General features: G+C 42.9%; 7 protein-coding genes across 11 annotated transcripts; 6 read left to right on the plus strand and 1 right to left on the minus strand.

The window, feature by feature from the left end:
* Positions 1-9,280: 9,280 nt before the first annotated feature.
* Positions 9,281-11,200, plus strand: SPEM2 (SPEM family member 2). Its single transcript, XM_027857199.1, has 3 exons — positions 9,281-9,400; positions 9,637-9,694; positions 9,909-11,200. Exons 1-3 carry the CDS (start codon positions 9,281-9,283, stop codon positions 11,198-11,200), a joined length of 1,470 nt encoding a protein of 489 aa, XP_027713000.1.
* A 7,210-nt stretch (positions 11,201-18,410) lies between these two features.
* On the plus strand, positions 18,411-20,795 carry TMEM102 (transmembrane protein 102). Its single transcript, XM_027857198.1, has 3 exons — positions 18,411-18,751; positions 19,174-19,400; positions 19,507-20,795. Exons 2-3 carry the CDS (start codon positions 19,187-19,189, stop codon positions 20,793-20,795), a joined length of 1,503 nt encoding a protein of 500 aa, XP_027712999.1. The 5' UTR covers positions 18,411-18,751; positions 19,174-19,186.
* Positions 20,796-21,611: 816 nt separating this feature from the next.
* FGF11 (fibroblast growth factor 11) lies at positions 21,612-31,094 on the plus strand. Of its 3 annotated transcripts, XM_027857200.1 has the most exons (5): positions 21,612-23,444; positions 25,428-25,538; positions 25,949-26,052; positions 27,897-28,095; positions 28,771-28,955. In XM_027857200.1, the coding sequence occupies exons 1-5, from the start codon at positions 23,252-23,254 to the stop codon at positions 28,863-28,865; spliced, it is 702 nt and encodes a 233-aa protein (XP_027713001.1). In that variant the 5' UTR covers positions 21,612-23,251; the 3' UTR covers positions 28,866-28,955. The 3 variants fall into 3 exon arrangements, with proteins under 3 accessions (XP_027713001.1, XP_027713002.1, XP_027713003.1); XM_027857201.1 differs by lacking the exon at positions 27,897-28,095 and having other exon boundaries at positions 28,771-31,094; XM_027857202.1 differs by lacking the exon at positions 25,428-25,538.
* Positions 31,095-31,346: 252 nt separating this feature from the next.
* Positions 31,347-37,224, plus strand: CHRNB1 (cholinergic receptor nicotinic beta 1 subunit). Its single transcript, XM_027857050.1, has 11 exons — positions 31,347-31,431; positions 31,543-31,682; positions 32,045-32,089; positions 32,843-32,952; positions 33,106-33,214; positions 33,572-33,719; positions 33,951-34,160; positions 34,678-34,901; positions 35,735-35,910; positions 36,241-36,391; positions 36,847-37,224. The coding sequence occupies exons 1-11, from the start codon at positions 31,377-31,379 to the stop codon at positions 36,985-36,987; spliced, it is 1,509 nt and encodes a 502-aa protein (XP_027712851.1). The 5' UTR covers positions 31,347-31,376; the 3' UTR covers positions 36,988-37,224.
* Positions 37,225-38,229: 1,005 nt separating this feature from the next.
* ZBTB4 (zinc finger and BTB domain containing 4) lies at positions 38,230-57,891 on the minus strand. Of its 3 annotated transcripts, none has more exons than XM_027857048.1 (4): positions 57,861-57,891; positions 45,460-45,518; positions 43,356-44,473; positions 38,230-42,885 (listed from the first exon to the last, which is right to left on the minus strand). In XM_027857048.1, exons 3-4 carry the CDS (start codon positions 44,462-44,464, stop codon positions 40,932-40,934), a joined length of 3,063 nt encoding a protein of 1,020 aa, XP_027712849.1. In that variant the 5' UTR covers positions 44,465-44,473; positions 45,460-45,518; positions 57,861-57,891; the 3' UTR covers positions 38,230-40,931. The 3 variants fall into 3 exon arrangements, with proteins under 3 accessions (XP_027712849.1, XP_027712850.1, XP_027712848.1); XM_027857049.1 differs by lacking the exon at positions 57,861-57,891 and adding an exon at positions 57,772-57,793; XM_027857047.1 differs by lacking the exon at positions 57,861-57,891 and adding an exon at positions 57,493-57,604.
* Positions 57,892-59,790: 1,899 nt separating this feature from the next.
* On the plus strand, positions 59,791-61,010 carry SLC35G6 (solute carrier family 35 member G6). The gene is made up of 2 exons (XM_027857064.1): positions 59,791-59,805; positions 59,973-61,010. The coding sequence occupies exons 1-2, from the start codon at positions 59,791-59,793 to the stop codon at positions 61,008-61,010; spliced, it is 1,053 nt and encodes a 350-aa protein (XP_027712865.1).
* A 1,515-nt stretch (positions 61,011-62,525) lies between these two features.
* POLR2A (RNA polymerase II subunit A) lies at positions 62,526-94,666 on the plus strand. The gene is made up of 29 exons (XM_027857043.1): positions 62,526-63,001; positions 78,170-78,302; positions 78,464-78,600; positions 78,688-78,861; positions 79,118-79,399; positions 79,503-79,664; positions 79,830-80,050; positions 80,385-80,517; positions 80,812-80,936; positions 81,057-81,267; positions 81,524-81,733; positions 81,818-81,986; positions 82,186-82,280; positions 82,455-82,658; positions 82,839-83,061; positions 83,478-83,661; positions 84,769-84,940; positions 85,082-85,187; positions 85,317-85,522; positions 89,473-89,697; positions 89,952-90,198; positions 90,715-90,815; positions 90,968-91,072; positions 91,152-91,334; positions 91,878-92,081; positions 92,304-92,490; positions 92,600-92,713; positions 93,002-93,151; positions 93,252-94,666. The coding sequence occupies exons 1-29, from the start codon at positions 62,909-62,911 to the stop codon at positions 94,217-94,219; spliced, it is 5,724 nt and encodes a 1,907-aa protein (XP_027712844.1). The 5' UTR covers positions 62,526-62,908; the 3' UTR covers positions 94,220-94,666.
* Positions 94,667-132,477: the final 37,811 nt, after the last annotated feature.

Raw genomic sequence — 132,477 nt, forward strand, 5'->3', positions numbered from 1 at the left:
AACTAACCCCTGACCATCATCCTTTCCTGGTTCCTTTCCAACTGATCTTATAGGCCCCTGTACAGCTATGGATTGAAGGCATTGATATCCTGATGTACTTAACATTGACAGTTCTCTTCCAGTTGTTTTCTGAAGATTAATGGAGTCATAAATCTCTACCACCCATGTAAGGCTTTCCTAGTGGGATCCTGGGTACCAGGAGAAAAGTGAAAACCATTGCCTTATAATGTGTAGACCCAGGAAATCCATCTGGAGTTTTGTCTTTTATTTGGAATAACTCTAGGCTATACTAGTAGAGTAGTTTTGGATGTGATCTAGGTCTCAATATTTATTTTACTCTCTAGTTTTAGAATTTCAGGGCAACTTTCCTTAATAATTTCTTGAAATAATATGTCTAGACTTTTTTTGATCATAACTTTCAAGTAGTCCAACAATGCTTATATTGTGTTTCCTTGAAATATTCTCTATATTATTCTCTATATTCACATTCTCTTCTATTTTTTCATTCTGTTGGTTTTGTTTTGGTATTTCTTGGTGTTGAGGTCTAGAGGTTTAGGGGTGCTAGGATCCCAAAATCACAACACACGGGTCCTGCTCGAATGAATTTAACCCAAGCCTTCTTTCAGCCAAAGACAAGGTTTATTAAAGATCTGCCATATTGGCCAGACTCTTAAGGAATCTGAACGTTTGTGAGCTATTGGCTAGATTGTAAAAATCTGAGCCTTTGGCTAGACTCTTAAGAATCTGAACCTAGGTTTCAATATTTAAATAGCCATTGTAGAGGACAGCAAGGAATGGAACATCTATGGAACAATGAACATCAGTAAGGCATGAAATCCTCTATTGCGAGGTTGGATCAGAGAAGTTCCACTTTGGAGACCTTTTGGTATCGAAAGAATACAAGACACTTCTGAGGATGAGAACCAACCAGTTATTCAACAAGCGTTTACTAACTACTATGTGTCTGATATTTGCTAGGCACTGGGGATACAAAGACAAAGGATAAAATAATTCCTGCTTTAAAACAGTGGTGTCAAATTCAGATAGAAACAGTTCCCTGCTGACAGCATATTAACTTAAAAAAATCACAAATTAACATTATCCCCACACACACACTTTTCATTTCTCTTTTATGTGTTGCCTTCCTTGATTAGAATGTGATCTCCTTGAAGACAGAGTCTGTCTTTCTTTTATTTGTATTCCCAGCATTTAGCATAGTACCTGGTATGTGGTAGGCACTTAAAAATGCTTTTCCTATATACTTAGGAAGAGAAAGTAAGTCTAAAATAATTGCAAGCAGAGAATCAAATGGAAAAAAAATGAATTTTCCACAAAAAACTATATGAATACCTAGAAGAAATGAAGCAAGAGATTTTTTAAAAATGAAATAAAAATTCTAGAAGAAAGAATTAGAAGAATAAATAACTTGAACAGAAATGGTAAACCTTGCCGAAGTAACAGATTCCTTAAAAAGTAGAACAGGCCAAACATAAATCAAAGATCCATGATATAGCCAAAAAAAGGTTTTTTTTGGCTAGGCAATGGGGTTAAGTGACTTGCCCAGGGTCACACAGCTAGTAAGTATTATGTGTCTGAGGCCGGCTTTGGACTCAGGTCGTTCTGACTCCAGGGCTGGTGCTCTAACCATTGTGCCATCTAGCAGCCCCCCCCAAAATTTTTGAACAAAAATCAAAGATTCAAAAAATAGAAAATTTAAGATAGCTACTATCAGGAGCAACTAACTTAGAAAATAGATCTAGGAGAGATAATTTAAAACATCAGACTCCCTAAAAAATGTGATTTTTTTGATAAGGCCTGAACAAAATAATCATAAATGAAAACATTAAATGTTTTAGAATCAGAGGGGAAAACTAATATAGGAGAATACACTGATTAACTCCTTTAAAAAGCCCCAAAAGGAAAAGTTGCAGGAATGTCATCCAAAGCTTTTATGTCAAAGAAAAATCATACAAGCAGTCAAAAAAAAGTTGAAGTACCAAGGAGCTATGGTCGAGATCACACAAGGCTTGGAAGCTTTTGCTATATCGGAGAGCTCTTGGAATACAACATTTCAAAAAGCAACTCTGAATGTAATACTAGAGGGAAAAAAACAGAGCAGAAGAAGAACTCTGAAATGCAAACACAAGAGTCAAGAGAAACTTAGAAAGGTAAATTTATTTCAACATTTGGAAGGAACTATATGATGAAGAAAGGCTCATATTCTTTTTTTTTTTCTTATTCTAATAGAGGGAGAAGAAATAAATGTTCCTTCACAACTTTAATGTCTTCAAGGAAATTAAGTAAGAAAAAGAGAGGACCTGAAGGTGGATTGGCTCTGTTGTGAGGATTTTAAGAGATGAAATTAAATGGAGGGTAAAAGAGATGCAGTGGGAAAGGAGGAAAAAAGAGGTGAAATTTACTACTCCTTATAATTAAGGTGTGTGAGAAGAATCTACAAACATTGAGGAAGAGGTGATAGGAAGAAGATCAAATAAAACTCACTGTTGTTGTTGTTATTATTATTATTATTTTGATGACGCAATGGGTGTTAAGTGACTTGCCCCAGCTCACACAGGAAGTGTTATGTCTGAGGTTGGATTTGAACTGAGGTCCTCCTGACTCCAGGGCTCTATCTGCTGCGCCACCTAGCTGCCCTTAAATAAAACTTATTCTTATCTGAACTGGACAGTAGTGTGTCAAACACTTGCAAACACGCACACACACATATACACACAGCCTACACACATGAAAACAGTGTGGCGCATGAATATATCAAACAAATGGGGAAAGGGGAGTTGGGTTTAAGAGAGAAGATAATACTGTGAATGGCACACAAGCAAAACAAACTTTCTGATCCTTAAGAGGAGATTAAAACGGGGAAAAATAAAATAGCTGGAAACTAAGGGGGGTACCCATTAATTGGGGAATAGATATAGGAACAAGTTATATTGTATGAATGTAGTAGAATATTGTTGCACTCTAAGCAATGATGAAAGAACATCCTAGGAAGTATGAACTGATGCAGAGTGAAGTGAGAAGACAAGAAGAGCAATTTATACAATGATATTATAAAGAAAAATAATTTTAAAGGACTTAAGAACTCTGATCAAAGCCATGGCCAACCATGTCTCCAGAACACCTATGATGAAACATGTTCCATGTTCCCTAGGGAATCTGCATTCAGATTCCATCAGCTCTTTTTCTGGAGGTAGATGGCATTTTTCACTGAGTCCTTCAAAAGTGTCTTGGATCATCGTATTGCTAAGAATAGCTAAGCCATTCACAGTTGATCATTGTACAATATTGCTATTACCATATATAATAGTCTCCTGGTTCTGCTCATTTCACTTTGCATCAGTTCATATAAGTCTTTTATGCTTTTCTAAAAGCATAAACAGTTAAAAAGTAATAGGATCAAATCAATTCATTATATATTTTTAAAGGGCAAGTGATATAATATAAAGATTCCAAGTTTCATATACAATCCTTTTTGTGTTCTATTTTGTATATGAAAATGCTTGACTTTTTAAATTATTATTTTAAGAAAAAAATTTAAAGAAAATTACTTTAGTGGCATTGTGGAAGACAGACTAGAGTGAGACGAGATTTCAGGTAGGGAGAACAATTAATAAACTATTGCAGTAATACAGATAAGAGGTGTTGAGGGCCTAAACTAAATTGGTGGCAGTGTGAATTACAAAAGAGATATTTGAGACATGTGAAGGAGAGTAAGGAGTTAAGGATAAGGCCAAGGTCACCAACCTGGGAAACTAAAAGAATAGTGATTCCTTTAACAGAAATAGGGAAGTTTGGAAGAAGGATTAATTAGGGAGGGAGGGAGACAATGAATTCTGTTTTGGAAATACTGAATTTGAAATGTATATGGGATATCCAGTTTGAAATGTCCAGTAGGCAGTTAGTGATGTAAGAGTGAAACTCAAAGGAGGTATTTTGTGTGTATTTATTTATACATTTATTCATTTATCCACTTATTTATTTATTCATTCATTCATTCATTCATTCATTTATTTATTTATTTATTTATAAGTCACCTTCATAGAGATGACAATTAAACTCTTGGGGGCTGATGAAGTCACCAAGAAAGAAAGAGAGCATAGAGAAGTAAGAGTTCTCAGGACAGAGTTTGGGGGAGCACTCACAGTTAGAGGGTGTGACTTGAAACCTGAGCCAGCAAAGAGTGAAAAGGAACAGTTAGAGAAATAGGAGGAGAAACAGGAGAGAGTAGTGTAATGATAACCTAGAGAACAGAATATCTAGGAGGAAAGGTTGGTCAACAGTGCCAAATGCTGAGTCATGAAGTCTAAGGACTGAGTAAATTCCATCAGAAAAGTACATTGTTGTTCTATTCTTAGGCTATAGGATGTACTGGAGGGGCAACAGATATGGTCTCCCTCAATGACTTCTAGACTTTTTGAGAGAAATCACATAAAAATTTCCTTGTACAAGTTGGACAACCTCACATAACCTTTAATGACTTAGTTATCACTTATGATTTCTAGTCTTATCATTATCCTGGATGTAAATATACATCCAAAGATAAATCCAAAATCAAACAACAATTTTTTAAAAAAACCATCAGTAGCTCTCTCTTGCCTCTATGATAAAATAGAAACTCCTCATCTTGGCATTTAAAGTCTTTTATAATCTGGGTCTAGCCTACATTTCCAGGATTATTTCACATTACTCCCCTTAACAAACTCTATATTCTAGACACACTGCTCTGCCTTCTCCTCCTCAAACTTGCCATTCTATCTTCTGCCTCCATAACTTTCTACCCATTGTCCCTAATGCCTGTGTTAACAGGACTACCCAATAAACCCAATTCTTATGAGCCTGTGCAGAGGGCACCAGCTTGTCTGGCTGATGCAATTTCCCATATGAGGAAACCCTGCTTCTGGGACAGTGGCGATGATGTTTACACATGGAGATGCCTTGGCGAGACTTTGTAACATAAGTAGACATTCTGTAACTGATTCATGTTGGCTAACCCCAGGGTGAATGGCAGTCTCTCTAATTGGCTTCAGTTGTGGAACAAGAACTAGAGGCATCTTTAAAAGGCCTTAGCTGGCCTCAGTCACTCTCTTGGTTGGATCTCTGCCTCCTTCATTGATGGCACTTGGTAAAGACAGTGCTGTGAGGGGAGAAGTATACAGTCTTTTCTCCACCTGAGGCCATCATGTAACCTCTAAAACAAGCTTTCATTCTCTACCTTGGGGATTGTGTTTTTACTGTAGGTGAGATTAATTTGGAGTCTCTAATCTTATGAGTTTCTAAAGGTCAAGAGAATAATCTTCCCAGAATCTGAGTTGATTGGTTTTATAGCCAGCCCAGCACATACACCCCCAGCAGGAACTGAAACAATGACCCATCTAGCAGAGATTCTGCATTTTGAGATGAACTTGGTAGAACCAATGCTATGTAGAAACTGTACCAAGAGTGAGCTCCCTCTCCCCAGAGACTGAAGTGGTATAGGAGAGAGTATGTCTTTGTATACCACAGGGAAAATGTTTGGACTTTTGTTATTGCCAATATCTTCAAAATAAATATCCATTTGTAAAAAGCTATTTGATGTTAATGAATTATACAGAACCGGAGTGCTAGCAACTCATCGTTAGCTAACATAATAATAGGAGGACACAATTGGTGGCATTTTGAATTGTGATGGCCTTAGAGAAGTGACATTCCAATCCTTCAGTGGTACTACTGAGACTCTGAGGGCTCTGGCCTGGCCCTAGGAGAGTGAGCCAGAGCGGACACACTACACTTTCATTTAAGTCTTTGATGAAAATGTTAAGCAACATTGAACTGTGGATAAATTCCTGGGGCATTCTATTAGAAATCTCCTTCTAAGTTGATATCTATCCATTAAAAGAGATCTGACCTGTGAAGTGCTCAGAGCTTTGCCCCAAGACATGAACATTTAAGGGGTCCTGACAGAAAGGTGATGGACTCGAGATGCAAAATGAGACATACATTTTTAGAGGTGGCCATTGTGGGTTTTTGTTTTACTTGACTGCACATGTTTGTTACAAGTTTTTGTTTTTGTTTTGTTTTTGTTTTTGTTTTTAAGGAGGAGGAGAGTGGGAGGAAGAAGTTGGGATAAGGATAGGGTTCCTCTCCCCCAAAAGGAGAAAAGAACTCATAAATAATCACAAATAAGCAGAACTCTGAAAATTACATTAAATTTATTGTATATTTAAAAAGAAAAGGTAAAATGTAGGTAATAGAGACCTACTGTTTCACATGTAATCCCCTCTTGTTCTATAATGTGTATATATATATATATATATATATATATGGAAATACTTATGGTATTTGGTGTTTAAGTTCAAAATAAAAATAAAATTAAATGTATATTTTAAAATAACAATTGACTGTGGAGTTGGAAAAACTGATGCCTCAGTGATTTCTGAGCCAAAACTGAGTGAGTATATGAAAGGAAAGACATGCCTTTCGATAGTCTTTTTCCTTTGAGACTGTGAGAGGAGGCAAGACTACACTGAGCTGCTTCCCAGTGTAGGCCCAGGGAAGAGAAGAGTAGTTGCTCTGATTCCTACCCAGACAATGATGGCTATGAATACAGGGCTGCCCCTATCTGTTAGTGTTTCTTCTCTGAGGAAATGACCAAGCAGCAATTTCAAGAAGGATATGTCCAAGCAATGCCTTTTAAATTTAAAAGAGGTGGTAGTGCCCATCAGAGTGGCACTGGCTAACATAACAGAAGGGAAAGCAGCTGCAGCAAGACCTACAAGATCACTGAAGATGAATAGATGTGAACTTCAAAGAAAGTGATCCCTCATGGCAGAAAGTGCTAACTATGAATTCTAGAAAGGTAGAGATCCTATGAGCCAGGTAGGTAGGAAGTAGAGAGCTACTTGGAAGGGAAACTTCATGAAGATTCCATAAAGGTAGAAAAGGACTTCCAGGGCCAGGAGTCGGAAGATACCTCTTTGCCTCATGTACTCTCTATAAATGTGCCTCACTACCATTGTACTCTAAACTTGATTACATTCTCCCCATGGCTACTATGTATATTTGTGGTAGAGTGTGCCCTCAGGTTTTGGGGAGAATGTTTTGCACCAACTGGTCTAACTATCTCTTCTTTATAAATACCTTTTCAAAATAGGCTAATTAACTTCTAAATGGGGATCGCACCAGTGGGGACTCATGAGCAGTAGTACTAGAAACCCAAACTTTCTGAATTATCCCTAGAACCCTGAGAGTAGTAAGTGGACCCCAAACCAAATGTAAGTGTAGATTAGAGAAATGGCTTCAGAGGGGGTGCTACACTAGGGATTCTAAGAAGTGAGGGTAAGGAGAAGACTGGGCTTGTGCAGTCCAATTTGGTAGTTATTGTTGTCAAGAGGGTGGGGGGAGAAGGACTGAACTATGGAAGAAGAAGGATGTAGCCTATGTAGAAAGAGTGCCCCACATATGTGGTGAGGGTTTGCCCCCTGCCTGTAGCTTGGGGGTGTTGCTGTGTGGCTCGAAAGGAGGCTCTTTTTCGCCCACCCCCCCCTTTCTCCAAGGGAGATTTTAACTTCTGCAGGAAGTTGGGAGGCTACCACTCTATTCTCCTCAGAGAGCGGTTACTGGGCTAGAATTACATCTATCTGATCCCCTGAATGTTGTTAGTCTGAAGTATATGATCAGGTTCAGTTTAACTTCTGATTGCTCTGTGTCATTATCAGGGAAGGGGAACCCAAGTTCTATATCCAAAGCTTGACCTCTTTCCTGCCGAATACCAGTTTCACAAAGAACACACTTAGTGAATAGCAAAGAAATCCATTTATCCAAACTGTAGTCATACAGAAATCTGAGAAGGCATACATAGGAGAATATATACTAGAGCCAGAGGTAGGGAACCTAGGGCCTCGAAGCCACATGTGGCCTTCTAGGTCCTCAAGTGCAGCTCTTTGGCTGAATCCAAACTTCAAGGCTGTACCTGAGGACCCAGAGGGCCACATGTGACCTCGAGGCCCCAGGTTCCCCACCCTAAAACCAGACAATACAAAGTGAAGGAGCTCTCCCATTGGATCTCACCCAAAAGGAAGCTCCCTGGTTTCTAATGTAGCAAACTGGGGATAGGGACATGATGGAGACTGCCAGCTCCTTCCATGTCTTCCCAGAGTCTTTTCCTTTAGCAACCTGGAGTAGGGTTGGCATCTTACATCTTCCCTCTTGAAGCTGGAAGCCAGAAATGCCCAAAATGAGTAGGAGCTGGAAGAGTCCCAAAGAAGGCTGAAGAAGGCTAGAGCTCTCCTGCTCTTACCAGTTCCATGTCCACCCTTTGAGAAGGGCAGAATATTTATCACCATCAATGAAGAAAGAGTCCTATACCGGTAGGACTTGGGACAGGGCTTCCATTCCTCCCCTGGACCAAAACTCTACAGTTCCTTGCAAAGATCAACTGGAACAGGTCCAAAACCTGTAAATAAATATACAGTATAAACACAAACATCAGTGTTTAAAACAATAAGGATGATTTTTCTGGCATCCCAGGTAATCATTTTTCAGTACCACTGAAACTAAAATTAAACAAATGTACATTTAACAGTACATGCAATAGACATAGCATTATACAGAGCATCACCTAGGAGGATACTACAGTGACAACATGCCTCACTACATATAGGACATATAACACATCTGTCCATATTATATAGCAATCATTCAAAAGCAATAAGCATTGCTAGTTAGCAAAGCAAAGCTAGCTACAGCAGTAACACATCAGTAGGCCTATATATAAAGTACAACTTATCTCTAAGCATTTGCATATATGTACAACAATTAACAAACACATTTCTATAGCATGAAAATCACACAAAACACAGTCAAATGAACATAACAACAAAATAAGAAAAACAAGCATACAGATATGTTAGATGTGAGAGGTAAAGGAAGGAGAAACTTTTTAAGTGATTCTAATTTTGGTACCTGGGAAGATGGTAGTGCTATTTCTCTGAGGAAAAGGATAATGATACTGAAGACAACATTGATGGGAAGGGGTGGAAAAGATTCATCGAGGCAGCTAAAGGAGATACTATAAGACAATTGAATAGATAGGTGAAGGGATCAGAGCCCTCAGTAAGCTTACTCTTCATTGTGACCCCCACTGCCTATCCCTATTATGACCCAACCCTACCCCTTCAGGAACTACATCTCCCTCCACATGGCAATCCTGGCTTCCTAGCTCTTGGCATGTGTGAGCTGTGGGCAGGGCCCGGGGTGGGGCCAGGTGACCCCGGGACCCCCCACCATGGCTGAGCAGATGCACTCTGGCCATAGGCCTGCAAGAAATCTTGATCCTGTAGACTTGATCCTTCTACTCCTAAGCCTCATTATCCTGCTCAACCTTGGAATCAATGTGATAATTCTGGTCAGGGATGGGCCCTGGTCACAAGCTACCTGGGCTTCTAGACAAGGGTGGATACTGGGAGGGTGGGAGAGAGGCCCCTAGCTAGGGGAGCCTGATGATTGGGAGAGAGGAGAGGAAACAGGGCGGGGATCAGGGGCCAGGGGCCTGGGTCTTTATTAAACAATAATAGCCTTAACACAATATGCTTTCACACCCATTATCTTCTTTGACCCTCGACCCCCACCACTATCCCTCAGATCTGGCACAGTCTCACGAGGTCCCTACAGAGAACATGTGATTTCTTTCAACCTAAAGGTGAGTGTGAGGTCTGGGGAGAGACCCTGATTTCCTTCCTTTTTGTCCTCTGACACTCCCAGCCCCGTTACCTGCCTGCTTCCATTCTAAAAGGGACTCAGGTGTCTGGCCCTATGCCCCCATAGCCTACACAATTACTCCCCACAGATGACCTGTGTATTTCACTATCCAGCCCCCCTTCCCAACTTCGCTGCCCTTACCCTATTCCCAATAGGAAAGAAGCCTCAGCCTTCCATTAAGAAGCCAACAGAGGTCCCAACTCTGTGCATCCACTGTACCTTTGACCCCGTGGCTCTAAATGTGGCCCACCCTGTATCCAACCGACATCGCTGCCTCCGTCAGCACTTAGGAAGTTGCCATGGCTGGGGAAGCCAACGGGGAAGCCGCCATAGCCGTCGACACCGTGGCCGCCAACGCCATCTTCAATACCATCACCACCCTCGAACACCTTTCCCTTCTCCCTCACCTGCAACCTCACCCACTCCCTTCTGTCACCAAGAAACCTGGGACACAGACTTAGAAGACAATAACCAACAGTCCAACTACCAGCAGAGGTGGGACACAACTTCTCATCCTGGAAATATCAGGCATTACAGGGCATACTGGCGCAACTGTTATTATCCAAGGGGACCAAATCCCTCTCCTCAAGACCTGAAGGCTCCCAAAAGGGTGGAAGCAAAATCTGAGTTGAGACTAGAGACTTATTTTCAGGCATCTCCAAACAGCTGGCCTCAGAATCTAAAAGAGAACATGGAATCTGGCCCAATCCCCAGCTCCCCACAATTCACACACAGGTTCCCTCCCAACTCATCTTGGATGCCTGGCACCCACAACCCTGTTCCTTCAGGTGGCCAGATTTTTTATGATGGCTGGGAGCTGAGACAAAGATTCCGAGATGGGAACAAGGGGGCTGATGTCCCCAAGTCTCCCCAGTCTGTACCTCGAAGCTCTGAGCCCCATAGCTATGCTGAAAATGTTGTACCTAGACAGTCTGTGCGGCGCACCACAGTGCCCCTCATCTCAGCGCACATCCCCCTAAATCGTACCCACGTCTCAGCAGGACATTTGCCCTTAAGCAGCCGGGAAAGGCCAGAGATAAAACGATGTGATGGAGAGCACAGAGAGACATTGCCCGCCCGGACTTCAACGGGCTCACCCCCTTTCTTCAATAGACTCCCCAACCATGAGACAAAAAACCACTATGGCTCTGCCCCAAATGAAAACCTGATACCTGATACCCAGCCCTTGTCCTATGTCTCGGTACGTATGCCAGCCAGAGTTCCAGCCCCTGACTCGAGCCGTGCACCTGCCTTCATCCCCCTTAGGAGAAGCCCAGGGGGCCTCACCCACTACCACGTGTATGATAGCCAGGAGCTGAAGCGGCAAATTCAGGAAGGACATGGGCGTCGAGGTGAGGCCTTTTCCTGCTCCCCTGACACACTCCGCATGGGTCCTTCCTCATCCTGGCACTCTCTACACAGAAAAAAGGCTGGGAGGCTGAATTGAAAACCTTGAGGACAGCTGACGCATGTAAGAAGAGACTGTCAGAGATGGAGTGGGAAATAAAGAGGCCAACAGGGATTGCATGCTTCCATCTTTGGTAGGGAAGGTCAAGAGACCCTGGCTAGGAAGTCTGGTAGGTGTTGTTCCCAAGACCTGACTCCTCTACCCCCCTACCCCACAGCCCACAGGTTTCCATCCCTCTAGCCAGGGTTACTAAGTCAAATGATAGGGAGGCAAGGCAATGTTCCCTGCCAATAAGACAATAATTTCTTACCTGATCACCCGAACTGGCCAAGAGTGATACCCTAGGGCCCCATCACCCTTCCCTTCCTCCTTGGAGTCTGTCCTCCAGTGTATCTAGAGGACCCCCATCAACTCTTTGCTCCTTCCCTCTGCCTCCACTAGAGACTGTATACGTCTACTGGGGTTGTAGGAGATGGTGTTCCCAGGGCTCAGTGTTGTCTTATAGGGAGACCTGAGGCCTAGACCCTTCAAGATTAAGTTATAACAGAAACCAGGAGACTTCTCCTACCCATTAGTTTAGATACTGACTCTGGCACCCAAACCTGGATAGGCCAACCAAAACATCTAGTACTAGTTTAAGAACTCCAGGCAGCACAGTTTAAAGAATATGTATGGGAGATCAGGTTTCTGGTCTCAGTTCTGCCCCTAGGAACTCTGTGACCTTCAGCAAGCCACTGAACCTCAGTTCTCCTCACCTGTAAAATGAAGGAGTTGAACTAAATAGGGCCTCAAGTCCCTTCCACCTTTGACATTCTATGTTCTGTGGTTCTATAATTGCTTATTTGAATGAATGAGTCAGCCCAGAAGCCCTGGTAGGAGCTGCTGCTTTTGGAACTAACTGCTAAGGAACTGGAGGCCCTAGGAGCCTAAAACCAAGGGAGGCCTGACGTGGGCTCCCTTTATTCATCTCCCACTCTCATTGTGACCCTTCCCATTGTGACCCGGTGCTTCCCCATCTCCTGCCACAGGAACCTCAACTCCCAGAGTATGCGGGCAGGGCTGGGGGCTGGGGTACCCCAGGAGGCTCTGGGACCCCCAACGTGGGCAAGCAAGTCCTGCAAGTGGGCCCAAGTATACTCAAGACCCAACCCCAGGAAGTGCCAGGACCTGGGGGACTCGATCCTGTTACTTCTGGGGAGCGTGATCCTGCTGAATGTTGGAACGAATGCGGTGATGCTGGTCAGGGAGGGCACAAGCCCAGTCTCTCAACCCTGTAGATAAAGCAGGGGCTGGGGTTAGGGAGGGGGAAGACAAGGAAATTGGCTACTGAGGGAGGCAGGATACCTGGGGTCCCTTGAGGGGAGTAGGGGGTAGAGGTGGGGATAACAAAAATGGGAACTGGAAGGCGTATAGATGTTTGAGCCTGGAGGTTCAGTCACCTGGATTTACTCTTGTTCACTCTATCCTCTATCCTCTTCCTCCCTAAACCCCCAGCTCTGGTGCCATTTGAAAGCCTCCCTCCGAATACTGCTCCATCACTTTTGGAAAAAATGTGAGTGTGGGGCCTAGGGAGGCACCCTGAATTTATTCGCCTTGTCCTCTATCCTTCCCCTCCTCCCCTTTCCTACAATGACCCAAATTCCCCTTAAAAACTAAGGCTTCACCTTCCCCATCTCCAACTTCTCTCTTCTCCCCTCTCTCAGACCATCAACAATGCCACTCAACATGCATCTGCTGTACCATGGACCCCAAGAGCCTAATCTCCCGGGGCTCTCCCCACACCCATCAGCATCAAACCTGCCTGATGGGTCCTTCTCACAGCCTGGAATGGGCCCCAGACACAGATGATGACAAGGTCTCCCAGTGCCGATGGCTGCCGTCCCAATGTGGCCACTCTGGAGACCCAATGATCTCCCATGGACCATGGAGGCAGGGAAAAGGATTGATGCCCAAGGCAGGAAAGTTTTCCCATTCTCAGTCTTCTGGAGTTAGTACCACCTCGCTCCTTCGCTCTGAGACCCTTTTCTACCTTGGCCAAAAGCCTCAAAGCTCAAGGAACAGTGAGGATATAGAGTCCCAATCTGCCAGAGATATTCAGAAGCCATGCCAGGTTTTCCTCTCTCCCTTCCCTGTTCTTCATCCCCGAGCTGGCCATGTGGTATATGATGCCAGGAAGACGAAAGGCCCAAACTGCCAGGTGGGAGGATATGTGGAAGCTTTGTCCCTTTCCACATGGAGAGGCTCCCTACAAGAGCTCAGTGAAAAGGGCCAAAATCTCATCTCCCAGACCCTGGAGAGGGCCCCCAATCTGCCCACTTTGCCTGTTGACCACTCTGTGGAGTATATAGAGTACAGGAAGCAGACAGTCAGCTTTCCTGAAGGAAGGAACCAGGGCACACTCTCCTGCAAATCCAAATCCCAAATTGATAAGGGTTATTCTGAGAGGAAGATGTTACTTCCCTCAAATTCTGCCTGTTTACAGCCCTCTGACTACCCTGCTTTTCCCTACAGTAGTTCTACCTCTTCCCAGTCACCCTGTCCTTCTGAAATCCCCTTACCTGACCAGATTGCATTGCACCAACAGCAGCCTTCAAAGGTTCTTAAAGAACCTCTCAAAGTTTCAAAGGGTGAGATGGCTTGTGATATACAGAAACTACCAGAGGTCTCCACTTTCACTCAGACCCATCACCTCCAAGGATGGAACCAAAATTGGGTGTACAAGTCTCTGGAAATGTCCACACAGAATCGGCCATCCTTCCATCAGATGCCTCCGAGTAAGGGATCTGGTTTGGAGACAGGTCATGTGGTCTTTGATGCCAGGCAGCTCAGACTAAACAAGGAATATGCCAGAGGCTATGTCCTCAGGGCTTCCTGTGGCCCTAAAACCCTCTCTGACTGTTCCAGGGAAAGACAGAGGGAAGACTTGGAATACTAGTCCATGACAAAGACTTGGGGGAAAGCTCGGCAATAAAGGGACAGGTATAAAAAGGAAAAAGAATTGCATGGTGGTATTCAGGGTCCAGTCAAGTCCCAAACCTGATCTCTGAGGTAACTGCCCTTTCTTACCTCCATCTTATTTAGATCCTCTTAGGCAGCCAAAAGGCCTCTAGAACCTCTAGAACTCTATGGGCGGGGAAGGTGGCACAGAGATGGAAGACAGAGGATGACAGGATTTGGAACTGGAAGGGACTTACCGATCAATTTGCTCCAACTTTCTGATTTTAATGAGGAAACTGAGGCTCAATGACTGTCCAAGGTCATCCATGTAAGTAAGTAGCAGAGCCAAGATTTCAAAATGGTTCTTACTGATCTCAAATCCAAATCAATTGGGTTGGACTAGAAAGCCACTGAGGTCCCTTCCAGCTCTCAAATTCTGTGATTGTGTGAAATACAATGCTCTTTCAACTGCATAGATTATCCTCCAATAAGGCCCCACGAATCCGAGGTCTGGGTATTGCTCTACCATAAAAATACAGCCCACAGACCACCATAAATCTGGATACTATCAGTCTTCAGTTCTAGCCCCGCACTTGTCAAGAAGCTCCAGGACTTCCTCTCCCCTTTCCCAATTCTGGACTTGGACCGCTTTGTCTGAGGCAGGATCCTTCAGCTTCCATCCACATTTTCCTTAGGCGCTCCAGCTTAGCTGTGAGGCTGAGAGAGGAGAAAGATGCTTCCCCAGAAATGACACTGAGAGAGCCCTGTGAACCCTTCCTTCGAGGTCAGCTAGGTGGTTCAGTGGTTAGAGAACCGGGCTGGGAGTCAGTAAGACCTAAGTGCAAATCTGGCCTCGGATATTTATTAGCTGTGTGGCCATGGGCAAGTCACTTGACCTCTGTCTCAATTTGTAAAATGGGGATAATAACCTACCTCACAGGGTTGTTGGGAGAATCAAATGAGCTACTATTTGAAAAGCACTTAGCACAGTTCCTGGCACTTAGTAGGTACTTAATAAGTGATTGTTCCCTTCCCCCTTCATCTTCCCCCAGGACAGCAGAGTGTTCACCTGGATACTTAGACCCACAACAGAAGCCTTTTTAACTTTGACTGAAATGCCTATTTAATCTTTAGCAGCAGCCTCTTCCCCCATAAAACATAGTACAAAAATCTCCGGATTCTGGAATCAGAAGGACCTGAGTTAAAATCCAACCTCTTTGTTCAACTTTGGGCAAGTCACTTTCCCTACTTGTAAAAGGAGAGGTAGATTATGGTCTCCTTTGTCTTTTCTAATTATAAATCCTATGATGCACATTATAGAACCAAATCTGGCCTTAGCCAGAGGGTTTGCTCTAAACTGTCGGTGTCTGGCTCGGAATCTGGAGTCCCTGGAGTCTGAAAGCAGAGGGAATCAAGTGATGCTCCTTGTCAATCAGTCGTTTATTAAGTACCACGCACTCTGCTAAGTGCTAGGAATACAAAGAAAGGCAAAACAGTCCTTACCATCAAGAAGCATCCATTCTAGCGGGGAGACAACACACAAATAACTAGGTACATACAAGATATGTTGTACAGAGAAAAGAGAAGGTAAGAGGGGTGTGGAAAGTACCAACAGCTGGGCACCCCCACCCCCACTGCAATAGTAAGGTGAGATTTGAGTGGTCTTGAAAACAATGGTGATTTTCCTTTGTTGGGGTTCCCTTCATCTTGTCCTTGTTCTCCCATTTGCCGAGTCCTGCCATCATCCTCCCATTTTCTCAGTGCCAGGAGCTTACTCCTTACAAGCCTTGCCTCTTAAATTTGTGATGTTAATTTGAACTGTTCATTTAGACTTCTGGTCATCTGTGGTGAACATCGATTTCTGCTTCAACGATACAGTGCCTGGTTCCCCTCCCCTCCGCCCCATTAAGGTCCTAGTCTTGGAGTTCTGAACTCTGACTGACCTCATCCTCTCCTCTGGGCATATTATGGTCCTGACCTTTCCCATCTGGTCTAATGCAGCTCTAACCCAAGCCCTAGTTATTTTAACAGACACTTGCCTTTTTGTCAAAGCATTTGGAGCTCAAAGGGACCCATTTTGGGGGATTTCTAGTGTGGCAATTTTCTCTTATCAATACAGAAAGGCAACTTTCTGTAAATTAAACTCTTGGAAAATTGCTTGGGTCACTCAGAAGTTAAGAGACCATAACCACACAGTTCAAGAAGGACTTGAATCCGACTCTAGGTTTGGCCCTCTAGATCCATTAAACTCAGCTGTTTCTATAAGGTTTAGAGATTCATTCAGATCCTTCATTTTAAAGACAGGGAAACTGAGGCTCAGAGTAGTTAAGAGATTTGCCCAAGTTCACTTAGTCTTCCTAGATCTGACCATGATTATAATGGAGAAACCAGGGGCTCAGCTGTCAGTAACATCTTAAAAATTGTAAAAAATGGGAGAGGTGCAGGAATAGAAAAGGGCACATATCCTGATGGAGAGATATGACCTAGGTAGTTCTATACAACTAGACAGATTCAGTGCTGGTTCAAGGACCAGATTCTGTCATTAATAGTTTCTATATCATTTTAGTAGTAAGTTCTCAGTGGAGTACTCCAGGGAACCATGCTTGGCCATGTTCTGTTTTACATTTTCATCAGTGCCTTTAATACATGGCATGTTAACCAAATTTGTCGATGACATAGATCTGAGAGGGTTACACGCTGAATGATAGTCAAGGTTCTTGATAGGCTTGAGCCGTGGGTTCAGTCTAATAGTGATAAATATAAAGTCTTACATTTAAATTCAATCAACCAACTTCATAAGTACAAGCAGTTTATCAGAAAAAAGTTTGGTGGATATAAGATTTAGTGACCTCTAAGATCCCTCACTACGGGATGTGGGGACTCCAGTGAATTGTAAGATATGAGTGTGATAAATTAGCCCAAAACAATCCTGTAGTCTTGGGGTTCATAAAGACATAGCTTCCAGGAATGAAGAAAGGATAGTCCCTCTGTATTCTGCCCTAGTCAGGCATTCAAATGGCCTATTGTGTTCAGTTCAGGTTGCTCTAGTTCAGGAAAGACATTGATGAGCTAGAGGGAATTAGGTGCAACTAGGTGGCACAGTGGATAGAACACAAGATTTGTGGACAAACGTGATTTGAAATATCGCTGAAGACACTTAACTAGCTGTGTGACCCAGGCCAAATCACCTAACCTCTGTCTTCCTCAGTTTTCTCACCTGCATAATGAGGATACAAATAGCTACCTCTCAAATTGTTAAAATAACCTACCTCCCAGGATTGTTGTGAGAATAAAATGTAAAAGTGTAAAGCACTTTGCAAAACTTAAAACACTATGTGAATGATATTATTGTAATAAGCTTATTATTATAATGGTCCAGAGGAGGGCAACCAAGATGGCAAAGGATACTTTGAGCTCATGATCAGCCAAAGGAATTGGGGCTGTTTTAACTTAGCAAGGACTTGACAGCTGTCTTCAAGTATTTGAAGGTTATCATGTCGAAGACAGATGAGACTTGTTTTGTTTGGCCCTGGGAGGCAGAATCAAGATCAGTGGATGGAAGTTTCAAAGGTACTTTTTAGGCTTGAAGTCAGAAAAAAAAAACTTTCCTAATTGTTAAATCATTTCAGATCTTTGTGACCCCTTGTTGTTTGTTTTTGCTTTTTGGTGAGGTTAAGTGACTCGCCCAGGGTCACACAGCTAGTAAGTGGCATGTGTTTGAGGTTGAATTTGAACTCAGGTCCTCCTGGCTCTAAAGCCGGAGCTTTAGCCATTGCACCACCTACCTGCCCCTTGTGACCCCTTTTAGGCCTGTTTTGTTTTGGCAGAGATACTGGAGTGGTTTGCCATTTCCTTCTCCAGCTCATTTTACAGATGAGGTAACTGAGGCAAACAGGTTTAAGTAACTTGCCCACGGTTGCACAAGTGTCTGAGGTCGAATTTGAACTGCAGTCTTCCTGACACCGGTCTGGCATTCTATCCACTGCAACACCTAGCTGCCCCTCCTAATTAATTAGAGCAGTCTAAAAGTGAAATGGACTACCTGGACTACTTCCTCATAAGCAGAATCTTTAAGATTACCACTTGTCCAGTAGTTTTGTAGTGAGAATTCCTTTGGAGGTTAGAGTTGGTCTTGATGGCTGCTGTGGTCCCTCAAAACTCTATAAAATTCAGTTTATCAGTCTAGCATGCTCCACCCCTACCCTGACTAGACAGTAGGGCGCAGTAGAGTACCAGGTAGCCCGAAAAGACAACTCCCAGACACGGCTTGGGTACGCAGAAACTAAACTATATTTTCTAGCATGCACCCCTTCCTCCCTACCAAGTGAATCCTGATCACCGTATTTACTGGAAAGGGCTGGAAGAATGGGAGGGAGGGACGGTGAAGACTTCAATTTCCCGCCCGATTCAGAAACCTCTCTGGAACCTGGAGCTAGGGAAAAGGAACCAAGGCATGGGGTGGGGCCAGAACTTTCCGAGTTTAGAGTCTAGGCAGAGAGGGGTGTAGCCTCAGGTAAAAGGGGTGTGCCCTGGTGGAGAGAAGGAAGTTACCCGCAGGATTTTCTCGGAAGCTTTCTCCCGTTTTCTTTTCCCTCCCTGCGGTCGCCTGAGGTCCTTTGCCATCATCCCCCCCACCCCACCCCCAAATAGCAGGTAAGGGAAGGGAACACTAGGCGCTGATAAAGGGATGTTTCTGGCTCCCAGAATTAGACAGTAGGGATAGGACTGGCCTGTTGTTGAGTCCGGGGCTGAACTTGGGGTGGGGGTAGGAGAGACAGCTCTTTTCTTTTTTTTTTAACCACCTGTCAGGTCTAACTGGTACTAATTGGTAGGGAGCTTGCATATTTGGGGTGGGGGGGATCTGGGAACACACTTTGAGGGAAGGGGTGGAAACTGGAGAATATTTGTGCATTTTCCATTTAAATAAACAAGACTTCCTTAACCGCCCTGAGCGTAGGCGCCTCTAGAATACAGGGTAGGCTGGGGTGCAGAGGAAGAAAGGAGTGGGTGGTCCTGGACCGAGTTAGAAGAATGAATTGAGCTCCATTTTCCCTTTCTCCCCGCCGTGTCCTTAGCCTCAGCCCCCACATGGCTTCCGCAGTCTGGAGGGGTACCCCCTGGTGGGGTCCGCCACCCCCAGCCCCTGCCCGCCCCCTCACGGACCTCGACTTCTGCTCCGGAGCGCAGCTGCAGGAGCTGACTCAACTGATCCAAGAGCTCGGGGTCCAAGAGAGCTGGCACGGTGGGCCAAAGCCCGGGGCCGACCTCCTCCGGGCTAAGGACTTTGTCTTCTCTCTGCTCAGTAAGTGTGTCACCTTTGGTCCCTCCTGTCCTCTCTCCAGTGCCCCCACGCGAGTTCTCAACTGCCCCATAGAGAGTCTCGACTGATCCCCTCCCCTTATCCTCAGGTCTCATCCACCGACGGGACCCCCGGGTTCCTGGGCAAACCGAGCTTCTGCTCCTCCGCGGTGGAGTCCGCGAGGGCTCTCTAGATCTGGGGCCTGGACCCCTGGGTCCCTACGTCCGGGGGCCCCACTACGACGCCAGCTTCACGGTGCTGGTGCCCTTGCTCTGGCTGGACGGCGAGGAGGTAATGCCCGACCTCGAGCTGGAGTCTGGCAGCGCATGGCTCCGCCTCCAAGAGCGAGTGGGCGGGGCCTCGGCCTTGGAGGCCTGGTGCGACTGCCTAGGGCCCTCCGCCCCAGCAGTAAAAGGGGCGTGCCCATTGGAGAAGCCTCCGCGTGACGTCACTGGGCCCGAGACTGCGGAGGAGTCCCAGCGCGTGCTAGGAGACTCCTACCACAAGTCGCCAGCGCCGGTGGAAGAGCAGCACGGCGACTTGAGGGATTCGGCAGAGCGAGGCTTATTGAAGGAACCGCACAGTGACGTCACAGAGCAACTCCCTGGACAGCCAGTGCCAGAGCCTGAGGGGCGGGGCCCTCAGGAAAACTGGCCCGTTTTGTGCCCCACGCAAGTGGCTGCCTGGTTTTTTTCCTCGCTATCCGCTGTAGCTGTCTCCTTGACCCCGGAACCCGGCGCCGTGCGCCTGGTCCATGCCGCCCGCCATGCCGGAGTCAGTACCATCCTTCTGTCCACCCCAGGCCCTCCCCCGCGGCTCCTGCTCTTTGACTTGGTGCCAGGGATCTCCGTGGCCGGCTGGCCCGAGAGAACCCGGACCCACGCCTGGATGGGTCCCGTGGCCGCTGGGCCTACCGCCTGCTACCTCGTGCCGGGCTACGGAGCCAAAAAGGAGGATGGGCTGTGCTGGCGGATTTGCTTTGCCCGCCAGGAGCTGGCGCTCAAGGCCCGCATCCCCCAACCTCTGCTCCAGGCACACGCCGCCGCCCAGGCCTTACTACGCCCCCTGGTGGCCGGGGCTGGCTGCGCGGCTCCCTACCTCCTGCGGACCCTGCTCTACTGGGCCTGCGAGCGACTCCCGGCCCTCTATTTGGGGCGGCCGGAGAACGCCGGGGCTTGTTGCCTCGGGCTGCTGGACGAGTTAAGCCGCGGTCTCGAGGCTGGGGGTCTGCCTGACTACTTCCTGGAAGGGCGGGAGCTGGCGGCCGGGGAGGGGGCCACAGAGCTGACCGGCGCTCTCGCCCGACTCCGGGGGGACCCTGTAGGGGCTCTCAGAACTGCGGTGGAGGAGGCCAAGACTGCGCGGAAGGGGGGAGGGGTGTTGGGCGGGGGTCATTAAATATTTGTAGCTGGAAGGAGACAGAAGAATTTTAATTCTTTTTTTTTCTCCAATCTCCTTTATTCCCGCCTCTCCCCAACCAGTGACATAACTCATTCTGGGAGACCTAGCCCTCGAACTTTCTGATGCTGCTGGCTGTCTTGGTCCTGACCCTGAAAAGAAAATGTTAATCTTGTCCTCACCACCGCCACCCTCTCCCCAAAATGCACACTTCTCCCATCAAGACCCTGACCCAGAGACTCCTCATCTCTTCCTTGTCTATTCTTGCCCTCTCAATTGGAATTCCTCCTGTGTGTGACCCTTGGTGGAAGCCAAGTAAAGGGGTGAAGGGGAGATGCTGACACAGTATGCGAGGATGATAAGATGGAGCCTGGCCAATTTGGTCAGATTGGAAATATTAGAAAACAGCAACCTCCTCCTGGCAAGGGATCCCTTCCCCATCTCTGCTACACACACACACACACACACACACACACACACACACACACACACACACACACACAGTACCTAAAAACCTCCTCTGTCTTCAGCCACAGTTCAATTTCTTCTCCAGCACTCAGCTAGCCCCTCCCCCCTTTCTCATGCATTTTGTAGATATTTGTCACCCAGGTTCAAGCTCTGCACCTTGTTCCCCTTCCTGGGAGTCATGACTGACTTCCCACCACTGGCTTGTTTGTTCCCTCCCTATATCCTCAGCCACTTCCATTTCCAGGTTCTCTAACAGATGCAGGAGTCACTTTCCACCGTTCTCTTTTTGATGCTGTCTCCGCCCCCTGCCCCGCCCTCGGATAGGGTTCTTGGGCTGAGGTCGGGGAGCAGTACGCGAGTTTGCTGCTGCTGCTACGGCTGCCGTTACTGCTTCTGCTGCCTGGGCTTGCTTTCCAGTCAGTCCTGCTGCTGAGGCCTGGAGCGCCGCCATCGGGGGACTGGGGACGCCCTGTGAACCCCCCCCCCCATTTCCCTGGGCGGGGAGGGATAGAGAGCGCCGAGGTGGACCGTGCGGGGAACCCTCTGCCGACAGGGGGACGGTGAGGGAGGAGAATTTGAGAGCCTGAGCCATCCATCACTGCCGGCAGCAGGATCAACAGGACAGGTTTGGGGGGTCTCAGGAAAGAAAGTGGGGTGCAAGCAATCGCTTAGGAACGTTAGACGGGGACCCTGGGGATCATAGAAACGCGTGAAGGAAGTACAGGAGGCAAGCTAATTTGGGGAGTACCAGGGGGAAAGTGGGGTGCAACACTTTGGAGTAGCTAGCTGGAGGTCAAATAGCTGGAAGACTGCATTAAGACTCCCCGATAACATTTTGTGGGATACCCAGAGTGAAGTTAAAGACTCACTATTTTGGAGTGACAGGATGTAAGAAAGGACCTTCCATACCCACTGCACCTTGATAACCCCTAAGTTGCTGGAGCTAGAAGGGCATATTTGGAAGCACCAGGGAAGAAGTAGAGGTAAGGATAAGTTTAGAGGATACCTGGTCGCCAGAAACTAGGGCCTCTAGGGATTTGGGGAGGTAGAGTGTTGACTTGCTGAAAAGGGGAGGCATAAGCCAAGTTTATGGTTGATTTGTAAAGAATCTCAGGACCCTGGCAAATGGAACCTCCCAGAAGTTCTGGGCTATAGGTTTTGAGAGGGATGGGAAGAGATAGGAGATACATTCCAATCTGGGGACTAAAGGGTGGCAAAGAAGACCCCAATTCCCTTTAACCTCCTCACAGCTGCTGTACCAAGTGTTGCTGCAATGGGTGATTTGGAGTTGTAGCCCTGTTTCCTTCTCACCCCTTCTAGATTTCTTGAGCTGACAGGGAGGAGTTGTGAGATTCATTTCTGTCATCTCCCATAGTGAGTTAGGGTCTACCAAGTCTGGTCAGCCGAAATTATATGGAGAGGTGCAGAAAAAAGGGGAACCTTGGAGTTACATCGATTTAGGGCCAGGACAGTGAAGGAAAGGAGAGAAAATTTGGGGCTATGAGGAAGGGAAACCCAGAGAACTGGAGGCAAGAGCCAGGGATTAACAAAGCTTGAACTAAGTAAGAGTTCAAGGATTCCCATCAAGTTTAGGGGTGACAGGGGGAGAGGACAGTTGAAGGGACCCTTTTGAAGTACTTAGGGGGGAGGATTTATTGGGATGCTACTTAACAGTAAATAATCCAGGAACGCAGAGGAGAGTATCTGGGATAAATTTGGGGGTACCACCCTATTTGAGAGAGATTGGAGGGTGCCTTCCTGTAGGAAGGGAAGGATTTAGCTTTCATCCTAGAACTATCTGCCAGTTTGGAGTATTTTTCAGTTGGGGGTGGGGGGCATTCTGGGAGCCAGATTGAGATTGAGGGTTGTGTCTTACTGAGGTGCCTCCATACAATTTGGGTTGTATACCTCCAATCTGAGAGTGGCGGAGTTAGGGGACGTCGTAGGGAGATTCGACTGTCCCCTAAAGGGAGGGAAGGTGGTTGGAGATGGCGGCGCTGGCCAGCAGCCTGATCAGGCAGAAGAGAGAAGTACGAGACCCTGGGACGAGCCGACCAGTGTCAGCTCAACGGCGAGTGTGCCGGAGGGGTACTAAGTCCTTGTGTCAGAAGCAGATACTGATTCTGCTCTCCAAGGTCCGTCTGTGTGGGGGGCGACGGACGCGCCCGGACAGAGCCCCGGGTGAGTGATAACAGTTGGGGTCCTGGGCTCTTGAGTAGGTTGAAGTGGGAGCTAGACTAAAGGAGAAATCTCAGGGATAGAAAACAGAATACCCGGGTCCCCAAGGAAAGTATCTGGCAAAGAGAGCCAGAGAAGGCTGGACGAAAATACTTTAGAGGGCTGAGTTGAGGGTTGGATAAGATAGACGAAAACTCCTTAATGAGAGTTGGGCAATGGGGAGACTAGAAGTTCAGATACTCTCCCTTTCTGCTGCTCCTCACTTTCCTTTCTCTGTTCCCGCATAACCCTGAGCCTCTTTCTCTTCTAAAGCTAGGGAAAATGTCAGGGGTTTTAACGGAGTTTAACTAACACCCGCCCCTCTCAGGAACCCAAGCATCCTGTTTCCCCACCCACCCCCTCCCAGCATTGCCAGGCTACGTGCGTTTCTTCCTGTCCTTTTGTTGCTCTGCTTCAAGCCCCGAACTGAGACTACCGAGGATTCGGAACGCCTGGGTCACACAACCTAGTTTCTTCAATTCTGCGACGTCTTTTTCTTTTTCCTCCCAGTTTAGCTGGTTACCCCATCCCCATTCCTCTGCTCTTCTGTTAGCGCAGTCTCTAGCTTGGGGCTTTCTTGTTTAACCTCACCTGGCTCTGAGACAACCTTCCTAACTCTTCCTAGGGTGTCCTTGCAGATCAGCCCCTCCCCCACCCCTACCTCCTTGCTTCCTCCCCCGCACCCCACTCTGTTCTCCCTGCCTGATCCCAGAACTCTACTGTGTCCTCCCTCTTTCCCCTCCTTCACACCCAGGGGACGGAACAAGGAATGTCCTTTGGATTCTCCTCCCCAATTTTTTTCACACCCCCAAGTCCTGATTCCTCCAAGAACACAAAGCCCTGGCACCCGCTGGACTGGCTGCCCCTACCCACAGGAACCCAGGCGTTCAGAACAGATTCTGAGGGACTAGGGGAATGAGGAGGCTGGGGAGGGGAGGGTGGTAGGGGGGACGGGGACAGGAAAGACTGGGACTGTTCCACCCGCAGAAGGACAGGGGGTAATACACGAAATTCCCCTTGGGGAATTATACTGTGAAAGAGGTGAGGAAGAGACGACCATGTCGAAAAAAGGGACGCTGTCCCTGTCCTCCCTTCCCCACTTTTTCCAAATTGATAAGGGAGTGAGAGTCTCAATAACGCCGACCCCAAGTTCTCGTTGAATGATTCCTCTCCCCACCCACTCTGCCTTTTTCTGTGGTACAGTCCAGAGCCCACCCTTTGGAAATGTCCCTTTGCCCTTCTGTTCCACACCCCTCTAGCCCTTACACACATACACACAATTACAATCAGCCCCTCACTTACACTCATCTTTTGTATGCGCCACTGCAATCCTCCCTCCCCAGCTTGGAAGTCCGGGGTCCCTAATGCTAATAAGGACTAGAGAAGAGGAAGAGGCTGGAGCCCCCTGATTCCCGGTTCCTCAGGAAGACAGGCTTGTGCACAGATGACCAGGCAGACGGCAGAGGCCCAAGCCAGGCTGGGCAGCATCAGGTGCTGAGTCAGCAAGTTTGATTCCAGCAGCGTCAGCTCCCTCCCCCCATAGCTTGAGTAGCCCCCTTCCCCCAACGTCCAACCTGAGATTACCTACCACAAAAACTATAGTGTTTCTGTCTGCCTTTATCACTGTCTTTTCCCCTTATCATAACTCCTTCCCTTCCCCCTCCAGCTCAGCTATTGAGCAGGAACTAAACTATTTAAATAAATTTCAATAAATTAAACTGAGAGCTAATGGTGGGGGCAGGGACAGGGTACAGACTTCCCCAGGAGACAGAGAGGCCAAAGCTAGAGGGTTACATGCAGTGAGTCAGTTAAAGAGCAGTTGACCTTAGTTCTCCCTAACTACTTTCCCCACTTCCCTCACCTCCCCCCCATTTCTAGGATCAAACTTGGAAAGAGAAATCTTCATCAAAGATTAATGTCAAGTTGTCCCTGTCTCTCTCTCCTTAGAGCCCCAGCTCAAAGGCATCATCACAAAGCTTTTCTGCCGTCAGGGTTTCTATCTCCAGGCCAATCCAGATGGGAGCATCAATGGCACACAAGAGGATACCAGCTCCTTCAGTGAGAAGAGAAGGGAATTTTTGGGGTGTGGGGAGTTAGGAGAGGAGAAGAAGTGGGTATCAGATGCTTAGGGCTTCTCTTCTCTCACTGTACCCTTATGCCTAAGGCAACTGAAGGAATAGCTTATCTATTTCCTATCCACCCTGTTACTTTCCCATCCTACTTCAGTCTCTGTTTCTCTCTGTCATTGACATCCAGGAGTGGGGATAGGCCAGAGTCAAAGTGGCTGTCCCTGGAGTGGAACTGATGGTAGGGTGAGCTGATGGTAGGCTCAGAGTTTTGTTGGTTTTGTTTTTGTTTTTGTTTTTGTTTTTGAAGGGATGGGAACAAGGCATCTGAATTCTATATACTTAAGGATTAAGGCCAGGGGTTGGATCCCTTTCATCTCTAACTCTCATTCTACCCTCCAGCTCAGTTTAACTTGATCCCTGTGGGTCTCCGTGTGGTCACTATCCAGAGCACCAAGCTGGGGCATTATGTAGCCATGAATGCTGAGGGGCTACTCTACAGCTCGGTGAGACTCCTCCCCTCATTTTCCTCTGTCCTGGTGAACCACCTAACTGGGACCCTCCTTTCTCCCACCCACTCCCTGGCACTTTCCCTGGTGATCCCACATTTGACCCTCTTCTCAATCCCGTTACACACACTCTACAACAGAGTCATCAGTCTCAAAATCATTTCCCTCTCTGAATTCCCTAAATTTTTTCTAACATTTTCTTTCCCATATCCTACCAGGACCCAATTCAAGCTCTCTCCTCAGTAATCTTTCAGTACCCTCATCATATCCCCTCACTACTCAAGAGACTGTTGAGGGAGATTCCTTCCAAATCCCTTTATAGCCTCTGCAAGGGACACCCTCACAACCACATGCCTAGAACCCCTTATGGCTTCTCTCTTCTGAGTATCCCCCTATATCCCCAGATTTAATGATGACCATGAGAGCCAAGCAGGGCATGTGGAAAGAAAGACCTGAGTTCTTCCATAGCTCTGCCAGTAATGCATTCTTTGACCAAATAATTTTCACACTCCCAGACCGAAGAGTGAGGAGGGAAGAGATTGAGTACTAGGGAAGTTAGTTGATTTGCCCAAAGATATCTGAGTCTCTGTTTACTTCCTGTCCCCTCCCTCCAGTTTAGAGCCCAAATCCACTGGAAGTAAGGAGTTGCCAAACTTTTTGCTTCCACTTTATACTCTTAAATTTTTTAAATATGTATTAGTTCATTTAAAATGACAGTACTAAACTCAGTAAGTGCTTACCATGTCAGGGCAGCTAGATGGTTCTGTGGATAGAGCACTGGCCTGGAGTCAGGAAGACTCATCTTTTCCTGAATTAAAATCTGGCCTCAGATACTTACTAGCTGTGTGACCCTGGGCAAGTCATTTCATCCTGTTTGCTTCAATTTTCTCATCTGTAAAATGAGCTTGAGAAAGAAATGGCAAACCACTCCAATATCTTTGCCAAGAAAACCCCAAATGGGGTCACAAAGAGTCAGATATGACTGAATAACAACAAAAACATGTTAACCAATGTAAATAACATATTTTATGAAAATAACTATGTTTTCTAAAATATAAAAAATTTAGTGAGAAAAGTGGCATTATTTTGCATATTTTTATGTTTTTTTTCCTTTTTTCTTTTTTTTGCTCAGCAGTGGGGTTAAGTGACTTGCCCAGGGTCACACAGCTAGTAAGTGTTATGTGTCTGAGGCTGGATTTGAACTCAGGTCCTCCTGACTCCAGGACCAGTGCTTTATCCACTATGCCACCTAGCTGCCCCCTATTTTGCATATTTTTGCAAATTTATTTAATGTCTGGCTTAATAAACCAGCTAAACTTTCACATATACTTCTGCATTTAATCTACTGTGATGTATTTTTTGGTTAAAGTATATAAAAACAGTATGATCTCACACAGATATGTATTTGAAAAATCAGGGAGTATTTTAATAGGCAAATAATTTATTAATATTATTATAAAAATAGTTTGGACTTTGAGGTCCCTTTCCCCATTGGGGTACTCTCAAGGATCTATAGACCACACTTTGAGAACTGCTATACTGGAAGAAAAGGAAGGGATTGGTTAGAGGGTGGGAGATGGGAGGGAGGTTAGAGAATCAGATTACAGGAATACAAAGAAATCCAGCCCCAAACCCACAGGCACCTGGGCTCCCAGAGCTCATCTTTATTTCCTCCCCATACCACTCAGAGGATTTTGGTCCCACACAGTAGATTTTTTGTATCATTTGGTAAGAAAGGGTGGGGCCCAAGACTGAGAAACATCAGCCTCCTGGCTATTAATATCAATTTCTTTTTCTTCCTCCCTGCCTTTGTTTTCTCTTTCTGTGACCTCATCATCAAGCCACACTTTACAGCAGAGTGTCGCTTTAAGGAGTGCGTCTTTGAGAATTATTATGTCCTTTACGCCTCTGCCCTCTACCGCCAGCGTCGTTCAGGCCGGGCCTGGTATTTGGGTTTGGACAAGGAGGGCCATGTCATGAAGGGAAATAGAGTCAAGAAGACGAAAGCAGCTGCCCATTTTGTGCCTAAACTCCTCGAAGGTGTGAACGTCTTTAGGGATGGGAGGGTCTGTCATGTCAAGTACATTTCCATCACCACAGAGAGAATTTTGTCTACCTTCAGATCCTATGAGGGTCATATATCAGATATCTCAAACTAGGTCATAACAAGGGAAGTCTTATAACAGGGAGGAATGGGGAGTAGGAGATTTCTGCCCTTAGTCACTGTATATGGCAAGACTTTTGCTTTTGTTTGTTTTTTCCAGTGAAGACATTTTATATTGTGACAGAAAAGTTGTATAGTGATGATAAAAAAAGAGAGAGAGAGAACCTGTTGGAGTTGGAGGTTTTGATCTTGAAATACTGAACATTTGTAAAATAGGGTATGTGAGGTGAGGGGGGGAGGGGTTGAACTAGATTATATCAGAATTCCAAGAAATGCTCTGTCCAGGGCCCACCTGGAGGGAGGAGGGGAGGTAGTATATCAGGTCAACAATAGCAACACAGAAAGAAGCCAACCAAGCATTAATACAGTGACGACTCCTTCATAGAACCATAAAATTATAGGTTTTAAAACTATAAGCGTCCTTAAAGATCATCTAGTCCATCATTTTGGCCAAGAAAGGCTATGGTCCTATCTTCATATTTCTCTGCTGCTTATTTCTGTGTTTCTTGATCCCTGACTGTTTCTCTTTCTCTGTTCCATCCTTCTCACAGTGGCCATGTACCGGGAGCCTTCCCTGCACAACGTACCTGAGACATCTCCTACAAATGACAAGCCTCCTTCAGCCTCTTTGCCTCCTAAAACATAACCCTGCTGTCTGGGAGCGTCCCTCAAGTCTTTCATCAAGACAGCCATACAGATCCCAGACTGAACCAGTCATTGTGGTCTCTCATCTTGTTCCATTCCTTCCTTACCACTCCCCTGCCACAAGCCATAAATTCCTGACTTAGAAGATTTCTTTTGACCTTCCTTGGGCAATTTAGGAGGACTACAAAAGTGGTAGCCATTACAACAACTATCTGAAAGATTAAGGGTGGTCTGTGACTCTTGGGCTATTGCTGCAAAACCAAAATCCTAGTAAGATCTGCTCTTTGGTAATTTTCTATATTAAAGGACCCTTATAGGGGATCTGGAAACATTGCTATATACCATTAAGGGGCCTGGCTAATCACTGTATTTTTTTCCTTTTCTGCACAAGCTCTCAGAAAATTTCCTGAGAGATGAAGCTGTAGGTTCTAAATAAGGATAGACAGCCTCGTTTCTAGGGTTCTTTGCCACTCTTCTACATAACCACAAAGCCACGGTCAACTAGAGCACAGCCTCTTCTCTCTTGCTTATCCCCTCAGCCTTCTGACTTTGTCCTGGATGTGTTCTGAAATCTGGATCCTACACAGAGTCAATTTGGCATCAAAATCTTCTGTATTGTAGTAGAGTCACATTGCTAACTTCTGTTCTGGGTCATTGAAGACTAATGTTGATCAAGATGGATTCTTGATCTAGATATGGAAGAAATCTACATCTAGAGCACAGCACAGACATTGTCTTGGTCCACACTGAGCCCAGTTGTAGACTACCACTGTCCTAACCTCTGCCCTGGAGGGACCCAGTTCTAGAATCTGTTCTAATGGTTTGTGGTTCTACCTTGTAGTTGAAATCATCCCCTCTCCCTGGATGGAGCTAGAGTATGAATAACCACATGCTTGCTCTAGAAGATGTTCTAAACAATGGATCACACTTCTTCCATGAATGCTACTTGTGGTCCAGAGAGAATTACATTATATATGGACCAAAACCCACCTCCTATTTTGTCTGTAGAAAGTTTTCTAAAAAAATCTTATTCTTCCATATAGAAAAAAAGAATCCGTCTTCTTTTTAAATGCACTTTCTAAAGTTTAGGATTCAATCTCTCCCTAAACATGGGTACTTGCAGGGCAATAGGCTGGGGAGTCTAGGGGTAAGGGGAAGGAAAGAAAAATCATGTTTAATGAAATTTCAGGGTGAAGGCACTGAGACCCAGATACTGTGGGTGGAGGAGGGAGGAAAATATCTGGGGTTGGAGTGGGGAGGTGGGGACTATGGGAATAATTCCTGAATTATATGGAAATATGAATACTTAGCTACCTCACCAGGGACTCCTTAGGGGTCCTCCATAAATATCATGAAGTCCTCAATATCTGGGAAGGAAAGAGGATAGTGAGACACTGGTAGAAACTGTCAATAGGAGAGCAAATAGAGAATCCTCTGAATCAGCAATAACATTCTCATGTTGGTCAGGTAATGATGGGGAAATTCAGAGAATTTTGGTTCTCTATCTCACTATCCCCAGATTTTTAACCAAAATAGAATAACCCTGGGTTTACTAAGAATTTTTCCAGGGGATCAAAATCTCTGGAAGGCCTTAACCTAGAAAGGCTTCAAGTATGCCCCAGAGACAGCCTTTATGCCTATTGTCCAAAGATTTCTCTAGTTGAACTCAGAGGCTCATCACCAGGTTGCATCCAAGGTGATGAACTTTTTGGCTAAGGCAAATTTCAAAGTCTTTGCTAAATTGCAGGGAGGTCTGTAATCCATGTTTGTGGAGATACTGATGAGATCACAAATCCTTGAATTACTGAAAAGAGAATGTAAGTCATAAATCAACTAGGGTGAAAGAAAGAAAGGGATACTTGGCAGATGGAATAAATAGGACTAAAACGGGATAGAACCAATCAGTAGTGAGTTGAGGAGGAGTATTGGGGGGGGTTGTACTGTGACTCGCTGGGAACACTAAGGTCATGGGAGAAAAAGATTCAGGGACCACTGGGAGGAATTAGAGAGAACAGGAAACTACTGGGAAAGAATTTAGAAGAACTGGGGTCAGGATGAGGGATTATCTCAGAACCTATTTCAGCTTCCTCAGATTGTAACATGATTGGTAGAACCCCAATCCCACCCCACTCCCTACCATCACAGACACCTGCTGCCTGTAAATCCTCCCTCTCCGGGGAACAAGGGTCCTTCCTCTGCTCATTCCCTAGATTAAAGGCAATTTGTACAATCTCTGTGTCTGTTCTGGAATTGGGAAGATTGAGTGCCTGGAGTTTTGAGTGGGAGAGGGTAGCTGAGCAGGAGGTAAAATTATTTTAAGTTTTAGAGCAGTGAGCAGAAGACGGCAGAAAAGAGGAGGGGACACTTGGATTTTAGAGCTAGGGTCCCAGCAGCTGCAGGGCAGAGGAACAGGTGCACATTCCTAAACGCCTAGTCATTTCCTCTGCCACTCGATCCCAGCTCACTTGGGCTGTGGAGCCAGCCTAGGGAGAGCAGAGAGGCAGTGGCAAGCATGACCCCAGGAGTGTTGCTGCTGGGGACCCTAGGGGTCCTGTTCTTCATGGACGGTAGATAACGGGACTTTTGGGTACTGGGGCGAGTTCCTTGGGTCACTGAGAGGGGAAATTGGCATGAGTGTGTGTGATATGACTACGGGACCTCCATGGTCCCATTTTCAGGGGCAAGCAGCACATTGGCCGAGGGTCAGCTCCTAGAAAAGCTTTTCTCGGGTTATGATAGCTCCGTGAGGCCCGCCCGGGACCCTGGGGACCGCGTGCCCGTCAGCATCGGCCTAACCCTAGCGCAGATTATCAGCCTGGTGAGCTAGAGGTACCGGGCTAGGGTTGAAAGCGGGGGGTAAGGGCAAAAGATATGGGGCCTAAGGAGTGACGGATCAGGAATCAGGCACAAAGCTCCCGAGCTCATGGGGGAGGGGCCCTCAGGAGGAGGGGCTTAAGGATTATTTCTAAGTATATGTAGAAGAGGTGGAGCCTGGAACTGGTGAGACCAGTGGCAAGGGGCGGGGCCAGCTATGAAATGGGCGGGGCCAGCGAGGCCTCTGGGGAATGGAAAAATTGACTGGACCGGTGGAAAGTAAAAGAGGGGATTCTAGGAGGTGGGAAGTTCCCCTTTATTGGTTCTCTCCTTTAGCTCCTTTAACTCCTATTCCTTCTCTTACAGAACGAGAAGGACGAGGAGTTAATCACCAAAGTGTATGTGGACCTGGTACGGAAGAGACTGTATGGGAAGGTTGCTGGGGTGGGGACGGCGGGGTAGGAGGTCTTATCCCTTATTTTAAGTGCCTCCTTACCCTAGAGATGGGGCTCTTCACCTGGGGTCCACAAACCTGGAGGTCAGTGGAGAGATCTCAGGAGATCGATAAGAAAAAAAAAAGTCACATCATTTTCATTAATCTTTGACTGAAATTGAGCATCTCCTCCTATTACTAACGTAGGCAACAAACATTAATCTGCGAATGAGTCTATAGGCTTTACCATACTACCAAAGTAGTACATGAGAAAAAAAAAAGATTAAGAACTTCAGTGCTAGAAGGACCCAAGCATCCGACAGTTCCCTCCACCACCACCCCCGCCCCAGGCCATTCATTCCACAAACATTTAGTAAGCGTCTAGTAGGCACTGGACTTGGGGTCAGGAAACCTGCATCCAAATACTGGCTCTGACACTATCTGTATCACTACATACGTAGTGACATACGTTACTTCATCCCTCTGGATCTGTTTCTTTAAAATGGGAACAATAATTGCACTCCCTAATTCGAAGAATTGTTGTAAGGAACGGGATTCATGAACCTTAAAGCTGGATATAAATACGAGTTGTTAAAAATTGCTGTGTGCAGAGCACTATACCTGAAGTTAGAGGAGACACAAAGTGTAGGTCCCTGTCTCCAAGAACCTTACAGTCTGGGATAAATTGGTTGCCCAGCGCGCGCTTAAACCATCACCTTCCACGTCTCTAGGTATGGACAGATTACAGACTAAGCTGGAACCCTGAGGAACACGAGGGGATAGACTCACTAAGGATTGCATCGGATTCTGTGTGGCTTCCGGATGTAGTGCTCATGAACAAGTAGAAGATGGGAGTGGGGATGGGGGTGGGGGGTACGACAGGGTCACTGGGAGGGAGGGGGGTGGGACAGGGACTCAGGGGGCAGGGTAGGTGGGAGGGTTTCAGGGCGAAGCTTGTAAAAATATACTCGGTTGATCCGGTCCCACCCCTCAGCAATGATGGAAACTTCGATGTAGCTCTAAATATTCATGTGTTGGTGACCTCTGACGGCTCCGTGCACTGGCTGCCCCCTGCCATTTACCGCAGCAGCTGTAGTATCCAGGTCCCTGACTACCGGCCCCTTCTTCACCGAGATAAGCAATGATTCAGCAATAAATCCCCAGTCCCTTCCAGTGACCCTCCGAAGCCAACACTAGTCTCCTCCAACTAACTTCAAGTCCTTCCCAAGGACCACCTCCAGTGATTTTCAGTCCTAAAGTAACTCCTCTTCCAAGCTCCCTGTCCCTCCCAATGACCCTCCCAATGACCTTCCTTAATGCTTTATTTCTCTCCTTCCAAGTGACCCTTCCCAGTGGCTCCCAGTCCCAGTGACCCAACCACCTCTCTTAGTAACTCCTACTCCTTATCCTGACCAATAGCTGGGGAATATCGCTCTGATGCTTTTTCCCTCACCTTTCAGGTCACCTACTTCCCCTTTGACTGGCAGAATTGCACTATGGTCTTCAGTTCTTACAGTTATGACAGCTCTGAGGTCAGCCTGAGCCCAGGGCTTGATCTGGATGGACAACAAAGGAATGAGATCTACATCCATGAGGGAAACTTCATCGGTTTGTTCTTGACACAGATAATTAGTGAGGGATACAGTGGTACATACACTGGGTACATATACAACATATGCATGTGCATAGCTCACATGAAGGAGCAGATATAATTTTTCCTACTTAAACAGCTAGTACACACATGTTAGTGGGAGATCTCTAGCACACATGTTACATAATTGTCACACAGTAAACCCAAACTTCTATCACCTCTACAACTTTGCCTACCACCTCCTCCAGAGAATGGCCAGTGGGAAATAATCCATAAATCCTCAAGACTGAATGACCCCTCAGGAGAAGGACAAGGAGGGAAGGAAGGAGAACGCCAGAATGTCACCTTCTATCTCATCATCCGACGGAAGCCACTGTTCTACCTGGTCAATGTCATAATTCCCTGTGTACTCATCACTCTTCTTGCCATTTTTGTCTTCTACCTACCCCCAGATGCTGGTAAGGGAAATCTTGGAGTTGGGCGAAAGAGAAGAGGTAGAAGAGAGTATTTGTGGTCTTTTCAGCTGCCACACTTCAGATTCTCCCCTTTCCTAAATTCAACCGTTCTTTTTCAAACCTGTTCAAGGATTCTCCTTTTATAATCCAAATAACTAAATCCAGCCCACAGCCAATTACTGAGTTTTCCCTCCCACTGGACCAGCTCTCCCTGCTTTGAATGTCCCAATGTCCCTCCACCACCCCACCATCATCATGGCCTCACAACAGGACTCCACAGTTTTCATGTTCCCTGTGAGACCAATGTCTCTTGCCTTCTTCCTCCACTCTCTCAAAACTAAATTCTTTCTTTAGCAACCCCCTTCATTAGCATCCTCAGCTTAAGAAAAAGAAGGGAGAGTTGAAACTTTGAGTTCTTTTACATGGAAAACTGCCTTCTCCCCCTGGATTACCATATAACTTCCTTGGGATGGGGTGACCTAACCCAATTTGTTCATTTCATCTCCCACTCACAAACAAGGGGAGAAGATGACACTCTCAATCTTTGCCCTGCTGACCCTGACGGTGTTCCTACTGCTGTTGGCCAGTAAGGTTCCTGAGACATCCCTGGCTGTCCCCATCATTGTCAAGTACCTCATGTTCACCATGATTCTGGTCACCTTCTCAGTCATACTCAGTGTCGTTGTCCTCAACTTGCATCACCGATCCCCTCACACCCACCAAATGCCCTTTTGGGTTCATCAGGTAAAAGGGACTGTTCCTCAGAAACATAAATTTGCATCCTTGGGACTTAGTCACTCTCCTTCTCAATTTTTGTGAAACTGTGCAAGACGGTAGGGGTGGGAGGCAATAGATTTTAAGATCTGAGTCCAGCATCCCATTAATTTCAACAAATAATAATTTCTTATGTCTTCGTTAGGCAACAGAGGGGCTAAAAGTTTTAAAATGACACAATCTCTGGTCCCAAGGAGTTTATAATCAAGAATCCATTTATTAAGCAACTCTGTGCCAGGCACTATGCTAGGTGCTGAGAAAGCAGAAACAAAAATAAAACAACTCCTGTTTTTAAGTAGATTACATTCTATACCATGTTAGAAAATATTTAAGTGGATTGGAGGAGGAGCTAAATCACGTGGCATAAGAAATTTAAGGAGGAACAGCTGGGTATAGTGGGAAAAGCATCGACCTGGGTTCAGGTTTCACCTCTGCCACTTAGTACCCATGTAACCATTATACAAACTCCATTTCCTCATCTGCAAAGTGAGGGGTTGGATTAAAAACCTTTGAGGCCCTTCCAGCTCTAAATATAGCATCTGATGTAAGAAAAGATGTAGAACTAGGCCTTAGAGGAATAAATTCCAAAAGACAAGAGATGGGAGGAGGGAGTTCTTTCAGCCATGGTGATGGGGGTAGGATGAGATTGCAGAGCTGTTTGACTAGAACACGGAATGGCCTGTCTGTGTGGTCAGGGTCCTACTCCTATCCGCCCCTCCCCCCTCCATCCTCATCTTCAAAGTACAGAAAACAGCTTGGAATGGGCTGCACTGGGGTTGATCCTCAGCCTCTGCCCCTTCTAGATCTTCATCCACAAACTCCCCCGGTACTTGGGTCTAAAAAGGCCCAAGGTAGAGAGAACGCTCAAGCCTGAACCTCCAGTCTTGGCGATCAGGGACTCCCCATGTAGCGTCTGGGGTCGAGCCACCGATGAGTATTTCATCCGGAAGCCTCCAGGGGATTTCTCTAAAACCAACAGGTGAGTCCTGACCCCACCCCGATTTTGCAAAAGATGCGAAACATACAGAATTAGAGGCTGTCCTAAGAACCAACGCCACTGCCGCTGGGAATCATGGGTGTTGTAGTTTTTCGTGTAGGAGGTGTTGGCAAAGAACCTGGACCCTTCCATTTCCTTCGAGCTTTTGGGAAGGTCCAAAGCTTCTCGCGGGATAGAGTGGAAGGTCTTTATAGGGAGCGTGTGACCTGCCGGAATAGATCCCCAAAAAAGTGGGACAAGGAGGCAGGGGCAGGGAAACTTCAGAGGAAGCTGGGCTTTGGGCAGCTGCCCAAAATTAGCCACGCCTCTTAGGTTTCAACCCGAGCTCTCCCCGCCCGACCTTCGGTGTTTTATCAACGGGGGTCCGAGCGGGAGTCGGAGGCTGCCCCCGGAATTGCGGGAAGTGGTGACCTCCATAAGCTACATCGCTCGTCAGTTGCAGGAGCAAGAGGACTACGAAGAGGTACGTCTGAAAAAGGGGGGGGGTGGGGTGGAAGTTCCTTGGTCTTGGCTCCTTACAGTTTGATGTAGGGGACTTGGAGCAAGATGCTGCGCTTAATTTTATTAGCTGTGTGGTCCTGGTTAAGTCCTCTAACTTCTCTGTTCCTCGATGTCTTTATCCGTAAAAAGAGAGGTTTGGCTTCATTGGCCTCTAACATCCCGGTGAGCTCTCAGTCAAAGATCCCAGCCCCACTCTCCCAGCTTGGTCACGCTCCCGGCTTCTGATTAGTACTGGGCTTGGGCCGAAGTCCCGCCCCTCCTGGGGGCTAGACTATAATTGTAGGGGATGGGGGAGGAGGTTCCTGCCTTTTGGATATCCTGGGTTGGTAATCAAGGTCGGGGAGGTTGGAGTCAAGGCTGACTCTTCTCGTTCCGCGCCTTCTCTTCCCCCCCCCCCGCCCACCCCGGCACCCCCAGCTGAAGGAGGATTGGCAATATGTGGCCATGGTGGTGGACCGACTCTTCTTGTGGACCTTCATCATTTTCACCAGCGTAGGGACACTCATTATCTTTCTGGATGCCTCCTACCACCTGCCGCCTTCCGACCCCTTCCCCTAAAGTGACGCCTGAGCCCAAAGAATAGCTGGTGTGGAATATTCCGCGGGAGCCCAGTGCCTGAATTGTCTTCCTTCTCCCGTTTCCTCTGTCGCGATCCAGACCCCCAATTTAAAATTACTACTGGGAAGTGCCCCAACTTATGTTTTCTCTAAATCCTGTATCCTCTCCAGCCTGCCCCCAGCCTCTCTGCAAACAGCATGTGCTTAATAAACGTTTGTTGTATGTTGTATGAGAAAACTGATCTTTTCTTTCTTTTTAATTTTCTGAGGTAGGCCGCTTTACGAATGGGTGGTTAAATGGGTACCTACTCGTTGGATGAGTTTTTGGGTAGCACACAAAATAATCTTATAACACCCAGGTATGCCTGAAAATCTGTCATCATAGATATGTCTTTTTGTTCTTGAAAGCTTTCCTAGGTTCTAATTCTCTATTCATATGGGCTCAGGTTAGGTGACCACTAGATTGTACAAAGCTAGTCATAAGAAATGGTAGAAGGGAGTCCTAAGACTTCTCAGTTTTATTTCTGAGGCTAAGATGAGAGACATTTATGGGGAAAGGGGAGAAGAGGACAAAATCAATGAGAGAGGAGCAAGGGAGACAATAAGGTGGATCCTCAGGCTAAGGAAGTTGACCTGACTTATCTCTGTGGTCTTCAAAGGTGAGAGGATGTTCCAAACACCAAGGTTAAACAACAGAGGGATAAGGGAAGCCCAGAGAAATGGAAGACAGGTGTTTTTTTTGGGGTGGGGCCTAGGCAATGGTGTTAAGTGACTTCCCCAGGGTCACACAGCTAGTAAGTGTTATGTGTCTGAGGCCAAATTTGAACTCAGGTCTTCTTGAATCCATGGCTGGTGCTCTATCCACTATGCCACCGAGCTGCCCCCAAGAGGGGTGTTTTTATCCCATTCCAGACCACTCTTAAGACTTAGCTAGGATTTTCTAGTTCCCAACAGCTCTAGGGACTAGAATGTTGAGCAGTACTTTGTCAAGGGCCACTGGGAGTTGGCTTCAGTCATCTTAACCAATTCACTCAAGGTCAAGGAGTGCAAGGACCTGCATGGGGGTAGGCCCCATAAACCCCCAGGAAGGGAATGGTGTGGGGAGGCATCCTCACAGAGCAATCAGTTTTCAGTTCCCAAGTGACCCTTTCCCTGTGACTTTCCCTGTGACCCTCTTGAACCACCTTAAGACCCAGTCCCCCTCACCCCTTCATATGGAAATAAGTGCAGAAGGCATCCCTAATGCAGAGCACAGTCCATTTGTCTCAGTTTATTGACCTAGAAGGTAGAGAGTTGGACACACAGATGTGGAAAGATAAATATAATCAGTTTTTCTAAGTCTGTTTCCTTAAAAATATAAAGCTAAAAAGTTTGTATTATCTTAAATCTTTTCTTTCTCTTCACAGCACTGATCCAGAAGCCTTTCCCCTCTTCACTACAATGGCTTCCCTCTCAGTGAGGGAGTGAAAGGGCTTGGCACAACAGAGATCACAATCATTTTCAATCTAAAATTTCCAATATCTATCTGGTATTTGCACAATTGCAAGATGCCCTATTCTAAAGAGAGCCCTTCTAATTTCCTACGATCGTAATTTAGCCAAAGCTTCCAAATCCTGGAATCTGGATTTTCCCAAATATCAACATTGCCAAACCTTCAAATTCCTGGACTGTTAATTCTTCCAGAATCTCTATGTGTTTGGAATGTCAATCTATTTTAAAATAAAAATTATCTGATCATTTCTCAAGAGTTCCTAACTCTCCTCTTCTTTCTCCCCTACTCTCTCTGGAGAAGGGTAAAGGTAAAGGTTAAGAGGGGAGGGAGGCCCTTGGTGCATCTACTCCCTGCCTCCAGGCATTCTTCAGTCTCTTTTGTGGTTCCGCTTTATAGCTATATATACACACATATGTATATCTACATATACATATACATATACGTAATATATGTATCTTTGTGTGTAGATATATATTTCTTTTTTTTATTATGTATTTTCCCACAGTTTTTCTCTAAAGTGCCAGAAACAATATCTTTTTTTGGGGGAAGGGGGGAATGTTTTCCTGTATTTTTAGTTTTTTTCTTTAAACACTGGGACTTGGTACATTCAGTAGGAAACTCTTTACTTGGGTTTTGGCCAAGACCAAAAAAAGTGCAAAGAGAGAGGGAGCACAGAGAGAGAGGAATGATACTCCTTAATGTATAGGGAGTGAGGCAGGCCTTCTCTCCCACCCCAATGCCCCGATTGTTTTGCTTGTGGGGGAATAACAAGCAGTTTGGGATCTGGGGGAATAATCCCTATACTCCAAATCCACCTGCGTCGAGGATTCATTACCTTGACTTCAGCAGCAGAGTTTGCTGAGGGTTGTTATCTTGTCCCCTATCCGGCTGGAAGAAAGTCTGCCATTTTAAGCAGAAAGCAGCTTTTGCTCTTTTCAAATTACTTCCCACCTATCAAATTTACTCCCCTACCTGACTCTCTTTGTTTTGTGTTTTCATTTAGACATGGGTAGGGGAAGTTGTCTTTCATTTAATCATAGACAGGGGAAGGCCCAATTTGAGAGGTGAATAGAAATAGGGTTTTAGCTCCAATTCCCCAGCACGGGGCTGAGATCAGGAGCAGATTGTTTTTCATGGGCTCAAGGGATTGGGGAATAGTACCCATTTTCCCTACTAGGAGGGAATGGGGTACCCCTTAATGGGGTATCACTAGTGCAAATTAGAGGCTTGGGGGCTACTTGGGAGTCCCTTGTTCCCCATCCCTTATGTAGGATTTTTAGGAATGGGGAATTGGGTAAGGTGCTCTTTTGGATGGAAAAGGACCTCCTGAACAGGGGAGTTGGGGGTTGCTCTAATACTCAACCTGGGGAATAAGACAGTTCCACTTGGATCCATACCAGAGTATTTGTGGATATGATATTGGGAGAAATGGAGTTGTTGAAAGGGTGGGAGGGCATGTGCAAATTTTAATACCTCCCATACCCAGACACTACTCCAATGGTTTTCCTGGCTATTTAATCTGGTCTGGGTGAAACTATCACCAAAAAAAGAAAAAAATGGAGGTGATTTTTATTATCCCCCACATCTGGCTGAGCAGAGAAAGAGCCTCCTATATGGCCCAACCAGCAACCATTTCTTTTCACTTGAAAGAGTCTAGGAATGACCAACACTGAATTTGGGGGACAGAAGAACATGACTATTGCTCTGGACAGGGACAGTATATTCCCCAGCAGCACAGGAAGAGTTGTTTCAGAAGGTCCTTGGGTGTGCAGGTGGTAGGTATTACAATGGTTCTGGCACTGGGCCATACTACCCTGTCATCTGTACTGGGGGTGGGGGGAGGGGAGGGGAGAGAAGAGGTGCTATGGAATGTGCTGGGAAAAAGGTTTTTTTGGAGTGGTAGGAAGGAAACAGTAGAGGGAAAGTAGGTTACAAGGTGAGAGGCGGTATCCCCCTAGATCTAGAAACCACAAGTGGCATTTCGGAGGGGGAATACACACACACACACACACACACACACACACACATATGTATATGAACATATATACATATATATGCATGTGCATAAACCCACATGTATCTATGTTGCTCCAGGAGCTGGGGGTCCGGGTAACTACATTGAAACAGCAAGATACCCTTCCCATAGGGACCACCCTGGGCTGATCGTGGTGAAGCAGGAGGAAGGATCTGGGGAAGAGGAAAAGAGATGGTGAGACCCACCGACTATCACTTCCCATGAAATGGGAAAACTGCTATAAACCCCAAATCAGCCTCAACCCAAGAGATCTCGGGAATTTTCTCCCCTGTATGCCTCTCATATCAGCTAGTTATAGCTCAGAAGCTGCTTGAGATCTCCAGGGGAGTTGGGGGACAGGCTAGGGCCAGTGGGGCAGGAAAGGGTGGGTAGAAAGCAAGGGTGGCTTCTGGTGGAAGGGGCTAACCGAGTAATGAGTTCACCCCACATCTCCCTTCTGGGCCCTCTCAATTCCTTCCCCACCCCCATCCCCCTTGGGGGGGACCGGTGAAGGCATCGACTGAGGGAGAGGGGGTGTTGGGGGTGCTGCCCGAGGGTTCACAGCATAGCTAAAGACCCCAGGCAAGAAGGGTAGGGCACCACCACCCTTCTCATCAGGCAGGACCATGTTGAGGGCAACTGGAAGTGCAGCCAGGTTACTGAAGTTGTAAGGGTAGGCAGCAAGTAGCTGAGGACCATACACCAGTGGGTAGGGCTCAGGGTAGAAAGTGACTTTGGCAGGTGCAGTCCCCTCCACAACCCCCCCAATCAATCCCTCAGCTCCAGCCTTCTCCACACCTGAAACCTCCTGCTTGTCTTCAACCAAGGCCAAGGGGAACTCCTGCACTGGAGGATAGTTTCCACCTCCCACTGCTAGGGGTTCCTCCCCTCCTGAGATAACAGGATCCTGGAGAGAGGCAGCCTCAGGGCCTCCCCCACCAACCCCCCCTCCCCCACCAGCCTCACCACTGGATGATGACACCTGCATTTCCTGGGGGGCCTCTTCCTTTACCCCACTGTCACCTAACCCCAGTCCTGACCCAGCCCCACTTCCTCCACGGCTCTTGGAATAGGCAATAACAGGTGTGGGTGTACCCCCTGGCTGCTCCCCAGTGTGCCTCTGCCCATGGCGGCTCAGGGCAGCTGCTGTCTTACACACCTTTGAACAATGGGAACAGGCAAAGCGGGTCAAAGGCTTCCGGCCAGCCCGGGGTCCCTGGATCCCCCCCCCACCATGGGCTTCCTGGTGTTTGTGCAGCTTCCTCAGGGCTGAGAAAGCTTTGCCACAGTCTCCACATTGATGTTTCCACTCACTGCTGGCCTCTCCAGAGGGGCTCTCAGTGGATCTGGACTCCTCCCAGGCTCGTCTTTCAAACTTCCTTCTCCAGCGAGGGCGGCGGCACTTGGGGGTCCCACCACCAGTGCTGGTCCCACTACTCCCCCCACTAGTGCCAACCAATTTTCTTTTAGGTTTATAGGAATAGTATGGCCGCCAGAGTTGGTCCTCACTCCCTGCCTCAGTCTCCTCTTCTTCCTCTTCTTCCTCCTCCTCCTCTTCCTCATCTTCACTGTCCTCTCCTTCTTCAAGGCCACTGGCCTCTCCAGGGTGGAGGTCAGTCTCAGAAATTCTTCGAGTGACAATAGCCTCCTCACCTATTCGAACCGTGATCTGGCATAGCGGTGGGGGGGGCTGGGGTTGGGAAGAGTCTCCGCCCCAGCTGAGCCCCCCAGAAGGACCCATTCCCCCCCCACCAGCTGGTTTGGCTGTGTATGTCAGAGTCTTTCCTGCCCGGAGATTCCTACCCTTGGTCTCTTCTGCAGTGGCCCCCGTTGTGGTTGTGGCTGGGGTGGATGGTGTTGCTGTGACCACTGCTACTGCTGGCTGGGGTGGAGGGGGTGGGTATTCACGTTTCTTGGGTGGCCTTGGTGGAGCTGTGTAGGCAATCACTGAGGCAGCCTGAGCTCCAGTAGTGCCAGTCATGCTACTTCCTGCGCTGCTACCCCCATGTACAATAACTGAAGGGGCTGGGTGGGCAAAGGCAATGACAGAAGGTGGGGGGGCAGGGTTGGGGGGTGGAGGAGGGACAGGTGGTGGGGGTGGTGTTGTGGGGAGGAGTGGGGGGACGGTAGATGCAGATGGAGTGGGTTCTGGTGACAAAGGGGCAGGAGCAGGGGTGGAGGGCGCCCCTTGGCTATAAGTCTTATAGGGTCGTTTGGCAGACCGCATAGGGAGAAGGCGGTACAGCTTGAGGGTATTCAGCTTGGGTTTGTAGCCACCATTAGGGGTCTTCTCACTGGCCAAGAGGCCTGGGCTGATACCATGGAAGGCTCGCTGGTGAGTCTTCAAGTTGTAATAGGTGACAAATGTCTCCCAGCAGAAGATGCACTGGTACCTGGACAGAGGTAACAGGTCAATAGGAAACAGTGTTACATGGGAAACAAGTCCAGGTCATTTAAGGCTGTTTACCCCAGGGTCAGGATTTCGGATTCCTTACTCATTTTTGTTTGAGCATGCTTCCAGCTGTCTGGAACGTTGTTTCACAGGGGTATCAGATTCTAAAGTTAGAAGGGACCCTGGAGACCCTTTATGTCCAATCCTTTCATTTTGTAAAATACACCCCCCCCACACACACAACCCTAAGGCTTTGAAACCAGGTCCTCTAACTCCAAACAAGACTCTCTTTGAAATACAGAATCTTAAAAAGACAGAACCCCCTAAGATCTCAGAATTCCTGATGTATTGGAAGCGAAATCTCAGGATTATGTAGGCCTAGCCTCTGTCCTAGATGCAGAAGTGCAGACCTAGCTTCCGATTCCCTTCCCCCCACCACCCCCAATGAGGTCTGAGGTCCCACGTACTCACCTCCGCTCCCCTGTGTGCCACACCTCATGCTTGGTCCGGTATTCAGCCAGGGCAAACACCTTTTCACAGTAGCGGCAGGGATATTTCCTCCGCCATGAGTGTACATTACTATGCCGCTTTAGACTCGAGAGTGTCACATAGGAGCGTTCACAAGCCCCACACACATATAGCACATGACCCCCCACCACCTTCACCACATGCTCTGGACCCCCTCGAAAACTTGTGCTGGGGGAAGCAGATGAATTCTGGATCCCTTCTGGGCTCTCTTCCTGGGAGCCCCCAGCCCTGGGCCCACCTGCGGTTCCTCGGGGCCCTGTCCCTCGCCTACACTGTGCCTCATGTGTCTGCAGCCGTTTAGCATGGATAAAACTTTTCCCACATCGAGGGCAGGGAAGAGACCGCCGGGGAAGGGAAGTCTGAGACGTAGGGACTTCACTTCCACTTCTCTGCCACTCCTTCGAAGGCCCAGTGGTAAAGCTATCAACCTCAGGTGGAGCTGGGGGTGGTGGAGCAGGAGGAACCCAAGCATCCCCACTTTCGCTGAGACCCTGAAGGCGTGAGATACCTAGACGCCGTCCCAAAGCCCCAATTTCTGCCATAGCTGCCCCGTCCTCGCCACCTCCAGGCAGCGCCAGTCGGGCACTGTAGATGAAATTGAGGACGTCAGAGAAGGCAGCTGCTGGGACTCCTGGCAACTCTAGAACCCGGGGTGGGTGTGAAGTTGTAGGGGAGGAGGATGGTGGAGGTGGAGAGGAGGAAGAGGAAGAAGAAGAGGAAAAGGAAGAGGAGGAGGAAGAGGAGGAAGAGGAGGAGGAAGATGAGGAGGAGGAGGAGGAAGAGGAGGAAGAGGAGGAGGAAGAAGCAGAAGAAGCAGAAGGGTTTGGGGCCGGGTCCCTTGTCACGGGCGACAGTGGTGATGGGGCTTGGGCCAGTAAGGCCTCTCGGAAGAAGGGGCTGGAGGCAGCCAGGACGCTTCGGTGAGCAGGGAATTTGGTGTCTCCAGCAATGAGGGTGACGTCACAGAAGAGGCCACGGAGACGCTGTTCATTGAGTTGGTGCAGCACAGCTGGGGCATGGGACGGGTCTGTCACCTCTGCAGGGGGGGGCATGGCGCCAGCCTGCAGACGGAAGAGGGAAGGGCAAAGAAGATTCAATCGAGGGTTGAAGGAAGCTGTCCAGGAGGTTTGGGGACAACGGGTGAGAAAGATGCGTTAAACCAGAGGGGGACGGGACACCAGGGGATCAGGGATGGAGTCAGGGGTAAAAACAGGAAGAAGATTAGAGGAAGCACCAGGGAGACAGAAATCAATCATCAGAAACCAGGGAGAACAAATGTCAAAAAGGGAGAAAGGTAAAGAGAGCCAAAATTAATGGAGAGAAACTGGGAAGGGGCAACTGTTATGAACCAAAGGACAAATAAGAGGAAAAAAAGTTCCCTGAAGCATCTGGTCAAAGGTGAAAAATCAAGTGTCCAACATTAGGGGTTCCAAGAAACCAAAGTAGAAAGGCTGGTGGTCAGATGAAAGTCAAAGGTCAAAATGCAGGAGAAATATGGATTTTTAGGATTTGGAGCTGGAATGGGGCCTTAGAGATCTAGTCCAACCCCCTTACAGAAAAGGCTCAGAGAGGTTAAATAGCTCGCCCATGATCACACAGATACCAAGCAGCAAAACCAGGATTTGAACTCAGGTCTTCTGACTACAAATTCAGTGTTCTTTAAATTAGACAACAACCTGATCTACTCAGAGGCCAGTTACTAGGAGGCTGGTCAGAAAGAAAGGTGTTAGAGAGGTTGAGCAGTTAAAGGAGTCAGCGTTCACAAGGTCACAAGGGATAAGAGTCTTGGACAATGACAATCAAAAGCCATGGAGGTCAGAGGGCAAGGGAAAATCAGAATACCTGAGAATCATATTTATTTCGGGGCAGGAAGGGGAAGCTTCAATGACCCCCATTTTGTGTAACTCTAATTCCTAGACAAAATGTCCATTTGTCCATTTGGCACACTATTCCTCTCCTACCCCACTTTCCTATCCAAATTCTAGATCTTATATCAGGATTATCTGCCCACCTCCTTCTTTTGAAACTCCCCTATCATAGCCTTTACCTGAGGGAGAGGTCAACATGGAGTGAAGGGGGTAGTTCCTTCAGCTTGGTTTCAATTTTCTGTGGAGAAATAAAAGATCAGAAATCAGTGGAATCTTATGGAAGATGGCAGGAGAGCTGAGAAGGAAAGGGCAGAAGCAAGAAGCTACAGAATGGGTGAGGGTTTGGGGGGGGGGGTCAAAGTAGCCAGGCTGTTTGTCTGCACACTTTCATCTCTATAAGTAGCCCCAGTCAGGTCATTTACATAGCACGGTTTTATTGGCTCCAAGAAATGACAATTTATTTGCAGAGTCCCATTATTGGTCCAAAGAAGACAATTCATTTGCATTCTGCAAAATTACTGTCCTAAAGATGTCTAGTCAGTTAATTTGCATATTACCATCTCATTGCCCCATATTGATTCACCTACACAGCCCAAATTTGTTAATAAGCCTTTCGACAGCCTCACTGGATTGGTTATTTGATTTATATAGTGCTAATCAAATATTAAAGAAAACTTGAGATTTGTATGTTGCCTTTCATATAATAAGTTTCTTTACACACTGCAGATAATTTGCATAATCTTTTCCACAGGTCCCTTCCAGTTCTAGAATTCTGTGGTTCCAGGTTTCAGTTGGCTAGTGTTTATCAATACCTAGTTATGTGGAGATTTAAACCTGTGTCCACAAAGCTAGAGATTTGTTCCGTCACAGAGACTTTAATAATAGGCCAACCAGGAAATTTCAGTTTGGGTCACTAGTCATTCTCTACTCTTCCCAAAGGAACAGTTCCAAGATTAATATAAGCCATCATCAAGAACTCTGACAGATCTCACACACATGCATGCCCATATACTCTCTATTTTCTAGTGATTTAGGGGAAGAACATCAAAGTAGAAGTTAAGAGACTTTGGGTTCTAGACTTGGATCTGTCACTTATTATAATATTAGTATGTTTATATGGTCCTGTAAGTTTTACAAAATGTTTCCTTAAAACAACCCTGAGACGTGGGTAGTGCAAAACATCATTCCTATTTTACAAATGACAATCCTGGGGCCCAAAGTGGTGAAGTGACCTCCTCAAGTTCACACTTAAGGCTGAACCAAGGTCTTCTGACAGTAATTTCAGTTTTCTTTCTGATAACTAGCTATATAACTTTGACTATACAAAATGAAAGAATTTCAGAATGAAAGCCTTTACTACATCAAGATTCCATGAAATAATGTATGTCAAAGGACTCTGTAAAACTTATGGTACCATGTAAACTTGAAGCATAATGATCCCTTCTATATGCTACAGCACTTAGTATGAAAAGTGCTTTCATACAAATTATCTCATTTGATTCTCACAAGGACTTTGTGATGTAGACTGTGAAAGGGTTACTATCTCCATTTTACAGATAATCAAACTGAGGCTCAGGATCAAATACCTACTAAGTGGCAAAACTCAAGGCTAGAAGTCAGTCCAGAGATCTACTGCTCTCACTTATACACATCTTCCTTATAAAAATATCTTTTAGGGGCAGCTAGGTGGCGTAGTGGATAGAGCACTGGCTCTGAAGTTAGGAGGACCTGAGTTCAAATCCAGCCTCAGACCAAACACTTGACACGTATTAGCTGTGTGACACTGGGCAAGTCACTTAACCACAATTGCCTAAAAATTAAAAGAAAAAAAGGTCAAAAAAATCTTTTGGGAGGTCTTTTAGATACCCTCATATACAGCTTCCCACAGTCTTCTCTCATGTACATACCATCTTACATACTTAAACACTCCCTGAATATGGTGGCTTGCAGTTTTTTGCACATTTGTTGAATCAAATATTAAAAATTAGAAACTCCTTATAAACTATATGAACACATCTTTATATATATACAGCCTCTTCTCATGGACAGCCTAGTCTTCCCTGCAAAAAGATACAACTTTCCAGAGATATATCACTCTTCGATGGGAAGGGAGAGAGACAGAGATGCAATGAAAGAACAAAACAGCCATATACTAGTAGAGGAGCAGCTAGAGACAGAGGCACGTAGGTATACCAATATTAGATTATAAGATCCTTGCTGGCAAAGATAATATTTTATATACCTTTATATCTCCCTTGGTGCCTAGTACAGCTTAGGCCTCAAGCCACATGTGGCTCTCTAGGTCCTCAAGTGCAGCCCTTTGACTGAATCCAAACTTCACAGAACAAATCCCCTTAATAAAAGGATTTGTTCTGTAAAACTTAGACTCAGTCAAAAGGCCGCACCCAAGGACCTAGAAGGCCACATGTGGCCTCAAGGCCATAGGTTCCCCACCAGCTGTACATATTACTTGCTTCAAAACTGTTTACTGAATAAATGTTACATTAATGTAGAGATTTTGCAGTTACTAAGTGCTTTTCTATGTTACAAAATGTTCCTTCACTAACAACTCTGTGAACAGGTAGTTCATTATTATCCCTATTTTACAGATTAAAAAACTAATGGCCAGATAAATTAAGTGACTTGGCCAAGGTCACAGATCTGGTTTATGGTAGAACCATGACTAAAACCCAAGTCCAATTCTAGATCTAGTGTCTTTTCCATCCTCTCACACACAAAAAGAATGTGTGTGTGCGCTTATTCAAGTGTATCTTCTCCTGTACTCCTTTGGCAGTGGAAAAATTACCCAAATGTCCACATTATCATGGATAGCCATCATCATCTCCACATATTTATAGAGAGCTTGTTAAATGAAAGGCCTTGTGGTAAATGATAGGCATACGATGTGTTAATGGGACAGGTATATGGCTCCTCCTATTTTTGGGCAAACTGAGTTTTGTGGACAAATGAACCTAATTTTTTCCACCTGTAAAATACTTTCACAACCTATCAGGCAGAGTTGTCATGAAAAAAGCAATTCGTAAGTCTTAAATTCTTCAGTGGATCTGGACCTCATCAAGGTGGATACTCCCTCCAGTGGCATAGAACACAACTCATCCATGTCTTCTCATTCTGTTTGATTGTTGTCCATGTAGTACACATAAATCTACCACAAAAGACTTACCCAACATATTGGAAGTAGCAAAGTCTTTCCTTCCATGGGTATCAGTGTAGCATTAGGCTGCCTATTTATTATTCCTCAGTCATTACATGACTGTCCCACCCCTTTTTTTTCCCATCACACATTTCTTTAATACTTTTGCATCATTTCTTGTGCACAAGTCATTGTTGATAACATGTTATAGCCTACTGATATTCATCATGCATCCCTTCATTGAGCTTAGACTCATTCAAATTTTGATTCTTAAGAGATTTCCCATTATATATAGTCACATATTATCACAGAAAAACATTGGTGTTAAAAAGATGTAATTTTTGTGTTAATGAGCAATTTGGAAGTATTAAAAAATTGCAGCACTTTCCAGCTTATTCTCAGTCCCCCCATTAGAATGTGATCTCTCTAAAAGCAAGGGTTGTTTTTTGCTTTTCTTTGTATCCCAGGTACTCAGCACAGGACCTGTGAAATAGTAGCTGCTTAATAAATACTAGTTTACTAGTGACTATTCAATAGTTGGACATGTTGCACTGTTTCTCCGAGTTACATGAACTGATGAACTAACTCAATGTAATTCTGTTACACATCATAAATAGAAATTCTTCATCCATTTGGCTGTTCCTATGTGGATTGTTAGGCAAAACTCTTTTGAATCTTTGAATCTCAATGGGAAGCTCTCTAGTTTTTTGGGAAATGATGCAATCAGTACAATATCATTTGTAAACAGGAACATCTGGAGAACCTTACCATCTATAAGGAATCCCTCTTCTTCCATTTGAACTCTTCCCAGGACAATCTCCACAACTGATAAACAACTCTGGAAAACTCAGACGTTTTCCTGTTTTTATCCTTTGATTGATGGTATGATCAATATAATCAAAGGAACATTTATCTCTGATTCAATTATCTTGTTGTGATCTTGTATCATCTTAACATATACATGAAAGACAATCTGTTGGGAGTATCAAGGATGCAATTTGCTTTGCCATGTAAAATGTATTCTCATATTAAAAAAACAATAAATGCAATGGGATGTTGTATTCTGTCTTTCACTGTGATTATGAAAATGTGGTCTTAAACCTAAAGCTCTGCATACTTTTTGCTTTTAAAAATGGTTTATTAACTTTAATCTCTCCCTCCTACTATCTCTAACTGAACAATTTTTAAAAAACACTCCCAAAGTAAAGAACCTAATAAAAACTTAAAGAACTTAATAAAAAGCTGCAGGGTTTGGTAAAACAAAGTCTCACATTAGCCATGTCTGAAAACGTATGCTTCTTTCTACATTTAAGTTCATCTCCTCTCTGTCAAGTGAGTGTTCTGTTTTATCTTCATTCTTCTGGCCTCATGGTTTATCACTTCATTGATCAGAATTCTAAATTCTTTCAAAGTTGTTTACTACAATGTTATCATCATATAAATTGTTCTCCTAGTTCTGCTTACTTCATTCTGCATCAGTTCATGGAGTTTTTCTCACTTTTCTCTGAAATTGTCCATTTCATCATTTCTTATGGCACAATAATATTCTATTACATTCATATTCAATTCAATTGTTTAGGCATTCCTCAATAGAAGTACACTCTTAATTTCCAACTTGAAAAGAGCTGCTATAAATGTTTTTGTACATTTATTTTTCCTCTTTTATTTCTTTGTGGTAGTGGTATAGATAGTTCAAAGGATATGTACAGTTTAATAATTTGGAGGGCTTCCAAACTGTTAAATACAAATATATTTGTGCAAATGTATTTGTATATCTATACAAATGTATTTACATTAGTCCTTGCTCTGCTGCTAACTTGCTATGTGACCTCGGGCAATTCACCTCCTGTCTCTGGGGCTCAATTTCTTCATTTGTAAAAAAAAAAAAGAAAAGAAAAGAAGAGAGAGAGATTAGACTAACAATTTCTAAATTCTCTTCCAGCTCTAAATCTATGATATTACAATTCTGAGTTTCTTCAAGCTCATCTATCATATGGATCTGTGATTAATCATATCCTACTTGGGCTTTCCCTGTCTATCTTCTGGTATACAAGCTTACCAGCCTGTTTCTTGATCTTTCACCAGAGGAAATTGCATGAGAAAGAGAAATTTTAACTGGTCTCTGATCAGCTCTAGGTAAAAATCTAGGAGGGAGGGGCATGGAGAGGGATAGAAGTGGTAGTAGAATGAAATATATGGGATGATATTGGCTTAAAAGTGGCTTTGTATTATCTTTAGCTTTCAATATTTCAAGTTCTTCTAGCCCTCTCCCTCTCTTTCCATCCCCACTTTTCCCAAGTAAGGTATATGAGAGAAGTAATTGTCACACAGGAGAGATTAAAATAATTGCTCTTGTCATTTGGGGGAGGGGGGCAGAGGGGAACCCAATAGGAATAGAGATAATTGCGTTCAAATGCTGAGTGCCCATGTGACCTTGAGTTAAGTCACTGTGTCTCTCTGGGCCTTATTGTCCTCATCTATAAAATGAGAGGGATAGACTGGATGATATCTAAGTGCCATGATATAGTACTTTACAAATAACTTTCTCCTTGCAATAGGCAGTGTAAGTATTATGCCCATTTTGTGAAGGAGAAAACAAGTTCTGAAAGGTTTTCACTTCTCGAATTCAATCTGGTAAACATTAACTGCCTAATAGGCACTGTGCTAGGCACTGGAGACAAGAAGGAAACAGCATCTGCCTTGAAAAAGCTTATGTTCTCTTGGGCTCTTGTCCAAGATCATACAGATATTATATTTGAAAACTTAAAGCCAAATCTTTTAGTGTTCTTTTTGCTGTATGATGCCATTTTGCTAGTTTCACTAGAATTTAGCTGTGATCTTACCTGGCATAGAGTAAAGTGCCCTGAAGGGATAACCAAGACTAGTAAATTTCAAAGGAGGCAGAGGTGAAAACCCTGGAAGGCTAGAAGAGTATTCGTCATGGAGCCACCAGGGAAAAATTGGTGTAAAACCTTTGTGGGGCTCCAACTTTCAAGAACAGTCCAACTTGGGTTCTATTTACTCCTTTTCCTTATAATGGCAGTTGTTGTTTGGTTTCTACTTCTCTTCCTTATCATCAACAAATATCGATTGAGCACCAACTGTGCTCAGGGTACCATATAACATTCTGAAAATACAAATATGAGGATTGGGAGTAGTCAGAGTTTTGTGGAAGAAATGGTACTAATACTGGATCTTGAAGTAAGACTCAGACTAAGAAAAGGTGAGGAGAGTGGACCATATAGCAGGTAGAGGCTCCAAAGTTCTTCCAAACTTGGCCGTGTCCTACTTTTCAAGCAAGCCTTATTACTCCCCTCCATGCACTCTACAATCCAGCTAAACCTGCTCTCTTTCTGTTTCTCACTTATGAGTCACCATTTCCCATCTCTATGCCTTTTCACTGGCTGTCCCTCATACCTGAAATGCATTCTTCCTCCACCTCTGTCTTAGAATCCCTAGCTTCCTTCAAAGTTCACCTCAAACACCACCTCCTATGAGTCCTTTCTTGATTTTCCCAGCTAAAATTTTCCCAGCAGTTTGCCTCCCCACCAAATTAGCTTTGTAACTCTGGTTTAAATAGTTATAGACACTTTAGATATTATTACTATAGGGAACAGAATCTTGGTGGGCAGCTACAGTTTAAAGGTCATTTAAGAGTTAACTGTCATGTCTGAAAAAGACTGTGTGAGTTACTAAGACAGAACTATGAGAACATCTTTCCTAGGAGATTGAGTTAACTGATATCTTTGAGGAATATTAAAGAAATATTTTGAGAGAATTTTGTGTAACTCATCCTGTAAAGAAGACATACGGAGAAGAGATTTTAACTGCTCTTCTCGGGGAGCTGCATAGTGGGACTACATTTCCAGTGTCAGTGGAGAAGCCAGCAGCTGCAGTTGACAGCTAAAGTGGACTCTATCATATCTTCTGAGAGCAGATACATTATTGAAAAATCTAAATACATTTTTCCATTGTTTGCTGATCTCTAAATAAATTGCATAGGCAGTAGCACTAGTTTAAGCAAGCCTATGAGAAAGGGAAAGAGAGAGAGAACGGGAAAGGAAAGGAAAGGCTACTCGTATGGGAAAAGAAGTTTATCCAGTTTATAAAGTGCGGTAGCAATTCAGACAGAATTAATGAGATTGTGCATTTCTATTAATTTATGAGCAAATATCAGAAAATACCCTTTGATTGCCTTAGAATATTGGTAGAGAGTAAAGAAATGAGCCCGCAGCAGTTAGTGAGGGGGTGATGACTGGTATAGTAGTTGACAATCCACCAGATTACACAAGAATTGTTACACCTAAACCTTGTTACATATTTTATTTATTTTGTATGTATTTTGTTCATATTTATATGCATACATGTTTTATCTCCTCACAGAATATATGTTCCCTAAAGGAAGGAAATGATTCATTTTGGTCTTTGTATACCCATAGTGTCTAGCACTTAATGTGTTGATTTACTCATCAACAGTATGCTTTGTAGATGACAATTTTTAAAATTGGTCCTTAAAGGACAGATAGTACTTAAACTTGGAGAGAGGGTGATGGTAGTAAAAAAACAAAGATTTTGAGGGAATCCTGACATTTTCTTCCGGGGTAGGGATGCCTGAATGGTCATGAGGACCACTGCTGGGAATGCAGGAATAGAGACAGATTCAAACTAAGGCACATACATTTATGTGCAGGTTAGTAAAACCTTAAATTTATATAACACTTCAAACTTTACAAAACTTTTTCATATATTTTATCTCACTTCATCCTCACAACAACTTTGTTGCATTTGGTAAGCAAGGTTTTACTATCCCTGTTTTACAAATGGAGAAATTGGAACACATAGGGTAAGTGGCTTATCCATAGTTAAATAGCTATCTAGTAAGAGCTAGGTCTTCTGAGTCAGTCCAAGTCCTGTGCTTTTTCCTTCTACACTACGCTGGTTCACAACACAGCTGTTCACACTCAAGATACTACTGTCCTATGTAAATAGGCATACCAAGTACACATTCATACTCACACCACAGATTTGCCCCCTACATATCCTCTCCAACTCTTCCCATGATGTACGCACACCATTACCCACAGAGATAAATCAAGTTTGTCTACACCCAGATATCACCACATACATATGTACACATGCCTCTCTTATGAGCCATCATTCACACTCTCTCTCTCTCTCATGCATATAAACCACTCCCACACTACATGTATACCTATATAAGGAAGACCAATCCAAAGACCTGAAATACAAACTATAATCAGGAAGTGAATTCCCCTTCCTGTCCCCAAAGGCTCAATATTCTGGTTGGTTATTATTCAGAAGAGACTATATAGACACAAGGAGAGACAGTCACAGAACTAAAGGGAAATAGACTGAAAACTTCAATTTTGTGTTTTCCACTTTGATGAAAAACCACGTATGCACATGAACCCAGAGGCCTACAAATGCACCCCACCCATCCCCCTTACCCTAACCCCAAACTTCCTGTCCAACTTTCTTTCTCCAAAGTCCACTGTTAAGGGGCCTGAACAGATATAACATAGTCCTAATAGTATATACACAGGTAAGTTCAGGAGCCCATTGTATACAAAGGTGATACTAGTCACATGAATAATACCTAGCTCTAGCTGTTTCACTATTTCCCTTATTATACATCTATGTTTGGAAAGTATTCTTTAAACACACACACACACACACACACACACACACACACACACAAACACCACAAAAGTAAAGAATAACACAACAGAGAGATATATACAAACTTAACACAGAAGCACACACCCAAACCAACCTAATCACTTTCCTTCTCCAAATGAATATCCATCAACCAACAAGCACTTATTAAGATCCTATCTTGTATCAGGAACTGTGCTCTAGCACCTACATCAGCACTGGAGATATAAAGACAAAAATGAACTAGTCCCTACCCACAAGTTTAATTTTATAGGGGGAGACAACATGCACACATATAACACATACAAAATACAGAAAAAATACAAGTTGGGGGCAGCTAGGTGGCGCAATGGAAAGAGCACCAGCCCTGAAGTCAGAAGAACCTGAGTTCAAATTTGACCTTGGACCAAACATTTGACATTTACTAGCTGTGTGACCCTGGGCAAGTCACTTAACCCCAATTGCCTAAGAAAGAAGAAGAAAAAATACAAGTTAATTTTTCTTTTTTTGTCAGGAAGAAGATATTAGTAGCCAGGGAGATCAGATGGGCTTTAGGTACAAGGTGCCAATTGGGCTGAATTTTGAAACAAACTAAGGATTTGAAAAGTCAGAAGTGAGGAAGGAGTGAATTACAGGCATATAAGGTATTAAGTGGCATCTCCATGCAAAAAACTTCCAGATCTATATTTCTAGCCCTAATCTCTTTCCTGAGCTCTAATTTCACATGAATAACTTCCTCTAGACATTTCAAACTGAATGTTCTGTGGACTTATCAAACTCAACACAGCTTCTCCAGGAGCTGTTTTTTATGAAAGACAGCATAGTATGGTGATAGAGCACTAGACCTGAAGTCAGGAAGATATGGGTTCAAATCTTACCTCAACTACTTATAAGCTATGTGATCCTCAGTAAACTCTTGGCCTCAGTTTCTCACCTACAAAATGAGGGTGGTGGGCCTTGATGGCCTCAGAGTTTATCTTATGACTCTATGTCCGAAATTGAACTCATGATCTTCCAGGCTCCCACTCAAAATCCACCCCTATTCTGAACTTCACTATTTTTTGTAGAAGACCAGTCACCCAGATGTGCAACCTCAATGTCGTCCAACTTCTCACTCTCATTCACATATCCAAAGAGTTGTCAAAGAATGTTTCTATTGCCACAATATCTTTTCTGTTATAACCTTTTCTCTCCACTAGCAAAGCCACCACCCTAGTTCAGGCCCTTATCACCTGTCTCCTGAACTGCTATAATAGCTTTCTAATGGGGCTATCTGCTTTAAGACTCTCCCCTATTCACATCCTACTTTTCCAGTCTTATGCCCCTCCATGCATTCTACAGTACAGCTAAACTGGCGTTTCTGCTGTCCCATAGCTATAAGGTACTGCTTCCCTTCTTTGGGCCTATTTACTGACTATCCCTCATGTCCAAAACAACTCCCTCCTTACTTCCCCTACCTCTTGGAATCTCTGGTTTCCTTTAAGACTAACCTCAAATGCTATCTTCTGCTCAATGAATCCCCTAGTTATCTTGAATATAAGTTTTGTATATGCTTATATAAACATACATGTTATCTCCTCTCTTAGCATGTAAGTCCTTGAGGGCAGGGACTGTTTGTCTTTTTTCTTTGTATCTAGAGGCTAGCAAAGTGCCTAGCACATAGAGGTGCTTACTAAATGCTTGCTGATTGAGTTGGTAAAATGTAATCAGGTCACTGGGGCAAGTCACCTCTCTAAGCTTAAGTCTCATCTGTAAAATGGAAATAACACTTTTACATAGGGCTGTATCTCATTAGACAATTGAGAGGCTCAAATGAGATATTGTATGTTATCTCATTTAGCAAATCATAAAGTTCTGTGTACATGTCAACTATTATTTTCATCGTAGGCATGATATCCACTATATCACAAGGGGACATATAACATGGGAACACGCAAACACTACAAGCAATATAGATAGATACTTTCCAGGGGCACCGAATCACAACAGATCTATCTCATAACACAGGAATAGTACACAGACACAACCCAACATTACAAATTGGTTCACATATTACCTTGCTCAAGTTGTTCAATTTCCTTTCTACAATATGTAGGATTCACATTTGTATAGCATAGGAGGCAATGAGCAAGGAGGGGGATCCTATGGTGCCGGGCAAAGAGGTATGGTAGAATTAAAGGAAGCTGAGTTTGAGTACTGGCTGTTTCATTTATTTCCTGACCTTGGACAAGTTACTTCAATTAATCAATAAACATTTATTAAGCTCCTATTATATACCAGGGACTACACTAAGTACTATACTAGGTATCCTCACTTGTAAAATTAGAGGGTTGGACTAGATGACCTCGAAGGTCCTTTCCAATTCTAGATCCTTGATCTTAAGTACATTTCATGGAGACAAATCACAGAAGGCATCCTTGTATTAAGTCAAACACACTGATATGAGACATACACATATACACATGGTGATACCATAGGCACACCACACAGTCTAGCTTTATGACAAACTATGTTTGGTAATGTCGAATGTCACATACACAGACACACAGTACTATAGCCACGCAGTACTCCATACCATTCCACCCTTCCCACTCGTGGGGGTGGACGAAGGACGGGGAATAGCAAGACCCCCGTCCCTCCCACAGGGGCTATTCCTCTTTTCCACCCAACAAATCTTAGAGCCTAAAAGAAAACAACTCTCAATGCCACAGCACACACACATCAGCCACTTTACATACTGGACACCCCAGGCGCACAGGCCCCCACTTCTTACTCTAGCTAGCCTTCCATCCCCCTACATCACAACTCCATTCGCAGGCTCATAACTCTGCATCCCCTCCCTCCCTCTCGGCTACTACGCCATCACCCTCCCAGCAGAGAAAAGCCCAGACCCGGCCCCGCCCCACCCCCACCCTATCCCCTTTGGAGGAGGGGGACGAAAGGGGGAGGAGAGAGACTAGGTTGCATAATTAACCCTTCCTCAGCCAAATCCCCCCCTTTAATGAGGGGGAGGGTCGGCAGCCCCCCCACGACCTAGGCTCAAAGGCATCCCAGCAGCTCGTTCCCAGTGGAGAGGTTGCCCACCAGATGCCACTAACTCGGGGTCCGTGTTGGCGGTGCCCCGGAAGGGAGGCGGGTGCTCCCGGCGGGCTCGGACCAAGAGTTCTGCGCCGCCCTGGGCGGAGCCTGGAGGGGGTCCCGGGGTCTTCCCCGCCCGGACCCCCCTAATCTGGGGCCCACAATCCTCCAGCGCCCCGCGCCCTGGGGGCTAGGGGTGGGCCAGCCGTGTGCGTCCGCGTCCGGGGAACGAGGCCCAGGCCGGTCGGGGTGAGGTGAGGCGGGACGCGGGAAAGGGGCCCAGGCGTCCCTGGCTCCGGCCCACCTGACTATGATGGCGCCTCGTCCGCCAGGCCCAGTTCATCGCCTTGGCCGCTCCCGGCCACTCCGGCTAAGGCCACTTCTCGCTCCTGCTCCGGCTCCTGCTCTGACTTCGGTTCCGGCCCAACCCCCCCACCCCCCCAACCCCCCCCAGTGCCCGGCCCGGCCCCGGCCCTGCCGCCGCTGCCGCCACCGCCGCCGCTGACATCATCGGTCCCCCCTCCCTCCTCCCCGGTCCCCCCTCCCCCCGGAAACAACCCCCAACACCCCCCTCCAGACACACCGTCCCCCACCGCCGCCGCTGCCGCCTGGCCTTGAGAGAGAGGGTTTGGGGTGGGGGGGGCGCTCAGCATACGCAACCCACACACTCACCCCAGCTCGCTGGGTCAGCAACAACAAGCACAGGGACACAGTGCTACAACTGGGAGGAAAATGTAACATGTTACTCGTGGTGACAGACAGCTGTGCCCCTAACAGCATTACACAGCAATCCCCACAGTAACTGCTCTCTACCGGGCTAGGCCAGTGGGCAAAGGGTACATGTAAGGGGCAACACCTTGTGTGGATGCAAAACAAAGCACTTGAATACAGCTGTATATAGAAAGGGGGCCACATTACGAACTAAGGAAGGGGGTGGCAGTCAGAGGAAAGAACACATGTAACACAAAGTTCACATAATGCACCAACAGCAGGAATAGAAACAACCATGCCAGGGAGAGACAAAATGCACAAAACAGGACAAAGATGCACAGGATAGCTATGCAGTCACAAAAACACAATATAAGGGGACAGAGAAACCAGCTCTACCCTGGAAGTCTACATATCACTACTGAGGAACACTGGTATCAAGTTCCACAGAAAATAAATGGACAGAAAAACACATGACCACATGAAGACCCTAAGAATGCTTTATAGGCCATAGCAGTAGGACATAACAGGAATGAAAAATAACAACTCTCACATGGTTGGGGGGGGGGGCTTGAGAGGGTTGGCCCAATATGCTTTTATATTCTAATGTGAGCCAGACATCTGAAACCAGGACAGGTGAAACCCCCCCAACAATTTGCTATTCAGCCAAAGCACAAAATATACAGATTCGTGTGTGTGTCTACACACAAACATATACCAGGATAAGTATCCATACATATGGCCAATGTACCTGATGGTTGAGAAACTTAAAATACTGTAAAAACAAACACCCAAGCAAAAAAAAAAATTATGTAAATGCAGAAATTATGGCCCAGAGATAAGAGGGTCAGAAGCTGAGAAACACAGAGGCTGAAGTATACCTGTAAAAAAAATTGGAGAATTAGAAAAAGACACATTATAGGGAAAAGAAGACCCAATAGTACTCTTCAAAAGGCAGAGTTATATAATTAGTTACACACATCCTTCTAGAAACATGAGAACAGCAGTAAATGACTTAGAGATAAGAAGTAGCACTCTGTAGACTGAGAAAGACTCAAGGAGAGAGACAGCAAATAGAGATGAGACAGCAAATAGAGATCTATAATATTTTAGACATTTGGAGGTCAGGAATGACAATATACTTAAAGATAAGGCAGGCTCAGAGATTCAGACACAGAAAGAGATAGTCACAATTAGAAAAAGCCTGATAAAACATAGAAAATATTAGGAAATAGAGTTAGAGACAGAGAGACAAAGATACCTTGTCTCTCAGGGATGCCCCTCCCAACCCCCACTCCCAGGAAATTCCAGGGGAGAACTTGATCCCTAGCCTGAGGTCATAATGGCCAATGGCTGGAGTTCTGAGAAACCAGGAAGAGCATCAGAAGGCAGAGAGCAAACTATGGTGTCTAGAGAACCATGGTGAGTCTGAGGGCCCAGTAGGGTGCATGCTAACACCCAATCTCCACCTTTGGTGCTGCTTCCCCTCTTCCCCCAGTCCTAAGCTCCTCTACCACCCAGGACTCTGATATATTACACATCTCCATGAATCAGATTGTACACACAGACACAAAATGTCCCTGGAACACACACACGACATCACATACACATGTGACATCCAGGACCCTCCTATAACCAAGAAAGCATGATATCGAATACCCCACTTATCTAAGGAAGCAAAATGCACTAACACTTTTTGACTGCCCTTTTCACCTTCCTCATCCATGATCATAGTTAATCAGAGTAATAAAGTGTCACAGCATCCTCCAACCTCTAGGTTCTTCCTACTCTTGAGTCTCCCAAGGTATCAAACTCCCCTTTCCCCACCCTTCAAATCCCTAGCCCTTCCATAATACATTAGTAACAGGGTTATTGCCACAGAAGACCTTGGAGAATGGGGAGGGGGGAGGTAAGAACTTGTCCATTAGGACCACCTATTGCCCTCCTTGGCTTCTCCATGTCCAAAAAGGTCTCCACCCTAACATTTCCATGTACCCCAAGGGACCCACCTATCACCTCTCTCCCTCTATCCTTCCTACTCTCTCCTGTCCCCCCTCCATTTCCCCTCTCCCACAGGTTGCCATGTCCCACTCCTCTTTGACCCTGGATGACTTCACCCAGCCATCATCATCCCCCTCTCCATCAGGGGAGGCAAGGGAGGAGAGTCTACCCTGGCACCAACGATGCCGCCCCACAGATGCCACCAAGGGGCTGCTTGTGGCACTGCTGGGTGGAGGCCTTCCTGCAGGCTTTGTGGGGCCCTTCTCTCGAATGGCCTATCAAGCATCTCATCTACCCTCCCTTGAGCTTCTCCTTTGCCGATGCCTTTTCCACCTTCCCATCGCCTTGCTCCTCAAACTACGAGGCTCTCCACTGCTGGGGCCTACAGGTAACCGACAAAGAGCCTGGCTCCATGCCCTCCTCAACGTTCTCAGCATTGCTTGTGCCTACAGTGCTGTCCTGGTTGTGCCGGCTGGCAATGCAGCCACTGTCCGCAAAGGTTCCTCCACTGTCTGTTCTACACTCCTTGCTCTGTGTTTGGAGAGCCAACGACTCAGTAGCTATGACTGGTGTGGCCTGGTTGGTTGCACCCTGGGCTTACTTATCATTGTGAGCCCAGGGTTGGGCACTCTACAGGAGGGATCCGAAGGGGTCTACACAGCTCTTGGCTACATATTGGCTGTCTTGGGTGGCCTGGCCCTTGCCCTGGGGCTGTTGGTTTACAGATCCCTGGACTTCCCTTCCAGCCTACTGACTGTGGCATTCCTCTTTGGAGTTGTAGGGGTGATGGGGGCCTTGCCAGGGCTCTTTCTGTTGCAGACACCTGTGATACCCCACGACCCACTGAGTTGGAGCTGTATCTGGGCTGTTGGGGTTCTGGCCCTGGTTTCATTTGTATGTGCCAGCTATGCTGTCACTATGGTCCATCCAGCACTGGTGTGTGCTGTGCTACATTCTGAGGTGGTGGTGGCACTAATGCTTCAATACTATGTACTCTGTGAGACTGTGACACCATTTGACATCATGGGGGCAGGAGTTGTATTGGGTAGCATTGCCATCATCACTGCTCAAAATATCAGTTGTGATCGGGAAAGAGAGGATCTTAAGGAATGAGGCAGAGTGTGTGTATGTAAATATGTGTGTGTTGGGGGGTAGGAAGTTGGGGCTTGGGAGACTTAGGACTCAGAAGTTAGTGGAGGGAGGAACTCAGGTGTATATAATATAAGAGGTGTTACTGGTGTAATCGGGAGACACAGAACAAGACAATGTTGGGAACTTGATGGACATTACTGAAAAACAAAGAATGGTTCTGGAGGACCTGAGGAAGAGAGGCTTAAAGTAACGTAAGAGGCAAAGTAGACCTGGAACAGTAGGATTGGGGGACAAAGGGGACGAGTCTTACAAGGCAAGTGGGCAAAGCTTAAAGTGCAAGAGAAATGGAAAACAGAAGTTCGGGTTTCCAGGTGGGACAAGGGACCACACTTTCTGTATGGAACAAGGCAGGCGATCTTCAATGAGGCTGGAGAAGGTAGGCACCCAATCAAAGGGAGAATGTTTTAGGACATGGTGGGATAGGGGTTGGTAAAGATTGACTGGCAAACTGGTACATGGGACAGGCACGATATTGACCTCAAACAAGGAAGAAGCCCTTGGTGTCATCTCTGCTTTGGGACTGGGGGGGGGGGAGGGATCAGCAAATCCCTCTCCAAGTGATCCTGAGTGTTTGTAGGTCGCAGGTCCTTCGCTGTCTCCTAAAAAATAAAATTTCTTAGTGACAGAAGGGAGCCCCTCTGGGGAATCTCCATCTCTTTACTTGGGGATATCTCCAGAACCTACTAACAAACCCTCAGGGTTCTTTTACTGATCTTCTGCTATTGGAAAGGCCGTTTGGTAGACTAGGCCTGGACTCCTTGCTGCGGAACAGGCCCCCGAGCCGCGGGCCTTTCCTGGTGTCGTAAGGGGCTGGGAGATCCAGACACTGCGCGCGCGTCTCCGGGCGAAACCGAAGGAGCGACAGCTCGCTCGTCCTCCGAGGCCCCTACGCCAAAGCCGCCAACTTCCGGACTTGCAGAACTAACCCGTCCATCTCGCTGGGGCAAAACATCTACGAAGTTATTAAATATTCATAAGCGCGAGGTGGGCGGGGGGAAGGGAGGAGACACCACCTCCCAGGCCATTTTTTATCTGGGCGGAGTTTGGGCCGGGCCACTCCTACTTTAGCACTCACGGAATAGACCAATTTCGGTCCTGACGGTGAGAGGGAGTAAGTGCCATTCAATGAAGATTAAACTGCTCCAGAGGAGGAAAAAAAGCGGTATCCATTGGCCCTTTCTACTTAAAATCTCTAGAGCTTAAATTTCAGAGGAGGAAGAAGCGAGGACGGGGGTGGAGATAACCACAATGAGACTACAATTGGTTCTCCTCCCCCCCTTCACTTTACTATTATCCAGAAGAAGACGAGTGGCCCGGAAGAGAGGCTTAACGTCCAAAGCACGCGCCCCCTACGTATCCGCGCTTACGGCCTCCTGGCGCAAAGGAGGGCGGGAAGGGAAGGGGCGGGGGAAATGGGGGGGCGAGTCTATAAAGGATGGTGGTCTGGGGCGCTCTCTTCAGAAGCGCCGAGAGCGCGGCTGGGGCGGTTGGCGAGGAAGGGCTTCCCGGAAGGCGAAGAGACAAACTGCTGTCGCTTCGGCCGTTAAGGAGCCCGGTTACTTATTTATTTATTAATATTTCCTTTTTCTGTCCCAAGGATTTCCTTTGGCCCCTTAAAAGCATTTTTTTTGGGGGGGAGGTAAAAGCCCTGGAAACGGGAAGAGAGAAGGTTCTTTTTGCTTCTTTTTAAGTACTTCCCCAGGTCTTTTTCGTCCGCCTTCTCTCGCCTGCTGGCATTTCCTCTCGACCCCGGGAGGTCTTACCCGGTGGCCGCCCCGGCGGGGACTGGGCGCCGAGGCAGAGGCAGCACCGGGTTTTTGTAGGGAGGTTTGCGCCTGCGCGGCGGGCCTGCCTCAGCCATGCACGGTGGGGGACCTCCCTCTGGGGATAGCGCATGCCCACTACGAACTATCAAGCGCGTGCAATTCGGAGTCCTCAGTCCAGATGAACTGGTAAGCAACACCCAATCCTCGGGACCTAGCCTTGGGTTGTGGCGGGGCATCTGTTGAAACATGTTATGTTGTATTGTATTGCCCTTTATCGGAATCCTCATAAGTTGATTGTAAAGTACGAGAGTTGCCGTGAAAGTAGTGCTAGGTCAGCCCTGGAGACATTCATTAAAGATTTAATGAACATTGACCAAGCTGAAGGGCAGCCTAACCCTTGTAAAGTTGGTGGGATGGGATGCACTTGCAAAGTTCAGTGTTGGAATGGGATACATATCTTCGGAACTAAGGATCTGGGTTGCAGTGCATCTCATGTTACATCTGCTAGTATTACTGATTAGATTTTGGGAAAGGGGGGTCGTGTGATGTAGATTGTAAAATTGGGGATTGGGAAAATAATGGAGATTCGAATTCATATGGATATCAAAAAGTGGTAGCTGTTGTTAGGGGCGGACTTTGTACTTGGATCAGAGTCTCAAATAGGGCAAAGAGGCAGCGTAAGAATAGACGAGTGTGTCTTGATATTATAAAGCTTATTTAAAGGATGTAAAAATGATTTATATTAGCCCTATTTAAGAGTCAGGGATGGAGGCCCTCAGGTAGTGGAGAATTTTTCTTGTTTTTGAGATAGTTGAGAGTTTAAAAGGGAGGTATTCTGGGTTTATGTAAGGATTGGATAGGTGGCAGGGAATTATTAAAATACATTGACAGCAGTATGCAGGTTGATACTGAAGAGAAGGATGAATGAAGTTTGGCAAGGCATTGTGGAGGGCTGCCAAAAAAGTGAGCAGGGGGATTGCTGAGAGATTTGGTATTGATTTGAGGTGGGGTGTGGACAGAAGGACTTTTAAGTTTAGTTTATATCCCCTTTGATATAGTTCTATATCCCCTTTGAGTTTAGTTCTATATCTCCTTCAAGTAGTAATAAAGTCATTTTTTCCCAAGAATCCAGAATGCTCAGACTTCCAGGTCTTGGATAATTTCCCCAAAATGGGAATAATAATACCAATAATGTTTATCTCGAGACAAGCAAGCTTAGACGGCTGGCTTTGGAGTCAGGAAACAGTCAATCATTAAACATTCCTTAAACCCCAACTATGTGCTGGGCTCTGGGTATGCAAATACAAGAGATAGTTCAGGGACAATCCTAGAATGTAACTCAGGAAGACCTCACAAGCCTTGCTTCTTACACTAACTGTATGATCATGGACAAGTCATTTATTTAACCTCAGTATCTCAGGCAAATAAGATTTAAGTTGCAATGGAGTTGCTCTTATGGTTAGAGAGATTCTACACGAAGAGTTCTCTACTTATTTACTTAAGGATTGTTGCAAGAATGAGATAATAATGAACCCAAAGCATTTTGTAAACCATAAAACTATGTAATATCTGTTATTTCTAGTTTTTACTTGAAAAAATTGGCTATATAACTTATAAGAACCCACTAGGAGTCAGAAGACAAAGGAGAACTATGTGATCCTTGTTCCCTTCACTCAAGCATTTACTTAACACTAACTCTGTGCTATTAAAGAAGCAGTTACAAAGAATAAATCCCTGCCCTCAAGGAGCTTATGTTCTCAAGAAGACAAGTACATGTATAAGTAGATGCCAAATAAATATAAAGATGATTTTAAAAAAGTAGGGAAGGGAAGGCATTAAGGGATCAGGAAAGGCTTCATGCTGGAACTCTGTGTTGAAGACAGCGGATTTTCTGAAGTGAATTAGAGGACAGATTACATGCCAGGTATGGGGGATAGTGCATAGCATGAAGGGGAGAGATGGTGACCCATGCAAGAAAAACAGAGAGAATACCAGGTTGTTGAATTGAAGAGTGTGAGAAGAGAGAAGTAACCAGGAAGCTGGAAAAATAGGGGCCAAATTTGAAGGTTTTTGAAAAGCTAAACAGAGAAGTTCACATTTGATCCCTGAGGTAAATGGAGAACCACTGGAGCCTATCAAGTGTGAGGGAGTGGCATGGTCAGATCTGCCAATAAGGAAAGGCACTTTGGCAGTCAAACAGAGGATGACCTGGAATGGTGAGAGTCTTGATAGGGAGAACATTACTATTGCAGTGATCTAGGTGATGAGGCTTTGAACTGAGGGGGTGGATGTATACATAGAGAGGTCAGATGAGGGGCATTTTGTGGAGGAAGGAACAAGATTGGCAACTGATCAGGTTTTTGGAATGTGTAAGAGTAAGGAATTAAGGATGACACAGACTGGAGAAATTGTTGGTACTTCTGACAAATAGGAAGATTTGGAGGAGGGGAGGGTTTGGGGAGAGAGATAATAAGCTCCATTATGGATATAGTGGTACATCCAGTTTGAAATGTTCAGTCAGCAATTGGTAACATGTGGTTGAAACTGAGGGAAGATACAGATGGAGAATATGGATTTTAAACCCATAAGAACTGATGAGGTCACCCATAGGCCCTGGGACCAAGCCTTGGAAACGTCTCTCAGGCCTCAAGTTGTTTGTGTTGTTGCTAAGGGCGGTGTACTAAGCTATCGATTTAGAGTCAGCATCTGAGTTCTGCAACTTACTTCCCTATTCAACCTTAGCTAGTCATTTAACTGTTCTCTTCAGTTGTTAAAATGAGAGGACTGGTTTAGGTGCTCTCCGATATTCTTTCTCAGCTCTCAATCCAGGCTGAACATGTGGCCCAGGTGAGAAGGATGTCGGTACTCCACTGGTACCCTCACAACGTCATAAGCTCAAATTTATGGAAAGACTCTTAAGTGTTGTATAGGATGAGCCATCTTCATAATTGGAGACTACATCCATGTTGATGAGATCACAGATCCATTTGAGCTTGAATTCTGACTACTTTTCATACTCCCTTCTCTTTCTCACTTTTTCCCTTTCACTCTCCTCCCTATTCTTGAGGAAATCCTGTCTTGAAACACCAGCTCCTTTCTAATTCTATGTATAGACCCTAATAAGTGTTTTTCATCTCATCCCTATATGTCCTCTTATTTCCCTCCAGTTTCATATGTTTTACCTGCAACTGAAGTTTACTTCAACAACTTAGTAATCTGTGTTTGGGATTTTGGAGGGTGGAGGGAGGCCATGTCGTCATAGGTGGGGGAAAGTCTAGAGCCACTCACTGACCAGAGACCCCCAAAAGCTCCATAGCACCAAACACGTTTCCAGAAGATGTCATTCTTTGCACTTTCCAGCCTTAGAAAAAGGGACACTTGAACTAAAGCTGGGGAGTTGGGGGGTATGACACCTAGGTCGTATTAGCCCACCAGGACCAAGTATTTGTGGGTTGTTACCATTTGTCATCAACCCTTGTCCTTTATGTTATCTAGCCTCTAGGAACAAAGGATTAATAATCATTAATTACTAGTTCCTTCTATGGTTCTGGGGATGCAAAGACAAAAAACAGGAAGTTGGGGAGACACACAATATGTACATATGTATATACTGGGTTTTGTTTATTAATTTAGTAAATTAAGTACCTACTCTATAAGAGCTGTGGGTGGAGCAGATGAAGCATATGGGGTGGAGATTTAAAGTTTAGATAAGGCAAGGTCTGAGAATCACAGTGGCATAGGAAAACCTGGATCCAAGTTCTGCTTCTAACAACAGGCTTTATGACTTTGGGCGGGTCACTTAATCATTTCTCTGGGTCCCATGCAAACTATCTAGTTGTAAAGGAGCTGCTGATCTAAATAGGTAGAGAGAGTTTGCATACTAGGAGTTCCTCACACTAATGAAATCACAGATTTGGAGCTTATATTCTTGTGAGGGAATATGATAGGAATTCCTAGAATACAAAATAATAAAGTGCTTGTGAGAGGTTTGAACAGAGTACCAGTTATGGTGGGAAAGTTTAGTTCAGGGTTGAGGGGATCAGGGAGGACTTCATGGAGGATGTGAATTGAATTTTATATATGGTTTTTAAACTGGTAGTATTTTAGTCAGGGAGGAAGGAAAATAAGGATGACATTTCAGTTCTAGGGAACATGGAGGCAAGGAAATCAAGCATAATATAATCTAATGTTATCAAAAGTAGACAACCTAAGGATTTTACTTACCTGCTTATTTTATCTACGTGAGTATACTCAGTGTCTCAAATTAGAACCTATCTATGCCATCCTATTCTGTTTGACTCTTGTTTATGTTTACCTGGGGTCTGCTCAACATGCCAGTGACCTTCTAGATCTCTTGACATTGGTTGCATAGATGCCAAAAAGTGTACATTCTGCTTTCCGTTGATTATTCCTGGGTCCAAATGGATTGGTCTACTTTTGCTTCTTACATCTCCATAATGATCTTTATTCCACTTCTGTTGCTAAATTCTCAGTGGTACCTTGTAGTCTACTCATCTCCGTTCCCTTTCGAAGGGCTGCCCAACTTCTAATTATTTGAAGCCAGTCCCAGTCATACAGTATCACCATCTTGTTTTTTAAAAGGTGGACATTAGTTTCAGGGAGATGTTTGGGGTTATTAAAGGACTGCATTTTTCCCAAAGGTTAATTTCAGTCCTCTCCCCTGTTAATTTCTAGCCCAACTCATTAAACTGATATCATACTGTGTGTACTGACCATCAACTCTTATCATTTGTTTTTGTTTTTGTTTTGCTTTTTTAATGAGGCTGTTGGGGAAGTTCTGAGCTTTATTTCTTTGTGTTTTTTTGTGAGGCAATGGGGGTTAAGTGACTTGCCCAGAATCACACAGCTAGTAAGTGTTAGGTGTCTGAGGTCATATTTGAACTCAGGTCCTCCTGACTCCAGGGCTGGTACTGTACCCACTGGGCCACCTTGCTGCCCCTCTTATTATTTGTTTTTTCCTGTATGAATAGGTGGACTGAACTTTTTGAGTTGTGTATCTCATTTAGGAAATTCTTCAATGTTCTGCACAATGTCATCTGCAAACAGGAACATCTGTATGACCTCACAATTTATAGAGACTTCCTTTTCCATTTGGACTCTTGAGTATATAGGTCAAAGGTAATTAAACTGTCACTTTTTGGTGACAAGATCTCAGATCATTTTCTAAGCCTTTTGGAATCTGCTTTTTGCTTGAGCATCAGCCTCCAGCCCAGTTCCTGTTCTGGGCGCACTCAGACTTTGTTTTTGTCAGTGCCTTTCTACTTCCTCATGCAAAAGTGCTGTGAAGTTAAAAATCCAAATGTGGTGATTGCAGTAAGTCTTGGACCCAAGTCCTTTGATGAGAAAAAAGTTTATTATAAAAGTCTTTATATATCTTTCCCGTTTTAAAAAATCTGTTCTCTTTCCAGTTTTCATTCTTCATTGCCCGCAGGATGTTTGTGCTGACTTAGTTCTCTCCAAACTTTCTGTAAACTTTTTTCCCTCCACTGATTCTTGTAGTTTGGTGAAGTAATATTGCTTATAACCTTCCTCTATGGAATCTTACAAATGAATTTTTATTCTAAACCAGTGTTACTCTTAAGTCTCTGCCTGGCAAGGAAATCAAATGTTTGACGTCTGAGGCAGTTTCTAGGCTCTTTTGTGCAAATTGATTTACATTGATTAAACTTAGCAACATCTGTTTTCTTATTTCCTTTTTTTCTTAGTCAGCAGCAAAATACGTCAGATTAGAGTTGTCTCAACTTCACCCGTATCTTGTCGTTTTTATTCTTGAACTTTAGAATTGATTTTAATCTTTAATAAATTGGTGGTCTCGTGAAATGAGCAGAACCAGGAGAATGTTGTACACAGTAACAGCCACGTTGTGTGATGACTAACTTTAAGGGAGGTGGGGAGGGAAAGGGAGAAAAATTTAAAACTCAAAAGCTTATGGAAATAATTGTTGATAAATCAAAATAAATTAATTAATAAAAAAATAAATAAATTAGTGGTCCAACTATACAAAGATGGTTAATTTGGAAATGACTCCCATATCAGTAAATAATCATCCGTCAAGATACAGTTGGTTTCATTTTTTGTGATGTTATTTGGTGCTCAGCCATATCTACTACCTTCCAATTATTTTCTCAAAGATATCATTCATGATATATAGGTGTAAAGCTTCCTTCTGTGTAGTCTAGAAACCTTTGACCTCTTTCATTTCTTATTATTTAACTATGTTTTTCCACATATTTTTGGTGGTCCTACCTTTGAATGGAAGTTACTGAGTATTAGAGTATATATTGACTTAATTTAGAGGTTCTAAGTGAGTTATTCAAAGAATTTCGCCACCTCCTTATTTCTAGTGTGTAGTCATCTTCAGTTATTTTCACTATGGTTTTTCTGCAAATGTTCCTCACAAGGGCAATTCAAGATGACCAAAAGAATGTTTGGGGGCTGGGGGGATACCATACAAATGAGTATTTTTATTTACAGCTGCTTCATTTGTAGTGAAGAAAAGCTGTAAACAGCATACAAATTCAGTGATTGTGGAATGGCTAAATGAACTACAGCAGATCAAGATAATGGGATACCATTGTGCTGTTAAAAAAAAGTAACCAGTATGAAGAATATTAAAAAGTATGGAAAAGAGTTATAGAAAGTGATTTTTTTGTAGCAGTGATAGCAGAATTATCAAACAATATTATTGACTATGATTATGTAAAACAAATAATGGCAATAAAACTTTCTAAGTACACAGAGAATACTTATTTTGTCAAAATTATACTTGTTTTCTAATCAAAATGTAAATAATTTGGATAATGTGGTTCTATTTGAGATTCGTTTCTTTATTCAGTTTATTTGCAGTTGAGTGTATTACATTTTATAATTAAAAACTATACATTTAGGTTTAATATGATTGTACATGAATAGCCTATATCAGATTGCTTGCTATCTTGGGAAAAGGGCAGGGGAGGGATTGAGGGAGAAAAAAATTTGGAACTCAAAATCTTGTAAAAGTGAATGCTGAAAACTATCTTTACGTGTAATTGGAAAAAATAAAGGAAATACTACTAAGTCAAAAAAATAATAAAATGTAATTGGGGAAAAAAATCCCTATACATTTAGGAATTGTGGGAGGGTGGCAGGGTGTTAGGATATAGAGGAGCGCCCTGATCTCCTGTAAACAACCCAGTAAAATTAAAAATGTACCAGAAGGAACAATGATAAGCCACAGAGGAGGGGGTATTGTGGGAAGGTATCAAATAAGCCAAGACCACGATACACACACACCTATCCCAGTAAAGCTTTTTAAAATGCATCAATTTAAAAAAGAATTAGGATTACCTGTAGATTCCTCCACCTAGCACACAGATGCATGGAAGGATGGCAGAGATCAACCTGGGGTAACAGTGAGCTGTGAGGCAAGAACCCAGCATAGAAGAGGTTGGGGCAGGCCCAGAAACCAGGGAGAATAGCCCCAGACAGTCTAATGCAGGGGGCCCTTGGAGACCTGGGGCAAGAGGGAAGTCCTAAGCAGTCTAGGAGCAGCCCTTAGTCTCTTGGTAAGAGTCTGGCAATAGCAAGGAGATGGCCCCAGAAGCCTAGCAACAAGGGATGGACTGCACTGAGGATGTGGCCCAGAGCCTCCTGGCAAGAGTCAGTTCTCAGCAAAAGAAAGAGGGAAATGGTCTGTATTTGATCAGGGAGTAGGCAGCCATAAATCTCACAGTAACAGGTGAAGGGTGTCTGTGAAGACAGGTGTGGGGATAGCCTGGGAGTTCTCACCGCAGCAGGGGAAAATTACATTAGTGGCAGTGCTGCCAGGAAACCTCTCCACAGTAGAGAAGTGGCATCCAGGGAGCCTAGGCCTACACAGCAGGAGACAAGGCCAGACAGTTGGCCACCACATTCAGGAACAGCCAGGGCTTGTCCGTGCCATTCAGTGGGGCAGAAGCAGATCCTTTCAACCTCCACACTGAGACTATTTGAGATTAGTGCACCAAGTAAAATATGTTGCTGCTTTTAGGAAATACTTTGAACTGAGAAATGCCCAGGGGGTAAACCTTGAGGAGGAACAACTCCACAATTCCCAGTAGAGCCTCAGAGGGGAAAAAAAAAAACACCTGGCCATGAGGATTATAAGAATACCCAGAAGAAATGAAACAAAAGGGAGACATTGGAATACCTAGGAAAGTTGACATCTTAGAACAGGTGGTGGGAAAACTCACTTAGGACGTGAATGCATTAAAAATTAGAGTGGACCAAAACGACTCAGTAACACCAACAAATAATAAAACAAACTATTGAAGAAAATGTAAGAAATGTATGGTTTTTTTCTTTAAACTGACCTGGAATCCAGACCAAGGAGAGATAATTGACACCTTTAAAGAAATAGAAGATTTCCAAACATTCCTGATGAACAGGTTAGAACTGAATAGATACACATAGCCAAGAGAAACCTAGAAAGGTACACTTTTTTTAATTGGAAGGGACTGTACAGGAATGAATTGTTTACATACCATTGGGGGTTAAGAAACAAATGTACTCAAAATCAGAATATATAAAGTCATGGAAAAAGAATGTAACAGAGGATCTTTGTTCTGTTTTGATGGTCTCAGGAGAGGCTAGAAATGAGAGGGACAAGAGATTATTACCTGGAAGAAAGGGAAAATATTATGATGTAATAGAGGTGCATGAGATGAAGAGTATTGAACACAGTTATATCTTCCCCCTAACTCCCCCGCCACACACATATGTTGGTATGGAAATACATTAAACTTAAAAAGGAAATAGGGAACAGGCGAGGGGTATAGGATGAGAGAGGACAGATTTGTGAGGAAATAGTTGTAAGCAAAACAAACTCTAGTGTCATAGAGAAATGTCAAAGGATGGAAAGTATCAAGGAAAGAAAGGAAAAAAAATAGGTCTAGGGTCAAGCCAAAAGAAAGAGAAGCACTTCACCAGAGTAGAAAACAAGCCAATTGACATATAAGATCACACATATCAGGCAAACTCTGTGTTGCACCCTTATTTGTGAAGAAAAGGTGGGAGCAAAGAAAGAAAAAAGCACAAGAGTACAGAATGGAGGAAACAGACAACTAACAATCATAACCATTTATGTGAATGGATGGAATTTATCTTGATAATGTGTTTACAAGAAACATACTTAAAAAGATTTGCACATAGTTAAAATGAAGGACTGAAGCAAAATCATTTCATGCTTCAGGTGAACTAAAAATATCAGGTAGTAATCATGATTTCTGATAAGGTTTGGTAAAAAGAGCTCTGCAGGGAAATTACTTTTTGCTTAAAAGCACCGTAGATAATGAATCTGTATCAATACTTAATAACATAGCACCTAAGTATGTAAAAGAAAAGTTAATGGAATTGGAAGAACAAATAGGTTCCCTTCTACTATAGTTTTACTATTTCTTCTGTATTTCTAACTGTATCCCTTTTTAGACCTAGACAAATCTAACAACAAGATAAATAAGTTAAATACTTGACTAGAACACTAGAAAGATTAGAAATAATACGTCTCTGGTGATTATGAAGGGGAATTGAAAGGAATTTACTACTTGTTTGTCAGCTGTATATTGTGCCTTTTAAAAATTGATGATGTTTTGGGACATCACCAAAAATATAGAAAAGTAAAAATCTTAAATAAGTAATTTATTTACCATAATTCAATAAAAGGTCCTTCAAGGAAGAATTTAAAAGTAATTGAAAGTTAAACAACATTCTAAGGAATTGGTGGGTCAAAAAACCAATTGATAGAAACAAGAATATTTCATGAAGAAAATGACAGACATCATACCAAGGGATGTAGCTAAAACAATTCTTAGGGCAAATCTTATATTTAAATGTTTCATTCAGAAAAGAGGGAGAATAAATCAGTGATTTGTACACACAACTTAAAAAACCTGAACAACACATCAACCCCCCACCCCCACTAAGCAACAAAGTAGAAATTCTGCATGTTAAAGAAGTAATAAAATTGATAGCCAAAAAAACCCACTGAATTGATTTTTTTAAAGGAGCTTTTAGGAATGGGGAATGGAACCTAATAAAGTAGATTAAGTTAATCTGATTGTTTGAAAGAGGACCGAAAAACAAATTGTAACATGACTGAAAAAGGACAATTCACAACAATTGAAGAGGAAATGAAATTGTCACAAACTATTTTGCTCAATTACATGCTAACAAAACTGATAACTTAGGGAAAATGAATGCCTGCTTACAAAAATAAAAAAAAAATAATCAGATTAACAAAATAAAGACTTGTTTAAAGAAAGAAAAAGGAATTGAACAAGCAACAAGTCAAGTCCCAAAGGAAAAAAAAAACTCCAAGATTACATGGATTTATAAATGTATTCTATCAGACATTCTAAGAAGAATTTTCTAGTCTTTCTCTATTATGAAGATAGTCTTCATACCCAAACCAATGAGAGAGACAAAACAGACTAACAATCCTAATGAGCATTAGTACAAAAATTTTAGATAAATATTAGCAAAATAGGCTAAAACAACTATATTAGGTTATACAATATGATCAGGTTGGATATATACCAGGAATTCAGAGTTGGTTCAACATAAGGAAAACAAATAATTTTAATAACAAATAACAAAGACTGCATGGTTATGTAAGTGTACACTAAAAAAACATTTAGCAAACTCCAATACCTATTTTTGTTTAAAAACACTAGAATCATAGGAATAGATCAAACTTTTTTAATAGTAAATAATATCTAAAACCAAGGGCAAACATTATATATAATGGGGAAAAGTTACAGGCCTTTTAAGACCATGAGTAAAGGAAGTATGTCAATTATCTAATAAACAGTGTTAAATATAACAATAAGGAAAATCTCAAGGGAAGAAACTTAAGCAAAGAGGAAGCAAAATGATCACTTTGCAGATGATATGACATTTGGCTTAGAATACTCTAAAGAGACAACTAAATAAATTCAATAGAGTTGTAGGATACAAAATCCACGTAAATCATTAGTATGCCTGCATATTACCAGCAAAAACTCGGCAATAAAAGATGGAAAAATAACTATAATTGGAAGCGTATCTACCAAGACATACCCAAGATCTAACTATGTGAATCCAACTGTAAAATTATTCAGAAGTAATGATGGATTCAGATAATTGAAAAGAGATTAATTGCTTAAGAGTAGGTCAAGCTAATGTAATAAAAATGACACTACTGCCTAAACTCATTTGCTTATTAACTGCCATATCAAACTACCGAGGATTGTTTTATAGAGCTAAAAGAAATAATGAAACTTATGTGGAGGAGCAAAAAGTAAAGAATCTGAAGTGTAATAATGAAAAAATTAGGAAGGAAGGGGGTACCTATCAGTACTACAAAGCAGTAGTCATCAAAATGATTTGGTGTACTGGTTAAGAAATAAAGAAATAGATCAGTAGAACATATTAATTATCTAACATATGGAAACATGAACACAGTAGTATTATGTTTGATAAGCCCAAAGACCCCAGTTACTGGGGTAAAGACTTAGTGTTTGACAAAAACTGCTAGGAAAACTGGAAAAAATTTGGCAGAAATTAGCTATAGACTATATACCAAGATAAACTTCAGATGAATAAATAATGAACACAAAAGATAACAAATGAGAGGTGCAAAGAAGAAATTACCTTTCAGACCTATAGGTAGAGGAAGAGTTAATGACCAATAAGTGATAGCAAACCTCACAGAAGATAAAGCAGATAATTTTGGTTATATAAAATTTAAGTTTCTGCACAAATTCAATGCAGTTAAAATTAAAAGGGAAGCAGATACCTGGGAAAAAATCTTGGCAGCCTGTGATGATGGTCTCTTATCCAAGATGCCTAAGTTGGCCCTCTAGCCCAAAAAAAAGTGGGTGTTTTCCCCAAAATGTATACATACTTTGTTAACTGCTTCATTTATTATTATTTTTATTTATTTATTTATTTTGAAAAGGGAAGAGGTCACAGTTATGGACTGGTAAAGTGTATATGCATTTTTGTGTATATCCCATTTAAAGAACAGATTCAAATTTAAAAGACTAAGAGCCATTCTTTAATAGCTAAGTAACCAAAAGATATGAACAGACATTTTTCTTTTTTTTTAATTAATTTATTTTGATTTATCAACAATCATTTCCATAAGCTTTTGAGTTTTAAAATTTTCTCCCCCTCCCTCCCCACTTCCCTCCCCAAGATGGCGTACAATCTGATATAGGCTATACATATATATTCTTATTAAACATTTTCACATTAGTCATGTTGTAAGGAAGAATTAGAACCAATAGAAGGAACCACAAGAAAGAGGTAACAAAACAGAAGAAAAAAAAGAGCAAATAGTATGCTTCGATCTGCATTCAAACTCCATAGTTCTTTCTTTGGATGTGGATAGCATTTTCCATCGTGAGACTTTTGGAGATGTCTTAGATCCTTGCATTGCTGAGAAGGGCTAAGTCTATCAAAGTTAGTCATCGTACAACGTGGCTGTTACTGTGTACAGTGTTCTCCTGGTTCTGCTCACTTCACTCAGCATCAGTCCATACAAGTCTTTCCAGGTTTTTCTGAAGTCTGCTTGCTCATCATTTCTTATAGCACAATAGTATTCCATTACATTCATGTACCACAACTTGTTCCCCAATTGATGGGCATCCCCTCAATTTCCAGTTCTTTGCCACCACAGAAAGAGCTGCTATAAATATTTTTGTACATGTGGGTCCTTTTCCCATTTGTATGATCTCTTTAGGGTACAGCCCTAGAAGTACTGTTGCTGTTTTATAGTCCTTGGATCAGTTCACAACTCCACCAACAATGCATTAGTGTTCCAGTTTTCCCACATCTTCTCCAGCATTTATCATTTATCATTTTCCTGTTTTATCATGTTGGCCAATCTGATAAGTGTGATGTGTTACCTCAGAGTTGTTTTGATTTGCATTTTTCTGATCAATAGTGATTTAGAGAATTTTTTCATATGACTGTAGATGGCTTTAATTTCTTCATCTGAGAACTGCCAAACAGGCATTTTTTAAAGGAAGAAATAAATCTAAGCTATCAACAGTGATGAAAAAATACTCTATATCACTAATAATTAAAGAAATTAAAATTAAAGCTACTCTGAGGTTCCACTGTCACCCATCAGATGAGCAAAAATGAGAAATACTGGAAGGGCTATTGGTTAAAAAAAAAAAGCATATTAATGCATTGTTGGTGAGACTGTGAACTAGTACAGACATTGTGGTAAATTCAGTTTGGAATTATGCTTTCAAAGCTACTAAACTTTGAGTCAGTTGTATCACTTATACCCCAAAGAGATCAAAGGCAAAGGAAAAAAACCATATGTATAAAAATATTTTTAGCAGATCTCTCCATAGTAACCAGAAACTGGAAACTAAGGAGGCACCCACCAGTTGGAGAAAGGCTAAACAAATTGTAGTATGTGAAATAATGGAGTATTATTTTGCAATGAGAAATAAGGAAAGGAACAGTTTTAGAGCGAACTGGGAAGACTTCTGTAAACTGATGCAGAGAGAGTGAACAGAACTAGAACAATTGACAACATTATAAAAATAAACAACTTTGAAAGACTTTGCACTCTAATAAATGCAGTGATAAACCAAAAGTTCAGAGGACTGATGATGAAACACATTACTCACTTCCTGTCAGAGAGGTGATAGACTTGTAATGCAGAAAGAAACATATATTCTGTTTTGCTGCACTTTGCATTATTTCTCATGAGGGCTTAACTTTTTTCATTAAAAATTATTTAGTGTCCTAGCTGTGTGACCCTGAGCAAGTCACTTAACTTAATTGCCTCACCAAAAAGCAAAAAAAAAAAAGAAAAGAAATTATTTAGTGGAGGGGTAGTGAGAGGTCCATAAATGCTTTCATAAGTGATAGAATTTTAAAAAGGAAACCTTCATCCTGTCCAAGACAGTATAAAAGGACTGCCAAAACGTGTTTGCAGAAGACAAACTCAGAACAAGAGACAGGGCCAGAATGTCCAGGACTCATTAGATTTGTATTTAGGTCATTGAAGACCTGTGATAGCTGTTTTAGTCGAGTGAGGATCATGCATAGAAAATCTTTTTCATGAAGTTGGGGGGTAAAAATAACACTTTAAGTTTTCCAAAGTGTTTATATAACTCCCTACTTTGTATTTATTTCATATTTATTCTCTACATATATGTATTCTTCCCTGCTGGAATGTACATAAGCTTCTCTAAGAGCTTCAAGATTGTCTTTGTATACTCATCACTTAGAGCAGCTTCTCACATGTGCTTAATAAGATGCTTGTTGATTGATTATCTCATTTGATTCTTGCAACAGTCCTCTAAACTAAGTTTACAACAGGTGTCTTTGTTTTACAGATGAGGAAACTGAGGCTTAGAGTAAGGTAAAGGTCATACAACTAGTAATTGTAAGAGGCAGAATTTTCATCTGAGTCTTTCTCCTATTTAAGTCCTGAGCTTTTCCCACTACATCTTGCTTCTTATTAAATGTTTACTTTGTGTATTTGAATGCCCTCCTCTGTGAATGGGAGGAAAGAGATGGGATAGTAAAAGGGGTTGGGGTAGAAGAGGTCAGGAAAGGTTTTTATTTAGTATTGGAGTGAGTTAAGCATATTTTAGGCAGATGGGAGGGAGCCATTGAAGAGAGAGAGAGACATGATAGCTTCATGAGAGACAAGGGGTGACTATTGGAGTAGGCAAGGCCAAAGGGAATAGGATCACCTTTAGCCAAGCCCTGTGGATCTGAGTTATACAGCATCAGACTTCAAGAGTTTTCTTTTCCTTGAACTGTGGTAATTGTTTGGGCCAAATGAATGGATTGATATGTTCTAGCCTTCTGATGTAAGTAAACAGTTAACTCCAAGAGCCTCTGACAATGGTAGTTCATTGAAGGGCAGCGAGGTGGTGCAGTGGATAGAGCACCAGACCTGGAGTCAGGAGGACCTGAGTTCAAATCCCACCTCAGATACTTGACACTTACTAGCCGTGTGACCCTGGGCAAGTCACTTAACCCTGATTGCCTCATGCCAAGAAAGAAGGAAAGAAAGAAAGAAATATGGTAGTTCATTGAGACCTTCCTAGATACCCCCTTTCTCTCCTAAAGACAAAGGACTATGGCCTCTTTCTTTTTTTAACTGGTTTATATTCTTTTTATGTGTTTTGCATATAGTAAGCGCTTAATAAATGTTTTATTCATTCCTCTCAGGTCCCATTTGTTCTAAAGAACCTAATATAGAATTTTGTGCAGATACATCCACCCACCTCTGCTTCAGGAACTCCAGAAACTCAGACATCCTAATTAGTTACTATTTTTCTCTCTTCCTCCCCCCAGAAACGGATGTCTGTGACAGAAGGTGGCATCAAGTACCCTGAGACAACAGAGGGGGGACGCCCCAAGCTTGGGGGACTGATGGATCCCAGGCAAGGAGTGATTGAGCGGACAGGACGGTGTCAGACATGTGCAGGCAGGTTCTGGGAAATCAGGAACGGGGTATTTAAAGGAAAGGGGGCCTTGGTGGATTGTGTGCATGCATGGGTTGTTGGGGGGGAAATGAAAAGCTGGGGGTCAGAGAGCCTCTGAAAAGAGTGAAGTGAATTGAAAGGCTGAGTTTATGTGGTCCTACAGGGAACATGACAGAATGTCCTGGCCACTTTGGGCACATAGAGCTGGCTAAGCCTGTGTTCCATGTGGGTTTCTTGGTGAAGACAATGAAAGTTCTGCGCTGTGTCTGCTTCTTCTGTTCCAAGTTGCTTGTGGACTCAGTGAGTAGAGGAGTGGGCTCACAGGCAGGGATGGAGAGGGGTGATGGCAGTGCAGTTCCCTTAACCACCCTGCTCTTTCACCCTCAGAACAATCCAAAAATCAAAGATATACTGGGTAAGTCAAAAGGACAACCAAAGAAACGACTCACCCATGTCTATGACCTCTGCAAAGGCAAGAATATCTGCGAGGGAGGTGAGGAAATGGACAACAAGTTCGGAGTAGAGCAGCCTGAAGGTGATGAGGATCTTACCAAAGAGAAGGTAATAGCTGCTTTCTGGGGACCCTGAGGGGAGAAAGGGCTTTGGGAGAAAAGAAAAGAGACAGGATCTAGCTAGCTACATGTGGAGGAAGAGAAAGATGGGGATGAGGAACACGGGAAGGATAAATCCAGGAAGAAAGGGGAAAGGTAGTGAGGCAGGTGAATAACAAAATGGGATAATTATAGGCCCAGAGGAAATGCCGGGATAGGTCGTATTATTTGGTTCTGACCTATTTTACTGTTCCTTCCCCCTGCAGGGCCATGGTGGATGTGGGAGATACCAGCCTCGAATTCGGCGCACGGGATTGGAGCTGTATGCAGAGTGGAAACATGTCAACGAGGACTCACAGGAAAAGAAAATCCTGCTAAGTCCTGAGCGTGTACATGAGATTTTCAAGCGCATCTCAGATGAGGAGTGTTTCGTGTTGGGCATGGAGCCACGCTATGCTCGGCCCGAGTGGATGATTGTTACTGTCCTCCCTGTTCCCCCTCTCTCTGTGCGGCCTGCTGTCGTTATGCAGGGCTCTGCCCGTAACCAGGTCAGAATGTTGCAGGGAAGGAGGGGTGGGGAGAAAAAATGTGGGAGATCCCATTGATGCCTGAAACCCCTTAAGCCTGAAGTTTGTAGCCTCTTCTCTCCAGGATGATCTGACACACAAGTTGGCTGACATTGTGAAGATCAACAATCAGCTACGGCGGAATGAGCAGAACGGAGCAGCTGCTCACGTGATCGCTGAGGATGTGAAGTTGCTGCAGTTCCATGTGGCCACCATGGTGGACAATGAGCTGCCTGGCCTGCCCAGGGTGAGTAAAGCATATTGTCTTGGGAAGCTGTAGAAAAGGAGATTAGAAATGACTGGCTGGTAAGAATTGGTAAGAGCTATTAGAAGAAGAAGTTGGAAGAGTGAGGACTCCTAGATAATGAGGATTGCTGGATTCATTCTCCCAATTTTGATCTCTTCCCCTCAGGCAATGCAGAAGTCAGGTAGGCCCCTCAAGTCCCTGAAGCAGCGGTTGAAGGGCAAAGAAGGGCGAGTCCGTGGTAATCTGATGGGCAAGCGGGTGGACTTTTCAGCCCGCACAGTCATCACACCTGATCCTAACCTTTCCATCGACCAAGTAGGCGTGCCTCGTTCTATTGCTGCCAACATGACCTTTGCAGAAATCGTCACCCCCTTCAACATTGACAGGTGTGACCATAGGAGCCATGGAAGATTAGGATCATGGGTACTTTAAGAGAAACGCTTAAGAACATGTGAGGAAACTTGTCAGAGTGTCCAAAGTGACTAATTAGTCTGTGTGTTTTGTTTTTTTTGTTTTTTTTGTTTTTTTTTTTAGAGGAGAGAACAAGGATGGAGCTGGGACTAGAGACAGAGGGGAAGGCATGTGGAATTAGGGAGGAGTTAGTGGTGGTCTTTCCCCTTTCAGACAGTGGGGATACCTTAGGAAAGTGAAACCTTATTTGGTAGAAAGGGAGAACAGAGAAGGCATTTATATCTAAGCCACATCTTCTTCTGTCCTTAGGCTTCAAGAGCTGGTACGGAGAGGAAACAGCCAGTACCCAGGAGCCAAGTATATCATCCGAGATAATGGTGACCGAATTGATCTGCGCTTCCACCCCAAGCCTAGTGACCTCCACCTCCAAACTGGCTACAAGGTACTTAGATGCCTCTGTCGTTTTCCTCAACTTTTAACTGGGGTACTTCATAGGATATGGCTCTGTTTCCCATAGTTCATAGTGTTAGAAGGTTATTGAGAAATTGCTTTGTGTCCCATCACCCTAGAGCATATAAGGAGATAGTAGCATTAGACAGTAGTTATGGATAGTGAGTGGTAGGGGTGAAGGAGACAGAACTGAAGGAAGTAGGACAGAGGGAAAAATATGAGTCTCTAGGGATTGCAGATGAGAACGGTACTGCTTTATTGACACATTTCCCACCTTCTTCCTCAGGTAGAGCGTCATATGTGTGATGGGGACATTGTCATCTTCAACCGGCAGCCAACACTACACAAGATGTCTATGATGGGTCATAGGGTCCGAATCTTGCCTTGGTCCACATTCCGCCTGAATCTCAGGTTAGTTCAAAGATCAAACACTTGAATAAATTAGAGAAATTAGGACTGGTGAAAAGAGTAAGGATTGGAGTATTTTGCTTAGGTCATAATCCAATTATTGAATCCATGTGTTTTCCTCAGTGTGACAACACCCTACAATGCAGACTTTGATGGGGATGAGATGAACCTGCACTTACCACAGTCTCTAGAGACTAGAGCAGAGATCCAGGAACTGGCCATGGTGCCCCGAATGATTGTTACACCTCAGAGCAACCGACCTGTCATGGGCATTGTGCAAGATACACTTACAGCGGTGCGAAAGTTCACCAAGAGAGATGTCTTCCTAGAGAGGGTGAGCTGACATGGAAATAGAAAGCCTGGAGTTACAAGATTCGAATTGATCTTTGGCTCAAAACTACCTTCTCCTTTTCTTCCTCTTGCTTGGTTTTTTTGTCAGTAGACACTGATTAATTCTGATTCCTGCCATTGATCAGGTTGCTTGTCTTTGGTATAGTTGAAAGACCCAGGACTTTGGGGCAAAGCTTGTGGGGTCTAGACATGGGGATTAAGGCTTTGCCTAGTGCTTGAATTTTCCTTTTCTCCCACAGGGTGAAGTGATGAACTTACTGATGTTCCTTTCAACGTGGGATGGGAAGGTACCCCAGCCAGCCATTCTGAAACCCCGACCTTTGTGGACAGGAAAACAGATCTTCTCCCTTATAGTACCTGGGCACATCAACTGTATCCGGACCCACAGCACTCACCCTGACGATGAAGACAGTGGCCCTTACAAGCACATCTCTCCTGGGGACACCAAGGTGGGTCCAGATGCCAGGATTCACAGAGGGTGTGGGCTTGAAAATATAGGTGACCAAATTGTTAAGTAGCTGCTCTGTTCCTAGGTGGTAGTGGAGAATGGGGAGCTGATCATGGGTATTCTGTGCAAAAAGTCTCTGGGCACATCTGCTGGATCACTGGTACACATCTCATACCTAGAGATGGGCCATGACACTACCCGTCTCTTTTACTCCAACATTCAGACAGTCATCAACAACTGGCTTCTCATAGAAGGTAAGGATGTGGGGCAGGAGGCCTCAAGCGATGCTTTTTTATCTAATGCTGTCTCTCCCACTCCTTGCTGCTAGTTCTCTTTTACGCACCTCTTTCTTCTCACCTTCTTCCTGGGTTCTCCATACTGATTCCTCAAACTATATAGCTTGTCTCTGCCCTATGTGGGGAAACTGTCTCTGATATTACTCGTAAACCTTAGGTCATACCATTGGCATTGGGGACTCCATCGCTGATGCCAAGACCTACCAGGATATTCAGAACACCATCAAGAAAGCCAAGCAAGATGTAATAGAGGTGAGAGAAGAGGGGGAGGTTGAAGGAAGAAGTTTCTCTGTGGAAATGACAGGGATGTTAGACATTATGAGGAAGGATAAGCTATATGGTGAAGTGGGGGCTGGATTTTTATGCCAGGGCACCTCTTTATTCCATGTCCCTCTCATCTCCCGCCTTCTAAAAAAATTTCCTTAGGTGATTGAGAAGGCACATAACAACGAACTAGAACCAACACCAGGAAACACTCTTCGGCAGACATTTGAAAATCAGGTTAACCGAATCCTTAATGATGCAAGAGACAAGACTGGTTCCTCTGCGCAGAAGTCCCTGTCTGAATACAACAATTTCAAGTCCATGGTTGTGTCAGGAGCAAAGGGTTCTAAAATCAATATTTCCCAGGTGAGGAAACAGTTTTTTTTCTTCATAGATAATGGGACTATATTGATGTAAAGGAGAGAGAATGAATACATGCAGTTGGAGTAAAGGGGAGAAACTTGGGGATAAAGATGGAAGTAGAACATCCTTATCCTTAAAAGAAGGACAGCAGATAGAACCTCACTCTTTTTTCCCAACCCTCAGGTTATTGCAGTAGTGGGGCAGCAGAATGTAGAAGGCAAACGGATTCCCTTTGGCTTCAAACACCGGACTCTTCCCCACTTCATCAAAGATGATTATGGTCCTGAGAGCCGAGGCTTTGTGGAGAACTCCTACTTGGCTGGTCTTACACCCACCGAGTTCTTCTTCCATGCCATGGGTGGGCGTGAAGGGCTTATTGACACTGCTGTCAAGACAGCTGAAACTGGTGAGGCCTTCATCTAATCCAGAAATCTTGGGGAGGACCGAGAATTATAGTTCCCTCATGAGGAAATTTAATTTTTTCACCCAGGGACTTTAGCTCCCAGCAGCGCATGAAGAGATTTTCAGAGGTTGCTTGAAGCTGTTGCTGTACTGTGAATCTCATATAACAACATAAAGCAAAAAATATGTCCTTTTTGTTACTTTGGGGAGGGTTGAGGATGAGTTTTGTAGGCAGCTTTATGCCAGAAGTATTTGGGGGACTTATTATATATCTGCCTTCTAGAGATTTAGTCTTAGCCTACTGGAAAGATGTAATGAGACATTCCTACATCCTGAGACTGTTGACAGTTGAGTCCCCAAGCATATAGGCTGGGATTTGTGGTTCTGCCTCAAATTTATGTAGAGTCATGTCTTCACCAGGCTATATCCAGAGACGTCTGATCAAATCAATGGAGTCTGTAATGGTAAAATATGATGCAACAGTGCGCAACTCCATCAACCAGGTGGTACAGCTACGCTATGGTGAAGATGGACTGGCTGGTGAAAGCGTTGAGTTCCAGAACCTGGCAACTCTCAAGCCTTCCAATAAGGCCTTTGAGAAAAAGTGAGTAAGCAAAGGTCTTAGCGGTGGTAGGGTCCAAATGTCTCTGAGTATTGAAAACTAGGTATGGAATGAAATAACACTTGCTCTTTCTTGTAGGGGACCTTTATTTTCTTTTAAAATTTTTGTTTTATTTTGAATTTAAACAAATATGAACATTTTAATATCCAAAGACTAAGAGAAAAGAGGATTGTATAGAAATAACTTGTATTAACACCCAGTTTTTTAAGGTATTTTAACAATATTAACAAAACTGCTTTGTTTGTTTATCTCTTTTTATGTATAATTTCTCACTTTTTTGAACTTTTTTCATATGTCACTGACATTCTTCTTTTTTTGTGTCACTATCACTCCTATCCTTAGAGACATCATGGTGTAGTATAGCTACACCTCAAAGCCAGGAAGACCTGGATTCAATCTTCTTTATAACATATAGGGGCTGGGCCAAGTCACTTAATAACTTCAATGGCATCTCTTTAAGAAACTAAGTTGTAGAGAAGGTTCCATTCTGCATTGGTAGAGGGGATTTCCTCACCTAGGCGATCCCCTTACCAACAAAATACAGGTCTAGTCATCAATTCCCCACGCTCCTTTGTAAGAAACAGTAGTGAAAAAGACAAAGATATTGGGTTATGTCTGAAGACATGGCTCATTTCATGTCTCTAGTCTATCACTTTTTTGCTGAGGTATGAAACATGCTACATCATCAGTCTTATGAAGTTCAGATTGGCTACTTTATTGATCAGAGTTCTGAAGTCTGAGTTTATTTCATTTACAAAAGTGCTACTCTAAATACTTTTGTACCTTTCTATCCTTTCTCTCTGTCTTTAACCTCTTTGGGCGTGATATGGCTCCTTATGGCATCCTAAGTCGTCATGCCTTATACTTTACAGCTCACTCACTTATGGATAACCTCATTTTGTTATCCCGTTACTGTGCAGTAGGAAAATGTTGAGCGAATGAACCTTTATTCATAGAGGCAAAGTAATTTGCTCATTGACCACACACAGGGCATTGATAATGCTTTTCCTGTCTCTCAGGATGGTCTGTCCTGTAACTTCTCCAGCTCTCGGGTGCATTAATCTCTCTGTCTTTGGTCCTGCTGCACAGGTTCCGTTTTGATTACACTAATGAGCGAGCGCTGCGTCGTACTCTGCAAGAGGAATTAGTAAAGGATGTACTGAGTAATGCCCACATCCAGAATGAGCTGGAGCGTGAATTTGAGCGAATGCGTGAGGACAGGGAGGTGCTTAGAGTCATCTTCCCTACTGGAGACAGTAAGGTAAGATGTGGCTTCATGGCACACTTGGTGAGGGCAAAGGTTGAAATGGGGAAGTGTGGAATGAAGGAATCTAGTTTGGTGGTTAGTGACTAATCTCAGCTCAGCTCACTGGCAGTCTTGCCACTATCCTTTTCTCCATAGGTGGTTCTTCCCTGTAACTTACTCCGTATGATTTGGAATGCCCAGAAAATCTTCCACATCAACCCCCGCCTCCCCTCAGACCTGCACCCCATCAAGGTTGTTGATGGTGAGTGGTGAGTCCAGACACCTAGACTCAGGAAAGAAATAGGGTGTTGGAGCAAAGGTGAATAAATTGGGCTGGGGGCTGGAAGACAGGTATCCCAGTTCTGATCTTCTCCCTTGTTCCTTACCTCAGGTGTAAAAGAGTTGAGTAAGAAATTGGTGATTGTCAATGGAGAAGACCCTCTGAGCCGTCAGGCACAGGAAAATGCTACACTGCTCTTCAATATTCACTTGCGTTCCACTCTGTGCTCGAGACGCATGGCAGAGGAGTTCAGACTAAGTGGGGAAGCCTTCGACTGGTTACTAGGGGAGATTGAGTCCAAATTCAACCAGGCTATTGTGAGTACTGAACCTCTTTCCATAGTGACTCTTTGGGATCCCTAGGACAAAGCTGTCCTTTAACTACATTTTGAGGGTTTAAAAAAAAAATTGAGAACCTTTGTATTTATTTCTTCCCAGTATATTCCTCTACCCTCCCCCAACTTGAGGGAGAATGTGTGTGTGTGTGTGTGTGTGTGTGTGTGTGTGTGTACTTTAGTATAATATCTTTTGACCTTCCAAGAATAAAAAAGAAAAGAAAAGCAGTTCAGCAAAACTAACCCAACACATCATCCAAGTCCAGCAGCATACGCATACTGGAATGAATTCCACATATGTGGTCTTCTCAGCTCTGCAAAGAAGGGAGGAAGGTATTCTCACAATACTTCTGATTAAGGCTTGGGTGTTAAAATTATAGAACATTTCAATTTTTAAAAAATTCTTTCCATTTACACTATTTTTGTTGTGTATGTGATGTTTTTCTGTTTATTTCATTTTCCATCAGTTCATATAATGTATACTTCTATTCCATATATATCATTTCATATCTCAATAATATTGTGTTTTAGATTCATGTATCACAATTATTGAGCCAGTTCCTCAGTCAGTGAACTTCTCTTTTGTTCCCATTCTGCTACAGATGATTTCACCTTTCAAAAGGTGATAGAACCAACAAAGAGAAATGCTATTCTAGATCTGATTCTCATCAACAGGGAGGGCCTGGTTGCTGGAGTGGAAGTGGAGGAAATGACCACTCCCTTCTAGAATTTGTGATAGAGGAAAGGAAATTTGGGAATGGTTTGAGATGTACTTCTGATTTGAGGAAAGCAGATTCCCGAGAGTCCAGAAGATGGATAGGAGCCCATAGACTAAAATTTTCTGGTGAATTCAGTCCAGGAGGGTTGGGATATGCTCAAGAACAAAATTCTGAAAACAAAGGGATACAAGAAGGAAAAATAGAGTTTGTCTGAAGAGACTTCTGTGGATGCAAAGGAAACTCAGTAACCAATGCAGAAGATGGAAGCCAGGGCAAGTAACAAAGAATGAACATAAGCACACTGGCTGTGAACACACAGTGTCGGGAGTGTGTAAAGAGCAAGAGGGAACTGAGCATTGGGAGAGAAAGTATGGCCTAGAGGGGCACAGTGCAGTATGCTTTGGTTGGGGTAGATGAGATAATAATGACCCAGAACAGAAGTGGCTCCATTTTTATTTTACTTGTTTCCTCTGCAAAGAAGAATGACCATTTACAGGGGAAATGATAGAACAAAAATGGCTAATATGATGACAACTAAGATAAAAAAGGAAGGAGTGTCTGATCCAAGTGAAGGACATCTTATGTACTGAACGAACTGGCAGATGGGATTGCTGAAACACTGTCGGTAATATTTGAAAGATCATGGAAAACTGGAGAGGTGTGCAACAAGATTGGAAAAGGCGAAGTGCTTCGATTTCCAAAAGAAGGGAGTGGGGGGAATATAATCTGTGAATTAGAGGCCAGGAAACCAGATTCAATTAACTGAGAAAATTCTAGAATAGATAAGCTGGTTAGTGAGTATCTAGAAAAGGAAGCAGTGACTGCAAAGAGCCAGCATGGCTTCATCAAGAACAGGTCATACCAGCCTAGAATTATTTCCTTTTTTGACAGGGTTTTTACTAAACTTGGGTGGATAAGGAGAATGTCATAGATCAGGAGTTGGCAAACTGTAGCCCAAGGGCCAGATCTGACTTACCACCTATTATTGTATGGTCTGTGATAACAACTTTTATTTTAAAATGGAAAACCATTTAAAACCAGCTTGAAGGCTCTACAAAAACAGGTAGTGGACCAGATTGGGCTATAGTTTGTTGGCCCATGCTGTGGTGTCAAAAAAAAAAAAAAAAAAGGTCACTAATCCATCCATAAGGATCCCTGCAGGCCACATATTGACTTGGTTGTAAAGTATAGTATTTTCTGTGTTTTACATTAACTTGGTTGGAAAGTATAATATTTTCTGTGTTTTACTGTATTTTTATTTTGTTAAACATTTCCCAATTGCATCTTAATCTGGTTTAGGTCACATGTTTGACACTTCTGCTGTAGATACAGATAATAGCAAAACTATTTATGGAGAAGAAGAGAAGTGTCGACTAGATGATAGTACAGTTGAATGGCTTCAAAATTGGTCAGCTCAAAGTGGTTTTTATTGATTCATTGTTAACCTGGCATAGGGTCTCCAGTGGAGGACCCTAGGATCTGTACTGTTTAATATTGTTATCAAAAAAGTATGCTTGGCATGTTTCTCAGATTTACAAATCATGCTAAGCTGTGAGGGATTGCTAACATACAAGATGACAATCAGGATCCAGAAGAGATAAGCTAAAGCATTGGGTTGAATTTATTTACATGATATTCAGTAGGAATACATAAAAGGTTTTACAACTGGATATCAAACAGTTCACCTTTGCAAGTGAAGGTATTTGTCTGGAAAAGATCTAAGAGTTTTAGTTGGCTGTGTAAGCTCAGTGAGAGTCAGATGTGGCTGTGATGTATTAGTGAGAAAAGTTAATATGATCTGGGGCTGCATTCGGAGAAAGCATACCTTGCCCTTTTCGGAACTCATCCTGAAGTAATGTATTCTGGACACCACAGTTGAAGAAGAACATTGAAAACCTGGTATGAAGAAAGACCTTGAGTCCATGTCATATAATGGGTTAAAGGAACTGGGAATGTATATCATGGAAAAGAAGACTCAGGAAATGTGATTACTGTGTTCATTTGAAGGACTGTCACATGGAAGAGGGGAGTGGACTTGTTCTCTTGGAGCTCAGAGGGCAAAAATGGGAGCACAGGTGGAGTTACAAAGGGTCAGATTTAGGCTTTAGGCTTCCTAACAGTTCAGACCCTTCAGAAGTGGAGTGGGCTGCCTCAAAAGATCGTGGTTGCCTGTCTTTAGATATTTTCAAGTAGAGGCTGTACAACCACTTGCCAGATACGTCATAATGGAGATTCCTTTCCTTTTCGTTAGGCTAGATGACCACTAAAGTCCCTTCCTCTTCTCAAAAGATGTGATTAATGTAGAATAGTACTATTCTAAATACTTTGGTATAAGTGAGCCTTTTTCTTCGATCTTTGACCACATTGAAGTATATACCTATGGATGGGATCCCTAAGTCAAAGGGTATGGACATTTTAGTTATTTTCTTAGTCTAGTTCCAAATAGTTTTCCAAAACAGTTGCACCAATTGGTAGCTCCACTAGCAATATATTAGTGTGCCTGTCTTTTTACAACCTCTCCAAACACTAAGGATCTCAAAGATGAAGATAATAGGAGTACGGTCTTTAGACCAAAACATAGGTAATACAAGTAGAGCTGGGATTCAAATTCAGGTCTCATGATTCAAAATCCAGAGGTCTTTCCAATACACTGTGTTCCCTCTTTGAGAGCTCACTTTTTGCAGAGTAGTATTTTAGATGCTGGGGGAAAATATGGAATTGGGATCAGAAAACAGTTTCGCTGCGTTAGGGGAAACTCAATAATGCCTTACATATGCATAATGCTTCACTGTTTACTGTTTGATCTTTATAACACATTTTTTTGTTAGAGCCCCATTTTATAGATGGGGAAACTGAGATAAGTAGTAAACTTTTCATGACTATTGGTGTTGCAAATTTGTGATTACACTCTCTCCCTAGAACAGTGCTTTGCATATGGGTGCTTAATATTTAAATGAAGGAGTAGTGTAGCACACATGAACAAGCAACAGACATGTCAGGTGCTAAAAATGTGCTCTCAGTGCTTGGGGAACAGTTCATGAAGGCTTTGATTTGTTAAGCCCCTCATTCTTTGTGGACTCCAATTCCAGCTTCTTCAAGAATTTGGGGAAGAAGGAGTGGAGAGCTACATCCTCTTCCCTCACTTGACAGTGAGATGAAGGAAGGATTAGTTTCCTATTTCATCCTGTTAACACTGATTTTTCCCATCCATCAGGCCCATCCCGGGGAGATGGTGGGAGCTCTAGCAGCCCAGTCCTTGGGAGAGCCAGCCACCCAGATGACCTTGAACACTTTTCACTATGCTGGTGTGTCTGCCAAGAATGTAACACTGGGTGTGCCCCGACTCAAGGAGCTCATCAACATTTCTAAGAAGCCCAAGACACCCTCACTCACTGTGTTCTTGTTGGGTCAGTCTGCCCGTGATGCTGAGAGAGCCAAGGTAGGATTGGAAAACCAGGAATACCACTGACTGCAGCTCAGAGGGATGGCAAAATCCAATTGCTATAGAAGGCATTTGGAATTCTTCCCAAGGATGGTGGCCATTATCAAGTTTGATGCTGGCTCTATCCATGGGTTCTGTATAATATCATTTCTAGGCTTTTGGGTATCTAGCTCTTTTCGCACATTGGTGGTAGAGAACTGGGTTCCATGACTCTGTTGTGGTAGTCATCCATGTGTCTACACTTTGTCCAGGATATCTTGTGCCGGCTGGAACACACAACTCTGAGGAAGGTGACAGCTAACACTGCCATCTATTACGACCCTAATCCTCAGAGCACAGTAGTAGCAGAGGATCAAGAGTGGGTCAATGTCTATTATGAGATGCCTGACTTTGATGTTGCCCGAATTTCACCCTGGCTGCTGCGAGTAGAGCTGGACCGTAAGCACATGACAGATCGAAAGCTGACTATGGAGCAGATTGCTGAGAAAATAAATGCAGGTGAGTATAGAGAGCAGGAGTCAGTTGAGCCTCATCACCTTCCATAGTTAGGACTGGTGACATCTGCACTCATCCAAGTGGGAGACACCATCCTTATGCTTGAGATCCTGCAGCCTTATTTTGCATTAACTTCTAGTCTGAGACAGGGTGCTTAATATCCTCTTTCATTTTACAAGTCCTCCTTATGGAATAGAAATGTTAATTTTATTCCCTTCCTCAGCTATCTCTTTTTCAAATAGTTTCTTCTACTCTTAGTTTCTTCGCCTTTATTTAAATTTTCTGCCCCACAACAATTTTCCTTATGATTAATTCATTTGGTGTGGGGTTCTCGAAAGTAAAAGGAAAGACCTGGTTTTATACATGCCGTATGAGAAAGAAGGGACAGGAAGAGGAGTGAAAAGAGTAAATGAGAAGCTCTAGAGACATAAAGAGATCTCTTAGTAAAAGCAGAAAGAAGAGCAGAGAGGAGAGGCATATTGGGGCTGAGAGGAGCCCTAAACAAGTTTATGTTAATAGGTTTTGGTGATGACTTAAACTGCATCTTCAATGACGACAACGCAGAGAAGCTGGTACTCAGAATTCGAATCATGAACAGTGATGAGAACAAGATGCAAGAGGTAATAGAGACGGAGCAGCTTGGATACCTTGGTTCCTGAGTGGGGTGAGGGTTCTGTGGGCTGCCCAGAAATTTAGAAAGTAGGGTACAAGGGTCTTTGAGAGGATTGAAGTTTAGGACATAACTTACCTTTTTCCTTTATGCTCTTCACAGGAAGAGGAGGTGGTGGATAAGATGGATGATGACGTCTTTCTCCGTTGCATTGAATCCAACATGCTGACAGATATGACACTGCAGGGCATCGAGCAGATCAGCAAGGTTGTACTGTAGTCATACAGCACTTGTTGTTATTTTTCCCTTGCCTATCACCTTCTGATCTCGCCCCCTCTTTCCCTAGGTGTACATGCACTTGCCTCAGACAGACAATAAAAAGAAGATTATCATCACAGAAGACGGAGAGTTCAAGGCGTTGCAAGAGTGGATTCTAGAAACAGATGGAGTGAGTCTGATGCGTGTATTAAGTGAGAAGGACGTGGACCCTGTACGCACAACGTCGAATGATATTGTGGAGATCTTCACGGTGAGGACCTTCCCTTTGGGGTTAGCTTGAATGCTTGATGATGTTACAGAAGTTTTAGGAAAGATATGATCATGGTTCCCCTAACTACATTAGAAAGTTATCCTGAAGTCTTATTTTCCTCCTTGCCATGATTGAAGCTCATTTTCCTTATTTCTCTTCCTCTTTTATTTGTATTACTTCCCCAGTGCCCCTGCTTCAGGGAAGCCTTTCATGACCTGATAGGAAAAAGAGAGCTAGAGGAGATAGGAAGCAGGTGTTGTCTGTCCTTCACTCCTGTAACTCTAGCTCAGTATTCCAGTTGTCATTTAATAATGTCTACATAGGTCTCTCTTTTTAGTTTGAGTCTCCTGTTATCACTTGGTCTGTCCTCATGTGGTCTGGGAGAAGTGCAGAGCAGAGCCAGACAGCTGATCAGCCAACAAGCATTTATTAAATGACCTACTATATGCCAGACACTATACTAGATAATGGGGGCATAAAGACACAAGTGACATGCTAGAAAATGGGAGTGTAGAATTCTTAATCTTAACTGTCTCCTCACAGGTGCTGGGCATTGAGGCTGTGAGGAAGGCATTAGAGCGAGAACTTTATCATGTGATCTCCTTTGATGGGTCATATGTCAACTACCGCCATTTGGCCCTACTTTGTGACACCATGACCTGCCGAGGGCACTTGATGGCCATCACCAGGCATGGCGTCAACCGACAAGACACAGGACCCCTCATGAAGTGTTCCTTTGAAGAGACGGTAATGGCCTATACTGCTGGGGAAAGGTGGCAGAATGAGTAGGCAGGGAGCCTTGCTGGTAGTGAGCACTATGAAGAAGTAAGGAGAGAGAGCCTGGGAGAGGCAGAAATCAATTTTGCAGTCTCTTCATGTCCAGTGATAGATGATTGGTCTTAGGGACTATTAAGCTGCTTTGTGACAATGCTATCAGTGCTCTGACCCTTCTCTTTGCCCCTCCATCAGGTGGATGTGCTGATGGAGGCTGCAGCCCATGGAGAGAGTGACCCCATGAAAGGTGTGTCTGAGAACATCATGCTCGGTCAGCTGGCCCCTGCTGGCACTGGCTGCTTTGACCTCTTACTGGATGCTGAGAAATGCAAGTATGGCATGGAGATCCCCACTAACATTCCTGGCCTGGGAGCAGCTGGACGTGAGTATTGGGGCACCTCATTGGAGGGTGTCATTTGGATTTGGGTCTTCTGACCCAAGTCTCGGAGGAGGACCTCAGAGCCTGACGTTATTATTCTGTTTCTTGACAGCTACTGGCATGTTCTTTGGCTCAGCCCCCAGCCCCATGGGGGGCATGTCTCCTGCCATGACTCCCTGGAACCAGGGGGCCACCCCTGCTTATGGAGCCTGGTCCCCTAGTGTTGGTGAGTAACCCCAGCCCAGGGAAAGAGTTGAATGAACCTCTCTCTAGGCTGTGCACATCCCAGTGGGACAGATCTCCAAATAAAATGTCACCTGTGTTGTTTCCCAGGAGCTAATTTTGAATCGATTAGAGAGAGTGATGATAGTGGGGGAGAGCTAAGGAGAAGTAATTGTGAGAGGAAAGAGGCCTAGAAGCAGGGGTTGATGGATCAAGAATGTGTGGAATTTACTTTCTCCCTGTCCCTAACCTCAGTTTTGTTTGGGGTGGGGGTGTTCCCTTCTGAATGCAGGGAGTGGGATGACTCCTGGAGCTGCTGGCTTCTCCCCTAGTGCTGCGTCAGATGCTAGTGGCTTTAGCCCTGGCTATTCCCCAGCCTGGTCCCCTACACCTGGCTCCCCAGGATCTCCAGGCCCTTCAAGCCCTTACATCCCTTCACCAGGTGAGTGTGCACATCAGGATCTCAGTTTATATCTTTACATGCCCATTCTGAGTCAGCGTCTTGTTTATATTCATCATCTATCTTGTCTCCTTTCTCACAGGTGGAGCCATGTCTCCCAGCTATTCACCAACATCTCCAGCCTATGAGCCCCGGTCCCCAGGGGGTTATACCCCTCAGAGTCCTTCCTACTCTCCCACCTCTCCCTCCTACTCACCCACATCTCCCAGCTACTCCCCAACCAGCCCCAACTATAGCCCCACCTCTCCCAGCTACTCCCCCACCTCTCCCAGCTACTCCCCTACCTCTCCCAGCTACTCCCCCACCTCTCCCAGCTACTCCCCCACCTCTCCCAGCTACTCCCCCACCTCTCCCAGCTATTCCCCTACCTCCCCTAACTACTCACCTACCAGTCCCAACTATACCCCAACATCACCCAGCTATAGTCCAACTTCCCCTAGCTACTCACCCACTAGTCCCAACTATACCCCTACAAGCCCCAACTATAGTCCTACCTCCCCCAGCTACTCTCCAACCTCCCCCAGCTACTCCCCAACCTCCCCTAGCTATTCTCCCTCAAGCCCACGCTATACACCACAGTCCCCAACCTATACTCCAAGCTCCCCTAGTTACAGCCCCAGCTCCCCCAGCTATAGCCCCACTTCACCTAAATATACCCCAACCAGTCCTTCCTATAGCCCCAGCTCACCAGAGTATACACCAACCTCCCCCAAATACTCACCTACCAGCCCCAAGTATTCGCCTACCAGCCCCAAGTACTCGCCCACCAGTCCTACTTACTCACCTACCACCCCAAAATACTCACCTACATCTCCTACCTACTCGCCAACCTCACCAGTCTATACTCCAACCTCCCCCAAGTACTCCCCTACCTCCCCCACCTATTCACCTACCTCTCCCAAGTATTCACCAACCAGCCCAACTTACTCACCCACCTCTCCTAAGGGTTCTACCTACTCTCCCACTTCACCTGGCTATTCCCCAACCAGTCCCACCTACAGCCTCACCAGCCCAGCCATCAGCCCAGATGACAGTGATGAGGAAAACTGAGGGAGTGCTAGAGATATTGGAAGCTGGAGAGAGGGGGAGTTCAAGGCCAGGTTATCTCCATTCTCTCCCTGCTACTTCCAAGATGATCCCCAATGACCTCCCAGTTCCTACACTGATTTTTAATCTCATTCTAGATGGGTATTTTTTCTTTTTTTTTTTTTTTGATTGTGCTTTCTTGATATCATCTATTTGTTCTGTCCCCACACCCAGCTCCCTAGAGACTGAGGGTGGGAAGAGTGACCAAGGACACACCCCAGGCCTATCCCCAATAGGGCCCTAACTTAATTAGTTTGATTGAAGCAGGGAAAGGAGAGAGAGGTTTTAAAACCTGAAGAGGAGGGGTAATACTTGTCCATGGAATCATATGTTCTTAGGCAGCATGAAGCTGCCTCTTGTCTGTTTTATTTTATTGAAGTTTAAATAAAGTTTTACTAATTTTGACCAAAAGTGTGCCTTTGGTGCTTTTTCTTCAATGACACGGAAGAAGAGAATGAGACTAGGGAAATAATGGGAATTTTTAAAAATGAGGATAGCATCTTCACTGCCTAAAATGAATTGTACTCACCTTTCTCCCTGGGCTTGTACTGACATCTAGTGGCTAGGTAGTAAATTTCTGGAAGGGGTGGGAAGAATTTGGACTAGAAAAATATAAAAAATAACATTGAAATTTCACTGGACATGAAATAATTTTTTTCATGAACTATAACAGACCTCAGAATTCATCTCATCCAAACCTCTTCTTTTACAGATAAACAGACCCAGAGAAGTCTAATGAGTTTTTTAAGGCCACATTGTGAATTAGTGGGAGAACTGGAATTGGTTATTGTTCAGTTGTGTCTGACTCTTCGTGGCCCCATTTGGGTTTTTTTGGCAAAGACACTGCAGTGGTTTGCCATTTCCTTCTCTAGTTCATTTTGTAGGTGAGGAAACAGCAAATTGGGAAATTTGCCCAGAGTCACACAACTAGTACGTGTCTGAGGCTGGATTTGAACTTACGTCGTCCTAACTCTGGGCCTGTATGTCGACTTGCACCACCTAGTTTCCCAGAACTGGGACTTTTGACCAAGTTTCTCAAATTCTAGTATCCCAGTATTTTCAATGCAAAACCACTGAAGTCTGTTGCAGGTCCCCTAAACCTGTACACAGGGTAGTCAATATGAACACAGAACACTATAGACCAGTTGATCAACTAACCAACCCTACAACCTAACCTAAAGCTTGCTTTTCAAACAAAACAAACCCTTAAGAAAAAAATGACAAGTATAACATGACAATGTATAACATAACAAGTATAAATGACAATGGTATAGGGGCAGTTAGGTGACAGTAGATAGAATGCCAGGCCTGGAGTCAGGAAAACTGTTCAGATCTGGTCTCGGACACTTACTGGTTGTATGACCTTGGGCAAGTCACTTCATTCTTTTTACCTCAGTTTCCTCATCTGTAAAATGAGCTGGAGAAACCACTTCTAGTGTCTTTACCAAGAAAACCCCAAATGGGGTCACTAAGAGTCAAGATACAACTGACTGAACAACAAGAACATATATTTTTTTTTATAATTTTTTTGTTTGATCATCATGGTTATAGATTTCTGGGTAAATGGGAGTTCTTGGTCAGCTATTGCTCTTCCACGGGTGCCATCTGTATCTGTTAGTCTTAGGCTATTTTTTCTTGCCTATCACATTTCTTTGCCAACATCTCAGGAATGCAAACTGATGTTTAATATTAACCTAATACTGAGAAGCCAAAATTTGTGCTCAGGTTAAATAATGCATTTGAAGGTAAAATTTAAAGGATATGGAGACTGGTGTCTAGAATGATTCTAGGTCTTCTCCATTGGCAGAAATAATAAACACTCAGTATGTTGTCTTTCCCCACTCCAATCCATCTTCCCTTCAAATTAATCTTCCTAAAGCATAAGTGTGACTATGTCACCCCATTTAGTAAATTCCAGTGTCTCTCTGTTAACCAGGATTAAATATAAAATCCTTTGTTTGGCTTTTAAAGCCTTCCTAACCTGACTCCTAAGTATTAAGCCAGGTACTCTGCTAAGTGCTGAGAATACAGATATGAAAAAGAAATGTTCCCTGCCCTGAAGAAGCTTACAATCTAACAGACAACACGCAAAAGGAAGTCGAATGGGACACCCCCCGTACCTGATAGAGATTTTGGGAGGAGCTCTCCATCCTCCAAATCAGGAAGAGTCCCCAGGGCAGAGGGCCCTTTTGAGGTTCCAGGGTTAAAGTGATCTTGCAGGATGAAGAAGTCCATTGGCAATGAAGGAGAAATGTAGAAGAGTGCTTCCAGTTGGGAAATGAAGAGATGGCTGGCCTGGCCCCCTCCAAACACGACTCTTCTGTACTCCTTGATCCAGTGGCCCTGGCCTTGCTCTTCCTCACCCGTAATATCACCCATCTCCCCACACAACTGCAGTTTCCTTGTCTGTTCCCCACGTTTGGAATGCTCCTACTCCTCATTTGCCTTCTGTTAGAGTCTCACCACTTGCCAAAAAGCCTGTCTTCCCCCACGCCCCCTTAATCTTCCCTGTAAGATTAGCTCCAACTTGGCCTATATGTTGTATGTTTGTACCTCATTGTTGGCATATTGCCCCCCTCCCCCTGTTAGACTGAGCTCCTTGAAGGCAAGGACTGTTTTTTTGACCTCTCTATCCCTAGCTCTTAGCACAAATAGGGCATATTATAAATGATTCTTTCCTTGACATCATCATTCAGATGAATAACTACTTTTCAAAGACCATCTGCAAGGTTTTAGTTTTTAAATTGTTTTATATGAGTAACAGCATGGTGCAATGAATCTTCTGTCTTTTATCCTCTGGTCTGAAAGCTAGGAAGGCTTGAGTTCAAGGTCTGTTTCTGACACTGACCCTGGGCAAGTCACTTAATTTCTTAGTGCTGTAGATCACTCTCTAAGACTCTTAAGGTGTGAGTAGGTACCAACCTGCATTGGTAAAGGGAATTCCCTCACTTAGGAGTTCCCTATACAAATGAAATTATAGATCCAGCCCCTATTCCTATATGTGTGTAAGTGAGACACAAGTGGTAAGAGAATGGTGACCTGGGTAATTGATATTGGTCTTTATGGTCACTAGTACATGATCACTTGTGCATCCCTCCCAGTTTGGTCCTAGTCTCAGCAGACCCCAGACCCTGCCCTAGCAAGCTATCTTTAAAGGGAAGCATTTGGGTTATTTTTTTTTTTTTTTTTGGTGAGGAAATGGGGTTAAGTGACTTGCCCAGGGTCACACAGCTAGTAAGTGTCAAGTGTCTGAGGACAGATTTGAACTCAGGTCCTCCTGACTCCAGGGCCAGTGCTCTATCCACTGTGCCACCTAACTGCCCTCATTTGGGTTATTTTGGTATGGTGGTGATGGTACCTAGAAACTGATTACCATACTGTACTCCGAAAAGGAAAAGTTTATTTAAAAAAAAAAAATTGAAACAAGAAGAGAAGGCTTGCCAGTGGAAAAATTGAAAAAGCATACCAAAACTGGGGAAAAATTCTTGAACCGTCGTTACCACTAAGTCTAAATCTTCCACTGATATCACATAGACCAGAGTTAGGAATCTTCTCAGGACAAAAGCCATACACACTAGAGAAAATTCAGTTCAAATGTGGGTAGATTGTGCTACCAAATCACCACAGCCCCGATCGTGCCTGAGACAGAAAATGAGTAACTGCCAGAAAGTATCAAAGAGCCAGTTTTAAAATCTGAGTGAAGTTTGAAGATTGCCAGTTCTGAGATCATGTGGTGAGAATGCCTGTGAAAACTAGAGAGATATTTTAGCAGAGATCAGTTATTGCATGAAGGGTATACAAGGTAGATATCATTTGGTGAAAAGGAGAAAGGCCTTCTGACCTTTGTGTATGATAGTCTACCTACTACTGTTGCTGGTAGAAAGAGGAGAGGTACAATTTGGAGAAATGGACAAAGTCAGAAAGGGACGAGTGGACAAAGGACTGCAAGATTAAAAAGCTTGATAGCAATTGTCCGACTCTTCGTGACCCAATGTATATTTAGATCTGTAAACCACTTTACGTTCGGCCTGCAAGGGGCAGCTAGGCGACGCAGTGGGTAGAGCACTGGCCCTGAAGTCAGGAGGACCTGAGTTCAAATCTGTCCTCAGACCAAACACTTGACACTTACTAGCTGTGTGGCCCTGGGCAAGTCACTTAAGCCCAATTGCCTAAAAAATACAAAAAAAAAAAAATAACCTTTTGAGCTACTGCTTGACTCATATGGTCTCTATACAAACGGTAGATGGTCTTTTCTCCTCAAAGTTTGATTAATTAACTTCATCACTGATGGACTAAGTCACTACAACCTCTATGATCCTCTCCATGACCTGGCTGCAGCCTACCTTTCCCACTTCATTAGACATTTTTTTTCCTTTCGTGCACTCTAGGGTTCAAACTGGCCACTCCCATAAACATACACACACACACACACACACACACACACACTTACACCATCCTGTGTCTTTGTCTCTGCACAGGTTGTCTGTCAGGTAATAAACCTAAAATGCAAAAAGAAACATTTTCAGACATGGCTAGTATGGGAATTTGCCTTGCCAGACCATTCTGATATCTATTATTGACTTTATTTTTGTTGTTGTTGTTGTTTTTAATTTGCTGGGGGGAGGGGGGTTGAGGGGCAGATTAATTTTAAAATGTATGTTTATTAAAAATAAAAATAATAAACTGTTAAAAAAAAAGCTTTTGTAAAAGCCACTTGTTGTCAATTATTGACTTACATTGGTGGGAGCATACCAGATGACGACTTGGGGGCCATAGTAGAGCAAGGATTAGTAAACTAATTAGTCGGTAGGTCAAATCAGGCCCAGCACAGCCCACAGTTAAAAATGGTTTTTACATTTTACGTGGTGAAAAAAATCAAAAGAAGAATTACATTTCATGATACATGGAAATTATATGAAATTCAAATTTCAGCTTCCATAAATAAAGTCTTGTTGGAACACAGCCATGCTTATTCATTTACGTATTGTCTATGGCTGCTTTCCCTGGCAGAGATTGTATGTGACTCTTTTCTTACTCCATACCACTGCTTAACATTACTATAAATTGCAGCGATACAGTTATAATTGTCATCACATTTATAACTCAATGTTTCCAGTGTCACCTGAATCATTGTTTTTATTACCAGTACATACCCATTGTGTCAAAACAAGAAAAAAAGAGAAAAAAAAGTTTTATTATTGTATTTTTTTTAGCTCAGAGACTATATTGAGATTTTTCTAAATGAGGACTACTGTTATTGAACACTAACTGACTTTGGAAATTAGCTTTTGCTATAGATTTGAGGGTGTTTCTTAATTCAATCTAAAACAACAAGGCAAAACAGTGCTTATATGCAAACCTTATTATACCTGTAATAAAGTAAATATGACAACTAACATTGTTTGAGTCACAAGTAATGTCAGGCTATTTTATATACTTTATATGCTGTCAATAGTTAAAACGACAAGAGATATCTCCATTTCCACATAAATATGCTACGGTTCTATTTTCTGAGTGCAAACTACAGTTCCAGCAGTGTTTTTCAGACCTCAATGCAAGAGTAAAAGAAATTTCAAAATTTTAAGATCCATTTAACTGTGCAATTCTACCTAACTTTCATTAGAAGGGATTAATCTACCAAAAAAGAGATGGAGAACACTATGAAATGCAAAATGGATAATTTTGATTATATTAAATTAAAAAGGGTTTGCAAGAACAAAGCCAACACAACCAAGATTAGAAGGAAAGCAGAAAGATGGGAAACAATTTTTACAGCCAGTGTCTCTGATAAAGGCCTCATTTCTCAAATGTATAGAGAACTGAGTCAAATTTACGAGAATACAAGTCATTCCCCAATTGATAAATGGTCAAAAGATATGAACAGGCAGTTTTCCAACGAAGAAAATAAAGTTACATATAGTCACATGAAAAAATGCTCTAAATCACTATTGATTAGAGAAATTCAAATTAAAACAACTCTGAGGTACCACCTCACACTTATCAGATTGGCTAATATGACAGAAAAGGAAAATGATAAATGTTGGAGAAGATGTGGGAAAATTGGGACACAAATGAATTGTTGATGGAGTTGTGAACTGATCCAACAATTTTGGAGAACAATTTGAAACTATGCCCAAAGGGCAATCAAATTGTGCATCCCCTTTGATCCAGCAATACCACTACTAGGTCTGTATCCCAAAAAGATCAAAGGAAAAGGGAAAAGAGTGGATAGAGCACTGGCCCTGGAGTCAAGAGGACCTGAGTTCAAATCTGGTCCCAGACACAATACTCACTAGCTGTGTGACCCTGGGCAAGTCACTTAACCCTGATTGCCTAAAAAAAAAAACCCAAAAACCTGTACAAAAATATTTATATCAGCTCTTTTTGTGATGGCAAAGAATTGGAAATTGAGGAAATGCCCATCAATCGGGGAATGTCTGAACAAGTTGTGGTATATGAATGTAATGGAATACTACTGTGCTACAAGAAATGACGAACAGGTAGATTTCAGAAAAATCTGAACTTACATGAATTGATGCTGAGTAAAGTAAGCAGAACCAGGAGAACACTGTACATAGTAACAGTAACACTGTGCGATGATCAACTATAATTGACTTAGCTCTTCTCAGCAAATACAGTGATCCAAGTCATGACGGAAAATGCTAGCCACATCCAGAGAAAGAACAATGGAGTGTGAATGCAGATGGAAGCATATTATTTTCACTTTTTTTGTTTTTGGTTTTTTTGTGGCTTTTCCCTTTTGTTCTGATTCTTCTTTCACAACATACTAATGTGGAAATACGTTTCCATAATTGCACATATATAACCTATATCTAATTGCTTGCTGTCTTGGGGAGGGCGGAGGGAAGGGAGAGAGGAAGAAAATTTTGGAATTCAAAATCTTATAAAAATGAATGTTGAAAACTATCTTCACATGCAATTGAATAAAATAAAATACTATTTACTAAAAAAGTAATTCATGTGAAATATAATGACATGCTAAAAGGAAACTGTCAAGAGAAAAATCTAACAGAATTCTATAATGCCTTCCAAGAGATGGATATGCTCAATTAAAGTTAAATGTTCGTGAATTGATATCAATATTTGGAAATACCTATTTGAAAAGAAATTTTCAAAGATGAGATATATGAAATCTTATTACAAGTCAGTGTTAAAAGATGAATATTTGCAATCAGTTTTGATGATAGAGAACACTAGTTTTGAATCCCAATTAAGTAAAAAAAAAAAAAGGAATTCCACTCTTATCAGTAGAACTGTATTACCAAAAAATGTACTAGATTATTATATTTTAAATTTCATCAATAATAAATTTGTGAAAATTTGTCTTCTCTTGTTATCTAAGTACCTACATAATTTACTTGATTTTGCCTCTTGGCCTGCAAAACCTAAAATATTTGCTATCTGGCCCTTCACAGAAAAAATTTGCCAACCTCTAGTAGTAGAAGCCACAACCATTGAGAGTTATCCATAGAACCCTGAGGGGAAGTTATAGTTAGCCACCTCTGGTGAGCCAGTCTGCTAGTAGGACTGAAGATTGGGAGAATGAACCCAGAGGGGTTGCCACACATGGAGAATCTGTCTTTATCAACCTTTTTTTTTCACATCATCATAGTTTTCCCCAGTGTCCCTGTGCCTCTCAAACAGTCACCCCAAATAATAAACAGTATTTTTAAAAGACAATATAAAAAGGGAAAAGAAGAGAAAAAAACAGCACAACTGATCAATACATTGAAAAAATTCAAAAACTGTGCAACATGCAACACCTGTAGAACTCCCACAACACCTGTAGACATCCCACCTGTAGAAGGGTGGGGTGAGGATGTCACCTCATATCTCTTCTTTAGAGTCATGTTTTATCTTTATAATTTTGCAATATTCGCTTTTTATTTTTTGTGTGTTTACATTGTTGTAGTCATTGTAAATATTGTTTTCTTGATTCTGCTTGCTTCATTCTGTATCAGATCACGTAGATCTTTTCTTGCTTTTCTGTATCAATCGTTTCTTACAGCACAGTAATATTCCATTACATTCATGTATCACAATTTATTTAGCCACTCCCCAACTGATGGATATCTACATGGTTTCCAATTTTTGCTAACACAAAAAGTGCTGCTATAAACATTTTATTGTATATGTTATCAATTACTTCTTTGGGATATAGGTCCAGTAACAGAATCTGAGTCAAAGGGTACAAACATTTTTATTACTTTATTTGAATAATTCCAAATTGCTTTCCAGATGGTTATACCAATTCATAGCTCCACTATTGGTATGCCTATCATCCTATAACCACCACCCCCTACATTGATTATTGACATTTTTTGTCATCTTCTCCAATTTATAAGACGTAAGGTGAAACCTCAGGGTTGTTTTGATTCGCATTTCTCTTATATTTAGTGATTTGGAGCATTTTTTCATGTGATTGTTAATATTTTACAATTCTTCTTTTGAGAACTGTTTATTCATATCCTTTGACCCCTTATCTATTGGAGAATGGCTTTTGGGAAGTGTTGGATAAACCTTGGACCCTGTGAATATTCAAGCCCCATTGGTGGGAAACTCATTGTCAGATACCCTAGTTTTCAGGATTCACTATAGATATACCATCTTTCCCCTCTTTTGTTTTAGACTGTAATCACACAGTATTCAGTTTGGTTTTTTTTTGTTTCCTTACAGGTCAAACCAGTTTCATTGTGATAAATTTTTGTTTGAATGCTTATGTACTGATATCTGTTATTTACTATACTCATTTGTATAAGATCACCCAGTGCCTAGATCACACTAGCATAGTTCATAAAGGTTTGTTGTTCGGGTTTTTTTCCCCCCTTTCTTTGATTTTAAACAGATATTCTAGACTGCTTACCTTATTATATGATCTTTATGGCCTACAGGTCCATAGAATAAAGTTTAGCTGGTGGTCTAGAATCCCTGAGTTACCAAGTGCTTACTCCCTATTGGGAGCTCTGGATTAGTGTCTTATCTGACCCTGTTTTCTTTCTTTTTGAACTGAGTCTGCTTGTCCTAATGTTGGGTGAGTTTGGAATTCTAGTCAGATTGCCTTTACAGAGTCAGGGATCTGTCAGAGAAATTTTGGGTGTCCTTTGGTATAAGAACCTGGAGGAAATTGCCTGGATCTCTAATAGGATTGTGTATTTCAGTAATCCCTGAAGAAATTTTGGTCTATCACATTGGATAGCCCTATCCACTGAGGGAACCATGGAAGAGTTTTCACCCAGAACTTGTACTTTAAGAATATTAATGTGGCAGCTGTTGGGAGGATGGATTGGAGAAGGGAGAGACTGGAACTAAGTAAACCAATTAGGAGGCTATTGCAATAGTCTAGGAGAAAGGTAATGAGAGTCTGAACCAGGGTGATGGCTATATAAGTGAAGAAAAGGGAATAGATGCAAGACATATTGCAGAGGTAGATTTGACAAGATTTGGCAACTGATTGGATATGGTGGATGAGGAAGAGTAATGTTTTGAGGATAGTTCTGAGGTTATGAATCTGGGTGACTGCAAGAAGACTTCAATAGAAATAGGAAAATGTGGTAGAAGATTGAATTTAGGGGTAAAGATGATGAATTCTGATTTGGACTTGTTGAGTTTCAAATTCTTGTGCAACATCCAGATGGAAAGCAGACAGTTGGAGGGAAATGTGGATTGGAGTTCAGGATAGATACAAATCTCTAGAGATCTGGGAGGCATGTATATAGAGTTGAAAATTGAACTCATGAAAATTGATAAGATTATCAAAAGAGGATGTAAAGAAGGAAGAGGACCCAAGACAGAGTCTTTGGGGGTCACCAGCAGTTAGAGGGCATGATAGGACCTTAGAGTTCACCAACCCCCTCACACTACATATGAGGTTTATTGACCTAGGCTATGTGGAAAAGTCAGGAAGAGATCTTGGTTTAAATCCTGGTTCTGACACTGTTTATGAAACATATACAAAATAAATTAGGGAATTTTACACTGTCTGTGTGGACACTCAATAGTGAAGTGATAACATCTTATCCTCCTATGGGTTTAAGGAAGGCAGGCAAAAGGCTAGACTTCTCAATGAGAACATTAAAGAATATAGATATTTCTCAGTACCACATGACACCTTTACAAAAAGAGACTATGTGCTAAAGTACTAAGAAATTATAAGTAAACATTAAAATGCAGAAATATTAAATTAATCATTCACATATCATAATGCAATAAAATAGTCATTAACAAGGGAACACAAGCAAGACACTGACCTAAATGGAAACCTAATAATATATGGGCCACTAGGGGGCCTAGTCCTTGATCATGAGCAGTCTGCTTTGCCTGGTGGCAGCCAACACAGTCGCTCTTATAGTACTTTGTAACCTCACCAAGAATAATCACCAAATACACGCATTACCCACACCACTTTCATACCTTATTCTTCTCCAAGTTGACTTCTACCCTGGAATTCACACATTGGAACCATCCTCTGCCCCTGCAGCCCCTCCTTCTGAACCTCCTCTCAGAACCTCTATTTAAGGTGGATACTATGGCAAACCAAGTCTCATTCCTCCCTGGGCTGCATTCAGGACTTTCTCAACTATGCTCACTTAGCAACTTTCCCTTTTTAGGTTTTTATATGTCGTCTTACCCTATTAGAATGTAAGCTCCTTGAGGGCAGGGACCTTCTTTCTTTTCCTTTGAATTTTTATTTCTAGTGCTTAGCACTGTGCTTGGCACATAGTAAAAACTTAATAAATGCTAGTTGACTGATTGACCTCATTTTACAGATAAGTGCTTAAACATCTGTTGTTGACTTAATGATATGTATAAAGGGCAACATTTAAGTAAGCATGAAGGACTCAGATGCAGGGGATGAGGATCTTGAATCCTGTGAATCTGTAGTAGAGTGTTGGAAGTAAACCACCCAAAATTCTACACAAATTCTGTCTGGTGAGTGGTTAGGAAATGAGGAATATGGGGATGAATAAATAGGTCCAGGATTTCTCAACATCTCTTAGGAGCTGTCATGATTTAGTAGAACAAGCAAAGGACTCAAGTTCTAAGTTCTATCATTGATCCTAACTGACTTGGTTAAGTCAACATGATTTTATGATTTTCTCCAAGTCACTTAATTTCTTAATTTCACCATCTCATATATTTTTTTTTGAGAGGAAGAAACTTCTACAAAAACAACCAACATATCAAAAAGATTTGATGTTATATAAGCAGTATTCCATAATCATCATTTCTCCTGTGAAGAAGTGGATGGTGGTATATTCTCATATCTCTTCTTTGGGGCCGGGCCAAGCTTGTTCATCATTTACTTAATTAATAATTATCTCTATGGTTTGTTCTTTGATTTCATATTTATTCATGATGTTATTGATACAGAGAATAGGCCAATAAATAGATCACAAGTCCATTTGAGTATTTGAAAGAACTAAACAAAATGTTGAAGAAGTTAGATCCGAAAAACTTAGGATTTCTGAATGAGAACATTAAAGAATATAGATATTTCTCAGTACCATATGGTAGCTTTACAAATAGAGACCATGTCAATGTACAAAGAAATTATAAGTAAAGATTAAAATGTAGAAACATTAAATGTACCCTTTGCATATTATAATGCAATAAAATAGTCATTACTAGGGGAAGACAAGCGAAAGATACTGATCTAAATGGAAAACTAATGTATGGACCACTAAGGGGCCCGGTCCCTTGAGCATGAGCTCTACCTGGTGGCCATTCACATAGTTTCTTGAGATGCCTGATTCCAGAAAAGTGGAATGGAAGACCCTGCCCTTCACTTGAGAGAAGGTGCAGAGATTCTGTGGCTGTTTACTGAATGAATGAATACCTGTTTACTGAATGGCAAAGAAAAACCTTTAAATTGCCTGTTGAAGCCAGAACTGAACATGCATATAAAAGGCACTAATGGGATAAAACCTGTTGTCTTCGCTGATGGCAATTGAGGGAAGCTATGTTTTAAACCTCTGGGTGGGGAGAGAGGGTCTGGAGCTGGGCTCTCTCCATCTGTGCTCTATATGACCCAAGAATGCAGGGCCTCTGTCCCTGTAGGGGACCTAATGCAGAAATAAGGGTAAAGATTAAGAAAATATATCTCAAGTTTGCCATCATTTCCAATCTTTTTATAAATAAATTTTATAAGATATTTCATAGCAGTATTTTGCAAATCTTTTGACAGGATTAAATGTGGTAGATTGAGTGATACAGACTATCAGTGCCTGGAATACAATAAAGTGAGCTTGCGATTCTCTAAAGAAGTTGATGGTGTCAACAGGAAAGTAGACACTGTACTTCTGGTATGTCTAGAGCCTCCAACATTCAACAGAATGCCAGTATTCACTGGAACTAGTTCTGGCCTTTTCAAAATTCTAGCAGGATGCAGCAGGCTAGGACTTAGTACTGACACCATTTGATCATCCATGCAGATTAGAAGAGAATAGGGAATTTGGAAGAGAATAGAGAAAAGAGGTACTAATGAACACCACTGGAACACTGACTAACCTCTGGACTCTAGAACTTTAACATTTGCAAAGTATTTTAAATCCGTTATTTCATTTGTTCATCACAATAACCTTATAAAGCAGACACTGTTATTATCCTCATTTTACAGATGAGGGAACTGAGATAGACAGAGATTAAGAGACATGTCCAGAGACACAAAGCTAGTAAGTGTCTGAGGGCAGGTTTTAACTCAGATCTTCCTGACTCCAAGTCTAGTATTTTATCCACTACACCATTTAGCTGCCTTAGTACCATTCCCAACTCTTCTCTCTTCCCTATCTTGACTCCTTGGTGAACCAGTTCAACTCTACACTATCTTCTTTCAACTCTCTCACCTCCTTATCCTATTAAAGATCTTGCCCTGCCAAGCCTCAGTTTTGGACTGCTCTCACTTTGTGGTGCCTTCACTCCTCTTACATGTTGCTAAAAAGAAGCTGGAGAAAATAATGTAACCACATTGACTAGGTCTACTACCAAATTATGTTATATATTCTCAACTGGGCTCTCAGTGCAGCAAGGCAATCCTTTTATATCTCCCTAATGGATTCACTATCCCACTCTCCACAGCAGCTCTTCTAAACCTTTTTAAACCTCCCATGGGAACTTCCCTCCACCTTCTCCACTGAGAACCTTGCCTCGAATTTCACTAAAAATATTGAGACCATTTGCTGAGAGCTCCCTCTTCTCCTTTCCTCCTCATCTTACATCACCCAGAAGCCTTCTGCCACTATTTCCTCCTTCACTCCTGCTTTTGACAAAGAGGTGGCCCTTTTCCTTACCAAGCCAATCCCCTCTTCATGCATAATTGATCCCCTTCCACCATGTCTTCTCCAGCAGATTGGCCCCTCTTTCATCCCTGATCTTCAAGCTCTCCATGGCTACTGCTTCCCTACTGCCTACAAATATTCCCATATCTCCTCCATCCTCAAAAAACCCTCCCCCCATCAGTCCCTATAAGCTATCATCTCGTATCTCTCCTCCTTTTTGCAGTCAAACTCCTAGACAGAGCTATTTACCGTCTGTGCCTTCACTTGCTCTTCTTTCACATGCTTCTTAATTCTTTTCAATCTGTCTTCTGACCTCATCATTTAACCAAAACTGCTCTCTCTGAAGTTATCATTACATTGTCAGATTCAATGGCCTTTTCCCACTCCTCATCCTTCTTGACCTCTCTGTAGCCTTTGATGCTGTTGATCACTCTCTTCTCCTTGATATTCTCTTCTCTCTAGGTTTTCAAGACACCACTTTCCCTGGGTTCTCCTCCTACCAATCTGCACTCTCTTTCTCAGTCTCCTTTGCTGGACCTTCATCCAGATCATACCCACTAACTCTGGGTGTCCCTGAACCCTCTTCTCTTCTCCCTCTAAATTATTTTACTTAGCTATTTCATTAGCTCCCATGAATTCTCTATGCAGATGATTTTCAGACCTACTTATCCAGCCTTAACCTCTGTCCTATTCCCTCATCAGCTCCCATCAGGTCAATTACCATTTCTACCCTGATGATTCCCAGATTTATAGATCCAGCCCAAGTCTCTCTAAAGAACACTATTTCTGTATCATGAACTCCCTCTTGGGCATCTTGAACTGAGAACTCATTATCTTTTCCCCAAAACCTTCCCTTCCAAACTTCACAATTTTTGTCAATGACCCCCATTCTTCCAGCTCATTCTCAGTTCCTCATTCTAACTCACCCTACAAATCCAATCAATTAGCAAATCTTTTTAATGCTGCCACCACAACTTCTCTTGTATATATCTCCTCTCTCTACTCACATAGCCACAGTCCTACTTTGTCATCTCTGATAGTCTGACAACAATGAGGTGGAACTTCTAAGTTGCTTTAATTTGAATTTCTCCAATTATTAGTTATTTAGAGCATTTTTTAATATGCTGCTGATAGTTTAGATTTCTTCCTTTGAAAATTTCCTGTTCATATATTTTGGCCATTTGTCTACTGAGGAATGGCTCCTATTCTTAAAAATGTGAATCAATTCCTTATATATCTTGGAAATGAAATCTTTATCAAAGAAACTTGTTTCAAAGATTTTTCTTAGTTGCTTATTTGCCTTCTAATTTTTATTACATTTGATTCGTTTTTGCAAAAACTTTTAAATTTTAAATAATAAAAATTGTCCATTTTGCCTTGTGTTATCCTCTTTTATCATTTGTTTCATCATGAATTCTTCCCCTATTCAGAGATTAGAAGGATAGTTTCTTCCTTGTTCCTCTAATTTGTTTATGATGTGACATTTTATATCTAGGTCACATATCTATTTGGAGTTGTTATACACAATAGACCGAGTAGTGTCTGGTGTAAGCTGTCAATGTAAATGTAATTTCTGCTAGACTGCAGTCCCGTTTTCCTAGCAGCTTTTGTTAACTAGTTTTTCTGTCAGTAATTGAGGTTTTTGGGTTTATCAAACACCATGATACTGTGTTGATTTGCTTCTGTACATTGTATACCTAATTTATCAGTTTAGTGATTACTGCTTTGTAGTACAGTTTGAGATCTGATACTTCCTATTTTTTCATAATTAACCTTAATATTCTTGACCTTTTATCTTCCATATGAATTTTGTTATTTTTTTCTAGCTCTATAAAATCTTCTCTTAGGAGCTTGCTATAGAACTGAATATATTAATTTAGCTAGTATTGTCATTTTTATTATATTGGTTCAATGTAATGTTCTTCCATATATTTAATTGACTTCATTTTTGCTGAGACTATTTTGTATTTAGATACATATAGCCACTAGATTAATCTTGGAAGACACATTCTGAAGTATTTTATAGCTTCTACAGTTATTTTGAATAGAAGTTCTCTTTTGAGCTCTTCTTGCTAGATTTTATTGGTTACTTACAGGAATGTTGATGATTTATGTGGATTTATCTTACATCCTGCAACTTTGCTGAAGTTAATTATTTCAATTAATTTTAGGTGACTTTAGAGTTCTCAAATATACCATCATATCATCAGCAAATCATGATCTTTTTTTATTCTTATTCTTTTGATTTATTTTTCTTATCTTATTTCTACAGCTTGTATTCCTTAGCACTCTCTTTAATAGAGAAGGTGATAATGGGCTTTATCCCTGATTTTATTGGAAAGGTCTCTAACTTTTTTCCAATATATAGAATATTTGCTCTTAAATTTAAATAAATACTATTTAGCATATTATGAAAAGGTCCATTTTTCTATGACTCTAGAGTTTTTAATGGAAATGAGTATTGCATGTATAAACTATGTTAAATCATTTGCCTTCTCAATGAGGGAGGAAGGGGAAGAAAGGAGGGAAAAAGAGAATTTGGAACATAAAATCTGAAAAAAAGAATGTTAAAATTGTTTTTACATGTAATTGGGAAAAAAAATAAAAATATTAAATTAAAAAAATAGAAATGAGTGTTAGATTTTGTCAAAAGCCTTTTCAGCATCTATTGGTATAGTCATATGCTTTTTTAGTCTATATATTTGTGACATGATTTATTATATCTATATTCTTCCTTATGTTGAATCAACCTTGAATTCCTAGTATAAACCCAACCTGGTTAGTCATAGTGTATATAACCTTTCTAATATGTTGTTGGAGTGTACTTGGTAGTATTTTTACTTACAATATTTGTGTCAATATTCATTAAGAATATTTGTTTATAGTTTTCTTTCTCTGCTTTGTCTCTCCTTGGTTTATATATCAAGACCATATTTCTTTCTTTTTTTTTTTATTTGGCAAGGCAGTTGGGGTTAAGTGACTTGCCTAGAGTCACACAGCTAGTGTTATATGTCTGAGACTGAATTTGAATTCAGGTCATCCTGACTCTAGGGCTGGTGTTCTATCCACTGGGCCACCTAGCTGCCCTAAAGACCACATTTGTAATAGCATTCTTTTCTTATTATTTTTGTTTTACACAATGTTACATTTGAAAATTAAGGTAAACTAAGACATAAGATTTGGAGCTTGATCAATTTATTAGTTAGGCTGTCAGCAACCAATAAATTGGGTCAGTAGCCTTTCTCAATGACCAAGGACCCTGAGTAAGGGCTGACAGGATTTTTTAAACCTAGATGTGTCTTCCTTATGTACATATGCCTGACAGTACATCATTTGGACGTCCCCTTCCAAAGGTAAGACAATCCTGATTGGCAGATATTTTAATGAGGAGGTTCCTCCCCATTACTTCCTTATTGGGAAATGGTGTAATCCTTAGGTGATAGGATTAGTCTACATACAGTGTAGGTGCAATTTATAAAGGCTATGATTGAATCAAATTGAATTTGAGTTAGGTAGATGGTGGATAAGGTTACAAAAGTGGACCATATTAAGGTGGAGGTTGTTGTTATTATTCAGTCTTTTTGGGGTTTGGGGTTCAGTCCTGTCCTGCAACTCTTCATGACTCCATTTGGGGTTTTCTTGGCAAAGACACTGGAGCAGTTTGCCATTTCCTTCTCCAGCTCATTTTACAGATGAGGATGATGGGGTTGGGATCTGGGCCCCAGAAAGGAAAAACCCTGAATTTTCCCACATGGCCAAAACTCTGGTATTTGCCTGAGGCTATAATCCCATCCATTGGCCTTTCATTGTGGCTACACCCAATCTCCTTTCCTTTGTCTTACTTCCCCCTGTATGGCCCCCGGCCATTTTCCACCCTTAATCTCCATTCTCCCAATTTAACTGACCATATTGGTGTTCTTTAGCGGTTCAGTCATGTCCAGCTCTTCGTGACTCCATGGCCACCAGGCCCTTCTGATGAGGTCTAGAGGTTTAGGGGTGCTGGAACTCCAAAATCACGACACACGCAGGTCTTGGCTGAAAGAATTCAACCCAAGCCTTCTTTCAGCCAAAGACAAGGTTTATTAGAACATCTGTCATGCTGGGCAGACTCTTAAGGAGTCTGAACATTAATGAACTATTGGCTAGATTATAAGAATCTGAGGATTTGGCTAGATTTTAAGAATCTAAGCACCTTAATGGTAACAAGATGGACCTTATATACAGAAAGACTGTGGGAGGGATCTAGGAGTGGCCAAATAGTTTGGGGTGACTGGAGGAGGGGTCTAAGGAGGATCTGGATGGGAGTGGCCAGTAAACTGGAGTGAGCAGAACTCCTGGGACCTGGACCATGTGTCCAAGGGAGAATGAAGCCTAGCTAGGATTAAGGGTGGGAAATGGCTGGGGGCCATAGGGAGGTAAGACTGTGGAGGGGAAATTGGGTGTAGCCACATGAAAGGCCAGTTGATGGGATTATAGCCTCAGGGGAACACCAGAGATTTGACCATGTGGGAAAGTCCAGGGTTTTTCCTTTCTGGGGTCCAGATCCCAATCCCATCATCCTCATCTGTAAAATGAGCTGGAGAAGGAAATGGCAAACTGCTCCAGTGTCTTTGCCAAGAAAACCCCAAATGAAGTCATGAAGAGTTGCTTAAATATTAATTATTAATATTAAATATTAAAGTATTTGACCTTACAATGAATAGCCTGAATGAATTTTTTAACCATTTTTGTTCAATCATTTTCAGTCATGTCTGACTCTCTGTGATCTCATTTTGGGATTTTCTTGGCAAAGATACTATATTGGTTTGCCACTTCCAACTCTAGCTAATTTAACGGATGAGGAACTGAGGCAAACAGTTAAGTGACTTGTGCAAAGTCACACAGCCTGTAAGTGTCTGAGACCAGATTTGAACTCAAAAAGATGAATTTTCCTGATTCCAGCCCACTGCTCTATCCACTGTGCTATGTAACTGTCCTGGAAAAATCATAGCTTTGACTTTATGGACCCTCGTCAGCAAGGTGATGTCTCTGCCTTTTAGTATGCTGTCCAGATTTGCCATAGCTTTCCCTCCAAGGAACAAATGTCCTTTAATTTCATGGCTGCAGTCACTGTCTACAGTGATCTTTGAGCCCAAGAAGATAAAATCTGACTTCCATTTCTTCCATTTCTTCTCCCTCTATTTGCCAGGAAGTGATGGGACCAGTTGCCAAGATCTTAGTTTTTTTGATGTTAAGCTTCAAACCAGCTTTTATACTTTCCTCTTTCACCTTCATCAAGAGGCTTTATTAATTCCTCCTCCCTTTCTGCCATCAGAGTGGTATCCTATGCATATCTGAGGCTGTTGATATTTCTCCTAGCAACCTTAATTCCAGCTTTTGATTCATCCAACCAGGCATTTTGCATGATGTCTTCAGCATAGAAGTTAAATAAATAAGATGACAACATACAACCTTGCCATACTTCTTTTCAACAGTCTTAAACCAATCAGTTATTCCATGTTCAGTTCTAACTGTTGCTTCTTGGCCTGCATACAAGTTCCTCAGGAGACAAGTAAGATGATCTGGTACTCCTGATGCGGTCTAGAGGTTAGGGGTCCTGGCACCCCAAAATCACAATACCCAGGTCCTGCCCAAAAGAATTCGACTCAAGCCTTCTTGAAGCCAAAAATAAAGTTTATTGAAGATTCACCATATTAGCTAGACTCTTAAGGAATCTGAGCATCTATGGGCTATTGGCTAGATTGTGAAAATCTGTGCATCTTAATGGAGACAAGATGGACTTTATATACAGAAAGATTGTGGAAGAGTGGCCAAGTAGTCCATGAGGTAATAGAATTCCCAAGGGTGGGAAATGGAGCCTAGGTGGGACCAAGGGTGAGAAGTGGTCTGGGGGCCAGAGTTTTTCCTTTCTGGGGCTCAGATTCCAACCCCATCTTTTCCCCCTCAAACAAATGGGACCCAAATTCTTTCGGAGTAAGGGGCGAAGATCTTGGCTTCTGAAACTGCTTCCTGCTGACAAGGGGCATAGAGCTGTCCCTGCCTCGAGGGGTACCATTTTGTTTAAGGGGTCAGACCTCAGAGTAAGGCTGACCCATGGCTGGGTCCTTAGACTCCATTGGCTGATATCATCTGGGAGTTGATGGCTCCAACCCTAGAAGGCAAGAATGTTACAAAAGGAGTACAGACAAGAAGAAGAAGGAGAAGGAGAAGGAGAAGGAGAAGGAGAAGAAGGAGAAGAAGAAGGAGAAGAAGAAGAAGAGGAAGAGGAAGAAGAAGAAGAAGAAGAAGAAGAAGAAGAAGAAGAAGAAGAAGAAGAAGAAGAAGAAGAAGAAGAAGAAGAAGAAGAGAGAAAAAAAAACCATTATGATTTCTCTTCTTTTTATCCATCTGTTGGTTGGAGATGGCCAGCAGCCTTTCTAAGAGGGCCAGGGGCCTTTCTAAACAACAGCTTCAAATCCTCCAAGGGCTCACAGGTATATTCTGGAGTCTCTGGGGAGGGACCGAGAGATGACACTGGTTTAATCCTAGAATTATGAGTCCAGCTAGGGAGGCCCTAGAGTTTTACTGCTGTAGGAGTGGTGAGTATGACTCTGTAGGGTCCCTTCCAATTGACATCTAATTGTTCTCCCTTTTGGGTTTTCCATGACTTTAAATAGACCCAATCTCCAGGTTGTACTGGGGCAGGAAGCACCTTTTCACAGCCAAAAGGTTTTGGAAGATGCTTGTCAGCATATTCTGTTAGGGTGTTCCTGACAGCTCCTAATTGAGTTGCAAATTGAGTGATCAAATGCTGTCCTGTGTCTACACGGATGTCAGAAGTTAGGAAAGGCCTCCCATACAAAAGCTCAAAGGGGCTAAGCTTGATATTTTCCAGAGGTGTGATAAGGACTCTGAGTAGCCCAATTGGGAGATTCTTAATCCAATCTTCTCCGGTTTCTATGCACAGTTTAGTAAGGATTCGCTTAAGGGTATGATTCATTTTCTCTACTTTACTAGAGGATTTGGGATTCCAGGCTGAATGGAGATGGTAAGTGATTTTAAGTGTCTTTGCCACACCCTGGGTTATCTGTGAAACAAAAGCAGGGCCATTATCACTCTGTAAGGAGCTGGGCAACCCAAAACAAGGTATAATTTCCTTCAATAAAAGCTTCAATACCTCCTGAGCCTTTTCAATTCTGCAAGGAGAAGCTTCCACCCAATTAGTAAAGGTGTCAACAAAAACCAAAAGAAATTTGAAACCCCTGCATGGGGGCATATGTGTAAAGTCTATTTGCCAGTCTTCACCCGGGTAGGTACCCCTCCTTTGAATAGGTTTTAAAAGGGGTGGAGGTTTGACTGGCCCTTCAGGGTTTACCTGGGCACAAGTTGGGCAAGCCCGACAAACTTGTCTTATTGTTTCTCCCAACTTACTGCCAGTAAAAATGGGCTGTATCAGAGACTGGAGAGCGTTCTTCCCCAGGTGTGCGGCCTGGTGTAAGCCAAAAAGAAGCTCCCACTGGCTCCCTTCTGGGATAAGGAGTTGGCCTGAGGGTGTCTGAAAGCACCCAGAGGAGGAAAGAGAGTATCCTCTTTCTTTAGCAAGAGCCTGGTTCTTGAGGGCTGTAGGAAGGTGTGAAGGAGTCAGGGAACTGTGGGAATAAAGGAGCCGATATAGTCAATTGGCGAGCTGAGTTCTTTGCTGCAGTGTCTGCTAGGCAATTTCCTATGGCCTGATCTCTTTCCCCTTTTGGGTGGCCTTTACAAAAGATAACAGCTATCTCAGATGGCTTTTGAGCAGCTAGGAGGAGACCTGAAATCTCCTGGGCATGTTTAATAGGGGAATTTTGTGCTGTCAGATATCCCCTTTCTTTCCAAATTGCTCCATGGGCATGTAGAACATGGAAAGCATATTTCAAATCAGTATAAACATTTACACTTTTGTTTTCCCCTAGCTCTAGGGCTCTAGTGAGTGCTATTAATTCTGCCCTCTGGGCAGAGGTCCCAGGGGGCAGGGGTTTTGCCTCTATAGTTTGGTGGAGGCAATACCCAGCTCTCCTAACCCCTTGTTCAATGAAACTTGAACCATCTGGGTACCACACTAATTCGGGGTTTGGGAGAGGAGAGTCTTTTAGATCAGATTCACTGGCATAAACACAGTCTAAAGTCTCCTCACAATCACGAACTAGAGTATCTGAGGGGGCACTATCTGGGAGGAGAGTTGCCGGGTTGAGTGTGCGGCAGACTGGAAGAATTAGGTCAAGGGTTATCTAAGAGCAAGGCTTGATATTTGGTGAGCCTGCCACTAGCCAGCCACTGATGGCCCTTTGCTTCCAGGATACTCTGAACCCGGTGGGGAGTCAGGACTTCCAGGGGCTGGCCAAGTATAAGTTTAGAAGCTTCCTCAATTAGAATAACTGTAGCAGCCGCTGCCCGGAGGCATACAGGCCATCCAGCAGCTATAGAGTCTAATTATTTTGAAAAATAAGCAACTGGTCTAGGATCAGGCCCTAAGAACTGGGTTAGTATCCCCAAAGCCTGCCCTCTCCTTTCACCCACATACAGAGTGAAAGGTTTTTCTAGATTGAGTAGAGCTAATGTTGGCGTGGTGGTCAAGTTAGTTTTTAAAGTCTCAAAAGCTTTAGCCTGTTCAGGGCCCCACTCTAGAGGGAGTGAGTCAGGGCCATGGGTAGAGTCATAAAGGGGCTTAGCAATAAGACCAAAATTAGGGATCCAGAGTCTACAAAATCCAGTCATGCCTAGAAAAGTTCAAAGTTGTTTCTTAGTGGCTGGGACAGGGATAGACAGGATTGTCTTTTTCCTCTCTGAAGTTAAGGAGTGAGAGGTAGGTGTTAGTTCATGACCCAGATACTTTACAGACTGGCAGGCTGTCTGGACTTTGTTCAAAGAGACCCTATAGCCTCTAGTGCCCAAGAAATTAAGAACCTCTGTGGCAGCAGCCAGAGAAGCCTCCCAAGTGGGGCTACAAATTAGAATATCATCCACATACCGAATCAAGCTACTATCCTCTAGTTCCAGATCCCTTAAATCCCTCCTCAAAGCCTGGCCAAATAAATGAGGGCTATCCTGGAAACCTTGGGATAAGACAGTCCATGTTAGCTGACAAGGACTTAGTTTCCCAGGTAGTGTCCATTCAAAGGCAAAAATAAATTGTGAATATGTGTGAAGAGGTATGCAGAAAAAGGCATCTTTGAGATCCAGGGTGGAAAACCATTGGGTACCTCCAGGGATCTGAGTGAGTATATTATATGGATTGGGGACTATGGGATGTACTGGAATCACAGCTTCATTAGCAGCCCTGAGGTCTTGAACCATTCAGTATTCTCCATTTGGTTTTTCTACGGGAAGGATAGGAGTGTTACATGGGGATCAACAAGGGACAAGGATTTTATACTTAATTGGATATTGGCGGCGATGGGGGAATGCATTGGAATCTCAGAGGCAAACAACGGCTGGGGTGGCATGAGTAGCTCGCCCAGGAATTCCCTGATCCCAAACAATTGTCTCAACTGTCTCCCATACCTCCAGAGGAACATGGGGAGATCTGGTGAACAGAGGGAGAAAGGAGATGGGAGGCTTAACTAGAGAAAATTGGCTCCCCAATTTCACCATCAGGTCCCTTCCCAACAAGGGGGTGGGACAAGAGGAGATAACAAGGAGGGAGTGTTCAAACAACAGATCTTCAAACAGACAGGGGAGAGAGTATGTCTCGTGACATCCCCTAGTACTTCCTTCAATACCTATGACCTAATGGGTCCAGGGGCGAATAGGGCCAGAGTAATCAGTTCAAACAGAGAGTGTGGACCCTGTGTCTATTATAAATCGGGTAACCTTACCTTCAACCTTGATTTTTGCCCAGGGCTTGACGAGAGATGTGGGGAAAGTGGGAGCACTGCCAAACCCCAGGCCCTCCCATCATTCCGAGTCCTGAGAGGACTGGAGGACAGGGTACTGGGAGGCAGCTCTACCACTTCTCCAACTTCTGGGACAGTCCTTCCTCTGATGTCCCTCCTGGTCACACGTTGGGCATGGTCCTGGAGGTGGTCCTGGGGGCTCCCTCGGTGGGGGGGGGGGGCACCCTAGAGGGGCACTCCTTGGACCAGTGGCCCTCTTTGTGGCATCAAAAGCAGGTTTCCCGAGTGCCCAAGGTGCCAGGAGCACCCTCGGGTCTTTTCCTGGCCATGGCAGCAGCCAAGAATTGGGCATGTTCTCTGTCTCTAGCCCTGTCTCTGCGTTCTTTCTCCTCTGCTGCAACTAGGTCTCTGGTGTTAAAGACTCCAAAGGCCGTCTCCAGTAATTGGGCCTGAAGTGTTTGGGGTCCTATCGCCAATTTCTGCAGTTTCCTCCTAATATCTGGGACAGATTGATTAATGAAATGCATGCTAAGGATTGTTGCCCCTTCTATAGAGTTGGGATCTAAATTTGTATACTTTTTAATATCTTCTACTAGCCTGTCTTGGAAAAGGACAGGGTTTTCCTTTTCTCCCTGAGTAATTTCCTTAATTTTTTGAAAATTTACTTGCTTTTGAAATGCAGTTCTTAGTCCTTCTAACAGGCAAATTACCATGTGGTCTCTTTTTCCCCTATCCTCACTGTTCTGATAATCCCATACTGGCTCAATAGTGGGAACAGCAGCTGTTCCTGAGGGGTATTTTGTGGGGTCATCGGTAGCAAAACGATCCCCAAATTTTTGGGCCTGTTCCCAGATTCTCCTCTTCTCTTCAGTGGTACAACAGGTGGAGAAGAGGATATGCAAATCACCCCAAGAAAGGTCAAATTGTAGGGACATGTCCCTAAAGCCCTCAGTAAACTTAGTGGGATCTTCTGAGTATCGACCCAGTTTCTCTTTGACCTGAATGAGGTCTGAAATGGAGAATGGAACATGCACCCTAACTGTCCCATTAGGGGAGACAGGAATTTCCCTTAGGGGAAAAAGCCTTGAAGACTCTGTGGGAACTGGGGCTAGGGAGATAGGGAGATAGGAAGTCCCACTTCTTGAGAGTGAGGGACTGGGAAATACTGGCTGAACTGGACTGGACTGCAAAGCCAGGGGATCAGGTTGGCAAGGGGAAAAATCAGCTGACACTGGAGGAGGGGGAGGGGTCAAGGGAGGAGATACCATTGAGGCTGGGGCTAAGGCCAAGGTCTGGGTGGTCCTTGCCTCAGGGTAAAAGGCCTGTGGAAGAGGTGTTGCCAAAACCTGAGCAGGTTGGGAAGGGAGTTGGGATGGATGGAAAGGGGAGGAAAAGCAAGGGAAAGAGGGGTTAGGCAAGGAGGGAGGGGGATGGGAAACAGGGGGGGCCAAGGGAAAATGGGGAGAATAGGGAAGGGGTAGGGACTGGGGAGGTGCTATAGCCCTGGGAGCCATAAAAAGAGGGTTGTCCAAAAAGTCTAGTTGATCCCCATTCCCCATTTGTGGGGTGGCTCTAGCTATGAGCACCCTTCATTCTTTTCTGAAAATGGGGTCCTGAGAAAGTTCTACAAAAGTCATTATGTAGGTAATCTCCACCCATTTTCCTTCTCTGCTACAATATTGTTTTAACTCTGAGAGCATATTTTGCTCTAATGTCCCAAAAACGGGCCATGCCTCATAATTTTCCAGGTGATACTGAGGCCAAATGGTGTTGCAAAAGAATACCAGCCTTGTCTTTTTTAGTTCTTTAGAGAAACTAAATTTTTCCCAATTTCGTAAAAGATAGCCCAAAGGCGAATCTTCAGGAATTGAAGAGGATTGACCCTTTGCGGATGTGGGGACTGGAAGTCCCTCCCTTCTTAAAAAAAGATTTAGGAATAAGACTCAGGAAACAGACAAAAAAGTCAAAAACTCAAAGAAGTACGTTAAGTTTTCCCAAGTCCCTGGCTCTCAGAGAATTGACAGGATTGGGCCTACGATTCTGCCCACATCCATGGTCTTGAACAGAACCACTGGACTGAGAGCCTGAGAGCAGAGCAACAGGCTGAGTTCAAGACAACCTCATAGCTGTCTGACCTAATGGGACCTGAGAGGTCAGGCCGGAAAAGCACTTCCAAGTCAAGCCTTTCTAGTTGCTTGGAAATCCACCAATTAAAGAGTAAAAGCAAAAACAAGAAAAGGGATTAGGAGAAGAGGGGAGGCTTACATACCTTCCAGTCCTGGCTGGTGAAGAGCTTGGTATAGGCAGTTTTTCCTGGTGCAGAGAACCATATGATGCGGTCTAGAGGTTAGGGGTCCTGGAATTCCAAAATTACGACACCAGGGTCCTGCTCGAAAGAATTCGACCCAAGCTTTCTTGCAGCCAAAAACAAGGTTTATTGAAGATTCGCCATATTAGCTAGACTCTTAAGGAATCTGAGCATCTATGGGCTATTGGTTAGATTCTAAGAATCAGTGCATCTTAATGGAGACAAGATGGACTTTATATATAGAAAGATTGTGGGAGAGTGGCCAAGTAGTCCATGAGGTAATAGAATTCCCAAGGGTGGGAAATGGAGCCTAGGTGGGATCAAGGATGGGAAATGGAGCCTAGGTGGGACCAAGGGTGGGAAGTGGTCTGGGGGCCAGAGTTTTTCCTTTCTGGAGCTCAGATTCCAACCCCATCACTCCCATGTCTTTGAGGACTTGCAACATTTTGTTGCAATCCACACAAAGGCTGTAGTGCAGTCAATGGAGCAGAAGTCGATGTTTTTCTGGAATTTCCTAGCTTTCTCCATGAACCAGTGAACATTGCCAATTTGGTCTCCAGTTCCTCTGCCTCTTTGAAAACCAGCCTGCTTTTCTGCTAATTATTGGTTCACAGACTGCTGAAGCCTAGCTTGCAGAATCTCAAGCTTAACCTTGCTGGCACGTGAAATTAAAATAATTGTTCAGTAATTGGAGCATAAAGACCTCACTAAAAAATGAAGAAAAGTGGAAATATTAAACACATCACTTATTAATCATAATGCAATAAAAATTAAATTCAACAAAGGGACCTGAAAGGAAGAATTAAAAATTGGAGACTAAATAACACAATTCTAAAGAAGTAGTGGGTCAAAGAATAAATGATAGAAACAATAGAAAATTATATCAAGAAAATGACAATAATGAGATAAAATACCAAAACTTATGGGATCCAGATAAAGCAGTTCTGAGGGGAAATCTTATATCTCTAAGTGTTTTCATCAATATAAGAGAAAAAGAACAAATCAAAAAATTGAGGATACAGTTTCAAAAATTTGAACATTAACAAATTTTAAAATCCCCACTCAAATAACAAGTGGAAATAGATAATACTTAAAAATATAAAATACCTAGATTAAAAAAAGAAGAAATTGATTGTTTAAATAGCCCAATATTGGAAAAACAAATTATTCAAGCCATAAATGAAATCTCAAAGAAAAAAACTCCATGAACAGATAGATTCACAAGTTAATTTTACCAAACATTCACAGAAGAGTTAATTGCAATGCTACATAAGAGTTAATTCCAATGCTACATAAATGGTTTACAATAACGATATTGTACAACATTATTGTAAAATTAATACTTAGGCTGACATAGGTTAATACTCCTCCACCTCTGAGTATAAACTCCTTACCTTTGTAGCTTCATCCTTGTCCTACATTCTGGAGAAATTTGCCTTACAGGTCAAGCTTTTACCTTGTAATTACCTCCACCCTGATGGGGTTGGGATCTGAGCCCCAGAAAGGAAAATCCCTGGACTTTCCCACATGGTCAAATCTCTGGTGTTCCCCAGAGGCTATAATCCCATCAACTGGCCTTTCATGTGGCTACACCCAATTTCCCCTCCACAGTTTTACCTCCCTATGGCCCCCAGCCATTTCCCACCCTTAATCCTAGCTAGGCTTCATTCTCCCTTGACAAATGGTCCAGGTCCCAGAAGGAGTTTTGTTCACTCCAGCATACTGGCCACTCCCATCCAGATCCTCCTTAGACCCCTCCTCCAGTCACCCCAAACTATTTGGCCACTCCTAGATCCCTCCCACAGTCTTTCTGTATATAAGGTCCATCTTGTCACCATTAAGGTGCTTAGATTCTTAAAATCTAGCCAAATCTTCAGATTCTTATAATCTAGCCAATAGTTCATTACTGTTCAGACTCCTTAAGAGTCTGCCCAGCATGACAGATGTTCTAATAAACCTTGTCTTTGGCTGAAAGAAGGCTTGGGTTGAATTCTTTCAGCCAAGACCTGCGTGTGTCGTGATTTTGGAGTTCCAGCACCCCTAAACCTCTAGACCTCATCAGAAGGTCCTGGTGGCCATGGAGTCACAAAGAGTTGGACATGACTGAACCACTAAAGAAGAACACCAATATGGTCATTTTTTGTAAAGATATATGCAGCTGAGAAATAGTAAATTTCTTCCTATTACCATTCATTAATTACCAGAGATCTATCATCTCTATTTTTTCTGAAGTTCTAATCAGGAATCTAACTTTTTTCTTATTTATCTTATTGTTAGGTTTGTTTAGGTGTAAAAAGAGTAAATTAAGGTTCCCATTATCATAAGTCTATTTCTTTTTCCAATTCCATTAATTTTCCTTTTGTTATGTTCCTTATTTTATTTATTGTTATTATTTAACATTAAGATGTATTATTTTTCCTCATTTCCTTATGTTATTAGGTATTGATGTTGATTCAGTATCTGTGGTGCCTTTGAATATATTGCAATATCCCTGTTCATCTTTCTAAAAATCTTATACATATTTGCTATAGCCTTAGTGGGAATCATGATTGCTACCCCTGCATTTCTTTTTAAAATTTTATCTTTTTATCTGTATTTTTAATAGTATTTTATTTTTTCCAACTACATGTAAAGACAATTTTTAACATTCATTTTTTTAATTTGAGTTCCAAATTTTCTCCCTTCCTTCCTCACATCCCTCCTCCCTAAGACAGTAAGTAATTTGATATAGGTTATAGATGTGCAATCATGTAAAATATATTTCCATATTAATCATGTTGTGAAAGAAAAAAAACCAGACCAAAAGGAAAAAAAATAAAGTGAAAAAGAGTATGCTTTTGTTGAGGTTTAGGGGTGCTGGGACCCTTGAATAGGGAGAGCAAGAGACTCGGGTCCTGCTGGAATGAATTCCATCTAAGTCTTCTTTCAGTCAAAGACAAGGTTTATTAGAAATCTGCCAGACTCGCAATTAGAAACTGGCCAGACTCTTAAGGAATGTCAACATCTGTATTGCTAATGCAAGTGAGCCAGATTGAATCTGAGCCATTGGACAGATTTTAAGTATCTGAGCACCCTTCTCCTTTTCCTTTGGTGTTTTGTTTTATTGCTTCATCCTTGTGGTTCCTCCCATCAATTCCAATTGTTCTTTATACCATGACTAATGGGAAAATATGCTTAACATTAGTGTATATGTAGAGCTTATATCAGATTGTTGTGGTGGTGGGGGGGAGAAGTGGAAGGGGGAGAAAATTTAAAACTCAAAATCTTATGGAAGTGAATGTTGAAAACTAAAAATAAATAAATTAAAAAAAAAATCTGAGTACCTTAATGGAGGCCAAGATGCATCTTATATACAGAAAGACTGCGGGAGAGATCCAGGAGTGGCCAAGTAGTCAAGGGCGACTGGGAGGTAGAATGCTGGCGACTCAGACCACGTGGCCAAGAGAGCGGAGGTCTAGGGTGGGGCCAGGTGCAGACAATGAAATGGGAAGGGGAGATGCCTCAAGGGAACTCCAGAAACTTGATCTGGTGGGGAAATTCTAGGAGAGTGAGTTCAAGGTAGGGGAGAGTTTCCAGAGCCTGTACCCTGTCACTTTGATCTTCATTCAGACTTCATCAGTTCTTTCTCTGGGTGTGGATAACATTCTTCTCCATCATGAGCCCTTCGGAACTGTCTTGGATCATTGTATTTCGGAGAATAGCTAAGTCTTTCACAGTTATCATCCTTACCATATTGCTGTTACCATGTACAGTGTTCTGGTTCTGCTCACCTTACCTTGCATAAGTTCATGTAAGTCTTTCCAGCTATTTATTAGAAATGAGTCTGCTCATCATTTCTTGCACTTCTTGCAGTATTCCATCACATCCATATACCACAACTTGTTCAGCCAATTCCCCAAATGAAGGGCACCCCCTCAATTTCCAATTCTTTGCTACCACAAAAAATGCTGCAATAAATAGGTACAAATAGGTCCTTCCACTCCCCCCTTTTTTAAAATCTCTTTGGGATATAGACCTAGTAGTGGTACTCTTGCTTTTCTGAGTTCAACTGAAGTATCATGGCTTTTGCTCTAGCCACTCCTTTCTGAATGTTTACATTCACAGTAATGACTGTTAATTGTACATTTCCCTTCATCTTTCCACTTTTTTCTTTTTTCCTCTCTTTAATATCCTCTCCCTCTAGTTTTTTTAATTAAAATTTTTCTAATAACAAAAATCTATTTTCTCTCTCCTACCCCTCCACTGGAAAAATGAAAAACAAAAGCCTTGTAACAAATATGCATAGTCAAGCAAACTAAATTCCTGCATCACCATGTACAAAAACTATAAAACTCAATTTGTTTCTTCTTAACTTTTCTGTCAGGAGGCAGGTAGCATGCTTAAGCATTGGTCCTCTGAAATCTTAGTTGGTCATTGTGTTGATCAGAGTTCTTAAATCTTAAAAAGTTTTTCAAAGACTTAAGTCTTTAAAATATTATAGAATTTTTTTTCTAATACTGTTCATATCACTCTCTATCAGTTCATAAAACTCTTCCCAGGTTTCTCTGAATTTGTCTCCTTCATGATTTCTTCCAGTGTAATACTATGGTAGAAGAGAGAATTTGCATGGCACTTGGAATTTTATAAGTAAAAGTTTGTTTCCTCTATGTTGCAGCAATTTTTTTGTCCTTACCCTGTCCTAATCCCAAGTTTTTCATCTTTTTTTCATTTTCTTTTAATTTTCCCTTCACTTTCATCCAATCAATATTCAAGAGGTTTTGCTCATGACTCATCTCTCTTGCCTTTTCTTAGACCCTTCTCTACCTCTCTCTTGTCCCTGTCCTCTTCTATTTCTGTTTTTAGTTTAATGCATTTCTATACCATGTGTGTACCCACCCATGTTTCTGTGTAATTGTATTCAATCTTCCTTTATCCATTTTAATTTTTTGGTTTTGGTTTTTGGTTTTGGTTTTGGTTTTTTTTTTTTGGCCAGGCAATGGGGCTAAGTGACTTGCCCAGGGTCACACATCAAGGAAGTGTTATGTGTCTGAGGTTGGATTTGAACTCAGGTCCTCCTGACTCCAAAGCCGGAGCTCTATCCACTGCGCCACCTAGCTGCCCTCCTTTATCCATTTTAGAGAAAAGTGACTTCATGGGCTGTCCACTCCTCCAACCTATTCTTCAAGGCTATATATTCTTTATCTTATGTATCTCTATTAGGCAATAGTGATTTCTCTTCTCTTCTTCCTACTGTCCTCTCCAGCGTAGAGTCCTTGTCTTTCTTATCTTTGTCTTCTCCTAAGACCATTAAAACAGAACAAAACCACTCAAACACCCTCTTGTCATTTTAACTTTTCTCTATGGTCCTTTAACCTTCTGTGAAGTCCTTTCCCTTCTGAGAAGACATATGAGCAATTCGTCCTCTTTTTTCTTTTATACAAATATGTGTACCTTTTTAAGCTTCTCTTGGTGCCTGCATTTCCATATTCAAACATCTATTCAGTTCTAGTTTTTTCATCAGTGATGACTGGAAATTCTTTATTCCATTAAAATTCCATATTTTGGTATATATGGAACCTTTCTTTTTGTCAGTGACCTCTTTGGGATATATATCTAACAATGATCAAAGGGTATAGAAAATTTTAGTTATTTTATTTGCATGATTCCAAATTGCTTTCCAGAAGACTTATAATAATTCACAGTTCTGACAACAATATATTACCATACCTGTCTTTTAATAATGCCTCTAGCATTTACTATTCCTATTTTTTGTTGTTTTTGCTGGGTATAAGGTGAAAACTTAGGGTTGTTTTGATTTTCTTTATTATTAATAATTTAGAGCCTTCTTTTAAAAGGCTCTTATTAGTTTGTAATTCTTCTTTTGAGAACTGTTTATTCATAGCCTTTGAGGTTTTGTATTTTTTATTTTCTGTATCCTAAACTTAAACAAAAAAAAAATTTCCATATAAACAACAGAAAACAAAAAAAGGATTGAAAATCAAACCATGCATTTTTTTTAAAAAGGATACAATAAATTCCACATGATACTTTCAAAATAGTCCTGCTACCTCAAATAGATGAAAAGAAAAGGAAAAAGACTCAGATGTACCAAAAAATTTAGAACATTTCTTTTTGTAGTGGCAAAGAACTAGAAACTAAGAGGGTACCCACCTATTGGGGAATGACTGAACAAATAAATATGGCACATAATTATAATGGAAAAGTATTATGCTGGAAGAAATCACGAAGGAGACAAATTCAGAGAAACCTGGAAAGACTTTTATGAACTGATAGAGAGTGATGTGAACAGTATCAGAAAAAAAAATTCTATAACAATATTTTAAAGACTTAAGTCTTTGAAAAACTTTTTAAGATTTAAGAATTCTGATCAACACAATGACCAACTCTGATTTCAGAGGACCAATGCTTAAGCATGCTACCTGCCTCCTGACAGAAAAGTTAAGAAACAAATTGAGCTTTATATTTTTTGTACATGGTGATGCAGGAATTTAGTTTGCTTGACTATGCATATTTGTTTTTTGTTTTTTCAATGGGGAGAGAGAAAATAGATTTTTGTTATTAGAAAAATTTTAATAAAAAACTATGTTGTTGACTCTTTCTCTCTTAAAAAATACTAATTACCCTATGGTATGACTCTTTGGGAGGGGTAGAGGGAAGGATACATGGGATTCTCTGGTGATGCAGCTTGTTGGTGCAGTGGATAGAATGCTGGGCCTAGAGTCAAGAAAATTCATCTTTTTGAGTTCAAATCTGGCCTCAGACACTTACTACCTGTGTGACTCTAGGCAAGTCACTTAGCCCTGTTTGTCTCAGTTTCCTCATCTGTAAAATGAGCTGGAGAAGGAAATGGCAAACCACTTCAGTACCTTTGTCAAGAAAACCCCAAATAGGGTCACAAAGAGACAAACACGACTGAAAACGACTGAACAACAAATGGTGACACAAGAAACAGAAAATATCAATAAAAACTTTTTTAAAAGTCCTGCTTGACTGTACTTACTTTTGAACTTTCTTCAGTGAAATTTTTAAAAAATGCTTCAATGAGCCTCTTTTTGGGGGTTGGGGGGGTATCACTCTTGCTAACTCACCTTCACTTCAATCCCTCACTCCAATTAAAAATAGAAAGAAAGAAAAAACATAAGCATAATCAAACACAACAAATCCATACAGTGGCCATGCCCAAAAATGTCTTTTTTTGCTTTTCATTTCATTCACCTCTTTATCAGGAGGAGGATAACATGCTTTATTCCAGGTCCTCTGGAGAAGTTGCTGGTCCTTGTTTTGATCACAATTCTCAAGTCTTTAAAAGCTGCTTTTTTTTTTTATACAATGTTATTGTATAAAGTATTTTCCTGGTTCTGTTCACTTTACTCTCCATTACTTCTTTCATCACTTCCCAGGATTCTACTAAATCTCCTTCATCATTTTTATAGCACAATAATATTCCTTTACCATATCCATATATCATAATTTGTTCAGCCACTCCCAACTAATTGTCCCTCCCTTAGATTCTAGTTCTTCTCTTTTTTCTTTTAATTCTCCTTTCAGGGTTATGAAATTTGTTTTGTTTGTGACTATTACCTACCTGGTATCATCATCTTGAACCTTCCCTTCTGAGTTTGACATTTCTACCCCAAACCCTCTGTGTGTATGTGTGTGTGTGTGTGTGTTCAACATGCCTTTGTCCGGTTCAGATATAAGTGTGGTTCATCTGATGCCTGTTCCCCTCACCCTTTCCTCTATGTTTGTAAGTCTCCTCCTCAAGCATGTCAATTACGAGAAATAATAAGTTCTATCCCTTTGTTCCTCCTTTCTATATTAGTGCATTCCTTTTACTTTCCCTTCTCTTTTTTGAAACTCTTAAAACCTTCAGAACAGAAACCTATGCCTGCAGGTCCTCTATTTTTCTTATTTAGCTTCCAGAAACTTCCCTTTGAAGATACTGAGGTTCTGAAGGGATCGTTGTTTCTTCTCTGCCATTAGAATGTTAGCATGACATCATCATACTGATTTTTTTAATTGCTTAAATAAATTTGTCATTCTAGATTTCTTTAGGTTCTTGTATTTCTCTTTCAAAGTTCCTATTGATCTCTGGTCTTTTCATCATAAATGTTCAAAAGTGCTCTATTCTGTTAAAGATTCATTTTCCCCCATAAGATTACTCTTATCTTCGCAGGGCAAGGTATTCTTTTGCCTTTTGAAATATTGTATTCCAAGCTCTCCTCTTTATATTAGAAGCTTCCATGTCTTGTATAATCCAAACTATGGTTCCTTGGTGCTTTAATTCTTCATTCTGGGTGTTTGCAATATTTTTTCTTTTATGTTTAAGCTCTGGATTTAGGCTATGATATTTTGGGGACTTTTCTTCTTGAGCTTTCTTTCAGGAGATGATTAGTGGGTTTTTCTATCTTCACTTTGCCTTCTGGTTCTAATATACTTGGGCAGTTTTCATTTATGATTTCTTGACATAGGGCCCAGATTTGTTTTGTTTTCTTTCTACTATCATGGTTTTTCCCCCTTTTTTTTTTTGCTTTTTGGTGAGGCAGTTGGGGTTAAATGACTTGCTCAGGGTCACACAGCTAGTGTCAAATGTCTGAGGTCAAATTTGAACTCAGGTCTACTATCATGGTTTTTAGGAAGACCAGTGATTCTTAATTTGTCTCTCCTTAACCTGTTTTCTAGATCAGTTTTTAAAATAGTATATATCTTACATTTTCTTCATTTTTTTCCCACCTTTTTGATTTTGTTCTGTTTCTGTTCTTGCTGGCTCATGAAGCCATTGATTTATTTGGTTTATCTAGTTTTCTGAAAGTCTAATTAATACTTGAGTAAGGTATTTACCATTTCCTATTCCAAGCTATTTATTGTCTTTCCAATTCTTTCCTTAGAGCTTTCATTTCATTTTTTATCTTTTGCTTCATGTCATCTAGGTATTCATGGAGTCCTCAAGGAATTTCCAACTTTTGAGTCTCTGCTTGCAGTTGCTACAAAGTTTTTTTCTCCTTCTAGGCTATATTTTTGGGATCTCTACACCTATAATAACTTCTTATACTGGTTGGTGTCTTTCTTTGGCTTATTCATCTCACCAGCTCCAGCTGGGGCCTTGTGCCAGAGCCAGGCTCTGCCCACCATTATGCTTTTGGGCCTGGCTTTAGTCTCATCTGGTGCTATCTGGGTTCCTGTGCTGACCTCTACCCCCCGAGTCTGGGCCTTGTTGGATCTTTTAGGTTCACAGCACTGGCTCCTCAAGGTCCTCAACAGCAGAGCTGTTAAATTTGCTGCTGGTGGGCAGAAGCAGGTACCAGATTAAAATTGGGAAATGTTCAACAAAATAAATAAAAATCTAATACAATGTAGTTAATATTAATTTATGATTTTCTAAGTCAGTACGCAGACACCAGGGATCTGTTTCTATCTGAGTTTGACATCATTGTTTTATGGCATCTCAAGACAAAGTACTAGGGACCTTGGAGCCCCTTGGAGGTACTTATACTTTCCCAGACTGCACTCTGTCTTGTTGTAGTAATCATTGTCTACTCCCTGGGACTCCAGGGAAATGCACTCACAATGGGTTTCTGATGCCCCTGGGGCTTTCTGGCCCCTAACCCTGAGACTTTCTCAGAAAACCCCTCTGCTCTTATATCCACTGGACACAGAGCCCTGAAGGGTACCTGGCCCATTTCTATTGGCTTATTTGCTTGATCTGGCATCGATTTGCTGGTGGCCCCCTTTCCTTTTGCTTGTGGGCTTGTGGCTGACTTTTTATATAGATCTGGGACATAAGAAGTCACTACAGTTTCTTTAAAAAAATTTTTTAAATATTTTTATTGACATTTTTTTATCACCTAGTTATCACCAGTATCCTTCCCTGAGAGCCATCCCATACAACTAAAATATTTTTTTAAGACCAAAAAAGAAAAAGAAGGGAGCACCACACTCCTTAATTTTATAATGCATATCAAACAAAGCCCACCTTTCCCCTCCTTATCTATCATAAACTCTAAGATGACATGGTCATTTCTTTCCATTTCTATTTCAATAATAAATTCTCCTCATTAAGCTGGGCTCTAAAAGATGTATTCAATAGGTGAAAACAAGAAGGGAAGGACATTTCAATTACAATACGGGACAGAGAATAGTCCAGTTTGGTTGGAGAATAGAGTTTGAAAAGGAGAGTAATATCTGTTAAAGCGGAAAGGTAAGATTGTGCCAGGTCACAGAAATCTTGAATGTTAGGCAAAAGAATATGAATTTAACTCAAGAGGAAACAGGAAGTCACTAAAGATTTCTGAGCAGAGGAACTCAACTGAATCTATGCATAAAGTTTTTTTGTGGCAGCTGTATGATGGATAGATTGGAGGGGGCAGACAGTAGATGAAAGAAAAACTCTTAGGAGGCTATTATAAGTAAGTATACAGTGGGGTGGGGTGCTATATTAAGGTGTTGGCAGTGGAAATGGAGAGGAGATGGGTTCAAGAGATTTCAGAGGTAGAATCAATCAAGTTTGGTCATTGTCTGGATATGAATGGTTAAAGAGAAGGGGGAATCAAAGATAGCTTTAAGGTTATCTTAAGGCAGTGGTTTCCAAACTTTAACAACACCCCCCTCTTTTTGTATAAAAAATGCCATGCTACTCCAATTTTTCATAAAATAATTTGCACAAATTTCAGCAACTCATTTTCTGTAACATGGTTGACTTTGGTCCTGTTTTCTCAAGGTTAGGCTTATCGCATCTTTCCACTCCTTCAACATTCTCCAGTAATCTCACAATTTGGGAGTCTTTTTTCTCTGCCATCAGCTTGAGCCTTCATTGGCTGTGTTCTCCCCATTTTTAAGGAGCCAATGACTAGCTCCCCAGCTCCATTTAACCACAACATCAGATAGCTTTTACAAAGCAGTATTTACTTCAAAGATACAGCAAGAACAAATGTACAAACATTTCCCACAATTTAGTTTAGTTCTTACAATGGCATTAGTCCCACTATGTTCAGGTCTGTGTGAGCATTCACACTGCAGGAATCTGTACAAATCTGGGTTTGATCTATTGTTTTATGGATTTTCTAGACTTAAGAAAGTGTTAATAATGCTCAATAAATTTAAAACTGTAAGGGCATACATCCTCCTGACTTCTGTTAAATATTTCCCGGCACACTCTTATATTGCTCTATAACCTTACTCAGGCTCAACAGGAGGGCAGAAGTAGTCTCAGGGAATGAGGTTATCACCTGACTAAAGACCTGGTGACTGGAATGCAGAAATAACAATGAAGACTAAGAACAAGCATGCACATATCAGTTTGTTTTTTGGTTTTGTTTTTGTTTTGTGTGTGTGCGTGTGTGAGAGGCAGTTGGGGTTAAGTGACTTGCCCAGGGTCACACAGCTAGTGAGTGTTATGTGTCTGAGGTCATATTTGAACTCAGGTGCTCCTGACTCCAGGGCCAGTGCTCTGTCCTCTGAGCCACCTAGCTGCCCCCTACACATCATTTTAAGGTTTGCAAAGTGCTCTCCATCTATTATCTCACGTAAGCACTACAACACCTCAGCCTTTCTCCCTCAGATAGGAATTCAGTCAAAGTCCTGGCCCATGCAGACTTGGGTCATTTGTAAGGTAGCTCCCTAGCCAATGAAAAAAGGCTCTTCCCAACCATGTGGGAAGCCAACCATGAAGCTCATTCATGATTCTTTGATGTCTGTACATGTGCCAGATTGCCATTACATCTATTTAAATAAGATGAAGGGGGCAGCTAGGTGGTGCACCTAGCACCTGCCCTGGAGTCAGAAGGACCTGAGTTCAAATCCGGCCTCAGACACTCACTAGCTGTGTGACTCTGGGCAAGTCACTTAACTCCATTGCCTGGCCAAAAATAAATAAATAAGGTGAAGAACTTATTACTATTTTAAAATAAAACAAAGCATAATCCTAAAATAATGTAAATAATTCCTCTACTGTATCCACTGGATATAGGATTATACCATAGATTTAAATCTGAAAGGGAACTTGAAGATCATCTTTTTCAATCCCACCATTTTATAGTCAAGGAAACTAAGGCCCAGAGGGATTGATTGACTACCTAAGGTCACACCAGTAGGAAGTGGGAGAGTCAGCATTTGAATTGAGTTTTTCGGACTCCAAATCCAGCAATCTTTCCACTGTACAATGCAAATAGAGAAATAGGGCAGCAGGTGCTGTTTCCCTCTCTACTCCCAATCTTTAAACTTTCCCACTGAGATGTAGTAGGAACCCAGGATAAGGAATGGCACATGGGTATGGGGTTGCTCCATCTCTGAGTGGGCGCTGTTAGGGCCTAGGCTATCTGGTACCCATTCTATGCCTGGCACTGGCCCTGACCTGGCCCCAGGAACTACCTTTACCTTGGGGTGGGAAAGGAGGGCCTGGGATTAAAGCAGGGAAGAATAGCATTGGAGTGTCTCATGGAGCAGCTACCAGGCCCCTGTGAATCCCAGTGTCCACAGTGGGGGAAGGGATCTGGCCCAAGCAACTGAAATGTGGGGTTGGTGATGCCCTTCTGATTATTATCAGGGGACATCTCTCCATAAGTGCCTACTCTGTGCTCCTAGAGGAGGATTGCAGTCCTTTCACTCTGTAGCCAGAGCCTCCAGAGAGCAAGAAGACAAAATAGTTGCCAGAGTAAAATGGGTAAAGGAGGGGTTTGGGGGTCAGAGAGGTGTGGGAGGGTTGGCACTCCTACAGAGTAGGGTTGAACTGGACATCTGCAGCCCAGTGATGGAAGTTCCATTTTTGCCACC

This window comes from Vombatus ursinus, unplaced genomic scaffold (assembly GCF_900497805.2).
Source record: "Vombatus ursinus unplaced genomic scaffold, bare-nosed wombat genome assembly UNPS02011916.1, whole genome shotgun sequence".
In the NCBI taxonomy this organism is placed as follows: Eukaryota; Metazoa; Chordata; class Mammalia; order Diprotodontia; family Vombatidae; genus Vombatus; species Vombatus ursinus.

Bases quoted from the DNA above. Each gene is read 5' to 3' on its own strand.
- CHRNB1 (XM_027857050.1), top strand. From the start codon at position 31,377: ATGACCCCAGGAGTGTTGCTGCTGGGGACCCTAGGGGTCCTGTTCTTC. The intron at 31,432-31,542 runs GTAGATAACGGG...TCCCATTTTCAG, and splicing joins GGTCCTGTTCTTCATGGACG to GGGCAAGCAGCACATTGGCC. The intron at 32,090-32,842 runs GTACGGAAGAGA...CCACGTCTCTAG, and splicing joins CCAAAGTGTATGTGGACCTG to GTATGGACAGATTACAGACT.
- FGF11 (XM_027857200.1), top strand. From the start codon at position 23,252: ATGGCGGCGCTGGCCAGCAGCCTGATCAGGCAGAAGAGAGAAGTACGA. The intron at 23,445-25,427 runs GTGAGTGATAAC...CTCTCTCCTTAG, and splicing joins GCGCCCGGACAGAGCCCCGG to AGCCCCAGCTCAAAGGCATC. The intron at 28,096-28,770 runs GTGTGAACGTCT...TCCTTCTCACAG, and splicing joins TGTGCCTAAACTCCTCGAAG to TGGCCATGTACCGGGAGCCT.
- POLR2A (XM_027857043.1), top strand. From the start codon at position 62,909: ATGCACGGTGGGGGACCTCCCTCTGGGGATAGCGCATGCCCACTACGA. The intron at 78,601-78,687 runs GTGAGTAGAGGA...TTTCACCCTCAG, and splicing joins CCAAGTTGCTTGTGGACTCA to AACAATCCAAAAATCAAAGA. The intron at 82,659-82,838 runs GTGAGGAAACAG...CCCAACCCTCAG, and splicing joins CTAAAATCAATATTTCCCAG to GTTATTGCAGTAGTGGGGCA.
- SPEM2 (XM_027857199.1), top strand. From the start codon at position 9,281: ATGGCTGAGCAGATGCACTCTGGCCATAGGCCTGCAAGAAATCTTGAT. The intron at 9,401-9,636 runs GTCAGGGATGGG...ACTATCCCTCAG, and splicing joins GAATCAATGTGATAATTCTG to ATCTGGCACAGTCTCACGAG. The intron at 9,695-9,908 runs GTGAGTGTGAGG...TATTCCCAATAG, and splicing joins TGATTTCTTTCAACCTAAAG to GAAAGAAGCCTCAGCCTTCC.
- ZBTB4 (XM_027857048.1), bottom strand. From the start codon at position 44,464: ATGCCCCCCCCTGCAGAGGTGACAGACCCGTCCCATGCCCCAGCTGTG. The intron at 42,886-43,355 runs GTGAGTACGTGG...ACCTCTGTCCAG, and splicing joins TGGCACACAGGGGAGCGGAG to GTACCAGTGCATCTTCTGCT.
- TMEM102 (XM_027857198.1), top strand. From the start codon at position 19,187: ATGGCTTCCGCAGTCTGGAGGGGTACCCCCTGGTGGGGTCCGCCACCC. The intron at 19,401-19,506 runs GTAAGTGTGTCA...CCTTATCCTCAG, and splicing joins CTTTGTCTTCTCTCTGCTCA to GTCTCATCCACCGACGGGAC.